Below are 134,313 nucleotides of genomic sequence, written 5' to 3' on the forward strand. Positions count from 1 at the left end.
TGATCGAACTCCTCTTAGGGATTTTGATTGATCTGATTCAAACTCGGTCAGTCTGATCATAAGGCATGTTTGATTTAAAGTTATCAAAACGGTGACTGTATGAGCTTGCTGAAGGTGGGTTACCAGGGGTCAAAGTTCACCTACTCGCCATAAAACACGAAACTCTTATATATCCTGCACAGAAACTCACAGAGACACCAAACTTTCAGTTATTGATCATCATTAGGTGTCCTAAAAGACCCTGTGGTGAAATTATGACATCGCTTAGGCCACGCCCCCTGAGAACAGGAAGTGTCATGTTTTACTGTGAACGGTCGCTATCTTAGCCCTTTGACCTAATCAACATGAAACTGTGTCCAGAGACAGAAGACATGTTGGTGTGTTGTGGATTCCAACCCCGACCGGCTGCGATGAAGCAGCTGGGTGTGGCGGCGTGGCGAAGTGACCTGTAAAGCCGATGCCATACGTTTGCTTCTAGATTCGACATGTTTCGATGCTATTTGTGCTATTTTTTTCCTTATAAAGTTCCATCTATGGCTCTCTTGACCTAATCAAGGTGATTCTGTGTTGGATGACAGATAGGAGGTTGGTCTCACTTGCTTTAAAGTGCCAAAACTTTGCAATGGCGGCAACGCCATTGGTATACGTTTGCCTCTAGATTCCACATATTTTGACCAAGCTGTATCAAACTTGGCATGAGTGATCTTGGTGGGATGCCAGACGATCCTACGTCATCATATTATGACGTCATCTAAGCCCCGCCCCCTCAGAACAGGAAGTGCCATTTATTTCCTTGGAAAGCTCCGTTTATGGCTCTCTTGACCTAATGCAGATGATTAGGATGATGAGCTCTGTCAATGCTCACTGATGGCTGAACTGTGTGGGCGTGGCCAAATGGCGAATATCAGTCCCTTGCCATATTCATACGTTTGGCTCTAATTCACACATTGATCATCCGATTGGCGCCAAACTGGATATGTATGACCTTTGTTCACCTCTAAAGAGCCCAACAGGTTTGAGATGTAATTTGAATCCACTGCGCCCCCTAAGTTGATACATCGGCTATATCTCCTCGATGCATCGACCGATCTGCACCAGATTTTTTGACAGTCGTCGGGGAGCGCTGCCGAACACATTCACACGTGTCGCCCAGTGGACGGGCGGGGAAAATGCGTGACAGCTTCTGCGGTGGCTGGCGGGCGGCGGTGCTGGAAACTGCGGCAGAGCTTCTGCGGTGGCGAGCGGGCTGCGGCTCTGGAAACCGAGCGAGAGCTTCTGCGGTGGCTGGAACCCACGCGGTGGCCAATAGGCCGGAGCGGCGCTTGCTGCGAGGGCCGCTCGAGGCTGCTTACAGCTTTAATTTCCACCTGTTGTCTATTCCATTTGCACAACAGCAGGTGAAATTGATTGTCAATCAGTGTTGCTTCCTAAGTGGACAGTTTGATTTCTCAGAAGTTTGATTTACTTGGAGTTATATTGTGTTGTTTAAGTGTTCCCTTTATTTTTTTTGAGCAGTGTAGTATTACTATATAAAACATGAATTTCATGACTCACTGTGTTGTGATGATTAAAACTATATCTGTTTATAATTCAACATATATTTGTTTTATTTTTCAGGATGGTTGGGTGGCCTTTAGGACAGTTCTTCTGAACAAACGACTGACAGCAGCTGACTTCTATAATGGTTACTTGAATCAGACAGTCAAAAAGAACACTTCCAGTAAACCTGCTGAAGGGCAGTTTGTTAGTAAAAAAGGAAGAACAGAAGAGCTTCAGACAAATACTTGGAGAGGTCAAAAGAAACAATAAAGGAAGCAGTGACTTTTGAGGGGAGTGCTATCGCCACCTGGTTTAGACAGCACTCTGATACCACCCCAAGAAAAAAAAACATTTTTATTCTGATTTGATATTTTTCTAAAATGTGAATGTTATATGTATTCTGAATGCAAAAATAATCTATAATAAAAAATTTATTGTGAATATGGTTATGAATTAACAAAATAAACAGTGGGAAATGGTGAGGAGCCTACCAGCTACTTTCATATTTTTTCGGTGGTAGAGCTGGATGATTGGTAATATAGGCAATGGGCAGAAAGACTAATTCTGTGAAGTTATTTATCCAATTTTGACTTTTTCTGATAAAAAGTTATCTAAAAACACATTCGTTGGCATCACTATGCAGGAGAACTAGCAGCTATTTTAACAACCTGCTGCAAACCAAAGAGGAGCATGGATTAGACAACATTCAGAAACGTTCTATATTATGCAGCATCATGAAGATGCACAGTTAGACCTCCGATATGTTGATATTATATATGTGTGTGTTTGACATTTCTTGTTCACCCATGAGCTGTGAACAAAGTTTTGTTTGGAAAACATAAGACCAGCCGAATATTGCGGTTAAGGACCTGAGATTGATGTTATTTGGGTAGGTAAAGTGTATTTCAATACACTTTATGTACATTGAGTTATGGTGTAATGATATTTGTACCATCTACAGTACTTCAAAACCCGATGGTGAGATTGAGAGAATTACTTGTGTTCAGCACTGATCTCATCAAGTAGGCATTCATAAAACAGCCTCAAAAATAATTTGACTATTTCTTGATAATCAATTGGTGCCTCAACTTGGTAAATTTTATCTAAATTACTATATTTGTTAATAATTGCTTTCGGCACTAATTAATTATTTGTATTTAAATCAGTCATACCTATTTTTGCACAACACTACACAATTGTTGAGTTTCCCACATTTGCAATAGTAACAGGTAGAGTACACTGAATAATAGGAAGGTTTGAAAACAGATGGGTCAGACATACACTCATGTGGGTAGTAAAAAAACCTGGCAAATATATAGCTGTGATCTTTAAAAATACAATAAAAAATGACAGTGCATGATAATATACAAGCTTGCTCACACCTATTCAGGAATCGGTTGCTGATTAAAAAGCAACATTGCTTCCCTATTCATTCCATTTGCCCAGTCAGCCTTATCACCATCAATTTGACACTCTTAGTACTTTTCTCTGAGGCCAGCAGATTTAGCTGCTCTGTCACACAAAGAATATGAACCATCAGCACTTTAGTTGTGCTGGGCACATGGCCCATTACTCTGTCTCGCCCTTGCTGTCCCAGTGTCTCTCAGTTTTCATGGGGTTTTTTCCCCAACATCCACACAGCTGTCAGCTTTGGCATTTCGAACATCTGATACATCCATTTGATGGATTTTTTAAGTTTATCTTTTTGATACAAGCATTGATTTATTTATTTGCCAAAATCACTTTAGCACCCCATCAAAGGTCGAGTCACTGACCTAAAGTCTGGTAACCTTAATCCTCTAAGTTTCTAGAGACATACAAGCAGGGATAAATTGTTTACTAATCATCCCTGGAACTGTGCAGCTCCCTTGTATAAAAAAGGAAGAAAAGAAACGATTTTACAGTTATGACCTCTTTTAAATTGGATTTTCTCCCAGAGATGTTGGTCGATCATCACTCTTTGGACAACAGTCCTGTGTAAGTACTCTATGTATGTCTTAAAATTACAATGAAGTGATTGTGTTGTTTAATCAATGCATTATTTTTAAAAATATATTGTCAAAAATAACACCTTCAGTTTGGTGTTTAGTTTAAACAGCAAGAAATGTATGTGCAAGTTTATGCATTGTTTCTGAAGGTACTAATATTATGGTTAACAGTAGTTATCTGGTTGCCTCTGTTTTAGCTAATTTTCTAGAGAGCACTAGCCAACTGACATTTTGTCTGTTTCCCTTAATTTTTCATAACTGTAATCTGAGCACTGTAGACAAGCTCTACTTTTTTTATCTCTTTCTTCAAAGATTCCTTTCACCAATATGTTCTTTATCCTCCTAATCCTCACAATGTTCTCGTGTGCATTTATTGAACAATAGCTATATATACATTTGGAAGTTTGATTTACCGCATGCAGTGTGTGGTTATACAGTATATATGTATGTATATATAACTGTATATGGCCAGCTAGTGTTGTGCAACTCGTGTCACTGAGGTAGTAGTCAGGCTGGCTGAAACTCCCACAGACAACAGTTGTGATACGGAAAAGGCAAACACATCTCCATACCCCTCCTTTCATTTTCTGAGGCTGTCTGTCACAGCAGTGCAGAGACGCAAGGTTGTACACGGGTGTTATGCCGAGAAGCACTGGCCTCATGAAATTTATATTTCCTGTCAAATCAACCGCATATTGAGGAGAAAAGTTATCCCAATGACTGACAAGACTGGTTTTAAAAGTACTGTGTTTGTAATTATCATCAATCATCAAATGTGTTTACACTTTTACATAATCATCAATTATGTAAAAGAAAAAATTCATTTAACGGTGTGCACAAGACTGGCATGATAATGTCATAAACATGACATCACACCTGTCATGAACATGAACGAGTCTCTATGAATGTCAGTGGCGGTTATCATGAAGTGTCATTTGGTAAATAATGACACTTTTAATGCAAAGTTCCTCTAGAATTTGCACTGAAAGTGCCATCATTGCATTATTTTGTAAATAATGACACTTTAATGCAAAGTTGGCACCAGGATATTCCAGGTAGATTTCAGCGCAAAGATGCGGCTCGCTGTTCATGCAGGGCCGGCCCAAGATAATATGGGGCCTTAGACAGAATCATAATTTAACCCCCGCCAACCATCTCCTACTACGAACATCAGCATCAAGAACAGTGTTTAAATGTAGATGAAGTCTGTGACAATTGGCTGAGTTTAAAATCAGTCACTGAATATTGGTTATTTGCTGTAATGTATTTGTGAGCAAGCCCAGCTCAAACACAAAGATTACATCATGTAGCCATGGTAACACAGTAATCAAACTATACAGATGATTCTTTACACTTTTACAAAGTAAACTTCCTAATTAAATCTAAAATGTACATTTTTTTTTTCTCTGCTGAATGCATTAAATAAAATGTAATAACATTGTCATTCTCAATAACATGACATCAGAAATACCAAAACATTTCTGATGTTTTGAAATGTAAAACAGTTACAGGTTTAGATGTGTTGTCTGTTTTACAATTCAACCATTTCTAGGGGCCCCTTAATGTCTGGAGGCCCCAACAGCAGCTACTAAGTTTTCTTTGCTTTGATACATATGTCCTGCAATTCTAGATATCAGAGGTGCTAACATCAAAAATTATGTAGAGTTAACCCCTTTGAGCTTCTTTGATCTTTGAAGCAGTCTGCAGACAAGATATTATAGAGGCTAAACAGAAGTAGTAAGGCTTATTTATTAAAATAGCAGTAAATTTGCTTATTTAATAACATACTTCATAACCAGCAACCTTCTCTCTGATGGTCTGTTTAAAAACTACAGTCTCAGATCAACACAGCGCTCCAGCACTGTCAGCAGCAGAAACAGAAACAACCTGAGTGAAGTTGGCCCCCCCACCTTCTTCAAATTAGACAAAATTGGTGTCAATCAACTCGGCTACGTTTGTGCTGGTTTGTGCAGCAAAAATTTTCGTTTGTGCCGCTATCATTTTAAAGATATAAAGACATGTTTTTAGAGGTCATCAAAGGTCAACCAGCCCCCCACCTTCTTCAAATCAGACGAAATGGGTGTCAATCAATTCGGCTACGTTTGTGCTGGTTTGTGCAGCAAAGATTTTTGTTTGTGCTGCTATCATTTTAAAGATATTAAGAAATGTTTTAGAGGTCATCAAAGGTCAACCAGCCCTCTTAATATCTTTAAAATGATAGCTGCACAAATGAAAGTCTTTGCTGCACGAACCAGCACAAATGTAGCCGAGTTGATTGACACCCATTTCGTCTGATTTGAAGAAGGTGGGGGGGCTGGTTGACCTTTTGACCTTTACCCTTTCCTTAATATCTTCAAAACCGATGCAGCACAAACAAAAATCTTTGCTGCACAAACCAGCACAAACGTAGCCGAGTTGATTGACACCCATTTCGTCTGATTTGAAGAAGATGGGGGGCTGGTTGACCTTTGATGACCTCTAAAAACATTTCTTTATATCTTTAAAATGATAGCGGCACAAACGAAAATTTTTGCTGCACAAACCAGCACAAACGTAGCCGAGTTGATTGACACCAATTTTGTCTAATTTGAAGAAGGTGGGGGGGCCAACTTCACTCAGGTACAGAAACATTATAACTATCGGGGAAAACATAGACTAAATTTGCTTTGCATTGCTCCCACATGATGACAAAAGTATGATCTGACTAAATTTTAGATTTTTGATTAATATTTGTTGCTGTTGCTATGTTGTTACAGTGTTTTAAGATCTTGTTCAACGTTCTGCCCCCGCCCTCCAAAGATCTCTGCACGGCCCTGATTGTAGCGTCCTTATTTTTTTACCTAATTTCTAGAAATATGGTTTAAATTAAAGCTGAGAATATTTCTGATGTTTTGATATGTAAAATATGTTTTCTTCCTGGATATAAATCTATAAACAGTTTAGTTTCTGTCAAGATGCAAGAGAGGACTAAGCAAATTGCTCTTTTATATTGGTCAATAATTTAATATTACATAATTGCCGCTGTTAAAATTAGTTTGTCAAAATGTAGCAAACCATAACTCATACTTTATGAAATATGTCATATTTGACTGTTATAAATATATGTTCAAACAAACAAGGCAATTAGTCCAGTTTTTGTCATTTATTAAAGTTTTAAAAATTATAGCAGCTGCAGTGCGCCACATCAAAGGGAAAACAATCTGAGAAACAGCTTTAAATTTATATTCCATTTATATGCCATGGTAGGTCACACTTCACTGGTAATATGAGCTTCAATGTGCAGTGCGCATCCAAAGCTCCAAAGTTCCTGTGGAAGTTGGCAAAACAATGTTGCAAAATAGATTTATCCTTCAGGGGCAGAGAAAAAGAAGGGACAGAAAAGCCAAGATAAAGGTATGTTTTCACATGTCTTGGTAATGTAATGTTTATCAAAAAGATTTGTGGAGCTGCTAATAGAAACTTAGCTTGATAGCGACCTTGAATAGTCCAGTTCAAGAACCAAAAGTTTATGCTAAAATGTTTGTATTTGTGTGAAACGGAGTATTAACTTTAAATGAGTTGATTCTCGTGGCATGCTTGAAAATGTTTGATAACAATGATTAAAACCCTAACTCTAACTCTGTTTCACATTAAGTAACAAAATGTTTTTATATCAGGCTACATGGCTTCTGCATTAATATATAAATGAGCTTCTGTAAGCTGTAGTTTGAGAAATGTTTGCTGTTGAGCATGATAATTTATGTGACTAAAACATTATTTTTACACCTTATGTGAAACTTTTCCAATTAACATAATTTGAAGGCACAGAATCAGCCCAATACTGGTCACATTCTCATGTGAGAAAAACTCATGTGGTATAAATAAAAATCTTAGCTATTGTAATTACGCTTAAGAGGAATTAATCAATTATCATTAATGTCATGAATATGTGTGTATGTATTCCATCTTAAATCAGGCTGCACCAATTGCAGTTTTCTGGCCGTTCCACGATTACTGATCTTTAAAAAACCTGACCTGCCTGTTTTGATTTCGGTCAATACTATTTTCTTTAGCTGAAATGTCACTAGATATAGTAAGAGAGTCACTGAGTTGGCAACAGACTACTGTTAACGGCAAACGTACAGACATGACCTGGTGAGCTGGTTTGTCAGTCAAACCTCTTTCACTATAGAGTAGAATAGGACAGCGGCTGATTTTTAAACCTTTATCGAGGTAAATAAGATCTGAGATTAATATTGGTTTCACATGTAAGTATTGGCCGATCACTGATCCCTTAAAATTGAAATGAGCAGGCCAATAAATGTATCCTATGTCATATGTGCATATAGAGTATAATGTAAACAGCACTGTTAGAGATGCAATAAGTTTATAGCAGGTGTGCGAATGATCCAATTGCCTGACTGTTGTTAGTAGCAATCCACATAACTAACAGAAATAAGAGGCACACATCCAGTCTTATGTTTGCCCATGACTATTTGGATGATCTAGAGGAGTCATGGGATAAAGGTATGTGGTCAGATGAGACCAAAATAGAACTTTTTGGTCTTAATTCCACTCGTTGTGTTTGGAGGACGAAGAATGATGAGTACCATTCCAAAAACCTTAATGTGAAGCATGGGGGTGGAAGCATCATGCTTTTGGGGGGGTTTTCCATGGGACAGATCGACTGCACTGTATTAAGAAGAGGATGACCGGGGCCATTTATAGCAAGATTCTGAGGAACAACCTCTTTCCCTCCTTTAGAGCATTGAAGATGGGTTGTGGCTGAATCTTCCAACATGACAATGACCTGACGCTCACAGCCAGCATACCCAAGGAGTGGCTCCATAAGAAGCTTATCAAGGTTCTGGAGTGGCCTAGTCCATCTCCAGATCTACACCCTATAGAAAATCTTTGGAGGAGCTCAAACTCCGTGTTTCTCAGCGACAGGACAGAAACCTGGCTGATCTAGAAAATATCTGTGTGGAGGAATGAGCTAATATCCCTGTTGCAGTGTGTGCAAACCTGGTGAAAAACTACAGGAAACAATTGACCTCTGTAATTGCAAACGAAGAATACTGTACCAAATATTAACATTGATTTTCACAGGTGTTCAAAGACTTATTTGCAGCAGTAACACACAAATAAATTATTAAAAGCTGATTTCCAGATTTTTTTTGTTCTTTTTTAGTGTATGTCTATGATAGTGGACATGCACCTAAGATGAATATTTTAGACCCCTCCAGGATTTCTAAGTGGAAGAACTTGCAAAGTCACAGGGTGTTCAAACACTTATTTTCCTCACTGTATTATTAACATCTCAGTTGTGGGAGTCACATGGGACCACCGAAGAGGATGGCAGGACTCTAGGAGAGCTACTGAAATCGACAGTTTTTTCTCTCATTTATTTGAAATATACACCTCTCGGTTTACCCAGATGTAAATACATCTGACACGGTACATCCAAAAGTCTTTCTAAGAGGCCAGATATTAATAATTTATTGACGAAATGTCAAGCAACAGCAAAGCTAACTTTTTCAAAGGTGTGGCAGCGAGAAGCAAGCTAGCAGCGAGGACCAGCCCCATGCCTGAAAGCACTTCTGCTAACCCGTTGACGGACGTAAGCTGCACCGAAGAGAAACATACCAACTACAACTTCATGGAAGAAATATGGAAAATGAGCGCAACACTACAAGTTGTGGCGGCAGATGTTGTCTTGATCAAAGAAACAACTAAAGAGCTTAAAGACTCCCTAGAAAATATTCTAATAACTCTGGGCGAAGTTGAATAGCGAGTGTCTGATATTGAAGATGCAAGTGTTCAGATGTAAAAATGTGTGGCGATATGTGACAAGAAACTGGCGACTCTCTGGGAACGAGTCGAGGACTTGGAGAACCGGAGTCGGAGGAACAATGTGAGAATGGTGGGGCTGAAAGAAGACAGAAGAAAGAGGAAACATGCGTCAGTATGCGGAGAGGATCATTGCTCAAGGGTTTGGCCTCGCAGGCAGCGAGTTTGAAGTGCAGCGGGCCCATCACTCACTGGCACCCAAGCAACATGTCAATAAACCACCCCAAACCATCCTCATATGGTTTTTGCGCTCATCGGTTCAGGTCAAGGTGCTGCAGATGGCCAAAGAAAGGCTGCCAATTAAATTTCTTTGAGGACCTGCTGAAGGAGCTCGTGGAAGAGCGGTGCGCTTTAAACACTATAAAGAAATGCTTCCAGGAAATGGTGCCCTCCAAGGGACATGGGAATTTTTTTTCTTTTGTGTTCTCTCACAATAATCTACTGATCAGTTCATGTGGCAAAATTGAATACTGTAAGCCTTTCTTATGGTGGCCGCTGTACTTTCAGCTTTAATACAAGGTTATGGAAGGTTTTTCCTTGAATGGTAATATCTCTTTGTGAAATAGCTGATGCTTTATATATTTTTCTTTAGTATAGAAATGGACCACAAACCTATGATATAAACAGAAACTTTCCATAAGTAGGAAAGAAATAAATAGACATCCAAACTATTTGGACTATTTAGGAGTTATTATCGTGGGTAATAAATCATCTGACAGTTTTAATTGTGTCTCTATTGTGCTGGTTGTTTGAATGGTTTAAAGGGCCGTTTTCATGTGCAGTTCCATCTCAACCTTAATAGACATAAACATGCAGTGAATAAATCGATTTTCAATCAGTTTTATGGACCAAAGAGTTAATAATAATAAATACATTTTATTATTAAGAAACACGACAAACTAATGGTGGTAGAAGGCCGCACTAGGTTAACTCGGAGAATCTCATCTGTGTATCAATCAACTCCAAACCACTTCTTTGTTCTGTCACAATTATCGATTTATTCCATTTTGATTATCATGCTTCAAACTTTGCAAGGACTGACCACTGCGATCACTCGCTTCCTCATACACACAAAGCAGCAGGCCAGTAACCTTCCCATTCATACTTGATGACATCACGCCCACATCGACACGCTCGCCACCCAAGTGTCAAAGTCGTGTGCTCCTGTCATATCAATTACTTCTTTCATTCATATGGCTCTTACAGAGCCTCAGCAAAAACGTGTGTATGATTATTACCTCTTTGGTGCAAAATACTGGGAGATATTAACATGCATGGAAAAACCTTCCATAACCTTGTATTAAAGCAGAAAGTACGGCGGCAACCATAAGAAAGGCTGATAGTATTCAATTATGCTGCATGAACTAATCAGTAGATTATTGCGAGAGAACGCAAAAGGACAATCAATAATGAAGCAGTTCTGGGGGAGAAGCTCTGCCAGGCAGAGACAGCACATGAGTTTTATACCAAGGATAAGGGATTCCAAACAGTCTGGTTCTGATTCAGCCGTAGAAAACAACTCCCAACCTTGTACATGTAACTCAAATAGCTTAATCCCGTGTAAATGTACAAGAATTTAGAATAAACATAGAGCGATATAACCAACAGATATTACCTTATAATAAATTTCTTCTACAATGTCTAACATAATATCGTGGAATATTAATGAATGTGCGCATCCAATTAAAAGACAAAAAGTTTGACAAAGGCGTTGATATTGCATTCAGCCAGAAATCACATATAACTGGGGATGAAGAAGCAGCTAAGTTCAAAAGAAGTTGGGTGGGTAAGGTGTAGCACAGCTCATATTCAAGCAAACAAAATGGTGTAATAATTCTCATTATTAAAAACATAAGCTTTGTTATGCTTAAACATCATAATGATAAGGAAGGGAGCTTCATATATGTGTTTAAGCCTTGCTGAATGGAATTAGGACTGTCCTCTGCAACATTTAGGCACCTTATCAGGAAGAACCTGACTTTTTTCATGAAATTAACAGCATAATGAGAAACACTGAGGGCCATATTATTCTGGGAGGTGACTTCAACCAGGTGATGGATGGATTTATTGACAAAAGCAGCCAAGGGGAAAATCATCACCTAAGGACAGGGCTGCAATCCAAATGCTAGCACAGGACTAGCTAGCAGGAGAAAGAATATACTTTTTATTCATTCTAGATATATTTTAGAATTGACTTTTTCTTAATATCTAATAAGCTAGTAGAGTCAGTAATGGGCTGTGAAATAGGAACAATTATCATAAGTGACCATGGCATAGTGGAGTTGCATATAGAATTCAATGTGGAAAAAGAAAGGAAAGGATGTTGGAGACTTAATACTATGCTACTTCAAAATGAGGCAAGCTCCTCTTTGATCCAACTTTGTTCTTCAATTGGTAAGTTGTTTTTTCTTTTTAATCGGCAGGAGCAGGGGCACGTTCGCTTCCCTCGTCGATTTCCCTATTGCTGGTGGTACGCCGTTAGCCGATTCAGACTAGCTTATTTGCTTAGCCGTATTGGCTTGTATTTGTAGGTGGCAGCCGTGTTCGGATTGCCTTTAGTTTGTTTGGGATTTCTTTTTCTTTATATTGTGCCGCCATATTTGGGTTGTCCTTATTTTATTATCGTAGCCGTTTCGGGCTTGCCTATATTTTGTTACATAACAGCCGCTTTTGTGCTTGCTTTTGTTTACATTGTCCAGCCGTGTTTGGCTTGCCTATATTTTGTTACATCGCAGATGTCTTTGGGCTAGCTTTTTCTTACATTGTGCAGCCGTTTTTGGCTTGCCTCACTGACTATGGCAACCGGGCTGGGTTTATACTTTTTCTGTATCTTCGGTGGTCATAGTGCTCCTTGCAGCTTTTCACCCCTGGTGGCATTTTGTGCTCCACCAGGTTCTCTGGTCTATTCGCTTGTCGGCTTAAGTGTCAAGAGTGGCGATTTCAGCTCGACCTGACCTAGGCCTGTGAGCGTGAGATGCTGGATGTGCCATGCTGCAGAACCTGTTTGGCCCCTCTCCAGTTGGCTCATGGCCAGTGGGATCTGCCCAGAGGTCAGGCTCATGTCGCCTCTCAACCCAGGCAGTCCACTAACCCTCCCACCCTCTTAAGGGCAGGGGGGCTCGGGAATGACGTCTCCGAGCTGGTGGCGGGACACTTTACCCCGGGCCACCTCAGTTGCTGGACCGCTCTCGTTTCTGATCCATGGGTGGTGTCTACACTAACTCAGGGTTACAACTCCCATGCTACAGTTCTGCCTCCGTCCTCCTGTTCCTGGTCGAGTCAGGATGACGGTGATTCACAACCAGGTAAATGCTCAGATTCTGAGCCATGAAATAGATGCCTTGCTGGCCAAGGGCGCTATATTGCCTGTCAACCCCCTGCGGAATCCAGGGGGCTTTTACTCAAAGTATTTTTTAGTCCTAAAAAAGACTGGCGGACTCTGCCCAATTTTGGACCAGAGAGGTCCGAATATGTTTTTCAAAACTATCCCTTTCCACATGTTGAGCATCAGGGATGTGCTTTAAACAATCTCCCCAGGCGACTGGTTCACCTTGGTTGACTTGAAGGATGCATGCTTTCATGTCCTGATTGCACCACACCATTGGCAATTTCTCCACTTTGCATTTCAGGGCAAGCAACTACTAGCTGCTGGGGGAGTGGCTCTGCCTCACCCCCTAGTGATCGACTCCTTGCAGCTACACAGTGTCGCCATTCCCCTGCTTGGATCTCTGAGTAGCTGCCTCTCAGACTCTTGTCGTACTCTCAGTCTCTGATACTCTTGCTAATAAGAATGATCGATTTGCCGTCATCATCATGGCAATCCTCACTGTGCCCAGACTGGGACTGCGGGTTTTCCCTCTTCCTTTTCCAACTCAAAACAGAGCGCCACTGCCTGCTGGGTGTTCATTCTTCAGGTAATCCTTTATATAGAGAACAGAAACCACTAAGCTAAAAACTAATTACGAAGTGGATGCCATTAGTTGCTGCAATATCCAAATCGAAATCATCACTGAAAGACTTGCTTGAACGAACAACAAAACTGGAGCAGCAAATAACCGACACCAACCAAAGAGTGAGCAACGCCGAGGACCAGCTGCTCCGCCATGACTGCATGCTGCCATACATGCTACAAAGAGAAGCTAATCTCTCAGCTAAATGTGAAGACCTCAAATCAAGAGCAAGGCGCAATAATCTACGCACCTATGGGGTACCTGAAGGAGAAGAAAAGAATAACATGATATCCTTCATAACTGATTTGATGCACACCTCACTCAAACCACAGTAGGATATGGATGTCAGTGTAGAGAAGGCCCACTGGTCTTTAAATACGAAGCCTAAAAACTCCGCTCCCCCACGGTCAATTATCATGAGGTTTTCCAACTACAGAGTGAAAGAAAAAGTAATACAGATGGCATGGAGTAGACGTGATGTTACCCACCACGGCTGAAGAATCACGGTGTAGTCTTCGACCAAGATTACACCGTGAACATATAGAAGAAACACAAACAGGTATGATAAGTTATCAAATAACTTAGACATAAATATGAGAGCAGTGTCGCCTTTTCCTGTCCAACTGAAAATCTACCTGGACTCCAGTGTGAAGACCTTTGCTACACTTGCAAGAGCAGACTCAACACTGGAGAAGATGGGAATACTTGTCAAGATAGATGAGTGCGAGAGATTCCGAGAGAAACTACTGGGCGAATCCTGGACCACGGTGCCCGGAAAAGCCGGAGAAACGATGCTGAGCGTAACGGACATGAGTGCGCTTTTACAAGGTAATAAATAAATCAACGATTTGTGAGAAATATATGGACACTTAAATCCAAACTCAAAGTATAACATTTGTGATAAAATGACTTTAAAGAAGGCTTGTTTAGTAAAATATATTACAACTCTAAATAACAGGGACTTTCCTCGCCATGAGAGCGATACAATGATTAATTTGTTTTATTTCATTTTATGTACACTTGTTCTTGGGAAGGCAAGTCAGGGAACAGACTTTTGTTGTCAGACTGCTATTACACGGCGTGTTCAGAGGAAGGGCTTCTGTCACACCCCCTTCGTTTCCGTGGAGACCGGTTTTAAGGTCGTATTGGTGCTTAGTTTATTGTTTGGAAGCCTGTTTACTATTAAGTTCAAGTACGTTCTAATACTTGTAAACATTACCTTGACTAATCTAACAAATGTGCAACCACATCGTGTAAAATACATATTTCATAATAACATTGATACCTACAGAAATAGTAATATAAAAAGGTATTCATAATTAAAAGGTACATATGGAAAAACTAACAATTGTAACATATAATGTCCATTGTCTAAATCACCCAATAAAGAGGAAAAAGTTTTAGTCAACTAAAAAAGATGCAATGCTCCATTGCCTTATTACAGGAGACCCATTTCAATGGGTTAGAGCATAAAAGAATTAAGACAGAACTGGGTAAATCAAACATATAGTGCATCATATGGAAATAAGAGAGGAGTCACTATTTTATTTAACAAATCATTGGCATTTTCCACAGAAAAAGTCATTCAGGATAATATGGGGAGATATGTCTTGGTGCTGAGTCGGATGTGGGAGGAGGAGATGTCTATCATGAATCTTTATGCATCTAAGGAATGCGATGATTACTTTTTTAAAGAAATAGCTAATATAATTGCAGAGAATGCTAAAGGCATAGTAATAGTTGGAGGAGATTTTAATGCAGTACATGATGGTAGAAATAGGGGGACAAAGCAGGAAAACAAAAATACTTAATAATATGATAACCGAACTGGGACTGGGGGATCCATGGAGATTTAAAATCTCGAGCAAAAAGGATTTTACATTCTTTTCGAAAGTTCATAATGTTATTCAAGGATAGACGACTTCTGCATTCCTCAAAAATACTTTTATAAAGTAATTGACTAGTATTGAATCAATTACATTGAGTGACCATGCCCCAGTTATTCTACAGTTAAAGTTCAGTAAGGACACCCCCTTTAGATACTAGAGACTACTGTAAATGTATCACTACTCACATCAGTGATTCAGGAACTAAGACAGTATCTGCTAGAATACTTGAAGATAAATGATAATGGAACTGTAACTCCACCTATGATGTGGAGTGGAGCCAAAGCAGTATAACAAGGAAAAATGATACAGACATCTTCTAGACTTAAGAAACAGCGCATGGAAAAAGAAGACTTGAAAGTCTAAAACAACTAGAAATTGAACATAAGCGTAGACGGAGAAATGACGCTCTAACGGAATTAAAAGGATTAAAGGACTAATGTCTCAGCAAGATCTAGAGAAACTCATCCATGCATTCATCTTCAGTCGTATTGATTATTGCAACAGCGTCTTCACAGGTCTGTCCAACAAATCAATCAAACCGCTGCAGCTGATCCAGAATGCTGCTGCTCGCGTTCTCACTAACACCAGGAAGATAGAGCACATAACACCAGTTTTAAAGTCCCTCCACTGGCTCCCTGTAGCTCAAAGAATAGACTTTAAAATACTGTTGTTAGTTTACAAATCACTGAACGGCTTAGCACCACAATACATTAAAGATCTGCCTTTGTTGTATCAACCTTCCAGACCTCTCAGGTCTTCCGGTTCTGGTCTGCTCTGCATCCCCAGAACCAGAACCAAACGAGGAGAAGCAGCTTTCAACATCTATGCACCACAAATTTGGAACAAACTTCCAGAAAACTGTAAAACAGCTGAAACACTGACTTCTTTTAAATCTCAACTAAAAACCCGCCTGTTTAGAATTGTATTTGAAATGTAATCAATTACAAATTTATTGATGGAACTTGACTTAATGCTGTGTTTTGATTATTGATTCTATGTTGCATTGTGTTTCTGTGTTTGTAATGATGTAAAGCACTTTGAAATGCCTTGCTGCTGAAATGTGCTATACAAATAAAATTTGATTGATTGATTGATTGAAAAGAGGCTAGAAAAGAGCTTGATGAAATTCCCACATACAAAGTGGAGGGAGCACTGAGGTTCTCCAAACAAAGGTATGAGATGGGAAATAGAGCCAGTCGACTGTTATCCTTCCAACTTTGAAAAACACAGTCTGACAGAACAATACACAAAATAATGGATCCCACACTTAAAATAACTTTCTTTTGTGCGAAAGAAATTGTCAACGCCTTTGCATTCTTTTATAAAAACTTATATCAGGAACCAAACCAAATCAACAACGAATTAAAACACAAAACTGCTATGTTTCTTGCTAGGTTAACACTTCCTGCTATGTCTGATGAGGAAGCGGCTGATATGATTTCAGATATAAGAGAGACAGAAGTACAGGAGGATATTAACAAATTGAAAAATAATAAATCCCCAGGGACTGATGGACTCTCAGGGGAATTTTATAAATGCTTCAAGTTTTTGAAGCATTTATAAAAATCCTATCACCAACATTAACCAAAGTCTTTAATTATGCACTTAAAGGATAAAATTTCCAATTCTTGGTCTGAGGCCATCATATCAGTTACTTATAAGGAAGGGAAAGATGCAACAATATGTGAAGGATATAGGCCAATTAGTTTGTTATGCACAGATCTTAAACTACTGGCCAGTATTTAGCTAAAGGATACAGAAACATATTAAAAAACTAATCCACCCGAACCGGACGGGATTTATCCCAAACCGACATAGTGTTAATTACATAAGGAGAATCCTGAATGTTATAACACAAGCCAAAGGAACCAATCAAGAATCCATGCTAATTAGTTTTGGTGCACAAAAAGCATTTGATACAATTAACTGGCACTTTTTATATAACTCTCTACTAACTATGGGCTTTCATCCACTATTTGTGGAATGGATACAAATAATATACACAAATCCTAAATCACGAGTTAGAGTTAATGGATTTTGTTCCGACTTCTTTATGCGTGAGAGAGGGGTTCGTCAAGGAGACTGTCTTAGTCCCTTACTCTTTGCAATAAACCTCTGGCAGCAGCGATGAGAATGAACAAGCATATTAAAAGCATTGTAGACAAAAATACTACAGAACACAAGATTTCACTTTTTGCTGATGATATTTTCACTTATATAAGTATATATAGATCCGGTGATGTCTTTTGGGTTACCAAATCAACCAATCCAAATCTGAAGCGATGGCAATACACGGTCACTTGGTCGCAAAATTAACAGATCGATTCAAACCTAAAATATTCAACCAGGGATTGAGATACTTTGGAATTTTCATAACTCCTCAACTCACACAACATTTTATAGCTAATTATGGAAAATTAATGGACGAGATAAAGACAGACTTTATGAGATGGAACATTCTACCTCTCTCACTAGTAGGGAGGATTGAAACCATCAGAATGAACCAAGGCTTCTCTTCCTTTTTCAAACCTTGTCTATAAAAATACCCATGTCCATATTTAATATTCTAAATAAATGGCTCTCAAAATTTATTTAGCAAGACAAACACCCAAAAATTAGATAGAAAACTCTTATGTGTCCGAAAGAGCTTGCGGGACTAAATTTACCAAATTTTAAAAAATACTACTGGGCTGCCCAAACTAGATCAATAATAGCATGGATACGCCAAGATGAAGATACAATTTGGTACAAGATGGAACAAAGTGATTGCCAAGACATATTTCTTGATACTGTCCCATTTGTTAACCAAAACATATGGTCAAAGAATAAAATTAATAATGAATGGGTTAAGTTTACCCTGTTAACATGGGCAAAGATCAAAAAGATACTAAATTCCTTTTGTAGAGTTATATGAATAAACCATAACTCTGAATTTCTTCCTACATCTGGACTACATTAGTGGGTTGAAAACGGATTAACTTTAATAGATCAAATGTTTGTGTCGTGTTTTTATGAAAAATGCGCTGAGTCAAACTGTATCATCGTTATCAGTTTATTCCCGGATCACCAAACGTCCAGCCAGACTTCATTGCCACAATCAGCCTCACCTGGACTACTTAAGCCTGTCGCTCCATGACGTCACCACAGGTGGCCATTTGTAGTCTTAACTATGCATAACATTAACACCACATCTCCCCTCTCTAGAATCAATGGGTAGACTACCATTGATTCAACAGACCTTAGAGCAGGGGTGGGCACTCCTGGTCCTCGAGGGCCGGTGTCCTGCAACTCTTAGATGTCTCCCTGGTCCAACACACCTGAATCCAACAGCTGAATCTCCTCCTAAGTGCAGTCAAGTTCTCCAGAGTCCTGTTAACGACCTCATTATTTGACTCAGGTGTGTTGAAGTAGAGATGCATCTAAAAGTTGCAGGACACCGGCCCTCGAGGACCAGGAGTGCCCACCCCTGCCTTACAGGATTATTCTGCCTCTATAGCTGGAAGGTCTGTTTCTACCTAGAGCTAGAAGAAAAAGCTACAATAAATAGAAATATATATTTAAATTTTTAGCATAACATTTACATCAATCATTTTATTTTCCTTAGCTACAAATTCAGTCTATCTGGTTTCACAACCCGTCTCCCAAACCTGGTTCTAGGAGTAGGTGAAAGTTCAGGAAAGCTCTGCTGTGAAGATTCCTCAGAACTCGGTGGAACTTGTTCTGCACCAACATCACCTTCCGGTACTTCTGGCTCTGTCGAAGGCTCCATGGTAACCAAATGACGACGATTTCGCCTAATCAATCCATGGGGTCCTTCCACAATGTATGACCGTGGAGTAGAATGACTGGTAACCACTGCTCCGCTTGTGCCTTGATCTTTAATCCACACGCCTTGTCCTGGAGTAAGTTTACTAAGAACTCTTGCTCTGTGGCGTGAATCATATCTCTCTGCATCCTTTATCCTTCTCTCCTTTTCTTTTTGAGCAATGAACTTACTTTCTGGAAGAACTGGCCTCAACAAAGATGGAAGTGTTGGCACAGTCGTGCGAAGCCTTCTTCCCATAAGGAGCTCCGCCGGACTGTACCCACTCCAAAGTGGGGTTGCTCGGTAGGCGAGTAAGGCTAGATAGGGATCAGCTGCTTTCTTCAACAAGTTCTTTATGGTTTTAACTGCACGTTCAGCTTCCCCGTTACTTTGTGGATATCTTGGGCTACTTGTAATATGGCTAAACCCATATAACTTAGCAAATGTAGCAAAAGCAGCACAGGAAAACTGAGGACCATTATCTGTGATCATTACTTCTGGAATGCCGTGACGTGCAAACACATATTTCAGGTGAGGAATCACATCTGCTGATCTTGTGGGACTCAGTTGAGCAATTTCCACAAATCTTGATGCATAATCCACAACCAGAATATAATTTTTTCCTTGCAAAGTAAACAGATCGGCCCCAAGTTTTTGCCATGGTCTGTCCGGATACTGTGATGGCATCAATGGCTCTGTGGGATTCTCTCTCTCTCTGTTGCAGGTGTGGCATTTTAGAACCAGTTCTTTTAGCTGCTGGCCCAGTCCAGGCCACCACACTGACTGCTGTGCATGTTCTCTGCATTTCACCACTCCCTGATGTCCCTCATGTAATTTCATGAGCACATCATTTATCATAGTTGAAGGAATAACAAGTCTGTCTCCTCTTAACAAAAGACCATCCTTCACCGTAAGAAATGCCTTTTCAGCCCAATACAGTCTGAGTGCTGGTTCACTGTTGTAGTGTGTAGGCCATTCTTCCTCACACAGCTGCATCACACGGGCACATATACTATCCCTCGTCAGCTCCTGTCTCAGCTCCTCAAGGTAGCCAGTGCTTGCAGGCAGGTGTTGGATCACATTATCTACATAAATATTTGAATCTTCAACCAACTTTGCTTCAGTTGTTGATAAATTTTCTATCATAGGAGCACGTGACAGCGTATCAGCTGTCCACAGATGTTTCCCTGGCACATATGAGATGGAATAAGAATATCTCATGAGACGCATTCTAAAACGCTGAATACGTGGTGGAAGATCATCTAACATCTGGGAACCCAAAAGACTCAGAAGTGGTTTATGATCTGTCTCCATTTGGAAATGTTTGCCAACGAGATAATTACTGAATCTTTCACAAGCCCAAGTAAGACTTAAAGCTTCTTTTTCCACTTGTGCATATCTCTGCTCAGTCTGTGTTAGAGATCGTGACACGTATGCAACAGGTCTCCACTCCTGACCCCACTTTTGGAGCAGCACACTCCCCAGACCATAAGCTGACGCATCTGCTGAAACCTTACATTCTCGGTTAGTATCGTACATGGCTAACACTGGCGGAGATGAAAGCAAATCTTTCAGTTCTTGAAATGCTCTAGCTTGATCAACTCCCCATATCCAACAGTTTTTCTTTGACAAGAGATCCCTCAAAGGCTTGTCTCGCTCTGCCAACTTTGGAAGAAACCTCCCCAGCTGGTTAACCATTCCAAGGAAACTTCTTAGTTCACTCACATTTCTTGGTTCTTTCATCTTTCTCACAGCTTCTGTTTTATTTGGATCAGGACTAACTCCATTAACAGAAATAATATGGCCCAAAAATGTTACACTCTGCTTTGAAAGATCACATTTATCAATGTTCAGTGTAATACCGGCTTCTTGAATCTTTCCAAGAACGGTATACAGACGAGCATCATGCTCCTCCTGTGTTCGCCCCCACACCAACACATCATCCATGTGGCAAACTACACCCTCTAATCCCTCCGTAACCTCTGTTACCATTCTGTTCTGGAAATGCTCAGGGGCAGAAGCTATACCGAAGGGTAGCCGTTTAAAATAATAACGACCAAAAGGTGTAATAAAAGTTGTATATTTTGCAGTATCTTCAGTTAAAGGGATCTGCCAGAACCCCATATTAGCATCTAATTTACTGAAAATGTTAGCTCCTGCTAACTTACCGAGTGTTTCATCTACAGAGGGAAGAATATACTTCTCTCTGCACACAGACTCATTCAGCTTGGTGAGGTCAACACATATGCGTACAGCCCCTGTCTTTTTAGGAACAACCACCATTCCTGAGCACCAATCAGTTGGCTCCTCAACTCTGCTAATCACCCCCAAACTTTCCATACGGGACAGTTCTTGCTTGACTTTGTCCATCAAAGGAAGTGGAATCCTTCTGGGCGTCTTTAATGAAAATGGTTGAGCTCCTGGTTTCAGTTTGATGGCATAAGGCTGTTTCACTTCTCCCAAACCACTGCATAGCTTTGGATAGCTAGTTTTTAATGTTGCAACAGTTATCTCATTTAATCTAGCTACAAGCTCCAGCTTCTGAATGGCTGGTCTACCCAAAAGTGCAGTTTGCAGGTGTCTCATAATATACACACTTTCTTGTATCTCTTTTTCTCCTTTTTTCATTAACATCTCAGCAACCCCCACAATATCCAGTGCATTTCTCTCTGGTCCTAACAGCTGCCTGGTAGCTTTTTTCAGGGGGGGGGGACTCTTGTCTCTATAGATGTCTCTGTACATGGCGTATGGCAGGACCGTAACATCAGCACCAGTGTCAATCTTGAATGAGATGTTTCTTTTATTTATTTCAACATCCACCCTCCAAGGCTCATCTCCCTTGGTAATACTGCCTAAAAACAAAGAGTCATCTTTTTCGACCGCATGTACAGTCTTGAGCGTCCTACACACCCTCTTATAATGTCCCTTTTCCCACATAAATGACAGTTTTCCCCATTTGCCGGACAATCACGTTTGGGATGGGATGGAGAGCAGCCACACTTATAACATTGAGAAATCTCCCTTTTATTATTTGTAGTAGTGCGCAACTTAGGTTGGTATTTAGCCTTGGCATGCTTAACACTGCTTTTGTACACCCTGTCGACAGATTTTCCATTTTCTGTCTCCGATCTGATGCCACTACGCAGACAGGATTGCTGCCGTTTCACCTCTTCACTTTGTCTCGCCGAATTAATGGCCTTTTCCAGTGTCAAATCTGGGTCGAGCTGCATACGCTCAGATAATCTTTTATCCTGCAATCCCACCACCAGTCTATCACGAATCAGTTCATCATGTAGCGCTCCATAACTACAATGCTCTGCTAGCGCATACAGTGAAGTAACAAAGGCATCTACGGTTTCATGCTCCTCTTGTTTGCGCATGTTAAACCTGGCTCGCTCATAAATGACATTTTTCTTAACAACGAAGAAAGCTTGAAATCCATCACGAACTCCTTGATACGTGTTTCTTTGGTCAGTCGGTAATGCTAATCCCCGCAGAACATCATCCGCCTCGTCTCCCATGCAATAAATGAGCATGTTAACTTGATTCTCCTGAGAACTAGAATTCAAGTTACTTGCCAAACGAAACCGTTCGAATCGCCGTATCCACTTGGCCCACTCCTGCGGCTTCGTGAAGTCGAAAGATTCCGGCGGCTGGATGCTGAACGTTGCACATGGACCAGCAGAAGCGACTCCCTGTACGTTGTCATCAGCCATGCCTCTGGTAGAATTACAGCCTCCGATGATTTACACTACAGCACTCCTGACACCATGTCGTGTTTTTATGAAAAATGCGCTGAGTCGAACTGTATCATTGTTATCAGTTTATTCCCGGATCACCAAACGTCCAGCCAGACTTCATTGCCACAATCAGCCTCACCTGGACTACTTAAGCCTGTCGCTCCATGACGTCACCACAGGTGGCCATTTGTAGTCTTAACTATGCATAACATTAACACCACAGTTTGAAAATGGAAACCTAATGTCCTTTCAACAACTTCAACGAAAATACAACCCATGACCTACATAAATAACTACAAATGAGACATTACGTACATAAACATAGGAAATGGAGAGCCTTACAGTTGCCTCCCTCTAGTATGGAGAATTTTTTTCTCTGAGTAATAAAAGGAAATATAACTACCAGACTTATATCCCATATTTACAAAATATTACAAGAGAAAGCCATAGCTGATACAAAAAATATTAAGGGGAAATGGGAGTTAGAAATTAATGTCATAATCAAAGATGAGGACTGGGAGAAAATGCTTCGAGAGGGTCATAAAATATCAAAAAGCTCAACATGAAGAGAATTCAAATGGAAAATCAAAGTGAGGTTCTTCAGGACTCCTCACATTTAGATTTGACCGTACCTCAGACAAATGTTGGAGGGGTTGTTGACTGATTGGAGATTTCACCCATATATTTTGGAACTGTCCAAAACTATCAACCTATTGGAAAGGGATACAAAGGGAAATTAATACTTGCCTGGGCATTACAATCCCGCTAGAGCCATCTCTGATAATACTAGGGATATTCCAGAATAAAATTCAAGATCACAGTAAGATTTATGTCTTAAAGATTCTACTTGTTCTTGCAAAAAAATGATTACGGTCTCATGGCTGAAACCTCAGCCCCTAACGGTCTCTCAGTGGAAGAATAGAGTGATGGAGGTGTACCATATGGAACAAATTACAGCAAAACTTCAGATGAAAAGTGACATCTTCTTAGGTAAATGGTCCCCAATTCACACTCATTTCAAATCACAGTTGATGGAGATAACGATTGATAAATAGGAGATTCTCCCTTGTTTTGTTTTTTTTGGAATTTGTTTTTTTAAGACTATAGACAAACAAAGTCTCTTATGGAACACAATATGTGAGGTTGTACATGCAGTTTCTAAAATATATTATATGTATGATGAACTGTATGTGATGTGACTCGCACTGGAAAATCTGAATTAAAAGTAAAAAAAAAAAAAAACTGGACAAAGGCTGACCTGTACGGATATTTACATCCACCCCCTGCGTGGAATTATGTTTCTTTGGAGAAATCTATATCCAGGTAAGAGATTAAAACCCACCACGTTAGCTCTGGTTGCGCAGCTCTATGTGAACCACAGGAATAACTTGTAGTCGTGCTTTCAGAGGTGCACGTTGAGGGAGTGTTGAGAATGATTTATATTTATGAACAAAGGATTATGTGAGGTGTTTACATCTCAACATGCTGCCCAACGTGTGGCTCTGTCTTTCCTGTAAAGTTTATGTATGTTAGCGTTTCTCAACGGGAGCAGTACTGCACCCTGGGGGGCGTTCAGAGGACAGCAGGGGGCGCTGGTGGAAATTTTTACAAAACGGGGGCACTGGGATTCCTTTGGGGGGCATTTGCTCGAAAGTAAACTTTACACCTTAAATGCTAAACAATACCAGTTTAGACTTTGAGCAACTTCTTAAAATTGTATTGTGTAACATTAAAACATGCTAGGCTACAATTATATCGATGGTAGCTCTCCTTCTCTTCAGTGTTTGTAGCTTCTTGACGCAGCTCCGTGGTCCTGCTAATGGTAGCGTCACCGCATCAGTTGAACACCGGCTGATGACATTGCTGTGTTTTCAAATATTTTATGTTTTATTGAGGATTTTTGTACATATATTTTGGCAGTCCTGCGATCATGTCAAAGCAGCAACGTTAAAATTTTTTTTATTGTCTGTCTGGATGCTGCCCGCTTCCATGGAAGGACAACGGAATATCGCTCTTATAAACATGTGATTACTAAAATCACGATACTCTCACTGTGTATCCCTCTGAAAAATTAACCCATTTCAATACTAATTAAAAAATCCCTACATGCGTGATACCACAATAGACAGCGTTCATTTTATACAGTTAACATCAGTGTTGTAAGTGATTTGGTATGAAACTGTAGCACCACACCAGTTTTGAATTTCAGTCATCAGAATACCGAGATTTTTTCAGTTGTTTTAAAAAGCTGGACTTCCGGAGCGTATAAGCGTCGAGTATAAAGGCTGAACTCCTAGCAGTGAAGTCGGAATTGACTAGCAATATTACAACTGTTCAGCTGGATGTGCGCGCCCTGAAGGACACCGTGGGCGAATTGGAGACATCATGCTCTACGTGCACTGACGATATCACTACTCTACAGGCTAAGGTGCAGCAGATGTCCACGGATTTGAAAAAAATTGGACAATAAATGTGATGACCTGGAGGCCAGATCTCGTCGCAACAATTTGCGACTGATAGGCATCTCAGAGGATTTTTCCACCACATCTACAGCCATTTCCACTTTGCTTAAGGAGGCTTTTCAGCTGCAGAAAGAGCCCTTGGTCGACCGTGCCCATCGTACTCTCCAACCGAGGCCGAAACCTGGTGAGCGACCTCGTCCTATAGTTGTTCGTATGCACTATCATTCGCAGTGTTGTATAGTAACGAAGTAAAAACACTTCACTACTTTACTTAAGTATATTTTGGAGTACTTCATACTTTCCTCGAGTATGAACATTTTTGATGACTTTCACTTTTACTTCACTATATTTCCGAACTTAATTGCGTACTTTTACTCAGATACATTTTCAATGTGTGGTTTAGTTACTCGTTACAAAAAAGCGAGAGAGAGAAACGCAAGTGTTTTGACCCCACCTACTGATTGACTGCAACAAAGTCGGTAGCCTGCTTGCCTGGGCTTGTTCATCACCTCCAATAGAATACACCTGTTTCGCTTCTCCCATTAAACACAAAGCAAGTCTCGCAATCAGCAGCAGTCACATGGAGGAGGAGACGGAGACCACAACAACTGCAACTACGTCGGACACGGCTCCAGGGGAACCACCAGCTGGTGATGAGAGCCCATGGCCTTATTTAAACACAATATACTCTTTCGTGGGTGTTAAAGATTCGTCGTACCGCATGCAGTTTATGTTATTCCTGCGCGAAGATGTGGAAATTCTATCTTACAAAAACTCCCCATCCAACTTGAAGAAACACATCGAGGTAACTTCTTATGAAATGGTTATAATCCTCCTGTTTCAGGAGCTTGGTCTATAGCTTGGTCACTAGACACTATTGTGAAATCTTGACCATAACGTTACCTGTATAAATGAACTTTGTTTGGCATTGTTTCAGTTCCACACGTGGTGTATTTAGCTTGGGCCTAATGTTGACTGTAGCAGGCTACCTAGACTCCTCTGTTCAAGGGGGGACAGAAGCCATAGCGATAGCAATTTAGACTAAATTTAACGAATATAGGAAAGGCATGTAAGTTCAAAACTAGGTTTACAAAAAAGGTCTACCTCTTCAGATGCCAATAAGCTGCATTTCCCTCCCAATTCTTTTTTTCTTTTGCATAATGACCAGTTGTGTGCACCACCTACTGACTGTAGTATTGACTGATTCACTGATTTGTGAAGTAGAGTAATCGTAACAGCTTTTTTTTCTTGATGTTGGCCGCATTTTCTGTACTATTTATTTTTCTCATTTTCCTTACTTGAAGGGAAACTTAAGGTTTACAAAAACTTTGTATTTTCTGTCCTGGAGGGTATACTAAGAAGCTGGTTCAGTTGTAAAGCAGGTTAAGTTAACCTTGTTGTATAGGTAAAGCACCTAATTTTCTTAACTAAATGATGCCTGCAGGTATATCTATTAGCAGGTTTAATTTTGCCTGCACTTGGTTGTGTACATTATTTTAAGTGTATTTGACAAGTTTACCAAAATATAAAAAATGTCATTCAAACTGCATTTGCCTTGTTTTACTTTTTACATGTACTTTTCATTACATTACTTGAGTACATCCATTTTTACAGCAATTTCCATACTTAAGTACAAGAAGTTTCAGATACTTTAAGACTTTAACTCAAGTAACATTTCAGTCAGTGACTTGGACTTTTACCAAAGTCATATTTTGGAGAGGTACCTATACTTTTACTTGACTCTGAGATTTCAGTACTTTATACAACACTGATCATTGGACATTTTGCGTCGAGCTAGGACCCAGCAGCGGATCATGGTTGGAGGCATGTGCATCTCTGTTTTCCCTGACCACACGTCGAGGACCGCCCCAGCCCGTGCTGCTTTTGATGATGTATGCCGTCAGCTCCGCGAGATCCCCGGGATCCGTTTCGGTCTGCTCTATCCAGCGCGACTCCGGGTCACACACAATGAGAAGGAGTTTAATTCACCAGACGAGGCCAGCGTCTTCATCAAGTCCCTCAAAGTATAAGAGAGCTTTGCAAAGGTACACGGCTTTGATTAAGCAGCTACGTGTCACATTTACTGGCTATTATTATTATTATTCTCTTTGCCTTACAGAGCCTATGTTCTCTTTTTGTAATTAACATTTTATAATTTGTTATATTTTGGTCTCAACTGGATGTGCCATAATGACGAATGTTGTTGAGCTTGCGGGAGCTTGGTCTGCAGCTTTTCTGCTATTACGTTGCTAAAAACCGTGAGCATCCATTTTAGGGATCTGACGCCTTTTGGGGTCTGCACTGGGTTCCCCATCGTTTGGGGATGGGGTCGTTGTAAGTGCTGCGGGGGTGGTGTGGGGGGAAGTTGTTGTTCTATTTGTTAGGGTTCCTTCTTTTCTTTTTTTTTTTTTTTGTGGTGGTGGGGGTCGGTACACCATACTCAATTTTCCTGTCTCTACATTTACAATCGTCTTGAAACATGTCTACTAAAAATAACAATGTGAACATCCCACAAACGGGGTCTTCTGTGAGATTTTTGAGCTGGAACATCAAAGGTATGGGGAGCCCACTTAAGAGATTGTGAAGGTTTTGCATGAACCAGCCAGAGAGACGTTGATGAAAATTCAAAATATAATCTTAATTTATTAACAAAAAGAATCCAAAAATGATAAATTGGGCCCAAACTGAGGTCAACATAACAAACTACAACTCAGGTGGTAACAGAACAAACTCAAGCACAAACTGACCTAACAAACAACACATGAGGGGAACTTAAATAGTGGCTGATCAGACCATTAACACACACTAGGGGGTAATTAAACACACAAAAACCTAACAAATATTGGTCAGAATATTACTAAATCTATAAATGAAATAAATATCAGAATTTAACTAACTTTCCAAAAGAAGAAACATTAAATAAATGGTAAAATTAAACTAAAGACCAAATTTCCCCCTCCCCTGGTGAACAAATGGAATGGTCCGCTGAGGAAGTTTGACAACCATATATGGACACCAATCAGCTGGAGCTCATCTCTGATTTTCAGCCACAGGTCCAGAGGAAACTGGTAACTCAAAAGAAAAATAATTAATTTGTTGTATTTAACAAAATATACAAAGAACTGACACATAAAGTTAACTAAATGGGTGCACAACAAATAGTTAACTAAAGAGTCAGACTAATGAAAACAAATTTAAAGATAAAAATCTAAACTACTCACTAATCAATGTATAAAGTAATATTAAGGGGAAACAAAAAACCATTACCAGCAGTGTCTGCTTGTGACAGTCGGGACAGCTGTCACAGAGATCAAGGATTTTTGCCCATTTGAAACATCTTAAAGCTGACCTAGTGTTTTTACAGAAAACCCATATGCGCATCAGAGATCAGGTCAGATTAAAATGTCCCTGGGCTTCTGATGTATTTCATTCAAATTTTAACTCTAAAGCCAGGGGGGTTGCTATTTTAGTTAGCAAATCAATTCAGTTTTCAGCTTCTAAAATTATTTCGGATAAAAATGGTAGATACTTAATTGTTATTGGTAAATTATTCCATGTCCCAATTCTATTAGTGAATATATATGCCCCCAACTTTGATGACCCAAACTTTATGAATAAGCTTTTTGAATTTTTCTTCCTTCTGTAGATAATAATCTCCTTATTGTAGGCGGGGATATGAATTGTGTCATCGATCCCAAATTAGATAGGTCTGCCCCACGCAGTTTGGTCCCTACATTAATGTCTAGATCACTCTCAGATTTCATGTCAAAGAATGGATGCGTTGATCCGTGGAGATTTTATAATCCCCAATCCAAGAAATTTTCTTTCTTTTCCCACTTGCATCAGTCTTTCTCTCGTATTGATTATTTTTTTGTCGACTCTAAATTAATTCCAAATGTTCTATCTGTTGATTATCACCCTATTGTTATTTCTGATCATGCCCCTCTTTCATTAGATATTAAGTTTGCTTTTCAACATCGGTATGTCACACCTTGGAGATTCAACCCTCTACTTCTTTCAGATGAAAGGTTCAACACATTTATCGCAGCTCAAATTGATGATTTCATCGTACTAAATAAAATGAGAGTAATCCAATTTCATATTCTTTACTTTGGGAATCATTAAAAGCGTTTTTACGAGGTCAAATTATCTCATATTCCGCCCACTTGAATAAGGTGCGCAAAGCGAAATTGTTAGAACTTAGTACTGATATTACTAATCTGGATCAACAAATTGCTATTTCCCCCTCTCCAGGTTTACTTAAACAACGGGTTGACTTACAGACTGAATTTGATCTTCTTACCACCAATGATGCAGAGCGACTTCTCTTACGGTCACGCTCTACTTATTTTGAACATGGTGATAAGGCTAGCCGACTTCTCGCTCACCAGCTTCGTTGTCGGGCAGCTTCGCACATGATCCCACAGATTATGGACTTGTCAGGCACCCTACATCAGGATCCTACTACTATTAATTCGGTTTTTCAGTCTTTTTATTCTGTGTTATTTGAATCTGAATTTCCAGCTAATCCTACTGAAATGAATCAGTTCCTTGATAGCCTCAACTTCCCTGTGATAAACCCAAATGTTGCTAAGGAACTTGACTTGCCTTTAACCATAGAGGAGATTGTTGCTGCCATGAAAAGCATGCAAAGTAGCAAAGCTCCCGGACCGGATGGATTCCCTGTTGAATTTTTTAAAAAGTTCCAAGACAAGCTATCCCCAATTCTCCACGCGGTATACAAAGAGTCACTACAAAAGGGCAGTCTCCCTCATACTTTAACACAAGCCTCTATTTGTCTCCTCTTAAAAAAGGATAAAGATCCCAATATTTGTAGCGCATACAGACCTCTCTCTTTAATAAATGTAGACGCTAAGATCCTTGCTAAGGCTTTGGCCTGTCGTCTGGAAAGTATAGTACCAACTATAGTCTCACATGAGCAAACTGGATTTGTTAAGGGGAGGCAACTCTTCTTTAATGTCCGTACACTCCTGAACATTATTTACTCTAAATCCTCCACTGAAATACCTGAAGTTGTGATCTCGGTCGACGCTGAGAAAGCGTTCGACAGAGTTGAATGGGATTACTTATTTGCAGTTTTAAAGAGATTTGGACTGGGTGATGCATTCATTTCTTGTATACGTCTCTTTTACGTTTCCCCTCATGCTAGTGTCTCCTCCAATGGTATTCAATCCAGTTTTTTCAGACTTTTCCGCGGCACTAGACAGGGATGCCCATTATCCCCTTTGTTGTTTGCTTTGGCTATAGAGCCTCTCTCAATCTTTTTAAGGTCCTCTAACACTTTCACCGGAATTTCCCGATTAGGTACAGAATTCAAACTATCTCTTTATGCTGATGATTTATTGCTGTACGTCTCAAACCCTAGTCTTTCCATCTCGTCAATTTTATCTACTTTTCAAAGGTTTGGATCTTTTTCTGGTTACAGAGTAAATATTGCTAAAAGTGAATGCTACCCTATCAACGCGGCTGCATTAAAGCTTTTACACTCCGACATTCCGTTCAAGTTGAGCTGCTCTGGTTTTAAGTACCTGGGCGTCAGTATAACCAGGTCATTAAGCTCTCTTTTTGCTGCTAACTTTTTGCCTTTAATTGCAAAAATTAAATTGGACCTCCGAAGATGGAATAGCTTACCTCTTTCACTTATAGGTAGAATCAATGCAATTAAAATGAATGTTTTACCTAAATTCTTATTTTTGTTCAATAGTCTTCCATTGTTTCTGCCGAAACATTTCTTTAAAATGTTGGATCAAGTTATTTCTGGCTTCCTATGGTGTGGTAAATCACCCAGAATCCGCAAATCCACTCTTCATAGATGCAAATTCAACGGTGGTTTGTCACTTCCAAACTTCCTGCTGTATTATTGGGTGGCCCATATCCACAAAATTTCATTTTGGTTTGGATCCCTGAACTTCCCATGGTGCAAGTTGGAAGCACAATCATGCTCTCAATCCTCACTAATTGCTCTTCTCACTTCTCCCATTACATCCAACCCCTCTGGCTTTACGAACAACCCAGTAGTTCGCTCTGTCTTAAAAATTTGGTGCCAGTTTAGGAGGCATTTCAAACTTAACTCAGCATCTACACTTGCTCCTTTAATGAGGAACCACTTGTTTCAACCAGCACTCACAGATCCCGCCATTTTGTCATGGGATAATAAAGGGCTGTCATGTTTCAAGGTTTTTTACAAAGAAGGTATTTTTCGCAGCTTTACAGACCTTGCATCAGAATTTAATCTCCCCCCTTCCCATCTATTCCGGTACTTTCAAATCAGACACTGCGCCAGGGCTCTGTTTCCCGGTTTTCCCTCTAGGCCACCAAACCTGTACTGGGAGCTGTTCCTGAGTTGGGATCCTCTTCAAAGGTCATATATCTCTAAAGTTTATAATGAAATTCTGTCTTTTAATTCTTCACCCATTACTAAGATTAAGGCTGCTTGGGAACTCGAACTTGGTCTAAATTTGGGAGAGGATTGGTGGAATAATGCCCTTAAAAAAATTCATTCAAGCTCAATCTGTGCTCGACTTTCTCTTATCCAGTTTAAAGTTCTCTTCAGGGTTCATCTCTCTAAAAATCGATTGTCGCAATTTTTCTCCGTTTCTGACATTTGTGAGAAATGTCGTGCGCCTACCTGTAATCTAACTCACATGTTTTATTCCTGTTCATCACTTCATAGTTTTTGGCAGACCTACATTGTTACTATGTCAAAGATACTCTCATTGGATATTAAACCTTCTCCCCATGTTGCCATATTTGGGCTTCCAGTTAACTACAAACAGTTCACTTCCAATCAATTGGACGTCTTAGCATTTACTTCCTTATTGGCAAGACACCGTCTTCTTTTCCACTGGAAATTAACTAAACCGCCCTCTAGCAATCAGTGGCTAAAAGACACCATGTCCTTTCTAAAACTGGAGAGAATTAGATATTCAGTGAAAGGCAACTCAGCCAAATTTTATAACTTATGGTGCCCTTTCATGACATTCTTTCACTCTCTTCAGTCTCTTCCCCCAGATTGAATGCTACACCCCATCCCACCCCTTTTTTTTTTTTTTACTAGGTTTGTTCTTGTGTCTTGTTCTCGTATGAAAAGAAAAATACTCATAGGAGGTAAATTGTATGCCTTTTGTCAGTTAGGTACTTTCTACCTCTTCTATTTCTGTAACCTGTTCGTTTTTATCGATGCCATAAAGAAGATGTATATCACGGCATACTTTGTTAAGAGTAAAGATTTTGCCTGTAATGTCTCTTTCCCTTCTAATAAAAATATTAAATAAAAAAAAAAAAAAAAAGCTTACATCAGTCTGCTTTTTTTCATCGATACGCTTCCTGAACACTCCGCACCATAGGGAGGAAAAAACAAATGTTGTGCACGTTGCAAAATTCAGAAACCAGAGAACCGGGATATAGAACGGAGCGACAAACTAGATGTGAATCATAAAAACTGAGAATCCGACGGTGAACAGTGAAAAATCAATGAGTGGCGAATCAACACAATAGAATGATGAGTAAAGATTACTGTTGGTGAGCGTCAATAAACAATGAAAGAAACTAAAGACAACATAATAATAAACCAAGAGAGGATAATGCTAATCAAAGAAAACTAAATGGAAATGAATGAAGAACAAATGCAAGAATAAACTAAGAAACTAAATTAAATACAGAGGAATAAGCGGGTATGACGACCTTTCGAGCAATAATTAATCCAGAGGACTATATGGCAAGAATAAACAAACAAACAAAACAGATATAATCCATGTTCGTGTCTCCTATTTGTATGGCATTAAAAGGATCTTGAACTTTTGTTTTTCCACTGAAAGCTCTGTTGCTGTTATGCCATGGGGGTGACATTTTATGGATGATACTCTGATGTCCCATTCTCCTGAATGCAGCACAGAGTTGCTCCACCACAGAAACTCAGAGAAACACTGAAGAGAAGGAGAGTTATGATTAATATAGTTTCAGTTATACCCATGTTTTAATGTTGCAGAGCACTGTTGTTTTGCAAATAGACCAAAGTTTAAACTGGCATTGCTGCAGTAACGTGCGGTCAGAGGAAGCAGGTGAGGCAGAGCCTGTCATCATGGAAAAGTAATATATAATGATAAAATAATTTATATAGCTATTTTCACCCTGTCGTTTGTACTATAAAGTACCTATTTTTCATTTAGCTTAACCAATTCTGCATTTTCCCATTCAAATGCTCAGAAGCGAAGCCGGTGAGGCAGCAGCAAGTTGAGCCTCACCTTGGATTGCACAACCTCTCACTAACTGCACTGGCTGCCATTCTATGAGAGCATGCTCCTCCTGTCTATACGTCACCAGTAAAATGGTTTAAAAACATTTAATATATGAACTGATTTTCCATAATTTAGCTTATGTATATAATGTACATTGTTTTTTTTTGTCACCAATTGTATGTGTATCATGATTCGTGTGTTGAGGAGCGATCATAACGGCAGAGAGCAGATTTGAGGAGAGGCAGGCAGTTCTCTTGCCTCATGGCAGGGGGCGATCATGATCCCAGACATTGTGACTCCACAACTGCAGAGTAAGAGACAGTAACAGCGAGCTAGACATGCAGTAAAGTCAAGTGGTTTTCTCCTCTTACCAGAGCAATCACTTATTAATAATCACAAAATAAACATTAAGCCTAAAACCATACTGCTGCAACAGACTGAATGTTCTGCTCTTTGTGTGGGAAATATATGAGCGTTTTTTGGGGGGGCGGGGTTGTACTGTTGTTGTCAGTTACTATAGCAATGAGTCTGCACGTAGCTGTGCTGATACAGAGGGCGAGAAAGAAGTGGTTTTGAGTTGTACTTTAATGGTTTATCCCTTTGCTGTGGAGCACAACACGAAATTAACAATACCTAATAACAACTTGGAAAGGGACAACTTGTGTCTTGGTTACTGAAGCTGGTTCCTCCCAGGAACCATCTGCTTTTAAGTCATAATTTTGAGGAAAAAGGTCAGTATTCTGAGATAAATAGCTTAGAATTCTGAGATTAGTCACATTTTTTTCAATGCCTGTAATCCTCTTTGTTATTGAGTTATAGTGACAGATCTATTTATTCACAAAACACAGCAACTTCCTCTGAGAAGTTTGAGCACAAACATAATTTAAAGAATGTTTCTATTTACATTACCCAACTTTAAAAAATTGCACTGGGTTTATTGTGAAATTACTGGTATTCAAGTTCAAGCTCTAACTAATTCTTCTAACTAAGAATGCAGTTACATTCTTAGTCACAAGGTATCACTGTTGGCTCCAAAACATGAGTGTTAAGAACTAGAGAATTTTTGCAAGAGAATTGTAACATAAGGCCTTGGCGACATTCGGCCTTATGCCAATAGAAAGTCATTAGTTAACTTCACAGCAAAAGGGTATTAAATTATGAATTAAAATCTATCATTTTTATAATGAATGATGAAGAAATTTACCTTTCAAATTGTATACAATAAAGGCTCCTGGATAAAATAAACATCATGCTAATTTGAGTTGCAATGAAACAACTACTACATAAATTATATACTGAACACACACTTCCCAAGTATAGTTGCAAGCATTCATATACTTTTTTTGTCTGTCTAATTGTATTTGTGCCTAAAGCAGGAAGAAGATAAATGGATCTCTGGATCATCCAGATCAACCAGATATTGATGCTATTAAGATGTTTGTGGGACAAATCCCACGGTCATGGTCTGAAGAGCAGCTTCGTGAACTGTTTGAACCCTTTGGATCAGTCTACGAGATTAATATTTTACGAGACCGGAGCCAAAACCCACCACAGAGCAAAGGTCACCATGCAAACATATACATGCATGCATGTACACATACACATAAAATTAATGTTTTGTGTATATTGCAGAGCACACTGAATCTTTTAACAGGATTTCTGTCTGGTTGGTTGACTGTCAATTCAAGTGAAACATTTTAAAACCCATAAATTCAAATTCTTAGAATTGTCATTACTGCCTTTAACAAAGAAATATGAGAGCAATAGCCATAAAGCTAAATCTTCTGCATATCAATTATGACAAATGAGATAAATAAGAGCGGCTGCCTCTAGAGAATTCATATTCAAAAATGTTTTATTGATTCCATCAGGAAATGTTGTTTTAACTCATACAAATTCTTCAGAGTTATTGGAGATGGGGGTGGCTGTATTACAGCAAATTTGAAGAAGTCTCTAACTCCAGACATTCTGTTTTTCTAAGACAATTTCATGAAGAGGATGGTCAGGGTTGTTATGAATTTTTTTGATTTTATGTAAAATTCTTCTTTGATTCATCATCTCAAGAAGGTTCCACAAGAGTCCCCAGAACTGAACCGCCTTCTTTATTAGTTGTTTTTATTACCCTAGATCTGATTCTGCTTCCTCAACATAAGACAGCAGAAAAGATGACACTCAACAGAGGGTTTATAGAAGATCTGCAGCATCTTGCTGCAAACCTTAATGGATCTTAGCTTCCTTAAGAAGTACAAGTACATCCTTATTTATTTACTTATTAATTTAAGGGCTCTTAAGTTTTGGTTGATAGACAAAAAGTGCCTTTTGAAAATATCTTTAAGTAAGTCCTAAAATACGTTTTATTAAGCCCATATTAATGTGTTGAAAATTTTGTTTAATGATCTCTCATAATATAATAATACAAAAGAAAATTCACATTTTACTCATCAGTCAACATTACACTTCAAGACTGATTCTGAGACTTGTTTTAACACTTTTATTTTTTGGCAGGTTGTTGTTTTGTAACATATTATACTCGTAAATCAGCCTTGGAAGCACAGAATTCTCTACACAACCTGAAGATCCTGCCTGGGGTACGTGATAACCTATTTATTTGCTCTAAATGTAAACTGCTCAAAAAATGCCATTTCTTGTAACGGTTTCATTAATTTATTAATATAACACAGTAACAGCACAGTTGAAAGTGGATTGGAGCAAGGGTGCATCTAAAGTTGCAGGATTTTAGAACTCAAGGACTCGACTTGGGCACCCCGATATTTCTGTTGAATTTTATGAAGTAGGTTGAAAAGCTCTGGCTGCAATTCAAGGTTAAGTCAAATGTGGATTTCAAAAGTTGGACATCACCCACAAATCAAAAGATCTTCTGTAAAAATCAAGTGCATTATTTTCAGTCTTCTCAGATTCAACTGGCTCAATATTGCTGTATGAAATTCAGGATCCAAACATTCAGTGTAAAAAAGGAAAGGTTACTTCAGGTCGCGGACATGGATCCCAGATTCCAACAGCCAACCTATCCAGTTACTCTTTGTTTGTCATGTGTTTCATAGTCACGTGATGTTACGCTTCAAACTTGTGTGATGGTGCTTACATTGAATGAAAACTATCACCAAGGTGTTTTTGGAAACGAAGCTGACAACATTGCCGGAAGCCACGTATGATTGTGGTTGCGAGAAGACAGAAAAGTTTGGAAGTGAACTTTTCATGATCTATGCAATTAAAGTCAGAATTTGGCATTTATGGATTTAGAAAGAAGTGATTGGAATAGTGTGGACTGTAGTGAAGAGAAAGAGATGGGTGGTCAAAATGAAGGGAGAGTGGGTAAAGGTGAGGAAGGGTGAAGCAGAGTCCTACTAAAAGAAAGGAAAAAAGACAGGTGAGGAAAGTACAGAAGGAACTGAAATTGAAGATATTGAGGAAAGATCAGAAGAATCTAAAAGTCCACCTATGAATGTTATAGTAAGATTTGATGAAGAAGAAGAAGAAAAGAAGATTGATCCATTTATGTCAACAAAAGCACTTAAAGCGCAAGTTGTAGAAATTAAACATGCTAAGATATTCAGAGACGGAAATCTTCTGATTGGCTGTCATGTGGAAGTTCAGGTGGGAAAAGCGGACAAACTTGGGTGAGTGTGTAAAGTCTAAGTTAGAAGAGTTGTAAGAGTAGGTGAAAAGAAAATAATGAAATAAAAGGAATTATTACAGGAGTACCTTTAAGTGTAAATGTAAAACAATTGGTTGAGAATTTAAAGCAAAGAAATAGAGGTAAAAGGTGCAAGAAGACTGATAAAAAGGTCCAGAGAAAGTTTAACAGAGACAGAAGAGTTTGAAACAAAAGAAGTGACAAATGAGGTTTTCTTTGGCTTGATAAGATTTAGTGTTAGCTAATTTGTGCCTAAACCAGTGAGATGTTTCAACTGTCAGGAATTTGGCTATGTTGCAAAAAATGTGTTAAGGAAAAAAGATGTGCCCGATGTTCTGGAGATCATGAATATGGAAAATGTGGAGTTGGAGTAAAACCAAAGTACTGTAGTTGCACACCAGGGTTAAATCAGTTATATACTTTGTTTTTAGGGTATGTCCTGATCAAGGGCTGAAAAACTTGGAAGTTGCACAACTCACACTTACGGTTCATGGGAATGGAGGAGCATCTTCATATCTGGAAAGTGTTAATCAAAGATATCACGTCCCCCTCCACTTCACGTAGAGGGGGACTAATATTCATAGAATACCCTAATATTCATAGAATATGAATATTAGTATTCATATACTAATTGTTCTTTGCACATCGGAAGTAGTGCATCTAGGATCCGCTTGGGCCCAGCGTCTCCTGGCTCTATAAGCTGTTTGCTCCATCGTGCCAAAGGGGGCAAGAGGGAAGGAGCTGGTGGAGTGGAGTTGAAGCTGGCTTGAAGCTGAGCTGCCTTCTCCGCCCAGCTATGCTTTTCAGGCTGGCTCTTGCCTGTCTTGCCTGCCCACCCCAACTTTGCTTTGCTTTGTTTTCTTGTCTTTTCTTTTTGTGTGTCTCCCTGCCCAGACCACCTGCTTTTGGCAATGCCAACAGCTTGGAATCATTGTTTTGTGGTTGTTGTGATTGTTGTCAAGTGTGGAGCAATGTTGGGTCGTGTGCAGCTTTGGGCCCCGGGTAGGCATAGATGTCCTTCTCCTTTTGCTTAATCTTTTTTGTTATTTTTGTAGTGTTTAGTGTTAACTGTGCTTGCACAGTTGTCTCTGCAGCACTTCTGTGGGATTTTAGTGGGGTGGTTCGTATAGATTTCCTTACTTGCCCGGTGGTTTAATCTGCATAACAACCCACCGCCAAGAGGCATGAAGACTACAGATCAGCTGCTTGTTAGGTAAATTTGGATAGGCAGATAAGTTAGCGGGGTACTTTGGTCTGCCTTTGTGCACGCGAATCAGCGCTTTATCCTAACTGTTTATTGTTGTGGTGTTTTGTCAGGAGCAGGTATGACTTCTCTTTCTGAATTTTTTGATTCTCCCTCAGAAGAGTTTTTGAATGATTGCACAAAAGAGCCATTGTTTGAAATGGGTAAGCGCTATGGTGTGGAAATTGATGACTGCCGTTCTAAGGAGAATGTGAAGTCTATTTTGGTTGCAAATCTGTATGGAATCTGTTCGTGAAGCGACCAATTAGTGAATCTAGTGCACCGCCTATTACTTTACCACCCAGTTTGACGTATGAGCAACATAAAGAGCTACTGCTGTTGCAGTTTGAGCATGAAAAATTCAGAAAAGCCCACCTCAAAGCAGAACAAACAAGGTTGGAAATTGAACGAACAAAGTTAACTGTTAGAGTTACTCTAACATCTGCGAGAGTGGAGGAGATCCAACTCCTCTACCCTTGCAAACCAAATCCAAGGGATTATTCTTCCTTTAATAGATTTGGGTTCTATGCTAAATTTTAAAATGAGCAGGTTTCTTGTGCACCTGTTGTGGATAACAGTGCACTGCAGGACTGTTGGACTTGGCAGATGTAGCCAAATGACACTGGGTTAGATCTCAACTCCACGATTGTTAACATGGCACAGAACTCAGTGGTGATTCTCTGCTCTTTGTTGAATCAGAGGTGGTGTTCTCAGCCAGCACTTCTGGACTATGTGTAGACTCTAATGTAGACTCAATGGTTGTCTTAGATCAGCGGTGTCAAACTCCAGTCCTCAAGGGCTGGTGACCTGCAACTTTTAGATGTGCCTCTGCTGCACCACACCTGAATAGAATAATTAGATCATTAGCAAGGCTCTGGAGAACTTATCTACACAAGGAGGAGATAATTAAGCCATTTCATTCCAGTGTTTTGTACCTGTGGCACATCTAAAAACTGCAGGATACCGGCCCTTGAGTCCTCAAGGACTGCCTCAAGGGCCATACAGAACTCACTGGAGTCAACCTCCAGTGAGTTTGACTCCTGTCTCTTAGATGCTGTGGCTGCAAGATATGTAAATGGTCCTCCGTCTTCTATCTGTGTCAAATCCTCACTCGCCATGGGGCAACATTTCAGTTTTGTATGAGCACAGCAAATGATCAATGTGTGTAGTGTGCATCACACCATCATTGATGAGGTAGATTACTGGTCCAAAGCGTTTCAGTGGTTGCCTTTAATCATCTCTCCTTTCCCCCAAGGACATTTCTGACATACACCCGTTCTCCTGGTAGCAGGTGCCGTAATTTTGCAGCCGTCTTTGTCATGGTATCTTTTGTATTTTCTTCAACAGCTCTCTCAACTGGTTTTGAGCAGGATAAGCCTACTTCTCAACTGACTCTTCAAAAACAACTCTGATGGTGCAACTCCATTCACTGTATGTGGTGTGCTTCTGTACATCAGCAGGACATTTGCCAGCTTGCTTGTCTTGCACTTACATGGTTAATTACTGAGTCTTATCCGCTAGAACTTGCTTCCTAAGTGCTTACTGTCTGCACCAATTGTTCTGGTGCACCATTTGACACTGGGTGATACATTGGCACCAGAGTTTGTTTTATGCTGTTCCTTTTCAGCATAAAACACTGCTCGTACACTGCTTGAATTCAGTGTACAAAGTTATGGGTCCCTATTTTCCATTATGTGGGATATGACCACTCCAGCTGGAGATGGGCACCAGCAACCCTCCCGACCCCACTAGGGACAAGGGTGTTCGAAAATGGATGGATGGGATATGACCACCCCCATGAAATAGAAAGACACATCACATGCTAACCTCAATAGTTTTGTTGCATCGTATTGTACTACAGCCTTGCTTTGTAGCAGCAGTCCTTTTGATTTTTCAAAGGCCTCTTCACATTCAGACGTCCACTTCCACAGACTCTTTTTCTTCAGTAAAGTGTACATAGGTTGTAACAGCATAGACTGATTTTTCATGAACATTCCATAATAGTTCGACAGTCCAATATATGAACGCAGTTCAGTTTCATTTTTGGGACAGGGAGCATTTATGATTATTTCCTTCTTTTGGTCAGTAGGATGGAGGCCTTCATTTTCCGCAATGTGCTCTAAATACTCCACTCTGCCTTCCATGAATTTACACGTGGACTGTTTCACTCTTACCCCATATCTTTCCAGGTAACCCAACACTTCATCCAGCTTTCTCAGATGTTCCTCTCTGGAGCCTGCTGTGATCAGGATGTCGTCCAAAAAGCATGTTACATGGTCTAGTCTTTGTAAGATCTGGTCCATGACACCGTGAAAGATCAGCAGCACACTGAAAACTCCATATGACAGGCAGCTATAAGCATACAGTCCTCGGTGTGCGTTTACAGTTAGATATTTTTCTGAGTCTTTATCCAATTGTAACTGCTGATAGGCATGTGACAAGTCCAATTTGGTGAACAGTTGTCCTCCAGACAGTGTAGCAAACAAATCTTCAGTGTTTAGTAATGGGTATACTTAATCTTCTACATTCTGGTTAATTGTAATTTTATCACAATTTTGATTTGTGGGGATCCATTAGGAAACTTTAGGATCCCCGCATTAGGATCCTAACATTAGGATAACCTTCATACACTAAGGTTATTGGTACTTTCATTCGAACAAGGGTGCAAAGGCCTACCCATTTTAGGGGCAATGTGTTGATTAAAATGTCATCACCACACATCCAGTAGCTGTCTGCCACTGGATATGTCTGATCACCTAGAAAAAATAGTGGGGGAATAGCCCTAGTAACATTTTCAGTTTTCTTATGTAAATTCTGGCTTTTGATACCATATAGGTTTTGTAACAAATAGTGGTGTTACGTTAGCATGTTTAAACCAAGATAAAACCCAAGTAACATTACATTGAACTGTTTTATTTCCTACATGTATTCCTCCATCATTCTCAAATCCTCCATTTGCAAAACATTCATACTCTGCATCATAATCTACCTCATAATTCACTGGAGGATCGCATTGTGTCGTGGTCATATTAAAGTCAGCACAAACAGATTCATATCTCCATCCTGCCCATTTATCTAAATAAAGGTGTGAATTACGTGAGGCGTATAATAATCTGCAATTCATACCACACATTGGTACTGTAAAGAAAGATACTACATCAAGTACTGGAATAAATTTACCTTCCTTACAGCTTTGTCGTAGTCTAATTGCACACTCTTTAGACATGTATTTTTCTGGAATTACAATTGATGCTGCTCCAGGAGCAACAGAACAAACTATGCAGTCATTTTGTGTTAATTCTCTTGCAGTATACCAGGACCAGGTATACCATGTATTCTGAATTGCTCTTTGCCAAAGTGGATCTCCTCTTGGTCGAAAAGAGGTCCGGTGAACATCTAGAAGTTTATGCATGGCTCTTGGAATTACTTTGTTGTCCTGTCTTTCCTTCTAAAATGTATCTAGACCTCCATGGTATTCATGACAACCTTCTTTTTCAGAACATCCATATTTATTTGAAATTGACATATTAGCCACTTGGTTTTGCGCAGGTCTCGTTTGAATAAAATCCAAATTTTCACTACTGTTGATCATTTAATTCGTTTCGATTATTTTATTAGCGTTTGTTGGTGTGGTAATTTGTTTTAGTGTTGTAGGTGTCACAGTTTGCCCTTTTTTAGTAACTGTGTTTTTATCTGAATTTTTTGGTGTTGTAAGATCTTAAGAGGGTGTTGTCATGTTAATTAAAGTTGTTGATTTAGTAACTAATTTTTCAATTGGGGTGGTTTTTGTAGGTGCTTGGGTGGCCAAGGCTTTCGTTGTTAATTTCAATTGAGCTTCTTCTGCAATAGACCCTTTTCACAGTGACGTCAGACAATGGCCGCCATAACTCAAAACTGGGTATCTTTACTTCCGGTGTGATTTTGCCTTGGGAACCAAGCTGAAAACTTCCCGCATTCTCATAATCGTAAGGATATAATAAAAGGTAAGTTTAATAATAACAGCATTTAAGTGTTAGATAGCTGTTACTAATCATTGTAAATTCACCATTCTCTATCTGTGTATAAAATAAACAGCCTCCGATCGGAGAGTAAACCACCTAGCAGCAGCTTTAGCCACATTTAGGAAAAATATACTCTCTGTCAGCGCTGTAACGTTTAGAGGTTCACTTTCTGTGTTTTATAAAACAGTGTTTACGTGCTAGATAACCGTTATAAGTCATTGTCAATTTACCATTCTCCAACTGTATTCAAAGGAACCAGCTTCCGATCATGAGTAAACCAGCTAGCAGCAGCTTTAGCCACAGTTAGGAAACATATACACCGCCGCCTGTCAGTGATGTAACGTTTAGAGGTTCATTTTCTGTATTAATGGAAAATAAAAACAAGACAAAAGCCACAAATAACAGTTGGGCTTGACGATATTTCTGTTTTTCCAGCAACAAAATGCGCATCTCCATGCACTGTTCATGTTTCTGTCACTGCTAACTGTCACAGAGTCTCTCCCAAAGACGCAAAGAAGGAATAAAAATAAATACACAAGAAAATATTAATGTGCAATGATTTGGATAAATAACTTTAATCTGATTACTGGATTTGAAATACGAACTCGTTAGATTATTCGTTACCGAAAAAGTGGTCCGATTAAAGGCATTACAAAGCAGCGGCGGCACCGGACATCTCTGCTTATAACAAACAAATCCCTATTTTATGGGATGAGTGGCAACTCCAGTCTATAATTTAATAATCTGATCAAGATTAGAGCCTAAAACGTTATAGTTCAAAAACAGTAAAAAGTTCTGGTTAAGGAACAGTTATGTCACGTAGTTAGCTAGCTAACAAAATTCACTAATGCTAAGCTAACGGTTACGCAAAACAAAAATACCTACCTTCATAGTCAAACAGGTATTGTTCGGTGAAGAATTTGTAGCCTTTGTCTAATTTAGATTTTTTTGTCAGAGAGAACTGGTTTGCAAATCGTGATATATCTTCAAATCTTATTTTAGGCAAATGTTTTAGAGACTGTGTAAACTCCATGCTCCGGTGATCTGTCTGATCAACATATGCTGTCAGATTTATACATCTCTCTCTCTCTCTCTCTCTCTCTCTCTCTCTCTCTCTCTCTCTCTCTCTCTATATATATATATATATATATATATATATATATATATATATATATATATGACATATATATATATATGAAATAGACAACTTTATCATTACTTACTATGTACACCGGAACTAAGGATACACAGCTTCGAGTCAAAACGGAAGTTGTGTGACGTCATGTGAAAAGGGTCTATTGCTATAAGAGATGCAGGTGTGATAACTTTAAGTGCTTTATTTATTTGTGGATTTCCTTCATCATCTTTAATCTCTGCATTAGGTTTTATGGCTGTATGAGCTTCAATGGTAACAGTTTTGAGTGTATTAACAGTGATGATTGACTTAACAGTTGTAATTGGTATAGTAGTAATGGGTTTGTTAGTGAAGCTATAGAGTGTTAAACAGTTACTTACCTCTGTGTCTACCTTTGGTAAACTCCAGATCACCTTAGTCTCTTCCATTTCACCGTTGGCAGCTGTTCCAATTTTATTTCATATGATTTATCTACTCGAAAAGCTAAAACATCTGCTTCAATCGTACAACCACAAGTTGTTTTTGTGACTTTTAAGTTACATTTTGTGTCTTTTTGATCCGTTATTAATACATTATTCCCTAAATTCATAAACCATCTACACATCTCGCGACGATCATCTCCTAACACTATTCTTGAGATAATTATTTGCCTTCCTAGCATGTTGTCACCCACATCATCAGTAGAAATATGTATTTTAACTCTGCCGTTCATCATTTCAACAGTACCTGTTTTCTTTGTGTCTTTTACTCGTTCTAAATCACCTTTACCTGTTACTGAATTATTTGTGTCAGGGTTTATCTGTCATGTGGTGCGGTGGTGAGGCAGAGGCAACAGACCCAGGTCGAGATGAATTGATAGTTTTTTTAATGAAAATAAAAGTCCAAGAGACCAGGCAGCACAAAGGAGCGCAGGGCAGATGCTCACAACTGGAGACACAGGCAGACTCAACAAACACGACACGACAAGCGACGAGGACCCAACAAAACACAGAGACACAAGTGAGACTAAATACACAGGAGGTAATTAAGGAACGAGAAACACCTGGGAGTAATCAAAGGGAGACAGGACAACACAGAGACTCAGAGACACAGGAAACTCAAAATAAACACACAGAAAAACACGGAACATGACATTATCATGTAATGTTTAAAATCATTGTCTTTACTCCACTGTCTTCCTATTTTTACTTCTATGTCAAATCCGTCATTTCTAATGTACATAATGATTGAACATTGATCCGTGATATAGCTGTTCCTCTGTTTTGTAATAGCCTTGCTACACAGTTGTCAGTTAGCATAGCTCACATCGGTTTCATACTCTGTTTCTAACTTTGTTTGAAATTCAGTCTCTGTTAAACTTGCTGTCCATTTCCATTCTAAGTGCACATTTCTAGTTTTACAAATTAGTTTCTTGGAAACATCTAAGTTGACATTTGCTGGAAAGAACACTGGCAAGTACTTGTCTGGAATTTTAGAAGTTGTGTGGTACTTATCTTTTTCATTGGAGATGGATCTTTTCACAAGAGCAGTCGTCTCTATGTCACCGTTTGTCCCCCCTGGAGGCTGTCCTTGAGTGAATGTTCTGTCATTCTGGTTCGTCGTGGTCGGTTTGTCCCGTGGTGTTGGCTGTAGATTGCATGAGTTCGTCTATGTTGTCGCCGCTGTTGAATGGCTCATCACCTCTGTCAACATCCACAGTTGGACAGTTATCAGTCTCACTGCTGCGAGGCTTCTGCTCATTTTCCTTGTCAAATTCAAGTTTAAATCTGTCTTTATTTTGAACTTTAGTGCAATGAGTCAAATGATGCCAAGTGATACTTCCTACTACTTGGACAGCCGTTGGGATTGCTCTTTTGACTTCATAAGGTCCTTCCCATCGGGCCTTCATGCCATCTGCGTCTGTACACCTTGATGTACACCAAATCGCCTGGCTTCACCAGTGGTTCCAACACTGCCGACTCTGGATTTTTCCTGCAAATCGATAGCTCTATGGATAGCAGTTAGTTGTTCAACATAGTCTTTCAACTCAGTTTGCAACTGCTCAAGGGGAGGTCCTTTAAAAGGTAACCTCCATTGCGGCACAGGCATCGGTCTGCCAGTTAGCATTTCATGCGGGGTTAAATGCATGCTTCTGTGCATGCATTAGTGCTTGCACATTAGTGTGCAAGCACTAATGAGCTTTGCCACTAGCTCATTAGTGCTAGTGGCAAAGCATCTACCCAGTTTAGTTTAGTTGATGCACAAATCTTTAGTAGTTTTGCCTTTAAAGTAGATTTAATGCGTTCTACCAACCCTTGACTTTGAGGACGGTAAACTGAGCCAAAACGCTGTTTGATTTGTAGCTTTTGCAAAATGCCTTTAACGACTTTTTGTACAAAAGCTGAGCCATTGTCTGAACTGATTTCAGATGGTATTCCAAATCTTGGAATCACTTCTCTTGTCAAAAATTTGATAACTGTAAAAGTTTTTGATGGTACTGCTTTGACCCATCGACTGAAACGATCAATTATCACCAACATGTACCTTTTACCTTGAACTGGTTTGAGCATGTCTACATAATCTATCACCAGGTGTTTGAAAGGTCCTTCAGGAACTGGAATGTGTCCAATACATGGTTTTATGCCTTTTCGAGTATTGTTTTCGGCACATATTTCACACTGGCTTAGAATTTCATCCACCATGTCTTGTCCCCCCAACTGTTTTGTACTTTAAAATGCAGTTTGTGCTTGTCATTGTGACAAACCCTAAAAAAGAAAAAATCTTGCCTCTGTTAATCTGGAGACCAGAAACCTTATTTTTTCAATTTTTCCAAGACTTTTCCTCGGGCACAGTGGTCTAAGCCGTGAGCTTCTGAGACCAGTAATGTTAATAACGCTACAGGTGCCATCAGTAGGCCTTGGTTAGACCTCCATAAGCCGTTTTCACTCATCGTAGCACCTCTGCGCACCGAAAGGTCGCGTTCACTGCTACTTGCTTGTTGCTGCATCAAAATTGCATCTTCTGGTGTTAAAGCTGGCTCTAAGGCTACTACAGGTGCCAAGATGGCCATTTGGCTCCTGGATGCCATTTTTGCCGATTCATCTGCCATGTTATCTCTTATTACAATGTCATTACCTTTGCGATGTGCTTGACATTTGATCACTGCCAGCTTCGAAGGAAGCATCATGGTGGCAATCATTTCTTTCAATTGTGCTTTGTGTTGTACTGGGGTTCCGTCTGCTCTTTTGAAACCTCTTTGCTTCCATATTGCCGCAAATAAAAAACAAACGCCGTGGGCGTAAGCAGAATCAGTGAACACATTTGCGGACTTTGATTTAGCCATTTTACAGGCTTTAGTTAATGCTTTAAGTTCTGCAAGCTGTGCAGAACATGGTTGGTCACATTTTTCAGCTTTGACGGTTATAATATTTTTACTTATTTGCTGTACCACTGCAAAACCTGCGTGGTTTCCAAGGTGGTCTCTGAAACATGACCCGTCAACAAAGTATGTGACTTCTGCGTCAGGCAATGGTGTAGACTCCAAATCAGGTCTGAGTCTAGTGTATTTCATTGTTTCTGCTACACACTCATGTGGTTCTCCGTCACAATCCAAAGGAATCACATTTGCTGGATTGTTGGTGATGCATCTTTGAATTGTTATGTCTGGATATGTCAAAAGTAGCATGTATTGCAAACTTCTTGCCTGTGTTACAACAAATTTTCCTAGATTTATTAACTCTGTGATTTTGTGGTGAGTTAATATTGTTACTGGATAACCCATTGTAATGGTTGAAGCTTTTTCATAGGCATGGTAGACTGCTGCTAGCCCTTGATAGCCTGGTGGCCAGCCCTGTGCTACATTGTCCAATTTTGTGCTGTAATAAGCAATTGGTTGTTTTTTCCGACCTGTACATGTGTCTTACATCAAAACTGCTGTGACATACATGTCTTTTTTGTTTGCAACATATAGGTAAAATGGTTTATCATAGTTGGGAACTGCTAGTGCTGGGGCAGTCTGCATTTCACATTTTAGAGTTTCAAATGCTACTTTTGCTTCAGTTGTCCATTTTAGCAAATTCTTTTGGTTTTGATGACCTGGTTCTTTCATGAGTTCTCTGAGTGGTGCTGTTTTTTCTGCATAACTTTCAATCCAATTAGCATTGAAACCTGTCATGCCCAGGAATGTCATCATTTCTCCAACTGTTCGTGGGCATGGAGCTTTGCTGATACCCTCTAATTGAGAAGGTGATATGCTGTCATATCACCTTCTCAATTCTGGCGACATAAGATGCTGGATTCTCTGAGTCACCGATTGGTTCCCTGTCAGGTCTAAATACCTATTAAGGACACATTAAACAAACACAGGAAAGACAAGAGAGTTAGATTCTTTGTACTCGCGAGGAGAACGGACAGAAATGTGTTTACAGTTACAAATCTCCAACCGCTCTGAAACACATTTGTCTCCTCCTCGCTTTTATTGCTTTTAGGAACCCTCTCACACTGAGCGCTGCAACTCTCAAAGGGCGGGGAAAACAATTCATCACATGGTTGCAGCGCTAATAACATTCACTATCTAGACACATGTTATCTACACTCTAAATCCTTCTTGCTCCAGGCACGGCGTCGAATAGGACACGTTGTATAGCTTCAAAGCAACGGCTTTGTAGCACAGAGAAGAACAGAGCAGAGTTTATTGCAGGACTGTAAAACTCTGCTGGGAGCAACTAACACCTCCATCTCCCAGGGAGTCCTGCAGGGTAACAAATACTGAGAATATCTGTCACCTCTCTCTCCCAAGGAGGCCTTAGGAAGGAATCAAAGTTCTTTAACACACAGAAACATTACTTATACTAAGAGTAAAAGAGAAAAAGCATATAAGTAAACATTATCTAAATGTAACTACAAGGCTACATAATACAACGAATATTTGATAATACTAGTAATACAATTTACCCAACATTCCCCTTTCAAGGGAGTATTCCCTTCTGAGAGTTGTCTACCCAGGTATTCTACCTGTGTCTGACAATACCGTAGTTTCTCTTTGGAGGCTTTGTATCCCCCTTCAGCCAGTCTTTCAAGGACTTTTATCGAATCGTGATGGCAATCATCCAATGTAGGTGACGCGATTAGAATGTCGTCAACAAATTGAAGCAATGTGCTTTTTATTTCCAATCCTTCTAGGTCCTGCCTAAGAGCTTGATTAAACACATATGGACTGTGTTTGAAACCTTGTGGTAATCGAGTGTAGCTGTACTTCTTACCTCTGTAAGTGAAAGCAAATAGGTATTGAGATTGTTCCGCTAGAGGAATAGTAAAAAATGCTGAACACAGATCAATTACTGTGAAAAATTTTGCTTCAGCAGGAATTGCAGTTAAAAGTGTGTGGGGCTTGGGCATTTCTGCCAAAGATCTATCTTCCACCAAGTCGTTTATTGTGTGAAGATCATGTACTAGGCGATACTTTGACTTATCTGCTTTTAAAACCAGACAAATTGGAGTATTGCATGGACTTTCAATTTCCACCAACACTCCTGCTTTTAATAATCCTTCAATAGTTTTGCTGATTCCTTCTTCTGCTTCAGTTTTTAATGGATATTGAGGACATTTTTGAGGACAAGTTTAACATTTGGTTTCAGTTCTACCTTAAATGGGTTGGCTGATTTTACCAGGCCTACATCTGTTTCATGTTTTGACCATACTGGTTCAGGAACTTGCCTCAACATGTCATGCATTAACGGATTTTCATCCAACTCATCTTTTTCTTCTGTTTGTTCTGTGTCATTAATTGGTACAGTTACCACCTGTGGTTTTGCTGTCATAGAAGTTTCACTTATTATTTTAATCATTGTTGCATCCTCTGATTGAAAAATTAATGGGCTTTCTGTTTGTTCCCATTTAATCTGTGTCGCAGTTTTCATCATTGGTCCAAGGTCTTTGGCATGAAAGTTTTTATTTACAAACAATGTTATGTGTGATACAGATTCTGCAACATTGTACCATTGAGAAACGAAATCATTCATCTCTACATTGAGAGCTGCTCCTTGTCTCCCAACGACAATGTATTGGGACACAAGGTTCACTGCTTCACCTTGCGTTTCTTTGTCCCATTGTTCTTCAAACTCTGTGCTTTTTGAAATGTCATAGTACATTGTGCAATGATAATCTAGAAATGTTTTTTTAGCTTCGGGAATTTGTATTTGAATGTATTGACCCCATTTAGAAATTACTTCTTCAATTGAGTTATTAATGTCTCCTAGCCAATGCACTTTAGCTTCATTTTGTTGCATGTACATTTGAAGATCCACACCTTCTTTTTCAACATACACCCCCTGAGGAGAACACCAAATTTTTATTTTTAATTTGCATAGAGCATCTCTTCCCAACAGATTAATTGGTGTTTGATCAGATACCAAAATTGGTATTTTTATTTCATTGTCATTTGTTACAAGTTGAACAGCAGCTGTCATTTGGATTAATTGTCTTGTTCCCAAGAACCCTACTGTTGATACAAATTTATCAGACATGGGGAGATGCGTTGCATAATATGGACTCACACAAGTGTAAGCTGCTCCTGTATCGACCAACATTGGAGTTTCTCTGTTTTCAATTTGAATTTTCAATATTGGTTCATCGTCCGCACCTGTGGTTAGAATTGGGTATTGATTTTCTCCCCTAGGGTCCTCTGGGCATCCCTAGTATCCAAAATTTGGTGGATTGTATTGAGTTGGTGAATTTTGTTGAACTGGTAAATCATATTGGACTTCTTGTGAGTCGTATGGAGTTCCCTGTTGGTTATAAGGAACTGCTTGGTGATTGTATAGAGCTGTCGGTGGACCTGGTCTGGCTCTACCATGCGGCCGTCTTCGGAATGAGTTGTCACCATTTCGACATTGGTCAGCGCGATGTCCAAAAACACCACATGTCCAGCATGCTCCGGGTGCTCTGGTTGGACCGCCTCGTCCTCTGTTAGTCCATGAGGGGTTTCTTTGCTGTCTTCCTGGAGGCACAAATGGACGTGAGTTCCATGGTTGTGGGTAAACATTCACCACTGGTTGAGAAGGTTGAGTTATTTGTGGAGCTGGAGTATACATCTGTGGAGCTGTACTCACTACGTTCGGAAGGTTGGCTACATTCGGGCTAGGATGTTGGTTCCCCTCACCACTGCAGCTTGAATCTTTGTCTTGCTTCTACTTTGAAGTTCTCCAAGTTGCAGTTGAGCCAGTTTCCTTTGAATGTTTTTTTCTTGGTTAGTGAGTTTTTGTCCATCTCTTCTGTATTTTTCTATTGCATGCACCACATGGTCACGAAATTCCTTGTGCGGCATTGACATCAGCGCCACCACTTCTTCAAGTTTGGTGCGCACTGGTAATGGCATCACATCCACTATTGATTGCCGAAACACAGCTGCAGTCATTGGAAATTCCTCAACACCAGACTCCATGTCCTCCTTCCACCTTCTCAACTGTCTGGCGACATAAGATGCTGGATTCTCCACGTCACTGATTGGTTCCCCTTTCAAGGTCATGGGGTCCAATTTAATAGGAAATTCTGCCCTCAAGGCAGCCCAGATTGCCGTCCGGCATATATTAAATTCAATTCCATCTGCTCGTTTTAGCAGCATCCATGGGTGGTTTTTCAAAACGTTCTGCATGGTGGCAGTTCCGAGAACTTTTGCAAAAATTGCTTTGATGTCTCCCAGTGCCAAGCTTTTGCCAACTGTCTCTTCTTCTAGTACTCTTATCCATTTTCCTGCGCCGTCATGAATGTCTGGCAGCCGCGAGACTAACCCGATCAAATGGTCCATCGAGGCAAATGGTATGTATTGAGCAACGTCTCCTTTTAATATGATTGGTAATTGTTTTGAGGGGTCGTAACGATCAGGTTTGCATATGTCAGGTCTGGATCTCAAATTGTATTCTTTTCGTTTTGGGGCCATGTGTTGAATTTTATCAGGTGTGCTCGTACATAGACCATCTATTGCGTCTTGGTCATTTTCGCATCCATGCTCCTGTTCAACTAATCATGCAAGGCTTTCATCAATTTCCATTTCCACTTCCTGTATCAGCGTCTGATTGTTATCACTTTGCAAATCAATGCCTTTGTGGTCTAAGCTTAACCAATAAGCATCTCCGCTTCTGCGACTTCCTGCATGACCAGCGTAGCAGTCAAGAATTTTATTATTTCCAACTGTCCGCGTTGTGGAGCATCCAACATTAGTGGTTTGAATTCCGTTTGGAATTGGTGGCATTGATGTAGAATATCTGCCAGCTGGCTTGTAGCCATCTGCATTTGCGTGTGATGTTGATGATTGCATACTTTTTGCATGCTTATTAATTATGCTATAGTTTCGTCGAGGTGGACCTTCATCTTCCGGTGAGCTTGAGCTCGTCTGTGGTGCACCTCTGGGTGGAACTGGTGTTTGAACTACTGTTGGCAGTGCTGCATGCACTGTAGATGATGTATCTGATTGAGCTTCCGGCTCTTTATTTTGAGGTGATTCAACATTACTTTGTCTAGAATTCATTAGTTGGTCATCAGTCCTGTATCCAAAATCACCTGTAATGTTCAGGACTCCTTTCAGGGCTGGATACAACCCTACAGGATTCATTTCGTCATCTTTGGGTTTTTCATAATTATTTTTGAACTCAATGAGCTCCTGCTTTAAGTTCTTCCTGTATTTTTCACCTTCTTCCTTGAATAGTTGTAAAATGTTCAATTCTAATTCTCTTTTAGCTTGTTTTTTCTCACCTTTATTTTTTGCTTTGTAGTCAGTGATTCTCGTTTCCATTTGTTCGCAAAGGGATAAGTCAAAGCTCCCATTTTCCGGTCACGGTGATGGAAGTCCTTTTGTTCACTTCTGCCATTTCTTGGAAATTTTAGGAATTTGAGTAGCATATTCTGGATTTTTTGAACCAACGATCACAGTCGGTATGTTACTCATCTTGTGTGTTTAAGCAGTTGTTTCACTTTTTGAAATTCAGTTTAAGTTTTTCTGTCAGTTGCAGTTTTCTTATTATTCAGCTTTTATTTTTGAAGTTAGTTAAAAATAAATTGATTATTTTAGTTATTTGTGCTTGCTGTATTTGTTCCTTGTAGTATTGTTTGTTTATTGTTGCTAAATATTGCTAAATATGTTATGTATTCTTCAATAGATATAGCACTTTAGCAAGTTTCATGCAGTTATTCAACTCTATTTACAGTAAAATATACATTTAAAGATGTTCAACATAGTTCAGTGTCACAGAAACTATGATTATTTGTATTAAAGTCTGTATTATTTGAGTTGATTTAAGGCCTATGCTTTAAACTTCTTCTGTATTAGAACAAATAGAAGAGAGAAGAAAAAGAGGAAAGAACCTCACTGCTCACGCTGCAGTCTGAGATGACCCAAAGGTGGGGGCTGGTTGTTGACGTAATAGGAAGTGGGCTGTCTTACTGCTATGAACTACAACTGGGCGTACCCGTCTCAGATCACGAAATATCTGGACCTGTGACATGTGTTGAAACAAGAGAGGGAGAAACAGAAAGACAGAAAGGGCGGGAGGGATGCGAGACCGACAGGGAGGGGTAGGTGGACAGAGAGAGAGAGAGAGACAGAGCAGGGAGAGCGGGGTAAAAAGGGTGGGAGGGAATGTTCGTGTGCTATTTTCTTTTCCTTTCCAGTGCACTTTATGTTTCTGAATCAAGGCAGCAGATATGGCTATATTTTCCTATCTTTATTACACAAATTACGAACAGTATAGAACAATTGCAGACAAAATTAAAGACCAAATTTTAACTCTTAAGCAGAGAGTCACGCTTCAACGTCACTTCGAAAGCAATCAGTCATTTTAATAAGCCAAAACATGCACATTTCAAAGTTTACAGTAAATACAGAGCATGCCGTTTGAATACTTACACAGCAGACACATACACGTTCATTCCCAGTTATTCAGCATTTGTCTCAGCACATTCATTCCATTTATCTTTCTTCCTAATATTGCTCTTTTCTCCACTTTCTGTGAAATTTCCTCCCCAGGGATTCTAATATATATATAACTTATTGACTATTATATTTATAAAAATATAAATTTAGTTGGCTACTGATTTAACTAGCCATTGGTCAATTTTAATGTGTGCACACTATAGAATATTCTTATGTTAGGACCACAATTATTCAACCAAGGCACAAATTAACTCCAACTCCTCTTCCAGAGATCTCAGACAAAGAAATTAAAGAAACACACACTGCAGTTTAATTCACATAAATATTCTTTAAAAAAAACTCAATTTCCTAAACTTTGAGACTTCTCAGAGCTTGTCTCAGACTTGTTTCAGGCCCCTTATTTCTAACTGAAAGATTTCTTCTCTAATCAGCAGAAATTAAGGATTTGGATCACGGCCCGCCCGGTCGGATTACATGGTCCATTGACCTTTAAACTTTATTCTTAGCGCTTTACATCAACTATATAGAGATCTCAATCTCTGCGCTACTTCTTTTTCAACAACTTAAGAGATCGCAATCTCTGCTTTTTCCTTTATTCATATATCTCAGGCCACACCAGGAAATCTGTTGGAGAGGTTCTTTGCTTTCACCCGGGGAAGTTTGGAATCACCTCCTGACCTGCTTATAGAGATCGCAATCTCTCTTTGTGGATTCAGCTGGTTTAATGTTCATGTTAAAGTTCATGGCCTGTCGCCACATTAAACAAATCGTGCTATATATTTATAGTCAGTTCAATGAAGGTGTTTGTTCAGAACTACCCAGATTGACTGATATAAGGTAATTTATAGATGGAAAAAAAAATTCCTGTGTTACCATCGCCAAACAGGGCGAGAACCAGACTGACAAGTGCTTATTTTTCCGAGCTGAGAGTTCAAATTTAGATGATAACTATGAGACATCAGAAGTTTTAGCAGCTCGATGTTTGCGCAAAGATGACAACCCGTCTGTGACACGCAGCAAAGAACTTCATCTCATTTTTAGCACTTCAGACCGTAGCAGATAGGCAACCGTTCTGTAATTAAGAAACAAAGAGATATAAAGCTTACCCCTCTGAGATTTTTGGGCCCAGACGGCTACCTGTCCACGTTGGTCTGGAGCGAGACCCTTCTGTTCCTCTTGTCCTTTTTTGTTGTTCAAATCAAACGTCGGGGTCACCATTTGTAGGATCGGAAAAGGTCTTAAACTCTTAATTATATTTATAGGTAAGAAATAATACTCAGAGACGAGTCCTTTAACTGCAGGCCACGGCGGGTGGAGATTTATTACACTGTTCCACAAATCATCTTACAGTACAAAGTCAAATCTCAAAAATCTCCCCAAAATCTCACTGTATTTTTAGAGTCAGTCTGTTTTATAGAATCTCATTTTCATTGGTGTAAGTTGGTAAGTTTTGACCAATAGCATTACTGCCCGTGTTTGACATGCAATAATGACTGCACGTCATTACTGCATTATGGCAGATGCTGGATGGCAGACCATCCAGCATCTGCCATTTGACCGCTGTAAGCATCCTCTGCTTTACACAACTCTCGATTAATCCCCACACAAGGATTCAAACCCTGGAACCCAATGAGGGGGACACATCTTCATCAGTAAGAGCTCCAGTAATAACACATTCATCATCAGTGACTCTGTTGCTCGCTGTGTTTCCAGTGTTCCCGCTTCCAGACTTCCCAACAAAGATCCACATTTACTATTCATTGATTGTTCAGTAAACTTTATTATTTTTTTCCTACTGCCTCCTGGGAATATTCTGCAGGTGGTGTTAAGGAGGAAACTTATTAGGTTAGCTTAAATTTTGGAAAAAGCATGGCTCTCCTTTTCCTCCTGTTAGCCGGGTCCCGAGCAGATGTCGTCACAGCTGGCAAGGAGACGGCGAGGCACAATGACGTCACAGATCACAGAGTTTAATTCAGACAAAAGCAATCGACAACAAAGCTGCAGAGATACAGAGATATACATTTTATACAGACAAGGGGAAACAAACAACACGAAACACAAGACAGACAAAAGGGCGCCCAACGTGGAGAAAAGATGGAAAAAACTCTCAGACTCTCCGGTGTTGACCTGAAATTTTAACTAAAGAGGCGTTTCCCTATTTAATATATGCAAAGAAGGCGGTCTGTTGTTCGACCACTCAGCGACCTGTTACAGCCCCCCAGAGAACCCCGGAAACTCCCCTCATTACAGCTCAGATGTCTGGTTTTTATCTAAGTAAGAGGGCGGACCACTTCGTGCCCATCGCTGCCTGATACGGGCAGATCCCTGACGCCAAACGTCCTAAGATGAGATTTCACAGACACCTCCGTACTCCCCACTCCCATTGGAATGCAAATTTTATTGCTCTGGTGTGTCAGCGGGGGAGGAAAAAACCCTGCTTCGGCCTGCTTCTTCAGCTGAATTCCCAAATGCTCAACAGAAAACTGTTCCAAATAAGAGCATTGTATATAACTGTTACACATGTCATAGATTAACTGTATTAAACACCAGAAAATAATAATTTACCTTTACAGTGGGCAAAAACCATGACAGTTTCCCTTTCGCAAGAAATTCTGTTTTTTTGGTGTGTGTACCTCAACAAACATCATACATTTGCTGGGTAATTTTTGTTTTTCATTTTGTCCTTTTGTTTGATTGAAACCTTTTCTTCCAGTTCTTTTGGTCACTGCATGTACTTCCTGGTTATCGTTAGCCTTGGCTTTTAGCAGCAGCTGCACTAACTTGTGGGAGCGGGCTATGCCAATAGCTTTGTCTTGCGTTAGCTCTTGGCTTTGGTACAGTAACTTTTCTCATACCTTTGGTAAGTTTGTGGCTAAAACAATGCAGCCCCATACCATTTTGTCACTATTGGTATAACCACATTCTTTGGCTCTGTCCCAATACTACTCAGTTTTGAGATAATATACCCTTTTCTTCGAAGTGGACCCAGTCGAAGTGCACATAAGTGCTCGAGGGTGCAGATCACAAGCATGCAAAATTTTGACAATTGGGACAGTACACCCCTGTGCCATAACTTTGACATCTATAATGGTGGAACTGGTCACTGTTCCACCAGGAAGACCTTTTGCAGAAGGGCTTCCTGTAATGACCTTCTGCAAAAGAAGCTGCTAAAAAATACAACTACAACAAAAAATATCTACTTTTAAATGTAGAGTAAAGGTATTTAATCACACATGCTCAGTAGAGTGAAACAAAAATTAATTCAATACTTTATATTTGAAAACTGTCTTCTTATTTTTGCAACAGACACAGCTTGCTTTGAACTTGCCCTAATTTCCAAGATGACAAAAAATCACTTATTAAAATGTACCAACTTTGAATTTAACATTCTTAAAGGTAATTCCCACTGCAATTTGACTAATTAGAGACATGACTAACATTCAGCTGTTACTAAAAGAAAAGCATCTCTTTTGTGACGAAAAGTTAGTTTGGTATAAAGTGGAGCTAATCTGCTAACAAAGATCAAGTAAAGGACAAACAGTACATATAAAAAAATAGAAAAAAAGGTTTGATGCTTCATTGTAAAAAATAAAAAGACTAGTGCAGTGGTTCCCAAAGATTTTCTGGGCCCCACTATGGTTTACAATAAAAGCCCCCTCAAAAAAGAAAAAAACAAAACAGGGCACACACATCGTTCAACCAGACATAAACCTAGACACATACTTTTGTCATGTTTGGTTCACCTGACTGGTGCAGGACAATTACAAATGCAAACATAGTCTATGGTAAGTCCAAAGTTTATTTAATAGCAGCTGGGACGGACAGGTGAACTGACGACAAGAGGTGAGGACCGGTCGCCGATTCGCTCTGGCGGGGAAAGATGAGTTACTGACAAGTTGACTAGATGGGAGATCTATGTGCAACAGAAAGGAGGCAGATCTTATTGTTGGTGGAGATGAGGTGATCCTGGGGGTTGGGGGATATATCCACTGAGGCAGAGATCGGCTACCAGCAGGTGAGTAGCAACGAGGACTCTCCGAATGCTGTCTTCAGGCTTAGGGAGCGAGGGACCGTTGGAGGGTGGAAAGGCAGGTGAGCTGATGAGTGGAGGTCCAGGGCAAATGGATCAGTGGGGGATCAGGAAGCGATGGTGGGCAGATCGGAAGGAGCCAGGCAGAAACAGAAAGCTGCTATCAGCATGCAGTTGATGGAACGCCTCTGGGGGGGGGGGGGGAAACAGTGAAGGCTCGAATCACGCCAGGAACGAGGACTCTGGGGGAAAAAAACGGACAGGTACAAAGTTAGAAGAATGACTGGGACTCGGTAATATCTATTACTAGGTAGCTCAGGTTACCATTAGGTACGATAGAACCATCTAGCATTTGCCACCAGAATCCAGCTCCTATTTAATCGCTCCTCCTCATATGTTGATGAGCTGCAGCTGGCTACACCTGCCTGACACACCCTGCAGGAGAAAAGGTAGGAAACACACACACTCACAGCTCAGTGGATATGACAATTTTGTTTTTAAACTCCACTGAAGTTTATTTCACACTTCAGGTTGCAACAAAACAAACTACAAACCATCTTTACAGTGAAACACTTTGTGTAACTGTTTTTTTTGTCATTCATCCATACCGCATCCTCCCCTTATCCCCCCCTCCGCAATGCCACGGCGACCCCCCTAGGAGGCGTGCCCCACACTCTGGGAACCACTGGACTAGTGGAACTAAAATATGCTTCTTAAAAGAAACTGAATGGTTGTGATTTTATGCACCAAAAATGTTACAAGAAATCATAAAGAACACTATGACATCAATTTTCTTCCTCTGTAGCCTGAGAAGAAAACATTTATTTAAAAATCATGATGATATCTCTGAGGAAGATAAGAACCAAATGTCCTTCTTTTCCACTCCCACAAAATATTAAGATATTAATTTTACAATAATGTATGAAGCTCTTCCTGTAATGACCTTCTGCAAAAGAAGTTAAAAATAAATATTCATTTATGTGGGTTTTGTGACTGAGGTTTTGAGACAGTACACCATTTTTTTCAATTGCAACTTTATTAATGTTTTTAGAAAGATTTTAAAAATTGTATATTCTACAAAAAATCTATTCTATCTTTAAGTTTTAATATAATAAAATATCGTCTTCTAACAGGGGATGAAGAGTTAAACAATGACATTAACGATTAAATCCTCTGCCTGAATAAATTTTATTTAGGGGAGAGCTAAATAATTTGTGACGATGCAACATCATAAATAAGTAAATAGCTTAAGATGTTAAAAATGCAAGGCATGTTTTAAATGGATTTTGTTTTACTTTCCTTACAGTTAGTTTGACTATTCTTTATTATTTCTTCTTATTTTCTACTCAGTTTATCACATCAAACTTTTTAGTTACTAATGTGTGCCTCGTCATTCTTTTCTATTTGAATTTTCAATGAAGATGAAAAAAAAAAACCAACAACATATTGACATAATTCCGCCTTTTAACTCAAAACAACACATGCAACAATGAATTATGGGTAAGAAACTTCGCAGAGGTTCGCCTGGATGCGGACTTAGCAGAAGGGTGGAAATAGGACCCAAAATGGGTGGGGTGAGGCCAGATGTAGAGAATTTGGGACACACATGTTGGAGGTTGAACACACATTTGAAGGACAAAAAGGTGAATGGGTGCACGTGCTAGTAAGGGACTACTACCTAAGAGTTTGAGCTCAGTGACAAACTGTTCAAATGATTCACCATTACTCTGCATCTTCTGGTGGAACTTGTATCTGGTGAAGATTGAGTTAGCTTTAGGCATGAGGTATGCTGTGAAGCCATCATACTAGGTTTTGAGCAACTTAGATTTGTTCGCCGACATGGTCCAGGTGTTGCTTATGTCTCTGCCTTTATCTAACTTTATTTCTGTTCATTGGTTTTGTGTTCGAACAGTCCCTTAAATATTAGCTCTGCATGCTCCGTCCATGAAATTGGAACACCAAAAGCCTCCATCTTCTTTCTTTCAGACAATACATACTACCCTTTCAGCATTGTACCTGGGTTTGCAAGCTACTCTGACACTATGTCGATTTTAATAAATCCACTTGTATGTCTGGCGATGTGAGTTTTTAGTCTATTTTAACTTCATCACAATAAATACACTGGCAGCTAAAAACACAGTCAATGTCCCCAACTTGTAGTGGTAAATTCGGTTTCAGTAATTGCGTATTTCAAAAATAAGAGTCCCATTAATACAGTTAGAAAATATTAGACTTTGGATATCTAGAAAAAGCACTGAAGAAGATAAACTTGCAAATCACTGTGATGAGCAGTTTGTAATTTCTCACTGTTTTAGATGCATCACCCAATCCAGATGAAGCCAGCAGACAGTGAAAAAAGCAACGGTGAGTCATGTCAACTTTATTTATATAGCGCCTTTCATCAACAAGGCAGTTTAAAGTGTTTAATTTGATAAAAACATACAGTAACCAATTATGAAATAAGCAACAAACATTACATTTCATCAAATGTCATAATCAAAAATAATCACTACCAAATATACATCAAATACATTAATCAATGTTTCTGTTATTATTAATCAAAGCCAACTCCAAATAGGTTTTTTTTTTTAGGGTTTCAGCTGTTTTGCAATTTTCGGGAAGTTTGATCTGCATTGGTGAAGCATGAAAACTGAATTTCCCAGTTGCCCAAGCCATAAACTAGGTCTATCTCCATCCATCTATCCATTTTCTTCTGCTCATCTGGAGTTGGGTTGCCTGGGTGGCAGCCTAAACAGGGAGGCCCAGACAATCACATGGGACAGCCCCTCTCTGGAAATCCCAAGGCATTCCCAGGGCAGCTGAGAAACATAGTCCATCCAGCGTGTCCTCCTCTGTGTTTCCTCCTGGTAGGATGTGCCAGGAAAGCATCCAGGAAGCATCCTAACTAGAAGCAGAGCAACATCTACTGGCTCCTCTTGACATGGTGGAACAGTGGCTTTACTCTGAGTCCCTACCGAATGACTGAGCTTATCTCAGTTAGTAGGGCTAAAGCAGGGTTAGGTTCTACAGTACTAACCCTGCTTTAGGGATAGTGCCCTAGTGTGGGTGTGTGGGTGACGCAAGCTTTGCTCCTGTTCATTGATTGGCCGTTGGCATAGTCTTTTGTCTTTAGAATCTATGCCATGTTGAATCGTCATAGATAGGGTTAGGCATAGATTCAACAAAGTACTGGAAACATTCCTCAAAGAGTCCATATTGACATAACAGCATCGTGCAGTTGCTGCAAATTTGTCTGCTGCACATCCATTATGCAAATCTCTCATTCTACCACATCCCAAAGGTGCTCTATTGGAGCTGGTGACTGTGGAGGCCATTTGAGCACAAAGAACTCATTGTCATGTTCAAGAAACCAGTCTGTGATGATTTGCGCTTTATGACATTTTCGCAATATCCTGCTGGAAGTAGCCATCAAAAGATGGGTTCACTGTGGTCATAAAGGGATGGACATGGTCAACAACAATACTCAGGTAGGCTGTGGTGTGGACACGATGCCCAGTTGGTACTAATGGACCCAAAGTCTTAAAGGAAAATATCCACCACACCATTGCACCACCACCACCATTCCTGCCTTGATATAAGGCAGGAGGGATATATGCTATCATTTTGTTGACACCAAATTCTGACCGTACCATCTGAATGTCACAGCAAAAATCAAGACTCCTGGTCTCGATTTCAGGTGATGTTTTTTCCAATCTTCTTGTGATGGACCAAGTTAAAAACAGGAGGAGTCACAGGACATATTAGAAAAATAGGGTTTTTATTTTTAACCCAAAGATTATAAATAAAAGATAAACTGAGCTCATAAAAGAGGTCAAAGAAACAAAACTGAACTCAGGCAAAAAATGTAAACAAACTGGCTGCACAAACAAACATAACTGACCTAACAAAGAAATGACACACAGGGGTTTATATACTGGCTGATCAGACCAATTAAGACGCAATAGGGGTAAATAAACAGAATACAATTACAAATAACACAAAAACAAATAACAGTACAGCTAAGTGTGGCTAAACTAAAGACCCAAAACTGAAAATCAAAAATATTAAACTTTAAATACTATTATTTACTTAAATACAAAACTTATCTAAACAAAGAAACTACAAATTCCCCCTGCCAGCAGGAACTAGTGGTGCAGTCCAATCAGCATTTGAGCCTGCTGAGCCCTGGCCCCCATCCTTTGTCTGGCAACTCCAAGGAAGGTAAGAACCGGCAGGAAAACAAGCAGAATTAGTCTTAGGCAAACAAAATTAACTTTAAGTTGATATAAATACATATGCTAACTAAATGTGCGTGCTAACAAATAGAACAAATGCATTCAAATCAACTAATAAATGTTTTTATTGAAACTAAAGTGTTGTCGTGTTTATATGAAAAAATAAACTGTGCATAAAAAAAGAGTTACCGACATCAGAGTGTGGCCATGGATTTGGCCATCACACTTCTGTTGTCCAATTTTGGTGAGTCAGTGAGAATTGTAGTCTCAGTTTCCTGTTCTTAGCTGACAGGTGTCATGAAGTGCGGGTGTAGTGAGAGGTGAGGCAGACGCAGCAGACCCAGGTTGAAGTAAATGAATGATTTTTAATGAGGAATGTCCAGCAACACAGTCCAAACAACGGGCAACACGGCCGAGCGGAAGCCATGCTCGACGCCGGTAGCAACCGTTAAAATGACTGGATAACACGGAGGACAAAACCCACATTAGACGACTGTAAGACAAGGACCCGACAGAGACGGAGAGACACGGTGACACTAAATATACATGGGGTAATTAGGGAACGAGAAACACCTGGGAGTAATCGAGGGGAGAACAGGACAACAAGGAGACACAGAGACACAGAAAACTCGAAATTAACACACAGAAAACACAGATCACGACAACAGGAGTGGCAACCGATGTGGTTTTCTGCTGGTGTGACCCATCCCCCTCAAGATTTGACATGTTGTGCGTTCAGAGATGCTCTTCTACATACCTCGGTTGTAACAAGTGGTTATTTGAGTTACTGTTGCTCTTCTATCAGCTTGAACCAGTCTAGCCATTCTCCTCTGACCTCTGGCATCAACAAGACATTTGTGCCCATAGAACTGCCACTCACTGGATATTTTCTGTTTTTTGGACCATTCTCTGTAAACCCTAGAGATGGTTGTGCATAAAAATCCTATTAGATCAGCAGTTTCTGAAATGCTCAGACGAGCCTGTCTGGCACCAACTACCATGCCACGTTCAAAGTCACTTAAATCACCTTTTTTCCCCATTCTAACACTCAGTTTGAACTGCACCAGACTGTCTTGGCCATGTCCACATGACTAAATGCATTGAGTTGCTGCCATATCATTGGCTGATTTGACATTCACGTTAATGAGTTGGACAGATGTACCTAATAAAGTGGCCAATGAGTGTATGTGTTCACTTTTAAATGCATTCATTGGTAGTCTACATTGTCAAGGGTCAATGAAATACATATAGAGTATAACATAATATAAAGTCATTTTCACTCTGTCTAAAGCTCCTCACATTTTTGGGAGGATTGTATTAGGACTTTGAAACCATGCAAACTACAGTGTGTACAATAATGTGTAGAGTGAATATAAAAAAGATCACTTGAATATAAAAAAGATAACCCTGTTCATTGAGAGCACAGCAGGATTCATTTTTCTTTTGTTTACCTCAACTCTTCTCTATGGAGATACAGAGGCAGAGCCAGAAAGGGATCTCAGGGGGCACTGCCCCCCCCACCCTCCCGATATCTGATTGGCTCACCCCAATAACTGACATGTAACAGCACCAGGTCATTCCTATACAGTATCTGGAATCGTGGAAAGCCACCCTAATATACAAAGAAGAAAAACAATAATAAATATATGAGAAGAAATTAAAATTGACAAATTTACAGCATTTTTACAAATTTACAGCATACTGTCCCGTTTATTTGTTAACATGTTTGTTTTCGATGGGTGCAAAATGCACCGATTAAAATCCAAGCAATAACGTGACTTACCAATTCTGTGTTTTTGTTACTCCCACCACCCGCTCCCCACTTTTCACTCGCTCGCAGCGCTACAAGACATGCACAGTGGTTTTCTTTGAGTGGCAGGAGATGTCTGTCTAATTGTCAGTAATAGAATTGCGCTGCATAAATCATAAGAAATCCGATGCAACAACTCAGAGGCGGAAGACAGAGCTCCGCGGAACACAAGTAATAACCCGGCTGGAACACGGTGCACTAAATAATAAAATATAATTTAAAATATAATGTAACGAAGCTTCAAGGCAGATAAATTTTCCTCAAGGAATTTTAATAATCGAGGTACTCGAATCACTCGAGGAATAGTTTCAACCATAATCTAGATATTTTTATGGGTGTGTGAATCTTTCAGATCTTGGTCTTGACTTGGTCTCGGACCCTAAAAGTCTTGGTCTTGTCTCGGGGTAGGTGGTCTTGACTACAACACTACCCGCACTAACTCCTCTATGCGGGAGAAAAATCCAGCAGAAGCGGATCAGCTGTGCTAGACGCTTCAAAGCCTTGCGATCCGCAATGTTCTCTGCACATAAAGTTGAAACTGTTAGTGTACTAAGTGGTCAGATCTGCGTTATTAGTCTGGATATGAAACCAGCACACTGCTCTCTGTACTTAGCTAAACTGTCAAGACGAGAATCGGGGAGGGTCCAACATATTGTTAGTTAACTTCTTACGGCGTTAGGTTTACATCATATATTTGCCGCTTGTCATTTGAGATGTGTGATGAATTGGAGCTTAACAGTAGAGCTGTGTGAGCATTTATTGTGCAGTGCATTGCACTTGTTGCTGTCTAAAGGACATCTGCACTTTGATTTCTTTCCTTCCTCAACTGAGTCAACTGGCTTCTCCTCTATTTAAGCTACCATAAGTAGAACAGCACAATTTGATTGTGCATTCTATTTTGGTTTTCTCTATGTACTGTACTGCAGGCTTATTAAATGCACCAGAAGCCCAAGCCACCATCAGGTAAATAATTCTGGTCCCCATCAAAGCAGATTTCGGGATCTAAATTCTAGCGAAAAGTGCATCTTCAAAAGCATTTGAAGACTAACCAGTATGTACTGCTCCATATGTGATTTGTTAAAACAGGCAGAGAAGAACAGCCAGCTTGTTCTAAATAAAATAAAAAAATTGTCTACAAAACTTACTGTGTGGAATATAAGGACCAACTTGTTTAATTGGTATCTGTATCAACAGGTACCTAGAGAGTTAGGTATATACAGTTTAACAGAAGGAATGCTTGGTCTTGTACTGGTACTGGAGAGTGCCCCTCCTGTAGACTCCCTTGTCCTGCTGGGGGGGCTTCAATGCTCACATGGGCAAAGACTGTGAGACCTGGAGGGGCATAGTTGGGAGGACGGCTTTCCTCATCTGAACTCGAGTGGTGTTCTGATGCTGGACTTTTGTGCTCGTCATGGATTGTCCATAACAAACACCATGCTCAAGCATAAGGGTGTCTATATGTGCACTTTTCACCAGGACAACCTAGGCCGCAGTTTCATCGGATCTGCGGCCACACATCTTGGACACTCGGGTGAAGAGAGGTGCAGAACTGTTCATGGACCACTACCTGGTGATGAGTTGGCTCCTGTGGTGGGGGAGGATGCTGGTCAGACCTGGCAAGCCCAAACGTATTGTGAGGGTCTGCTAGGAACGTCTGGCAGAGTTTCCTGTGAGACAAAGCTTTAACTCCCATTTCCGGGAGACCTTTGAACATGTTCCGGGGGAGGTGGGGAACATTGAGTCTGAGTGGATCATGTTCACGTTGAAAGGAGCCAGTTGAGGTGGCTCGGGCATCTGGTTAGGATGCCTCCTGGATGCCTCCCTGTTGAGGTGTTCCAGGCACCTGCCACACCCAGGACACGATGGAGGGGCTATGTTTCTCGGTGGGCTTGGGAGCCCCTTGGGATCAACCAGGAGGAGCTGACCCAAATAGCTGGGTACAGAAGTCCAGGCAGAACAGGTGAACAATGAGGCAAAGAACTCAGACACTGGTAGCAATGGAGACAACACATGACTGGAACAGTCTGCTGTGATGCAGAACCTGGACTCTGGGACTCTAACTATAAATAGAGTTCTATTTATAGTTTTCCAGACAATACTTTAACACACAAAAACACACACAAATTACTAAAGTTTTTTTGTACTGTTGTAACCATTAAACAATCTCCCCTTCAGTTCAACCATATAAGTGGAGACACATTGTTGATGTTACCATTATAAAATAATTTGCAATTAAGTATTGGCAAAGATCAATGTAAATTTCACAGGTGGTGCACAACGCTGTTGTTAGCAGCTGCTGAAAGTAACTAAAAAAGTTACTTTTAATGTAACTTAGTTACTTTCCAAATCAAATAATCAGTAATCCAAGTTACTTTTTTAATCAGTAATCCGATTAAAGTTACTTTTCAAAGTAACTATGCCATTACTGTGTATACAAAAAATTTTTTTAATCATTGAGGCATAGATAATTATAAGTAACTCGTGTAAATTAAGACAAAAGGAAATTATTTATACATGTAAAGACATAAAGCCATGGATAAAATGACACTTGTTTTCTTCAAGTTTATTGTTCATTTTTATGTTCTGTACAATAAATACAGTAGTTCATAACTGTTTAATTAGAGAACTGATATTTCGCCTTTTAGAAGAATAAATATCATATAGTAGAAATATTTTATTATCTCACAATGGGGGAAACTCCAGTTCAACAAAAGGAAAATGACAATCAAGATTCACATGAAGATAAAACATATAAAAACAAATTAATGGTAACAATCAAAATGCAACAAACTTCATGTTTCAAATGTCTTTCATGACTGTATGTAGGCAGCCAAAAAATACTGTAAAAACTGGACAGATATATCCACACATTGCTCACCAGAATGTGACACCGCTCTCTAGATGGTAGAGGTGTTAGCATGAGTCAGAGCACTGAAGCGGCCAACAGAAGCTTTCTATTCTCTCCACTACATCAACATAAACAACTCATTCATCATTGCTCCATTAACCTGCTGCTGAATATTGAAATTCAATGCATAGAAAAACCATTGTTCACTGCTTGCTTGTAGCTTCAGTGAGTTTCAAACTCACTCCATCACTTCTGTATTGCAGCGAGTTTGAAATTCTGCGCCCTTTGTTCTTCTTCTCTCTTTGCTGCTACGTCTGACCTCACCAATGGCCAGTCAATGAACAGGAACTAAGCTTGCGTCACCCATGCAAGTGAAGGGACTGAAAAAGCAGGGGCGGGTCTGGAAAAATGCAAGTGGAAACGCTTGTGATGCAGGCCGAGTAGAGTGGAGCCGGGTCCATTAGAGCCAGTGAAAAAAGGGCATTAGTGCCAACTGCCAATACCATTGCTGCAATGAAGTACAAGTCAATAAAAGCTTACTTCCTTACTTTCTGTGCTGTTTATGCATGCCTTATGGTCACCTCTAATTTATATTTACCTAGGTCTTTTAAAAAGTTGTTTAATCCACTAATTTGTGTTTTCTTACATTAGTACAATTTCTTGTCTTGAATTTTCATACTACATTTAGTGTGTCGCTTTTTAGATAATCTTTTATGCTTATATTCAGCAGTAGAGGACAGAAAACTTTTTATTGGAATGATCTCCAAGAAGTGCAATGAAAACGACATCCGACTGATGTTCTCTCCATATGGCCAGATAGAAGAATGTCGGATACTTCGAGGCCCTAATGGACTCAGCCGTGGTAAGAAATACTTATGCCTTGCTATTTAAAGGGACAGTATTATGTTTATATATATGAGAGAGCTTTACATCTTGTAATAATGTTAATGTTATTCCTTCAAAATCATACCTGGAGTGTTTGGCAACACTTTATTTGAAGGATTGTTCATAAGTCTGACATGACATTGTCATAAACATGAAGAAGTCTTCATGAATATTTATGACTATTGTCATTAAGTGTCATTTAGTAAATAACACTTTTAACACAAAGTTGACACTGTTGATGAAGTTGTCATAACAAAATAACTTTGTTATGACAACTTGATATTAACCAAGAATTCATGATCTGTCGTAAATAGATCATAACAGGCATTAATTAACAAACTTTAAAAAATTATGTAATTGTGTATTATTAGTTTACCCTGTCATTTGTTGTTCGTCTTAACTGTGATAGTAATGAGACCATTCTAATCGTCTCCTTAATATTCTCCCTTATACACTGGAACAGAATGGACTTTAAAAAAATTGCGTAATGTGTGGATATGATATTTGCTGTCAATCTTGACTTTCTTCATGTAAATGATTCTATAATATTCCAGCAAGATGTCTACAAAGCATTAATGAATTTTGCATTTGAAACATTACATTATTCAAGGCTGTTTTAAGTTGGACTGCTCCCCATAAGACTGTGGGGAGCAGTGCCACATGGGATGCTCTCCACCACACAGCAATAAAAGCTCCTCAGGACTGAGTTCCGAAGTCCAGCTCTCCGCAGCTTCCTGAGGAAGTAGAGAAGCTGGTGAGCCTTCCTGAGGTGTTGGTACTCCAGATGAGGTCACTGAATATATGCACACCCAGATACCTGGAGCTGGAGACCACCTCCACAGCTGCTCCTTCAACATACAAGGGCTGATGAGGATACTTGTCCCTTCTGAAATCTACCACCATCTTCTTGGTCTTCTTCACATTGATGTAGAGGTTGTTTTCTCTGCATCAGGTGTTCCACCTCCTCTCTGCATATGGACTCATCACTGTTCATGATGTGTCCCACTACTGCTGTCATTAGCAAACTTCACTATAAGACAGCTGAGGTGCCTTGCCGAGCAGTCATATGTCAGCAGGGTGAAGAGGAGGAGGCTCAGCACGCAGCCCTGCGGCGAGCCAGTGCTGAGGGTGATGGAGGAGGAGACGGTGTTGAGGATCCTGACACTCTGAGGTCTGTTGTTTCAGAAAGTTCAGAATGCAGTTCCCCAGTGTGGAACTCAGTCCAAGAGAGAAGAGCTTCTGCACCAGGGTCTGTGGGATGATGGTGTGGAAGATCAAGGAGAAATCCGGAAAGAGAAGACGGATGTAAGAGTTCCTGCTCTCTAAGTGGGTGAAGGCGGTGTGGACCAACGATGAGATGGCATCAGTAGTGGAGCTGTTTTTCCTATAAACATACTGATGGGGGTCCAAAGTGACTTCGATGGAGTCCTTGATGTGATTCATGACCAGCCTCTGGAAGCAAACAAAGATTATCGATGTTAAGGCTATAAGCCGATAGTCATTCAGACTGTGGAGCATTTGGGGACAGGGACAATAGTGGTAATCTTTTAGCAGGTGGGCACAGATGACAGTGGCAGTGAGGTGTTGAAGATGTCTGCCAACACCTCAGACAGCTGAAGTGCACAGTCCCTCAGAACTCGCCCTGGGATGTTGTCGGGGCCTGCAGCCTTACGGGGGTTGATTTCCCAGAGGCACTTCTTCACATCTGCTGTGGTCACACAGAGAGGCGTGCCACCAGGTGGTAATATTAGTCTGTTACTGAGGGATGTGTTAGGATCCTCAAAACAGGCGTAGAGCTTATTGAGTGCATCTATCAGTGAGGGATCCCTTGGGCATTGTGTACTCCTGATGTTGTAGTTAGTAATGCTCTTCCACATGCGCCGGGGGTTGTTGGTGGTGTAGTGACCTTGAATTTATCAGCAATAGGCCCCTCAGTGTTATATGTTTGGCAGGCGCAATGAAGTATCATTTAATTAATAACTCGCTAAACACTAAACAGATTTTCACTTCTGACGTCTGTATCTTAACAGCTGTAGGACAAATTCGAACAGATACAACGTCTATGAAAAAGAGAAAATGGTGGCTTTGATCCAAAATGCCCAACTTCCAACTTATCCTGTTGGCTTTGGACCATAGCTCCAAGAGACTTTTTGTAAGTCCTAACAAGATACACATGTTGTTGTTGCGCAACACCCCCCCCCCTCCTTTCTGTCTCTACTCTCTCACTCTCGTACTTCCTCTTCTGAGAGGGGAGATGTGCTACCAGCTCTCCATCTAACGGGTTAATTGAGTTTCCTAAATCTGCCGGGATTTACCCTGTCCAGAACTGAAGTAAACTCTGTTTAAGCTGGTTTCGAGAAACGATTCACCTGATTTTTAACGGCCTACATCCAGGTGTCTCACCCTTCTTCCCTCTGTGAATTAGCCAGACTGAGCAGCCTACAGCCAACTAGTTTCACAGAGCACACCTGTTAACGGTCGCTCGTTCTCTATTTTACAACTTGCATTTGTTATTGAACCAGGTAGGTTTTAGTGACTCGGGCGAGTCCCAAGGATGACGTTTTAAATATGGGCTACCAGCAACCTATAAAACATTTTCCACTTCTTCCTCTCCAGAATCAAACATCACAGCTATTTTACAACCATCAAAGAACTTTAAGGTGACTCATTAACTGAATGTCCACAACATCTTTTAGATTTTCTTTATGCTAAATATTTTATTAGTAAGGCATTTTTGCAAGGGTCAGTACAGCTTAATTCAGTAGCAGAAATAATCAAATAAGTAAAATCAATCATCTAGTCTATCTTTCCCTACTGCTGATACTAAGAACTAAAAAAAAGAGAACCTTTGAGAGAGACGGACGGAGTTTGGTGTTTCGAACCCCAGACCTGGCCTGATGATGAAGAAGGTGTTGCAGCAGGAGGAAGACGCCGATCGATGAAGGCCAGGATCTCCGCAGGTCTGATGATGAAGAAGGTGTTGCAGCAGGAGGAAGACGCCGATCGATGAAGGCCAGGATCTCCGCAGGTCTGATGATGAAGAAGGTGTTGCAGCAGGAGGAAGACGCCGATCGATGAAGGCCAGGATCTCCGCAGGTCTGATGATGAAGAAGGTGTTGCAGCAGGAGGAAGACGCCGATCGATGAAGGCCAGGATCTCCGCAGGTCTGATGATGAAGAAGGTGTTGCAGCAGGAGGAAGACGTTGATCAGCGAAGGCAGGAATCTCTGTAGGTCTGATGAGCCTCCTCTCCGCATGGATGGTGAGGTCACACAGGACTTGGTGCTGGCAGGAAGGAAGGCACCAGTTCTTCTTCTTTGTCTTTGCCTTTGTCTTCATCTTTGTCTTTGGGGTCTGAACCCAGCCGATGAGAGAAGTGCAATTTGAAGCCACAGGTTGTGGGGCTGACGGGTTGGTCCCCATGGCCGGACAGTCTTCGGCTCCGTGGCCCCGGCTCTTCTTCAGCTGCAGAGTTCTTTGTCCATCTCGATCTTGGCTCGAAGCTGCCCGGAGGATCCAACGAAAGGTTCCTCTTTTGCACCCACCTTATATAGGGTTTATCCACCCTTTTGGTGCGTTTTCATTGGCTGTCTGCTTAGACAGATGACCTCACATCCATCACTGTCCTTCAGACATTATGTCCTGATGTCTGTGCTAATGTCTCAGGGTTGCTCAACCTCCTATGTCCATTGCCTGCACAACCTTTTACCTAAATAAGGCGTTGATCATCTCTGCTCTCCTGTTAGTTCCCCTTTTTCCCTTCCTTTCACCTTTCACCTACCATCTACCTCCAACATATCAGTGATGTTTAATTGCAGTTACACCATTTCAAGTTCAATGTCAAAATCACATTTATATCACTTTTATTTTCTTTAGCTTCTCTGATTTTAGCATTCATTTATAATTTTATAACCATAACTTATATCACATTTATTTTCTTCAGCTTCTCTGATTTATCATTCATTTATGATTTTATAACCATAACTTATTAATTATCCTTATTATAATCCTAATGTGAGTTATTACAGATGTTTTTCTGAAAAGAAACCAAAAGAATAATACATGATTCTAATTATTTACTACTAAAGTTACAGTTACTTGTTTTCCTTGTAACTGTTCCCACAAATATAAGTGTAAGTATTATTACAAGTAAACCAATATTAATATAAGTATTTTACTTTGAATCTTATCAAATTACCAAAATGTTTAGATTTAATTCTTTAAACTTTCATGCTTTAAAATAAGAAATAGTCTCATCTATTTTTATGAATCTGCAGGCTGGAAACTTCCTCTTTTTCCAGGAAACCTGCTTTTCCTGTTTCATGACTCTCTCTGTCTGACTATGATTTCTTATGATTAGATAGAAAAAAGTAGGATTAAAGCAAAGTTTGCATGAGACAAAAACAACACACACAACCAGATTTATTTTATTGACACTTAAGTCTACTGTTGGGCCTTGATGTCACTTGAGTGATTCATTTTAAAGATAACTTTATTTATTATTACTGTTAAACTTAAATCTCCAGCATGGGGAAGTGGGATGAGCTCGGATTTTCTTGACACCCCCTCCACGAGGTCAGACCTTTCACATGCTGGGAGTCCATCACCCTCCTGCAGTTCGCCGTCCTCATCCCCTGGAAAGAGAAGATGTTCGTCTGGGATGTGAAGATGCAGATTCTTCATCCTCAGTTGTCACAGAGGGCTCAGTGTAGTCATCAAAACTCCACTTCTCTTGACACCCCCTCCTTGGAGTTTTGATTTCCCCCATGAGGTGATGAATGTCGAAGAAAACTTGGATCGCTCTGATTCTTCTACAGGAACCTTCGCTGGATGAACTGTCGGTTCTTCAGGATGTGGAATGGTTCTTTAGGGAAGGGAAGATGGGCTGAGACAGAAGGCCTCAAACAAAAAAAAAATTCTGGCTGTTCAGCAGAGCAAAGCAAAAAGCATAAGCATCATGACGCTTTATCCGTAATCATGATCCTTTTCCATTTTAATCCATCAGGTTGTGACAGGAGTTCTTCTTTAGCATAATCCAATTTCTTCACGGCCCTCCCAGTCCAAAGCCTTGAAGTTGTTCTTTGAACGGCAACCTTCCCGTAATAGTGGCCAGTCTACTGTAGGATGGCATGGTGCTTGATTCTCTGGCCATCTTCTCGTAATGTTCTGGTTCGCTGTAGCTAAGAACTGGCTTGAGCACTGCTTCCTCATGGACCCCTTTCTTCATCAGTAGTACTGTGTTGAAGTTCAGTACTTACTTTACAAAATCTTGGGCGTTGAATCTCAGCTTGATCCCCGTAGCTGCAGGCCGATCTTGAGCTTTAATCCAAACTCTCTGCCCTGCTTTCAGTGACACTTCGAGCTGCAACTTCCCTTTTTCTTCTCTGAGCAAAAAGGAGAAGTGTCTTCGCCTCCCTGCTTTCTGTGACGTGAACGGAGTTCCTCTGCAGGGGAAGACCTGCTCTTCTAGCAGTTGTCACTGTGTCCATCAGCACCAAGAGGTACTTCTCACCTCTCTTTCCTGTTGTCCCCATTGGCTCTGCTACATCCATGCAGACTGAACCCCATGGGACTGTGCTCTTGATGAACAAACCTTCCATCCGCTGCCCTGGGTGCCCTGCGTATCGACCACATACCTCAAAGTCACACAGCTGCATCGGATGGGCTGAAGGGACATCCAGCAGTCCTGCTTGCTCAGTTCTTCACGGGGGAGTAGCACGCCTGCATATTCGAGGGCCTTATGCACGCACCGTACTACCTGGTCCCCGTGCTACTCTAGGACCACCTGTCCTTAGGTGTTCTGTCCCACCTCGACACCGGCAGAGACAACCTTTCTTAGTGGCACGAAAGGTCGTCATCTTTGCCCCTCCATAGGGCTTCTTCTCAGGTGTGCGCCTTGTCGCTGCACCTCAAGTTTCGGGCGGAGCCTCAGTTCTGCTTTCTTCTTCCATAAGTTGTGATGAGCTACTTGTTTCCCTCTCGCACTCTCAAGCTGCTTCTCTCGGGTCTGGCACTCTTGATTTTCCTTTTCACCAGCTCCAGCAATCCTTCCAGTACTGCCGTTACTTCTCCGGCTTGAGCACTACCGGGAGCTTTTCCTTTCTGACGGCATCTCTCTTTGCCATCTTGCTTCAGAATAAATCCCCAGTATGCCGACTGGTCGGACCCCTTTCTGGATCCATCGGTGTAGATTGCCCCTTCCAGTTGTCCTGGCTTCTCAGATGTCGCTTGCGGTCGTTTCTTACTGGTGGGTTGTGCTGGCTCAATTTCAAGCTCCGGGTCCAGCAGGATGTCTTTAACCATGTCTGCGTCTGTGTGATGATGTCAGCTGCTGGTGTTTGTTCCTCTGTTGCCGGATGTCTTCTCGATGGCTGCAGTGGAGGACGCGGTGTGCTTCCTCATCCATCGTCAGCTGATGATACTTTTCTCTGTTTCTTGTGCATGCTTGCTGGCTGGTCTTTTCTTTTCTTGTCAGCATTACATCACGAACCACTCCAGCAAGACTGAGCCAACTTTCCTTTGTCAGGGGTTGATGTTTCAGTTCCTCATTCTTGGAACCAACGTCCCCCCTTGCTTCAGGTCTGAGTCACAGTAGCTGTGTAGAAAGTTGATGCAGTTCTGTTGAGGTCTCCTCCTTTTCCAAACGATCTGGGCGGCCGGCTTCCTCCGGTTTCTTCCCCAGATTTTCCTCCTCGAAGTGATCATCCATCACTCCGTCTCTCTGTCGGTTCGAGTTGTCTATCCCCCAAAGCCTCTCTTTGCGCTTCGAGCAGGGATGGGTCTAGACTATGTTGGCTACTAGCTTCACTGTCTGGATCCGGTCATTTATCCTCAGTAGAAGCTTTCCCTCACCTGTATGCCATACAGTTACTGCAAGGGTTGTGACTGACGGCCTTATCAGTCACCATTAACTCTATTCCCTAAGAGTTAACAAACCAAGTGAGCTATTCAGATCCTCACATCTGTTTTTACTGACTTGGCATAGGGCCCTCCTACTCTGTTAGTCTGGGCCCCACGTTGGGCGCCACTTGTTGTTGCGCAACACCCCCCCCCCTCCTTTCTGTCTCTACTCTCTCACTCTCGTACTTCCTCTTCTGAGAGGGGAGATGTGCTACCAGCTCTCCATCTAACGGGTTAATTGAGTTTCCTAAATCTGCCGGGATTTACCCTGTCCAGAACTGAAGTAAACTCTGTTTAAGCTGGTTTCGAGAAACGATTCACCTGATTTTTAACGGCCTACATCCAGGTGTCTCACCCTTCTTCCCTCTGTGAATTAGCCAGACTGAGCAGCCTACAGCCAACTAGTTTCACAGAGCACACCTGTTAACGGTCGCTCGTTCTCTATTTTACAACTTGCATTTGTTATTGAACCAGGTAGGTTTTAGTGACTCGGGCGAGTCCCAAGGATGACGTTTTAAATATGGGCTACCAGCAACCTATAAAACATTTTCCACTTCTTCCTCTCCAGAATCAAACATCACAGCTATTTTACAACCATCAAAGAACTTTAAGGTGACTCATTAACTGAATGTCCACAACATCTTTTAGATTTTCTTTATGCTAAATATTTTATTAGTAAGGCATTTTTGCAAGGGTCAGTACAGCTTAATTCAGTAGCAGAAATAATCAAATAAGTAAAATCAATCATCTAGTCTATCTTTCCCTACTGCTGATACTAAGAACTAAAAAAAAGAGAACCTTTGAGAGAGACGGACGGAGTTTGGTGTTTCGAACCCCAGACCTGGCCTGATGATGAAGAAGGTGTTGCAGCAGGAGGAAGACGCCGATCGATGAAGGCCAGGATCTCCGCAGGTCTGATGATGAAGAAGGTGTTGCAGCAGGAGGAAGACGCCGATCGATGAAGGCCAGGATCTCCGCAGGTCTGATGATGAAGAAGGTGTTGCAGCAGGAGGAAGACGCCGATCGATGAAGGCCAGGATCTCCGCAGGTCTGATGATGAAGAAGGTGTTGCAGCAGGAGGAAGACGTTGATCAGCGAAGGCAGGAATCTCTGTAGGTCTGATGAGCCTCCTCTCCGCATGGATGGTGAGGTCACACAGGACTTGGTGCTGGCAGGAAGGAAGGCACCAGTTCTTCTTTTTTGTCTTTGCCTTTGTCTTCATCTTTGTCTTTGGGGTCTGAACCCAGCCGATGAGAGAAGTGCGATTTGAAGCCACAGGTTGTGGGGCTGACGGGTTGGTCCCCATGGCCGGACAGTCTTCGGCTCCGTGGCCCCGGCTCTTCTTCAGCTGCAGAGTTCTTTGTCCATCTCGATCTTGGCTCGAAGCTGCCCGGAGGATCCAACGAAAGGTTCCTCTTTTGCACCCACCTTATATAGGGTTTATCCACCCTTTTGGTGCGTTTTCATTGGCTGTCTGCTTAGACAGATGACCTCACATCCATCACTGTCCTTCAGACATTATGTCCTGATGTCTGTGCTAATGTCTCAGGGTTGCTCAACCTCCTATGTCCATTGCCTGCACAACCTTTTACCTAAATAAGGCGTTGATCATCTCTGCTCTCCTGTTAGTTCCCCTTTTTCCCTTCCTTTCACCTTTCACCTACCATCTACCTCCAACATATCAGTGATGTTTAATTGCAGTTACACCATTTCAAGTTCAATGTCAAAATCACATTTATATCACTTTTATTTTCTTTAGCTTCTCTGATTTATCATTCATTTATGATTTTATAACCATAACTTATTAATTATCCTTATTATAATCCTAATGTGAGTTATTACAGATGTTTTTCTGAAAAGAAACCAAAAGAATAATACATGATTCTAATTATTTACTACTAAAGTTACAGTTACTTGTTTTCCTTGTAACTGTTCCCACAAATATAAGTGTAAGTATTATTACAAGTAAACCAATATTAATATAAGTATTTTACTTTGAATCTTATCAAATTACCAAAATGTTTAGATTTAATTCTTTAAACTTTCATGCTTTAAAATAAGAAATAGTCTCATCTATTTTTATGAATCTGCAGGCTGGAAACTTCCTCTTTTTCCAGGAAACCTGCTTTTCCTGTTTCATGACTCTCTCTGTCTGACTATGATTTCTTATGATTAGATAGAAAAAAGTAGGATTAAAGCAAAGTTTGCATGAGACAAAAACAACACACACAACCAGATTTATTTTATTGACACTTAAGTCTACTGTTGGGCCTTGATGTCACTTGAGTGATTCATTTTAAAGATAACTTTATTTATTATTACTGTTAAACTTAAATCTCCAGCATGGGGAAGTGGGATGAGCTCGGATTTTCTTGACAATGTGTACCAAGTTTTGTAATTCTGGGTTAAAGGATAGCTTAGGGCTGAGCTTTTAAAAACTTCTAGGGGGTGCTGCAGAGACCTTAGGCCACACCCACTAAAGATTGTTGTGGATTCCTGTCGGGGTGTGATAAGGATCCATCCTAGTGAGTTTGGTGCAGCTTGGCTCGAAACTGTGGAATTTAGAGCCAAACGTATGGCAAGGGTGTTACAAGTCACTTTGCCACGCCGCCACGCTCACCTGCTTTAACGAAATCCGTTGGTGTTGGACACCCAGTGACACCAACATGTCTTCTGTCTCTGGACACAGTTTCATGTTGATTAGGTCAGAAGGCTCAGATAGAGCCCATTCACAGTAAATCATGACACTTCTTGTTCTCAGGGGGCGTGGCTTAAGTGATGTCATCATTTGACCACTTGTAGGGCACCCAATGATGTTCAAACACTGAACGTTTGGTGCTTCTGTGAGTTTTTGTGTAGGAGATATAAGTTTCATGTTTCATGGTGAGTACGCAAACGTTTACCCCTGGCAATGCCCCTTCAGCATGCAGGAAAGCTCACCATTTTGATAACTTTGAATCAGCTATACCTTATGAACAATCTGAACAAGTTTGTCATCTTCCCTCCCCTTTGCTCTGTGCTATGCTGTAGCTAGCGCAGCCTGTTGTGAATGCTCAGTCTAGTTAGCGTAGCTACCAACGACAGCAGATAAACATTTTCTCTGTAATGATAAGTTGTTTTTCCACTATTAGCACATTTAGCAGTAAGTGAATCAGGTTGATTGACAGTGCTAAGAGCGTCCTACTGGTTCTGATTGGTTGTTTTGGTCGGAATGTTGCATTCTTTAGCCAGTAATAGTAGCTCAGGGAGCAGGTGGAGGAGATTGATTGTTTTCACAGATTATCTGTTTTATAACAAACTGGCATGACATGGTGACAGCTTTAACAAGTATGGAGAAAACATGTTTTTATTAAAGTTCTATACTGCAGCTTGAATAAAATGCAACTACAGTACATAGCATTTTTTGAGAAGTCTGGACTCAAAAAATGTCCAGACAGGAGTCATGCTTGTCTTCTCACAAGCATGACTGTTGCTTGTCGGGAGAGGCATTTCAGTAATCTAAAACTAATAGAAAAAATTTAAGCCACCTACTTGCATACTGTATTTGGACTGTTGCATGTAAAATTCATGAGCAGTAAATATTGCTGCTCATGAATTTTGATCAGCAAAATTCATGAGCAGCTGCGGGGGGGGGGGGGGGGGGGGGGGGGCAAATTAATTTTTTGTCATGGGGCCTAGGTTTGTCATAGGTTTTGTTCCTGGCAGTGACCCAGAGCATGTACTGTACAAAATGGCAAAGAAGAATAAAACACAGTGATAACTAAAAAGTGTTCTTCATTAACTATTATAGTAAACCAAACATGTAATTGGTGCATACTGTCTTAACACTACAAATATATAAAATATGTCATGCTCATATACTTAAAATACATTCTAAATATATTTTAAATGTAATTCAATCACAAAAATAGTACACTTAAGATAAGTATATCTTATCTTAAGTGTACTCGGGCATATTTATATTACATAAAAAGCCTTATATTTAAAGGATTCAAAGTATAATTTTAGTTGTTCCAAAAAAGCATGTTATAGTACACTTAGTACACTTTAAATTGCGATTTTCTACAATTTAATTACTATTAAAATTAGTATTAACATACTTAATGGGAGCAACTTCCAGGTCATTACCAAGACGGCAGTTTAACTTTAGTGCTAATCAATGGTTTTATAAAAACAACCCAAAAACAAAATTATATCTAACTTCAAGTGAGATTTTACCAAAGATGGAGTCTAGGGTCATCTCACGATGGAGGAAAATGACTGGTGCAGCGATCATTAATGAGGAAGAACAATAAATCAACTGAAGCTGCTCCCCGGTCCATGAGGCCAAGGAGGGGGAAATGGAGGAGGCTAGCTTGAATAGCATACTTGCAGACCTTAGAGATTTCAGACGAGACAACAAGCAGCAGCTTCTGGAGATCCAACAAGACCAGCGTCAAACAAATGATAGGTTGGATGAAGCAGAGGGTCGAATCAAAGAAATAGAAACAGACATGCAGACGGCGTCATCCCTAATTAAACAACTTCTTCAGCGCCAGGACGTCATGGAGGCTAAGCTCATTGATCAGGAGGGCTGCACACGGCGAGATAACATAAGGATTTATGGCATTCCCAAAAAGGCTGAATGTAACAACATCAAGGGCTTCATAAAAAAACTGCTTCAGGACTGTTTCTATCTCCCGCAAGATGCTGAACTCAAAATTGAGAGTCCACAGAGCGCTGGCCCCCATAGCCACCAATGAGCAATCAAAGCCTCACTCGATCATTGTAAAGTTTGCCAGTTACAAAACTAAGGAGGAAGTTATTTGCAGAGCCTGGCAGAAAAAACAATTACAGTACAATAACGAGTGCTTCTACGTCGATCACGATTATCCACCAGTTATTCTCAAGAAACATGCAGAGTACAATCAAGTAAAGAAGATACTGAAGGAGAAAAGAAAAAACGATTTCCATACCCCCTACCCAGCAAGGCTATGTGTGTTCTACGGAGAGGAGACCCGCATGTACCGAACTGCAGCGGAGGTGACATGGCATCACGGGGATTCCCAATCATGTTCATCCATCCCTCGGTCAACCCGATCCAGCAGGAGCTACAACAGCTTTCATCTTGGCAGGTGGCTGTGTACCGGGTATAGAAGAATGGACCTTACCAAGCTCCGCCCACAACTGACCCACGTGTGTCAGGATCTGTGTTTTTGTTCTTTGTTTATTTTGAGTTTCTGTGTTTCTGAGTCTCCATGTTGTCCTGTCTCCCCTTGATTGTTTCCCAGGTGTGTCTGGTTCCTTGATTACCCCCAGTGTATTTAACCCCACCTGTGCTCTTTGTTCCTCGTCGGGTCCTTGTCTAAGCAGTCATCTGTAGTTGTCTTTCTTTTCCCCTTCGCCCGTGTGCCCATTCTGTCCTTTGTTTACCCGGTGCTACCGGTGTCGAGCCCTGGCTTTTGCTCGGCCATGCTGCCCAATGTCTGGATCTATTGGACTGTGTTTATTCTGAATATCTGCCATTAAAATCATATTATTTTCACCTCATCTTGGGTCTCCTGCATTCGCCTCACCACCTCCACTATACCGTTCATGACAGAAGGACTCGACCACCAGGAGGATTTACGGTGAGGTTACTCCAACTATGGCCCAGGTGGACCTTGAGGCTTGGCTCCAGCAGCAGATGGAGTTGGCACAAAGGGATCTCTACAAGGATGTGGAGATCCTGCCATTTCCACTGCTGCTGGAGAAATGGGGTCTATCATCGGACTATGACTTGGCGAAGTCTCAAAAACACACCCCGACAGCCAACTCCAATGCCTCTCCGTCACTTCCATTCACCAGTTTTCAGATAAATACTGAAGAAGATTTCACGTACCTCTTCAATCAGTTTCAAAGAGACTTGTTCATGTTGGAATTAGTTTTGGAACTTTATGACGAGTTCGTCCAAAGTAAACATTCCAGCCCCGCTCCTGCGCCTCCGGAGTCGCCGCCGCCCACAGCTCCGTCTACTCCAGGACCAGCACCTCCAGAGCCCGCAGCAGCGGTTTTTCCGCCCCTCACCACCGCTGCAGCCGCCGCTCCAGAGACTGCTGCAGCACCCTACCTTCAGCTCCAGTCCCAACTCCTGCTTCTCCGCCCATCGCCATTGCTGCTGACTCTGCACCACCCGCAGCTGCTGTCTCCACACCTCCAGCCGCAGCTGAGTCTGTGCATCCGGCCCCGGTTAATGGGCTCTCTACTCCTTCAGAGCTTCCTAGTTCCTCCGAGCTTCCTAGCGTCCCCTCTGAGCTTCCTAGCATCCAAACTGAGCTTCCTAGCATCCCCTCTGAGTCCCCTAGTGCTTCCCCCGAGCTCCCTAGTGTTCCTTTTTCGCCCCCTAGTATTTCTTTGACGCCCTCTAGTGGTCCCTCGTTGCTTCTTAGTGGTCCCTGTGTTCCATCCGAATGTCCCCCTAGTGCTCCTCCCGAGACCCCGCCTCTTAGAGCTCCTCCCGAATCTCAGCCTCCTTGTGCCTCTCCTGAGACTCCTTGCTGCCACCTCTGGGCGGTTCCCAAGACTCTTCGTCGCCGTCCTCAGCGCCGTGGACGTCCTTCGGACCATCCCCGTGTTTTCCGCCTTCGGCGCCACGGACGCCCGCCGGACCTCCCTCGTGGATTCCGCCTCATCTGGATGGGTTGTTTTTTGTTGTATTTTTTGGACTCCTGGCCCTTCCTGTGCCTCCACCCACTCTGTTGGATTGTTTTTTGTTGTTTAAGACTCTGGCCCCCCATCCAGCGCCCCTCCTCCCACCCTTGTGTTTTTGTTCGGACTTGTTTTTGGGCATCTGGTAGCCGCCGTTGAGGGTTGGGGGGGTAATATCAGGATCTGTGTTTTTGTTCTCTGTTTATTTTGAGTTTCTGAGTCTCCATGTTGTCCTGTCTCCCCTTGATTGTTTCCCAGGTGCGACTCGTTCCTTGATTACCCCCATTATATCTTGAAATCTATCAGATAGAAAGATTAACATTTCTAATTCATTTTCAACTGAGTAAATTCATTATCTTGTGCTCCAAATGGGTGTTCTATGTCAAGCAAGCACAATATGCAAGAATACTAGATTGTTGAGAATTAAAAAAGAAAGGGTTCATTCTTCAGGAAGTGTCTATTTACTATATAATTTACCCAGTTATATACATAAAAGTAATGCCTTTCCAAAATAATGCCCCCTTGTTCCATCTTTTTGTTTCATTTTTGTAAATAGAAATGTAACGAGAAGAAATTTTGTATCTGATCACAGACTGGAATTGTACTTTTGTAATCTTCTCAATACCTCAAAAATAAAGAATAATAAAAAAAACCATTTCAAATATACTGATGATTAGTCTGGCTTCAGGTATGCTAAAACTTAGTACTGCTTAGTATATTTATTTTTCACCTGGGATGTTTCAGCATATTTAAATATTCTTGGTGGGGAGAATAGAATAGATCAAGTTTAGTGAGGAAGAGAAATTTTGGTTTTAAAATGTCCATGTTGTGTTCTGAATCAATGTGACAAACATTTCATTTTCTCTTTGACAAGCTTCAAGGGGAACCTTTTAGTAAGTCTCTGATTTTCAGATACGTTTTTCAGATACGTATGGTGAGTATTTTACAAGGCACACTCATAATTTTTTTATATATTTATTTAGTAATATTTACATAAATATACAAAATAAGCTGAGCTGAGCACCTTATAGTGCGGAAAATATGGTACATATTCATATGCAATTGTACTGTATATACATGATGTCTATGTGGGTTATTTTTTATGTTTTCCAGTCCAGGAGTTCTAGCTTAAGAGTGATTTAGCAGCTGAAATTTATCCGTGCTGTGCAGTGAATCTGTCTCTCCTTAGACATTCGCCACTTCTTCCTCATATCGTTGTCTTTAGGAAACCTTCAAAACAAAACACAAGATTTGGGAGGTATCTTACTTTTTGATAGAGTGAAAAAATACATATAGATAATAGTCTTTCCACCTGTGTGAACTTTGCTGGTGAATTTTATAACATATAATATTATAATACTATATTTGCTATAATATATATAATATTATTTTATTTGTGATGTAGACTCTTGTGTAAGATTATCTAAATCAATGTTAGGTTGGTATTAAAACTTTTGAAGATTTACAAAATCTCTGTTAGCCTTCATGGAGGGGGATGAACTATGGTGTAAGTTGATAGTAACATACTGCATAGGTATTTCTCAGCGCCTTGTTCTCGTACCGATTGAAGATCAAGTTGAGAGTGACCAGCGTCCCTGTGGAAGTGCGACCTTTCAATGCATCACCATAAAGATAAAGTGGGAGGCGCCTACCTGGTAGAAGTGCCATTTGCCCATCTTTTTAGATTTTTCTGGCTCTGCATGCATGTGACCACAGCAACGCATCCTTGTATACTCCATCAAGTGAGCTTAATTACTGTTGCTGTCACGGTGTTCTGAATTTTCCGAACTCACATGCAAAACACTCTCAGGAGATCAGATAGAAGATTTATTTACAGAAAAGAGATTTGTTTAATGAAGGAGTTTGCAGGAGAATCTGGTCTGGGATTGAGGGGGCCGTGTCGGTCAGCGATTTGCAGGGGTAGGGTAGCCTGCCTGGGAGGGGTGATAGGTCATTGTGGGCAAGAACTGTTGAATCCAGGGCTGGACCATTATCTCGGAACTAGGTGGCAGCTTGATAGCTGGTTAATTTGTGTCCCTCACTGGTAGGGCAAAGGAGGATGGAGCGTGTTCGAATACGGCACCCTCGAATGGCGCTTGGGGAACCCGAACTGCAGACGAGTACACAGCGGCTGGGTAGATCTGGTCACCACGAAGGCGAAAACACTCTGGCGTCGATCAAATCAATGGGAACCCCCTCCTCTTATGCTCCCGATGATGAGAAGACTCTGCCAGCCAAACTCCTGAATGCCACCTAGAGGAACTAGAAAGGATGCAAAAGCAGCAGATCGTGACAAATGTGTTCACAATGTTGCCACTAGGTGGTGTGACTAAAGAGTTGTATAGAGATGTGTGTAGAGAAGATGAGAATAAAGGAGATGAAACGAGCATGATGGCTGGTGTGCTTTACAGTTACGTTCAGTGCTATTGAGTTGATAGTTCTTCTGCCACCTCACAACACAACAAATTGGCAACGAGTGGTTCTCACTGCATGATACTATGGCTGCTGTGACTCCTTTTTCTATGCCGTTTCTTCAATGTCCTTGTGAACCTGCTTTGCCCTTCGACACGTGGTTGAAGATCTTCCAAAACTATCTTCAAGTGGTTGCTACTAGCTCTAATGAATGGTCAGATTCTCAGAAGTGGGCTCTCCCTCTACACTGCCTGGAGAACCGAAGGACAGAGACACTTTATACTCTACTAGATCAAGATCAGACATTGGATGAAGCAATTAGCGCTTTGAAAGCACATGTTTGCTCTGAAAGGTAACGTTGTGTCTGAGCACCGCACCTTTAAAAAACACACTCAAAAGCCTTGTGAATCTGTGCTCCAATATGTCGCTGCTCTAAGAGACCTTACTGCTACTTGTGAAGTTTGTTGGATGAAATGCTTCGTGAGCTAGTGGGAAACGAAGCAAATCATTGCATCAGACAATGTCTACTTCTTGAGCTAGAGTTGACTTTACAGAAAGCTACAACACAGATCGAAGCTGCTGGGGAACAGTCTAGACTAATTGTTGAAGAAAACTCAGCGTCAGTACAATCTGTGTCTGCCAGCTCAACGTTTTCCAGCCGGAGATGTAAATCCGCGCCTCCGAAGCGTGCACCCGCATCAACTGCCTCATGACTTCCTGATTCTGCACCTCCTGTTTCAGCTCGACCCATCTGCAGCCAAACCTGTTTCCGATGTGGATCACACAAGCACCTAAACAACGACACTTCATGTCCTGCTGCATCAGTTAAAAGGGATAACTCTAATAAAATCGAACACTTCGCCAGAGTATGTTGTTCAGCTCAAACAGTTTCTGTGCATGAAATTGACCTGCCTTAAGTTCAGGCAGGTCAATTTACTTACATGAACATCCAGCACCTGATAAGATCAGCTGCACTGTAAAAATTGAGACTAAGTGTGCTACAGTGCCTGTTGAACTAACTGTTGATTCAGACTTTTCTGTGTCAATTCTGCCCAAAGCTTTCTATGAGAAACACTTCAGAGGAGTAAAGCTACAACCTCCAAAAGTGAAATTAGTGACATACACGTGTCCCTTTAATAGGTTGCTTACCTGCGAATGTGCTTAAGAATGAAAGGACAAGCAAAACTTCCTTCTTCATTGTGGAAACTGGCACTGCTTTGTTTGGCATGAATCTCATCAATGGTTTGCAACTTTGTTTTCAAGAATCTTCTGTTCAACCTGCTGCTTCTAAGGACTGTTCTATCATGACAACTACACCACTCCTACTGCAATATTCCTCTCCTCCTGTACCAACTACTGTTTTTGGATGTGCAAAAGGTTTTGTGTATAAAGTAAAAGTGTCAGAGACTGTTCAACCAGTTTGTCAAAAACTACGCCAATTACCCATGTCTGTCAGAAGTGCTGTGACTGCTGAAATTCAGCATCTTCTGCAGGCTAGTGTGATTGAGAAAATTGATGCATCACCTTGGGTCTCCCCCACTGTTGTTCTCTAAAAGAAATCAAGAAAAATTTGCATGTGTATGAATCAGCGAGAGCCCACCAAACCTGTGATAATGGACAGTTTTCCTCTCCCACACATTGAAGAACTACTTAGCTTGCTAAAAGGAGCAAGTGTGTTTCCTACCATAGACCTGGAGAGTGCTTATTTCCAGCCACCTTTGCATGAGGTCAGTCATGACCTCACTGCATTCATCACACATGAAGGATTGTTCAGGTTCTGTTGTGTGCCCTATGGCCTCGCTTCTGCTCCTTCCGCTTTTCAGAAAATGTTAGCCACAGTTCTGAAAGGACTGCCAAATGTAGCAAACTACCTTGATGATGTCAACATTTGGGGCTGCAGTCAAACGGAGCATGATGATGCACTGAGAGCTGTGCTGCAACGTTTAAAGGACCATGGACTGCTCCTAAATACATCCAAGTGTCATTTTAACAGATCAAATCTGCATTTTGTTGGACACACAGTGACAGCTGAAGGAATTCAGCCTGATGCGGATCAGATCTCTGCTGTTCTTCATGCTTCAGCACCTACAGATACAAGTGAACTGCGTTCATTCCTGGGACTCCTCTCCTGGTATAACAAATTTATATCCAACTTTGCTACAGTTATAAAACCATTATGTGCCTGCATGCGCTAATACGCTGTGTTTAACTGGTCTGAAGAAGCACAGTGTAGTTTTCAAAAAGTAAAACAACTGCTAGTGGGAAGTCCTTCTCTCTTTTTTTTTATCCTGACCTTCCTCCTACTGTGTCTACTGATGCTTTTGAGACAGCTACATGCTGTCTCAAATTTAACCAAATGGCACAGAACCTACTGTTGCATTTGCTTCCAGAACTTTGAGTCCTGCTGAATGCAAATATTCTACAATGGAGAAAGAGGCTCTGGGATGTGTTTGGTCTATTGAAAAATGGAGAACTTATCTGTGGGGCTTCAGATTTACTCTCCGCACAGACCACCAAGCTCTAATGACTCTCCTGACTTCGAAAGGTTCCGACCAAGCTGGTATGTGTATTGCACGCTGGGCTGCACGGCTGCTGTCTTTCACCTATGATGTTGCTCATTTGCCAGGTTCACAGAATAACACTGCTTACTGCCTCTCCCACCTGCAGTAGCCTGCTTCACCTGATGATGCTCTGAATGTGGAACCTGAGTTCATTGCAATGCTGTCTGCTGATCAGCTGCCTGCTATTTCTCCTGGGGATTTTGCTGCTGCTTCTGCTTCCTGCCCTGAACTCTGTGCACTGCGTAAACAGATTGCTGAAGGATGGCCTTCCTTTTCTACTTCCTTGACTCCCATGCTGCATCCATATCACAAACTCCGAAACAAACTGACTGTGCAAGGTGAATACGTTTTTCAACACTTCCAACTCATTGCTTCAGGCTCACTCCGTCATGACCTGGTTGTTCTCGCTCATGAGGGACATCAAGGGATGGTGAGGACTTAAAACCACCTCTGTGTAGTCTACTGGTGGCCAGGTATGGATGGCAATTTGTGCCAATTTTCAGATAAAGCTGCTGATTCTGTCGCTGCACCACTACAGCCAGTAAAATTTCCATCTGCACCCTAGGAAAACAGGGACCTTGATGTGGTTGGTCGATTTGAAACTGCTACTTCTGATTGTTGTTTTGCCATCACACTGATCAACTATCATAGTAAATGGCCAGAAGTTGCCTTTACACCCTCTGCTACCACTAAAAGTATTGTTACATTCCTGACCTCAGTCTTCAGTAGACTAGGAAATCTGTGTGCAGTTGTGACAGACAACGGACCTCAGGAGTCTCAAGAGTTCACTGTATTCCTAAAAGAGAGAAATGTGCAACACATTCACACTGCTGAAAATTGAGAGATTGAATGCTTCCACTGTGTCCTCAGATCTGCTATACAATTGGCTGTCCTCCAGAATCGGTCTTAGAAAGCTGCAGTTACAGATTTCCTCATGGTTTACCATGCTACTCCTCATGCTACAACTGGCATCTCCCCTTTTGAACTGTTGCATAGATTTAGATACAAACACGTCTACATGTGCTGCCTCCTCCACCTTCTGATTCTGATACACCTTCACTCCACCACAGAGTTTTGACTAAACAGGAGAAAATGAAGTCCTACACAGACTCAGTCAGGAACTTTTCATTTTGGGTGGAAATAAATGTATCAATCAATCACTTTATTTTGGTAAATTGTCCACATTAAACACAAGAAACAAAAGAAAAAATAAAATAACCAAAAGAAAAACACAACAATAAACAAACCCAGAGTTTACCAAAAAAGGAATAGGCCGAAGCAAAGCTTATTCTTACTTACCCTGTTTTTAACCTTACAGCCTTACAACCTACCAGGATATCTTCACAGTACATATATAAATCTACATAACAGCGTAAGATTTTATCATTTTACATTTTAAAGCTCTTTTAAAGTTCACCAAGAAAGGATTCAATTCATTCCACTGTTTCACACCAATAACTGAAACACATCTAGACTTTATCTGGCTTTTCTCTGTTACACATTCAAATATAAACAAACCTCGCAAATTATATTTATTCTCTCTTAACTTAAATAATTTATGAATACCAGAAGGAAGACTTTTATTCAATGCTTTATACATTATTTCCAGTATTTTTATATAAACAATATCTTTAAATTTTAATATATTACTTTGAATAAAGAGTATCCACGGTATCCCACCTTGTTAATAAGCCTTTTAGCTTTTTTTCTGCAACTTAACTAATATATCAATGGTTGTTTTACTTGCATTTCCCCAGATTTCTGAGCAATAAGACAAATAATCCATGACCAAAGAGGAATATATAATATGCAAGCCTTAACATTTATTAAATCTTTTATTTTAAACAATATTCCAATAGTTTTTGCAACTTTATTTCTAATATATCCTATGTGAGGCTTCCAACTAAGTTTATTATCTATAATAATCCCTAAAAATTGTATTGTTCAATTTGGTTAACATTTTATTTTGTTCTGGGTAACATTTAAATATTGCATTTGGCCTTAAAATTTATAGAGTCCTCATGAAGGATTTTTTTTTTCTTTTGCATTACCTCGCAAAACTTTTGCGTTCACTTGCAGTAATGTACTGATCAGTTCATGCGGCATAATTGAATATTGTAACATTAAAGTAAAATCAGCCAGAACCCAAAACAAGTGGACGGTTCACCAAACATTTTATTACCAAAAATGTTGTAGTAAAGGGGCTCCACAGGGTGTGGTCACACTGGTAGGACAGGAATGGGGGATTCACGGGGGTTGAGAATCCAGCCTGGGGAGGGTAGGGTGAATGGACAGTGGGAGACCTTGGGACTCGGGGGACAAACAGACTACTGTACAGGGACAAAATCCACCAACCAGAGGCTGAGTCGTTGAATCGATCCAGGGTCATGCACGGGAGGGTCTCAGGCAATGAAATTCAATAATCAGAAGACTGGAGGCAGGGTCAGAGACAGGCAGGGTTCAGCAACAGGAGGTCAGAACTCTTCCTACAGCAGAAGGATTAGGCAAAAATCTGTGGTCAAAAAACAGGCAGGATCAGAAACCCAGAAAACTCTTTTGAACATGAAACGAGGCTTGAAAGCTGTGACTGGGGCAACAGACGGTCTCGCACCGAGCTGGTGACGAGCAGCTGTTTAAATAGGGACTAGTACAGTGCAGGTGAAGGTAATGAGTAATCAGCACAGTCAAGGTAGAGCTGAAGGGCTGAAATCATGACAATTGTAAGCCTTTCTTATGGTATCCATCGCACTTTCTGCTGTTATATAAGATTTTTGTGAGGTTTTTCCATGCATGTTAATATCTCGTGTTATATATTTTTCTTAGGATAGAAATGCACCTCAAACCTATGGATATAAACAGAAACTTTCTGTAAGAAGGAAAGAAATAAAAAAATACATCCAAACTACTTGGACTACTTCTGACTTATTATCATGGGGTAATAAGTCATCTGACATTTTTGATTGTGTCTTGTTGGCAATCTGAATGGTTTAAAGGGCCGTTTTTATGTGCAGTTCCATCAACCTTATAAAGACAGAAGTAAACATCTAGTGAATAAGTTGATTTTCAATCAGTTTTTTGCAAGAAAGAGTTAATAAGAAAAACATTTTCACTGAGGCTTTTTAAATGTGTATATATTTGAAATTTTGAATTGACATTTGTGACTGTATACAAAATAGACCAGCAAATATTGCAGTAAGCATTTTGCGAGGGAACGCAAAATTTATTGCGGTAATACAAAAGTATTGCAAGGTAACGCCAAAGAAAAATTTTCCCCATGTCTCCTAAGGGGCTCTGTAAAAATGAGCATTTAACTAAGAGAAAGATACCAAATTAACTGTTTGGATTTTCTACTATTTTGTATAAATTAAAGTAAGAACAATAACTTAAAGTCTCTCTTTTGAACCATGATTAAAATGGTTAATACATTATATTGGGTTAATAATGTACTTATTTTTAGTATAGTTTTGTCTTGTTAAAACATTTACATACAAATTAAATATACTCACAATGGAATTATACTTTTTACCTATAAGTTAATCCTTTGTTACCTCACTTTTATTCTAAATTAAATATACTAATATTGTCATGATGAAATACTTACCCTTTTTTGTAACAAAGCATTTAAATTAACTTACCTTTGTTTTCTGTTTGAAGGTTTTTCACCTGTATCACCTCTTAACCTAGTCAAATAAAAAAAGTACTCAGTGAAATCGGAAGTACAGTCCTGGTCCCTCTAGTGTGGACACCTCACGGCCACTGAAACACTTGACAATAATCAGTGTCCATTGTATTTGACTTGGTTCCTTCAAATAAAACCAGATTTTGGAAATGGCTTATCTTCCAGCTGCCAAAATATTTTGATCTTTCACCTGCATATGTATATCCAAATTACCAATTTATAACACCTGATATGTCTTAAGGATTCCAATCAAATAAGTCACAAATGCACAAGAGATTTTTATCCCATCAGCTATATTTTTACATAACTACAAATTTTTTTTATGAAGATTGAGAATTTTAGGACCTCTAGTGTATTTTCTACCAAACAGTTTATTTTGGAGGTAGGTGCCTTAGATTCTCTTATATGCCAGGTTCCAAGAATGGAAAGTCTGATGCTCTTTCCAGACTGTTATCTCCTGACACTGAGAAACATATATTCTTATCCTTTATATATTGTTGATATATCGTTAATGAGGTTTTGGAAGCCCAAGACTCCAACCCTGATTCTGGTCCTTGGTCTTAAGTAGTTTTAGACTTTTTTACTCCAAATTATTCACCACCATCCTAACCATGACCAATTGTTTCTCTCAGGCCTGTTCCTCAACCCACTTTGGAAACTCCACTCAACTCTTCAAACCACTCAGCTTCCTATTAAACATGTTTTTCCTCATTTTCTGGAGTCAGAATCAGATCCACATTGCAGCTACAAAGCCTCATCTCCATGCCCACTCACGGCAGTTCCATGTTTGATTTCCCTGGACCCTAGGGATACAAAGTAAATCCCCTTTCTTCAGATCTTGATTACCACTTCCTCTTCCTGCGAATCCTCCAAGGAACCAAAAGCCAATTTTTCCATGCAAACAGCTATCACCAGCCATACTCGCCTTGATCCAGCCATTAATCTATTATTCTGCCACTCATCCTCTAGATAAATCCTGGACCTGACCCAGAGAGACAAAATTATCGTTATTCACTTTCTTGTACATATCGTAAATAAATATTTTAACTTCTTTCCTTTTGTGTGTGATTTTGCATGTGGATGAAAAAACTGACACCCTTCATGACAGGATCAAAGCTTTGAGAAACAAACTGCCATAAAATTAAACCCAAACAAATGTAAATCAATAGTGCTGTAACATATTTTCTAACCTGGCTAAAACATTATTAGAACATTAACACATTTCATTTTTGTCTTTCAGGATGCGCATTTGTAACATTTACAGGTCGACAAATGGCCCAGTCTGCTATCAAGTCAATGCACCAGTCACAGACTCTGGAGGTGATGTGCAATTAGGACAAATTATGATCTGTGATGTTTTTTTAAGGCTAAAACTACTGAATTACAAGATTTGTATTATAAATGCATCTTTTTTCAAGGGGTTGTTTTTTTTAAAAAAAAATATTGCAATTAGTACTTTATATCAGTGGTCCCCAACCTTTTTATTACCGCGGGCCGGTCAAGACTTGGCAATTTCTTGGCAAGACTGCGGCCGGGAGCTGGGGGACATATTCAACATTGTCCTGGCCCGATGGACCTTACTAAGCTCCGCCCACAACCGACCCACGTGACAGCAAGTCTCACAAACAAAGCCTCGCAGCGCGTTGTTTCTATGTAAACATGGCTCGATTAGTGCATCATTTCTACCGGATTTTCACAATATATCAGCTACTACAATGGACAGAGGAACTAACAAGTTCATGTCATCATCTGGGAGGAAGTTACTGGTTTCTCAGTCACAAGCTGGTTGCAAACCTGTGGCCAGCAGGTCAGTCAGTTATGGTAGATCTGAAATTTGGTTTGATGACATCAATATGAGAAGCTACAGACTGATAGGAGGAACCAAAGAGCTCTGTAAAGGTAAAGGCAAATCTTCTGAAGTTGGGATATAATTCATTTAATTTCACAGAATTACCACAGTAGAAGCCATTTGTTTGTTAAAATTTTATGAAATGTATTTGTTCTATTTGATGTTTGTTGTGACTGAGGTATACTCACAAACGAACGAGGTAATTAGTCCAGCGTTTAGAAACTACAGTGGCTGTAATGCGCCACAGCAAAGGTCAACAAAGGTAAAATAACCCGAACAGGTGGTCAGCTCAAAACCACTTGTATCTTTTTACTCTCTCTCTTTGTAAGCACACCTGTTACCGTGGCAACCGCCTGCTCCCCGCAAGACGAGCAAAGATTACGTTAAAAACATAACATTCAGTCCGTTACGATATCAAGTTTCCAGGCTTGATATTTATTTCTCGATTATTAATCAGCGCTTCCCTGAACACAGCAATGGTTGATTGACTAACTGTACTTGGTGCTAGAGTGGCTAACACGAGTAACAGATTAGTCCAAAGCCTTTTCTGCTAAAATAAAATCTTTACTGTATGTCAGATACAGTACACATTGGATATTGATCTGTTTAGCTAACATAAGACTGTGTAGCAGACAGGCTTCAAGGTGTAGAAGTTGTATCAGTTCTGCCTTTATGCTGTACTTAGCTAACGGGAAGCGTGTGTTTGTGAGACGGCCACACACGTGACCATGTAGAATGGGCATCAGCCAATGAAAAGCGGCCCCTCTGGTAAGGTCCATTATCGCAGCCTGTTGAATGTGACAGGTAGACAATCAGAAAGCGTGGTGACATAAGAACCCCAAACAGTTGACATGGCGCAACTGAGAGTCCGGTGGTCATCGGAGATGATATGTGGAAATGTTTATTACTATATGTAAAGGTAATTTTTATATATGTGGTTATGTTTATTCAGTTAAAAATGTTAACTATGAAAAAACATCACTCACCTCCAAATCATAGTGCAGCAAATAGAGCGGCTACTCCCGCTGTCTTTTATTAAACGCCTTCTCTTTTTGTTACGTCTTGTATCGCTTAAAATGAGCCACAAACTATCACTACTGCTTCTACATCGTCATCCGTGTTTGATTATTCTGAATTCACATATGGTATGTTGGGGGATTTACCAGATTTTCTTCTGGAAGCGGGATGTTTGTGAGTGGAATTGGTTCCGTGGTGTGTTGCTCCTGTCGTGTGGCTGGACACACGAACCGACCGAACCTGTTGGACTTTTATCGGCTATGTGGTCACAGAGGTTTGGAAAATCGGCCGACAATCCTTAAATCGTGCCGTGTGAACCAGATCTAAAACTCACAAGCACCACTCCTCTCATCTCGTCTCGACCACTGCCCTAACGCTTTCTGACTTTGGTCACTATGGTAACGTTTACATATCCCTTCAAAATAAGATACAGATGCGCCACAAAACCAAACATTTTACTTCCGTGAAAATTTTAACTCACGATAACGACTAATGGGAGCCCTGAGCTTGTTTCTCTGCACTGAGACGGTTCCATCTGGGAGTGATGAGAGACAATGACACCTGAAGTGTTGCTTATGCACGGGGTGCTTGGTCTCTAGTGGTGAAGCAGTTTGAAGCTTCATTGCCTCATTAACAGGCTGGTCAGCATATCATGCAGAGCTTGGAATGTGGGAATCACCTGCCAGGATAAATCCATTCTCCTGTCTCTTCTCTGGGCCTTTTCCCCGCGCAAAGAAACTTTCCAAATAATCTGATCTGTTTCTTACTCACTTTGCTGCTTGTAGACTCAATGTTGGCGCGCAAGACGTAACCTAGAGAATCCGGTTTTAGGATTTTCAAAATCAAAGATCCTCCAGACTCAAATAATACATAAAACGGAAATATTTCATTATTTTTTCTTGCACGGCCGGTACCAATTGGTCCACAGACCGGTACCTGTCTGTGGACTGGGGGTTGGGGGCCACTGCTTTATATCAACTAAAAAATCATATGTCAATATATATTACATTTATAGTATTAATTAACTTCCTTTATTTTTGATGTTAAGGGCTGTTCATCACCCATTGTAGTGAAATTTGCAGATACTCAGAAGGACAAAGAACAGAAACGCCTGGCTCAACAGCTGCAGCAGATGCAGCAACTCACTGCCACTTCCATGTGGGGAAATTTATCTGGTTTCCACAATCTTGGACCACAGTTCCTTGCAGTGAGTGTGGGTCTATTAGTTATTCTTTTTGTTTTATTCAAAATGGAACCATTGGCTAAGGTTAATTGTAATTTTTAAAGCTAATTTAAATTTTGTTGTTGGCTATAGCTCTACTTACAGTTGTTGCAGCAGTCTACCTTCACAGGAAATGCACTCAGCAATTTACACCAAGTTTCAGGTACACACGTGTGGTCACACACACACACACACACACACACAAGTTTGTATTCCTACCCATATTAGGATTTTTTATTGACATCCATTCATTTTATTAACTGCATTTATGCCTAACCCAGATATTTTTTCCTAGTCCTAACCAATATCAGTGTATTTACACTGCCTGGCCAAAAAAAAAGTCGCCACCTGGATTTAACTAAGCAAATAGGTAGAAGCCTCCTATTGGGTAAGTACTGCATAAGTGATTATCTTTCAGCTGGCAAGTTACTTAACCCCAGCTGATGCAATGAGTAACTCCTCATTTCTTAAACAACCATGGCAAAAGACACATCCTGTGGTCATGGAAAAGACATCAGTCTGTTTATGAAGGGTCAAATCATTGGCATGCATCAAGCAGAGAAAACATCTAAGGAGATTGCAGAAACTACTAGAATTGGGTTAAGAACTGTCCAACGCATCATTAAAAACTGGAAGGATGGTGGGGAACCATTGTCTTCCAGGAAGAAATGTGGTCGGAGAAAAATCCTGAATGATCGTGATCGGCGATTACTTAAACGTTTGATCAAATCAAAGAAAAACAACAGCAGAACTCAGGAGTATGTTTAATTGTGAACGCAAAAGCATTTCCACACGCATAATGCGAAGGGAACTCAAGGGGTTGGGATTGAACAGCTGTGTAGCCGTAAGAAAACCTCTAATCAGTAAGACTAACCAGAAAAAAAGGCTTCAGTTTGTAGGGAGCATAAAGATTGGACTCTGGAGGAATGGAAGAGGGTCATGTGGTCTGATGAGTCCAGATTTACCCTGTTCTAGAGTGATGGGCGCATCAGGGTAAGAAGAGAGGCAGGTGAAGTGATGCACCCATCATGCCTAGTGCCTACTGTACAAGCCTGTGGGGGCAGTGCTATGATCTGGGCTTGCTGCAATTGGTCAGGTCTAGGTTCAGCAACATTGTGTGCCCAAAGAATGAGGTCAGCTGACTACCTGAATATACTGAATGACCAGGTTATTCCATCAATGGATTTTGTCTTCCCAAATGGAACGGGCATATTCCAAGATGACAATGCCAGGATTCATCGTGCTCACATTGTGAAAGAGTGGTTCAGGGAGCATGAGACATCTTTTTCACACATGGATTGGCCACCACAGAGTCCAGACCTTAACCCCATTGAGAATCTTTGGGATGTGCTGGAGAAGGCTTTGCGCAGTGGTCAGACTCTCCCATCATCAATACAAGATATTGGTGAAAGATTAATGCAACACTGGATGGAAATAAATCTTGTGACACTGCAGAAGCTTATTGAAACAATGCCACAGCGAATGCGGGCTGTAATCAAAGCTAAAGGCGGTCCAAAAAAATATTAGAGAGTGTGACCATTTTTTGGTGGTGACTTTTGTTTTGGCCAGGGAGTGTATAACCCTAACCTAAATTTAATTCACACATTACCTCTAAACCTAACCTCTAGCCCTAAATGGGCCACCATGTCAGGATAGGACTTTGCTTCCCATAAGGTACATTGGTTATAAATTAATATGCCAGAAATCATCCTAAATAGGATAGTTAAACAAGTACACAGTCACACACACAGATGCACACACAACAATTGCTAAGGACCTTGTTCAATCAAGCCCTATGTTTGCCTATCAGTCAAACATAAGCAAAGTACAAAGTTATTAAACTTTTTGCATAGTAGCCAGAAAGAGGAGTTAGTGGGGTTTAGAAATTGACTGTGCGTGTGTCTGTCAGGTCTGAATTCCATGCAGAGTCTGGCAGCTTTAGCTGCTGCAGCAACAGCTACACAGGGCACAACTTCAACTTCCAACATCATGACGACATCTAGTAGTCCATTAAGTGCACTAACCGGCTCAGGTAAAAAAAAAAATCAGTCATACACTGCATTTGTATACTTCATTGCAACTTCATTACTTGATGCCCCCTCATTCTTGACTATAGAACTAACTTCAGTTCATTCTGAAATAAAGACTAATTAACTGTGATATATTTTATTGTATTTGGTATTCATATTTGGAGTTTTGGCATTTGATCTCTTCAACCTTTCAGCAACTAAGACAAAGTATTTGCTTTGAAGTTTTTGATGAAGTTCACATAAGTATTAAGTACTTTATCAGTATTGTAAGTAAAAGATGTAACAAGCACCCACCTACCACTCACCTTATAGGAGAACCTGCACTGACATGACACATCAGGAACCATTGTACAATGATAAATCTAATTTTACATAACAAAATTACCAAAGTATTCTCAGAGAGCCTCTCCTTGGGCTGGCACCTTATTGTGGTGGAGGGGTTTGAGTGCCCCAATGATCCTAGGAGCTATGCTGTCTGGGGCTTCATGCCCCTGGTAGGGTCACCCAAGGCAGACAGGTCTTAGGTGAGGGACCAGACAAAGCAGAGCCCGAAAACCCCAATGATGAACGGCACCATTGGACTTCGTGTTCCCCCGCCCAGACGCGGGTCACCGGGGCCCCACTCTGGAGCCAGGCCTGGAGGGGGGGCACGATGGCGAGCGCCTGGTGGCCGGGCTTTTACCCATGGAGTTTGGCTGGGCTCAGCCCAAAGAGGAAACATGGGCCCACCACCCGTGAGAGGGGCCAAAGGGGTTGGGTGCATTGTGCGATGGGTGGCGGCCGAGGGAGGGGACCCTGGCGGTCCTGGTGGGGAAGGAGCTGGAGCTAGTGTGTGAGGTCGAGAGGTTCTGGCTAGAAATAGTCGGTCTCACCTCGACGCATGTCTCTGGTTGTGGAACCAGTCTCCTTGAGAGGGGCTGGACATACTTCCACTCTGGAGTTGCCCAAGGTGAGAGGCGTTGGGCAGGGGTGGGCATACTTGTTGCTCCCCATCTCGGCGCCTGTTGGGGTTTACCCTGGTGAATGAGAGGGTAGCCTCCCTCCGCCTACGGGTGGGGGGACGGGTCCTGACTGTCGTTTGTGCTTACGGGCCGAACGACAGTTCAGATTACCCACCCTTTTTGGAGTCCTTAGAGGGGGTACTGGAGAATGCTCCTCCTGGGGACTCCCTTGTTCTGCTGGGGGACTTCAACGCTCACGTGGGCAATGACAGTGAGACCTGGAGGGGCATTGTTTGGAGGAATGGCCCCCCCGATCTGAACTCGAGCGGCGTTCTGTTGTTGGACTTCTGTGCTCATCATGGATTGTCCATAACGAACACCATGTTCAAGCATAAGGGTGTCCATATGGGCACTTGGCACCAGGACACCCTAGGCCGCACTTCGATGATCAACTTTGTCATCGTTTCATCGGATCTGCGGCCGTATGTCTTGGACACATGGGTGAAGAGAGGTGAGGAGCTGTCCACTGACCACTATCTGGTGGTGAGTTGGCTCCGGTGGTGGGGGAGGAAGCCGGTCAGACCTGGCAGGCCCAAACGTGTTGTGAGGGTCTGCTGGGAATGTCTGGCGGAATCCCCTGTGAGACGGAGCTTTAACTCCCATCTCTAGCAAAACTTCGAACACGTCCCGGGGGAGGTGGGGGACATGGAGTCTGAGTGGACCATGTTCCGTGCCTCCATTGTCGAGGCGGCCGATCGGAGCTGTGGCCGCAAGATTGTCGGTGCCTGTCGCGGTGGCAACCCTCGAACCCGTTGGTGGAATCCTTCGGTGAGGGATGCCGTCAGGCTGAAGAAGGAGTCCTATCGGGCCTTTTTGGCCTGTGGAACTCCGGAAGCAGCTGATGGATACCGATGGGCGAAGCGGCATGTGGCTCGAGTGGTAGCTGAGGCAAAAACTCGGGCGTGGGAGGAGTTTGGAGAGGCCATGGAGAAAGACTTCCGTACGGCTTCGAGGCAATTCTGGTCCACCATCCGGCATCTCAGGGGGGGGGAAGCAGTACGGCACCAACACTGTTTATAGTGGGGATGGTGTGCTGCTGACCTCTACTTGGGACGTTGTGGGCTGGTGGGCAGAGTACTTCGAAGACCTCCTCAATCCCACCAACATGCCTTCCATTGAGGAAGCTGAGCCTGGGGACTCTGGGTTGGGCTCTCCAATCTCTGGGGACGAGGTCGCGGAGGTGGTTAAAAAGCTCCTCGGTGGCAAGGCTCCGGTGGTGTATGAGATCCGCCCGGAGTTCCTTAAGGCTCTGGATGTTGTAGGGTTGTGTTGGTTGACGCGACTCAGCAATATCGCATGAACATCGGGGGCAGTTCCCCTGGATTGTCAGACTGGGGTGGTGGTCCCCCTGTTCAAAAAGGGGGACTGGAGGGTGCAATTATAGAGGGGTCACACTCTTAAGCCTCCCTGGCAAGGTCTATTCAGGGATCCTGGAGAGGAGGGTCTGTCGGATAGTCGAACCTCAGATTCAGGAAGAGCAGTGTGGCTTTCGTCCTGGTCGTGGAACACTGGACCAGCTCTGCACCCTCAGCAGGGTCCTAGAGGGTGCATAGGAGTTCGCCCAACCAGTCTACATGTGTTTTGTGGACTTGGAGAAGGCGTTCAACCGTGTCCCTCGGGGAGCCCATTGGGGGGTTCTCCGGGAGTATGGGGTACCGGGCCCTTTGATACGGGCTGTCAGGTCCCTGTATGACCAGTGTCAGAGTCTGGTCCGAATTGCCAGCAGTATGTCGGGCTCGTTTCCGGTGAGAGTTGGATTCCGCCAGGGCTGCCCTTTGTCACCGATTCTGTTCGTCACTTTCATGGACAGAATTTCTAGGCACAGCGAAGGTGTTGAGGGGATCCGATTTGGTGGCCTTGGGATCTCATCTCTGCTTTTTGCAGACGATGTGGTCCTTTTGGCTTCATCAGGTCGTGATCTGCAGCTCTCGCTGGAGCGGTTCACAGCCGAGTGTGAAGTGGCTGGGATGAGGATCAGTGCCTCCAAATCCGAGGCCATGGTCTTGAGCCGGAAAAGGGTAGAGTGCCTTCTCTGGGTCAGGGAGGTGTCCTGCCCCAAGTGGAGGAGTTCAAGTATCTCGGGATCTTGTTCACAAATGGGGGAATAAGGCGAGAAGGAGATTGACAGGCGAATTGGCGCAACGTCTGCTGTCAAGCGGGCACTGTACCGGTCCGTCGTGGTGAAGAGAGAGCTGAGCCAAAAAGCGAAGCTCTTGATCTACGTTCCCACCCTCATCTATGGTCATGAGCTTTCTGTCATGACCGAAAGAACGAGATCACGGATATGTATGGGTTTTATATATATATATACATACGCCGAAATGGGTTTTCTTCGTAGGGTGGCTGGGCTCTCCCTTAGAGATAGGGTGAGAAGCTCAGTCATCCGGGAGGGACTCAGAGTAGAGCCGCTGCTCCTTCACATCGAGAGGAGCCAGTTGAGGTGGCTCGGTCATCTGGTCAGGATACCTCCTGGATTCCTCCCTGGTGAGGTGTTCAGGGCACGTCCCACCGGGAGGAGGCCCCGGGGAAGACCCAGGACACGCTGGAGGGACTATGTCTCTCGGCTGGCCTGGGAATGCCTCGGGATTCCCCTGGAAGAGCTGGAAGAAGTGCCTGGGGAGAGGGAACTCTGGGCCTCCCTTTTGAAGCTGCTACCCCCGCGACCTGACCCCTGATAAGCAGAAATTGATGGATGGATGGATGGATTCTCAGATAGTAAAGTCTACATGTGGAATCATTTTATGGTATTTCAATGTTCATACTGTGCTTAAGAAAAACAACTTTTATGTTATTCCACAGTTATCCAAATGAGGGGTAGAATCAAATCATTTTTGATTTGATGAGGTAAAAAAACAAGCAAATTGCAAAATAGTCAAAATAACTGCCCTGGGGGCATGCTGTGGTGGCGCAGGGGGTTAGCACGCCCCACGTTTGGAGGCCTTAGTCCTCGGCGCGGACGTCGCGGGTTCGACTCCCGGTCCCGACAACCTTTGCCGTATGTCTTCCCCCCTCTCCTCACCCTCCTTCCTGTCTGCCTACTGTCGAAAAAATACGAGCCACTAGCGCCGCAAAAACTCTTCGGAGAAAAAAATGGAAAAAATAAATAAATAAATAACTGCCCTGGCAATTCTAGAGATAAAATATTTGCAGGGTTTCCCCCAGAAATCTTGTTAAGCCTGGTGTTTGGGGCAATGAGGTGGTCCACTGGCGGTTCCCTGTGTTTTTGTATTAAAAGATGTTAAGTAGACAGGAAATCTAAAAATATTACTTCCCATGTAAGTAATCGTAGAAAAGTACTCTACCTTTATTATCACTCTTAGGATAACTGTCGATAAAAAAATTGAGTGAAAGAATGCCTCCAAAAGGATCCAAGACCGAGATGAGACCAGATGAGAAGTTTGTATCGCTCATGCAAGGTAAGATTTACTGAGCCAGCAGAAGGAAATGTACATAGAGTTGCTTCAACACCAACAGGACAATTTCAAGGGCTTTCTTAAAATCATTATGGTTACTACAAACACCAGACTGGATGAGCTGACACGAGAAATGCATGACATTAAAACCAGCCTGTAATTTACGCAGAAAGATGTGGATGACATCAAAGCAGAAAGCGTTAAGCACGGCGAACGAGGTAATTTGCTGCAGTCGGACGTATTCAAAGTTTGTGATAAGCCTGTTGGCAAGTACCTGGAGGGACAATCAAGGATAAATAATCTGGCTATCGACGGAATTACTGAGTCGCTAAACGAAACTTGGGTTGAGACGTAAGAGAAAGTGAAGACAGCTCTGTCTGAAAAGTTAAACCTTCAACATGGCAAGAGCTCACCGCACTGGGAAACCCAGAGGAGACGGACCCAGGCCGATTGTCGTCAAATTCCTGAGGTACAAGGACAGATCAACTATTCTGCAGCGCACCAAGGCACTTAAGGGATCCAAAATATACATTAACGAGGACTTCACAGATGCTGTAAGGAAGAGGAGGGTGGAACTGATGCAGGACTTAAAAGCAGCATGTCAAACGTCAAAAATCGCTTATCGCCGTTATAAGTTGATCACCCATCCCCACTCAAGTACCCAAAACTTACCCAGTGACATTTAAAGCTTTTGCATGCACTCCAAATTGTTCAAAAACAGCAGCTGATTTAATTTGGGTGTACCTTTTCAGCCATTTTTGGTGATTTTGGTACCGTCGGTTAAGGGGTTAAAGTAGCAAAAGAAGGTACAGTATACAGTATATATAATTCATATATATATATATATATATATAGTTTTTTTTATGAACTGCTAAAATTGATTAAAGTTTGCAGAAGACCTTTGTAGACAGTAAAAGCAGAAGGTATATACTGAAAGGTAGACAAGCAGAATACTGACATATAGAAACAGAGCACAACAGAGAAATACATTTAAAGAATAGGTGAAGGTGTGACATATCTGTACTCCAGAAGAGTTTGACAGAAAACAGTAAGGATGTACATGTAGCAATGATAATAATAGTTCCTTGAAGTAGACATTTGTGGCTACGTTTTAATGCATAATTATTCCAGTACAGTTAAATATGTATGAACAGCATAATTTTGTTTGTCAAAAAGCATAAAAAGTTCAAAAAGCGTCAGTTACTACAGTGTACGCTTTCAGTATTCACACTGATAAAGAGAGGGCTGCACAGTGGCGCAGTTGGTAGCACTGTTACCACTGTTGCCCTGCAGCAAGAAGGTCCTGAGTTCGATTCCTGGCCCGGTTTCTGCATGGATTCTCTGGGTTCTTTGGCTTCCTCCCACAGTTCGAAAACATGACTGCTAGGTTAATTGGTCTCTCTAAATTCTCCCCAGGTGTGTGTGTGCATAGTTGTGTGTCCTGTCTGTCTCTGTGTTGTGACAGACTGGCAACCTGTCCAGCTGGAGATAGGCACCAGCACCCCTCCCGACCCCACTAGGGACAAGGATGTTAGAAAATGGATGGATGGATGATGGATGGATGGATCGAAGAATAAAGAGAGACAGGAAAACGAGTGTGAATGGCTACAGCATTCACACTAATAATGACATTGATCCTGATAATTTTTTTACTGGTATCAATTACAGTTGTCACTATTACACTGATGACCAGTTCAATAGCAGTATTAAGACTGAACATAAGCAGAACAGCAGAAGCTTGTATACACATTTCTACAACATCAAACAGTACCTCCAACAACTCTCACAGACTCTTAATATTGCATTATCAGAAATGTGGCTCAATAGTGAAAAGGCCATGGACTTTGAAATTGATGGTTATGAAATGGTTTATAAAAACAGAAGACAAAAATGGAGGTGGTGTAGTTCCTTTTGTGGACAAGAACATTAATTATAAGATGATATAACGTCACCTGTCATGGTCTGTGTGACTATAGAATTACTCAAGGAACAAAAGAATGTCTTTATGAGTTGCGTTTATAGAGCTCCTGGATCAAATATAGAAATATTCAATAACTGGATGGAAGAAATATAAAGTTAATCAAAAAGTTGCATTTATCTGTGGGGATTTCAACATTGATCTTCTAAATCCAAATAAACATAAAATGTCAGAAGAATGTATTAATACCATGTACATTCTAAGCCTGTATCCTAAAATCACCAGGTCCAGTAGCATTACATCGCACTGTTCAACCCTAATATTTAATATTAATATTTTTTTTACAAATGTTCTTGAAAATAGTTTAACTAGTGGAATATTAATAAATGACATTACTGGTCATTTACCAGTGTTTACAGTCTATGACTGTAACTGCAAAAAATCTGGGGTACTCAGTCTGTCTTCAAGGCTTTAGCATGAAGACAGACTGAGTACCCCAGATTTTCAGCAGTTCAGCTTATCGGCTGATTTCAAAGTGAAAAGAACACAGAGTTTATGTGGATAGTTCTCAATCAAGCTTGTACAGTGCCTTGCAGAAGTATTCAGCCCCTTTGAACTTTTCAACCTTGGATGGAGATGGATGGAGCAAATTCAGAACCATTCTGGAAGAAAATCTGTTGTACTCTATAAAAGACCTGAGACTGGGAGGAAGATTTATCTTCCAACAATACGATGATCCCAAACATAAAGCAAAATCTACAATGGAATGGTTCACAAATAAAGGTGTTATAATGGCCAAGTCAAAGTACAGACCTGAATCCAATCGAGAATCTGTGTTAAGAGCTGAAAACTGCTGTTCACAAGTGCTCTCCATCCAACCTCACTGAGCTCCAACTGTTCCGCATGGAAGAACCTGCAAGAATTTCAGTCTCTCATGTGCAAAACTGATAGAGACAAACCCCAAGCGACTTGCAGCTGTAGTCACAGTAATCACATTACAAAGTATTGATGCAAGGGGGCTGAACAATATTGCACACCCCACTTTGCAGTTTTTTATTTGTTAAAAAAAGTTTAAAATATCCAATAAATTTCGTTCCACTTCACGATTTTGTCCCACTTGTTGTTGATTCTTCACAAAATAATAAATATTTTAGATCTTTATGTTTGAAGCCTGAAAATCGGCAAAAGGTTGAAAAATTCAAGGGGGCCGAATACTTTCGCAAGGCACGGTACATCTGGACACTGCAATTTTATTCCATTCTTCCTGGCAAAATCTTTCATGTTTTATGGGGATTGGAGGTGAGCAGACATTTTCCCAATAGAAATTCTCTATTGGTGGTTTAGACTTTGACTTGCCACTAAGTCAAAGACAGCAACACTACATTCTTGTCTACAAACGTTTTCTGTGTAGCTTACCTGGATCTCTCAGTAGAGGGGTGAATACTTTCCATTGGCTTTGTACTATCAACAAAGCCGATAGACATTGTTACTTATTGCAGTGTTTCCCAACCCTGCTCCCCAAGGCACACTGCCCTGCATGTTCTAGATATCTCTGTGCTTTAATACTCTTGACTCAGTTGATTGTAGTTCAGAAATTGCCTGTTAATCTGCCTTCAACTGAAATCAGCTGGGCTGAAGCAAGGAAACATCTAAAACAGTAGTCCCCAACCACCGGACCAATTGGTACCGGGCCACTCAAGAAATAGTGAACTACTTCCGGATCTTTTATTTTGAAAATCCTAAACTGGATTTTCCAGGTTACATCTTGCGCGTCAAAATTGAGCCAACTTGCAGCAGAATGAGTAACAAAACAACATCGGAGTACAGTGAACCTTTGTTATTTCGCGGTTCACCTTTCGCGGTCTCGTTGCTTCATAGATTTACATTGTGCATTGTGTTCTGCATTCTGATTGGCGAAACAGTCTCTCTGCTTCTTCTCTACCTGTGTCAACAACGTTGCAGTTTAATATGTACACAAACGTAAAACAGCTTGCCAAATTTAACATAATCGATGGTGGCATGTCGGTTTATAAGAATCTTTTTGCCCAGAAGAAAAAAGAGCGACAACAGCTACCGATAACAATGTTCTTCTCTCGAAAAAACACACCAGCACCGCGGGCTTTAGAAGAAAGAAAAAAAACCCGCTACAGAGCGGAGTCAGGCTGCAGCGGCTCAGTCAGAAGAGCAGTGAAATACACGCGAGTCACTATTTGTCCTACTGTACTTTGTTTTGTTTTTTTTTCATAATCATTTTTTATTTTCTCCCGTTCTAATCCAATAACTCAGGTCGCGGTGGGGCGGCGCTGATCTCCGCAATTCGGGCACGGGAATTCGCCTTCAGTTCATATTAAAACTATTATTTTACAGTACAGTAGTTATTTGTAAAAAAAAAAAAATGTTTATATAGTACTTTTTATTTGTTAAAGAAATGTTTGGGCCTGTAAAAAGGTTTTGTTCTTTGCTTTCAATGTATTATGGAGTATTTTATTGTATAATAATTGTCAAAAAATAAAGGTTCCTACTTTGTGGATTTCCCCTTGCGGGTTCATTTTGGAACGTAACCACCGCAAAAAACGAGGGGGTTAGCCCTAACTAGGCGCAATACTTACAACGCGCCCCCCGGGTCTGCAGGAACATTGCGAAGGGCTGATCGGTCTGCGTGACTAAAAAGGTTGGGGACCACTGACCTAAAACATGCAGGACAGTGTGCCTTGAGGACCAGGGTTGGGAAATACTGAAGTATTGCTTGGTAGGAATCAAATTTACTTTTAGAAAAATTTTACCTCTTTTTTTGTGTAATTTCTACAGGCATGGCAACAATAAATGGCAACCTTTCTTCTGGTGGCTTGTCTCATGGCTCAGGTAATACAATGGAGGCACTGAGCCAAGCCTACTCAGGTATTCAGCAGTATGCAGCTGCTGCCCTACCCAACTTCTATAATCAGAGCCTACTATCCCAGCAAAACGTGTCAGCTGCTGGCAGCCAAAAAGAAGGTGAGTTTTATCAACTAGGAGTTGAAAACAGAATCATAGCATTGTAGAGTTATTGGTGATGGGTGCAGGTAGTCATTTAGTGTAGGAATAGTATGCTGGTCAGAAATGTGAATGGCTGGGTTTAAAACATGCAGAAGATGTTGAGGTCGTCAGCTAGTTAGGGCATCATGGGAGTCATCACAACTATGTTGGGGGCGGTGGGGTGTTCTGTTGGGAGTGATGCTGTTCAAGCTCTATGAAGATACTAAAGGGTAATATGCTTAGAACCTGTTTAGTTTCTTGCTGCAGTGTTTGTGAAAACACTTTGGACATTACAGACATATCTTACAATTGTCCGACAAAAATCTTAAAATTGTTGGACACATTGACTGACTTGCTTCTCCTCTAACCTTGCAAGTATATTCTCATTTTTTTAAAAATGGTAAAAACTATCGCACTGTACCATGTGACAAATGTATTTGAATCTCAATGAAAGTATCAGAGCTGCTCCAATGTGCTGCCACCCTAAACAGCACATTTCTAGAACAAGTGGAACAATAACCATTTTCAAGAACCTTCATATCGGTTCTAAAATGTACAAGTAGGCAAGGCAGTGACTTTAAAACATGGTGGCAACCATATTTTAAAGTCACTGCAATGCCTACTTGTACATTGTGTTAGTATGATCTTTCTCTAAAATTCTTTACATTTTATGCCAGATATAACAGAAGGCACACTTTCCAAAAAATTGCACTTTATTTACACTTTAGGTTTTGTGAACTTCCCAGTTCACAAAGTTTTTTCCCTAAAGTCTTGGATCATCAATTTGCTTTTTAGTTATGGATTTCTGGACAATTGCAGTTAATTCACAATTTAACAAAGGGGGAATTTGTATTGGGCCAAGTTGGTTTGGGTAACTTTGTCCATTATACGAAATCAATTGAAAAGTGCATTTTATATTTATTCATTTAATCTTTTTTTTAACAATTAAAATGTGTTTGCTGATTTGAAACAATAGCAAGAAAAATCTAATACAAAAGAAATACAGTATATAGAGGAGCAAATACTGTATGTATGCTGATGACACTGCCATCATGGTGCATATCAAAGACAACAAGGAGGTGCACAGGTGCCCGGAAAGGAACTTTGTTGTCTGGCGACAGGCAATAAACACAAATGGCCTGGAGCTAAATACATCCAAGACAAAAGAACTGGCCATTGACTGGAGGAGGGAAAGAGGCAGTCCAAGATCGGTTTTGCAGACCAGGGCTCCATATTTTCCGTATTTGACTGGAAAAACAATGGAAATATCTGAAGCGTGTTTGTCATTTTGACAGATTACAATTCACTCCACTGACTATTTTTGCAGGGGCAGATATGACGGTGGACTAACGTCACAAATATTTCTTTCTCATCTGTGGGGGATAATTGAGGTTGATAACCAAGAGAGTCTTCACAGGCAGACAAACCAGTGACAGCAGAGATGTAATTCATAATTCTATGATCATAATTCTCACAGATGTGTGATGTGTGAATTATGAGTATAATTCACACAGTTCGTACCCCAGGGTAAGAACTGGCACCAGTTAGATGGATTAGTGACACTAGCTTTTGACACTGTTGACCATGACATATTACTGAATCGACTGGAGAGTTGGGTCGGACTCTCCGGTCCAGTGCTTAACTGGTTTGAATCCTACATAAAGAACAGGGATTTCTTTGTTTCAATTGAAAACTTTTCATCAAAGAGGTCAAAGGTCACATGTGGGGTACCCCAAGGTTCAATCCTAGGACCCCTTTGATTCAGTATTTATATGCTCCCACTAGCTCAGGTTATAACAGGAAATAATATTAGCTACCATAACTATGCAGATGACACACAGCTCTACATTACGATGTCACCAGGTGACTCAGAACCCATCCAATCACTGAACAGATGCTTAGAACAGATAAATGTGTGGATGTGCCAAAACTTTCTCCAGCTGAACAGAAACAAAACTGAAGTTATTATTTTTGGACCTAAAGAGGAACGATCTAGAGTCAATGCACAGCTTCAGTTATTACAACTGAAAACCAGCGATCAGGCCCGAAACCTGGGAGTAGTGATGGACTCTGACCTGAACCTCCAGAGCCACATAAAAACAGTTACAAAATCACCTGAAGAACATTTCCAGGATTAAAGGACTAATGTCTCATCCAGATCTAGAGAAACTCATCCATGCGTTTATCTTCAGTCGTATTAATTATTGCAACAGCGTCTTCACAGGTCTGTCCAACAAATCAATCAAACAGCTGCAGCTGATCCAGAATGCTGCTGCTTGCGTTCTCACTAAAACCAGGAAGATAGAGCACATAACACCAGTTTTAAAGTCCCTCCACTGGCTCCCTGTAGCTCAAAGAATAGACTTTAAAATACTGTTGTTAGTTTACAAATCACTGAACGGCTTAGCACCACAATACATTAAAGATCTGCTGTTGTTGTATCAACCTTCCAGACCTCTCAGGTCTTCTGGTTCTGGTCTGCTCTGCATCCCCAGAACCAGAACCAAACGAGGAGAAGGAGCTTTCAACATCTATGCACCACAAATTTGGAACAAACTTCCAGAAAACTGTAAAACAGCTGAAACACTGACTTCTTTTAAATCTCAACTAAAAACCCACCTGTTTAGAATTGTATTTGAAATGTAATCAATTACAAATTTATTGATGGAACTTGACTTAATGCTGTGTTTTGATTATTGATTCTATGTTGCATTGTGTTTCTGTGTTTGTAATGATGTAAAGCACTTTGAAATGCCTTGCTGCTGAAATGTGCTATACAAATAAAATTTGATTGATTGATTGATTAGTGGAGGTGAGACATCCGAGGGTGGATTCTACTTCCCTATTCATTCTTTCAGTTTGCCCCTTTGATTGGGGATGATAACCTGAAGTGAATGTGACTTTGACATCAATGCCAGAACAGAACTGGTTCCAAACTTGGGAGACAAACTGGGGACCACAGTCTAACAGGATTTCTTGGGGGATGCCCTCCTGAGAGTGTCTGCTTTGTCAAATTGAAGGCCTGAGAAGGAGTGTATTCCCTGATGAGGCTGAGATCTTTTAACATCTGTGGAAAGCAGCTCGGGAGGCTTTATCACCCTGTTCTTTTTTTAATGCTTTCTTTATCTTATTTATGTGTTACTGATCAGCACTTTCTTTCAGCTGTGTCTAGTGTTAAAGCACTTTATAAATAAAGTTGACGATGATGATGATAATGATGATGATGATGATGATGATGATGATGATGATGCACTGTAGTGTGCTGGGGTGGAAGAATTTCCAAGGCAAGGGTTTTTATGTATATGTAAGAGTGCTGTATGGGAGATGGAGATGACAATTTCACTGTGGGGGAAAAACTCAAATCTGTCTATCTACAATAGCAAGAAAAAGCAAATACGGAAGAAATACATAAGGACATCAATATTTTTAATGGTATTGTGGATTGCCATTCCTGTTCATTTTGACAAATGCTCTTTTTGTTCTGTAGGACCAGAGGGAGCAAATCTTTTCATTTATCACCTGCCTCAGGAGTTTGGAGACCAGGACCTGCTGCAGATGTTTTTACCTTTTGGAAACGTGATCTCAGCAAAGATTTTCATTGACAAACAGACCAACCTTAGCAAATGTTTTGGTGAGTCTATGTAAACTCCTGATTGCATAACAAGTTGCATGTTTTCCTGTGGAAGCACCCATCTTGAAAAAACTGTGCCTGTGGTGTCATTTTGGAGTTACATTTGATATAACCCGAACTGGTGATCATCTCAAAAGCATTCGTACCTTTTTACTCTGTCTGTTGACCAGGGCCGGTCCAAGTCATAAGCAAACTAAGCAGCTGCTTAGGGCCCCGGGGCACTAAGGGGCTTTCTCAGTGGAGCTGCTTTTTAGTTTTTTTGTAATGGTTTCTATGTCATTATAGTAACAAAAACACACAATTTCATTATAAAGTTGTGATTTATTTTTATAATATATATATTTGATAGTGTATGTAGAAATCATTTTTATGGACAAAAAGAACAAATAAATAGGTCATGCTTCACTGGTAATATAGGATGACCCAAGCTTTGGAGGTTTGGATCGTCCAAACCTCCAAAGCTCCTGTGGAAGATAACTTAGCAAAACAATGTGGCACAAAGACTTATCCTTCAGGGAGAGAGAAAAGAAAGAGTAAGAATAGAAAAAAGCCAAAATAAAAGTTTGTTTTTATGTGTCTTGGAAATGTAATGTTTTGTGGCGCTGCTAATAGAAAATTAGCTTGATAGCGACCTTGTGTTTGTGTGAAACTGAGTTTTAACTTTAAATTAGTTGATTATCATATTTGGCTCTGTATACTTCTGAGGTTTTTTTTTACTTCAGAACGGCATGTTTGATAACGTTTGTTAACAATAATTAAAACTTCTCAATGTTTGACATTATCTAGCAACAGATATAGCACCCCCTGGAAAAATCATAGCACCCCATTGGCACCCCCAGAAAATATTAAATTTACTTCTATTTTTTGTCATCTACTTTAACATTTCTTATTTGTAGTTGTTGTGACATTTTCTTTAAAATACACAAAATGAAAAAAAAAATCAATTATTGTATATTGAGTTAAAAAAACACATCATGCAAAAGGATTCGAACTTTGTGTATTATCACTTCTGGGAAACAATTGACATAACGCCAGCTCTGCCCCCACATAGACGTAGAGCAATCCTCCCCCGATCATTCCAGGGTATTTGTCAGTAACTGAGAAATTGGCGAAAACAATTTGTCCGAAAGTACATATCCGTTATCCAGATAAACTGACCTCACAATATTGACAGTGTTTATCATAACAAACACACTACAGTCTGAGAAATTTTGAGGAAAATAATAAATAATCATGGTCAAAGCTGTCAGTCAGAAATGTGCAATCCCAACAGCCATTACCCATAACATTTAGAGGGTGGAATACAATTTATTACATTTCCCAAACCAAAAAGGAGTATGGAATAATGCAAGAAATGGGTCATGGCTTACAGCTGCCCTCATATGCAGTTGAATGAAGTACGGAAAATACCATGTGTTAGCCAGCACAAAGCTGGCTAACACATCCCATTTTTATTTTATAAGGACACTTATTGATGGTCAAATCAAACCCTTAAGCTGTTAATTAGGCAAACAAACACAAGTGAATAAAGAAAGCCAATGTGACAATATGACCCTTTGCACGTGACGTCACTCTCTTCAAAACTCCCCCAGCTCCACCATGATGGACGTCAAAACAACCTATGCGCTCCTTTAAAACCTGTCATAAAATGTACATATGGTAGTCTAATACCGCTTTTATTTAGTTGATTTCGCAGTAAAAATGGTCACGCGGTTGGCTGCGCAAACAGGTTGAAAACCAAATTTGTCATTTTATTTTAGAACTTTTAAAAAGGAAAGATGCGGCAGCGATGGATAGCAGCCGTAAATCATAATGACTGGCAGCTCTTGGTGTAACCATGCATTTGCAGCAAACACTTTCTACAAGGTAAGAAGAATAACGTTCATATACTCTATTAGTAAGTATAATTAGATAGATATCAATTATCGCATGGTGAAGGTTTGAGTGTAACTATCAGTAACCATGGAAACAACGTTACACCATCATGTATCCTAGCATGTACTGAAAAAAACTGGTAAGTGTCTCGTCTTCTGTATGTTTTTAAGGCTGCTTCAGTTTAAGGAGAGATGCTGTTTATGACATACTGACATTTCAATCTGGAGAGACTGAAACAGAGAAAAACAGTGATTAAAAAGGTTTATTGAAATGAATGAATTATAGTTCTTTGGCACTCGGGCCCCTGCAGAAGACTTGAGCTGTGATTGAAATAAGTTTGGATGAGCATCCCCGATGTTGATTAGGGATGTCTCCCCTGTGGGAGAGAGTTTCTTAGAGTATCAATTTAAGGGAAAATCTTTAGAAGAGAACCAGACTTTCTGGCCTGGGTGATAAGCGGGAATCGGAGTGCGTCTGCGATCAGCAAGTCTCTTGTTTTGGGCCGAAGTCTGATCAACTGCTTCTTTGGTCTGGTCCCAAATTCTCCTGCAGTTCCTGAGGTGAGTCCTGACTGTGGGAATGGTGGAATCTGGAAATGAGGAGGGTAAGAGGGATGGCTGGAAACCTAGAGAGGTCTCAAAAGGAGAAAAACCTATAGCTGCTGAGATGTGTGAATTGTGAGCATATTCAAGCCAAGGTAAATGGAGGCTCCAGGACCTTGGGTTGTTGGCACAGATTCAACAAAGAGCATTTTCAAGTTCTTAATTCAAATGTTCACACTGACCATTTGATTCTGTGTTCCTCCTGAAGTAAGGCAGGGTATTGCACTGAGAGAAGAGCAGAATGTTTTCCAAACCTGAGATATAAATTGAGCCCCTCAGAAAGAATCTCAGTGGGAATTCCATGAAGTCTGAAGATGTGGAAGAACAGAAGTCTGGCTGTTGCAGAGGCTGAGGGGAGTCTGTTGAGAGCAACGAGATGACAAGCTTTAGAGAACCTGCCTATGATGGTAAGGATCACCATTTTTGCTTTTAGAAGTTGGAAGACCGATGACAAAGTCTAGTGAGATGTGGGACCAGAGCCGACTTGGGACAGGCGGAGATGAAATCTGTGGTATATTTATTGAGGAAGAGCCACGGGAAGTATCGATTCAGTAGCCCAATGATGCAGCTGACTCAGGGGTGACAGGAGAACTGGGAACTGTGAGCCCAGTTCCCAGGAGAACCTGGGAGCGGACCCTGAAAGGGACAAAAAATGGTTAGGGGGTCCCCCGCCTGGGTCGGGCTCTGGCACTGAGGCTCATTGAATGAGTCTCTCAATGTCCCATTTAAGACTTCCCACAGTGCAAGAGGGCAGAAGGACAGGTTAAACAGTTTCTTCTGAATTGTCAAGTGCATTGGCATGAAAGTGCATTGGGTTTGATGTTACTCATTCCTGGACAGTAAGTGATGTTGAGATTGAATCTAGACAAAAATAGGGCCCAGCGGGACTGTCTAGGGTTGAGTTTCTTAGCGGACTGAAGATAGGACAGGTTTTTACGGTCTATCCAGACTATCAAGGGTGTAACTGTGCCTTCTAACCAATGCCTCCATCCTTCAAGAGACAATTAATAGCAAGAAGCTCCCTGTCACCAGCATTATAGCTTCTCTCCTGAGGGGTGAACCGTTTGGAGAAGAAGGCACAAGGGTGGAGTTTGTAGTGTTCTGGGGATCTTTGGGAGAGGACCACTCTGACCCCCATGTTGGAAGCATCAACTTCTGGAAATGAGGGATGGCTGGAAACCTAGAGAGGTCTCAAAAGGGGAAACACATCAAGTTCTTGGGAGTCAGGTTCTGGATGAATGAGAATAGGAACATGGGCAAACCTTTGTTTCAGTTCAGTGAATGCTTGGTTAGCTTCAGGGGTCCAAAAGAATGTCCTTTTGGTGGAGGTGAGCACAGTAAGTGGAAAGGCAATGATGCTAATGTTTCTGATAAATCTCCTATAGAGGTTTGAAATCCCAAGAAACACTGGAGATCCTCCATGGAGTCTGGAGCTGGCCAATCCAAGACTGCTCAAATTTTTCCAATAGATCTGCTTTCACCTGTCCACCCTCAAAAATGAAACCCAAGAAAGTCATGCTAAATTCACATTTTTCAGCCTTTACATAAAGGTGATTTTCCACGAGTCTTTGAAAAACTTTTTGAACATGGATCTGATGTTGTTCTATATCTTGAAAAGATTAGAATATCATCCAAGTATACAAAGATAAATGTAATGAGGAAGTCTCTCAAGACATCATTCACCAAGCCCTGGAAGACAGCAGGGGCATTACAGAGCCCAAAGGGCATCACAAAATACTCAAAATGACCTGTATGGGTCTTAAAGGCTGTCCTCCTTTCATCCCCTCTCGGACTCAAACTTAGTTCATCTAACCCAACAGGTGCATCTCTACAGGCCAGTTCATCTTTAATCTTTTCATTAAGTGAATGGTGAAACACCCCCTTCAGTGCTGGTTTATTCCACCCTGAGTCCGCCACCAGGAATTCTATGGCAAACTCAGTCACTGATCTGTTCCCCTGTTTTAAGCTCCAAAGTCTCTTAGCAGCCTCTTCCTCACGAACACTTGGATGAAATGTTTGTTTAAACCAGTCCTCAAGGGCCGCAGACCTACAGTTTTTAGATGTGCCACAGGTATAAAACACTGGAATGAAATGGCTTAATTATCTCCTGCTTGTGTAGATCAGTTCTCCAGAGCCTTGCTAATGACCTAATTATTCTATTCAGGTGTGGTGCAGCAGAGACACATCTAAAAGTTGCAGGACTGCGGCCCTCGAGGACTGGAGTTTGAGACCCCTGGTTTAAACTGTTCAAGGAACGCACTAAGTGTAAGTATTCACTAATTGTGAATAGCTGCTTCATCAAAAAGGGCTTCTGCCCACTTCAGCGCCTTGTCCCTTAAAAGTCAGATGACACGGGAAATTTTAATCAGGTCATCGGGGAATGATCGAGGGGAATGACTAACGATAAGAGTGCATTGGAGTAAAAATCCGCTGCACTTACCCAACTCTACCATGAATGGTTATGGAGTAGGCGAAGCGACATCTCTGCCAGCAGGGAGAAGGGAAGTGTCGGGAGGCGCTGGTGTGGGAACTGGTGGAGTCTGGGGCTGAGGCTGAGGTTGAGGCTGCGGTGCGATCTCCATCCGCCGAAGCTGATCTGAAATCCAGTTAAGAATGATGTAGGCCTGTTGCTGGGAGATGGTGCGTGGTCATGATGTCCCAGGAGGATTCACTGCTCAGAGAGTGCTGCCTGTAAATGTGCTGTAGAGTCAGTTTGGCCAGATGATTCTGTCATGATGCTGGATGACTCTGGTGCGAGCAATAACTATGGACAACAGGGATAGCATGGTTAAACATTTTATTCAACAGAGAAAGTTCTTGAATGTTCTTTTCTGCACTGGAGAGGAACAACGAATCTGGACCGGATCTTCACTGGAAGACAGGGAAATGATTAATGGGCGTGATAGGATGAAGAAGGAGTCTGGGTCTTACTTTATGAAGCAGGGGAGGGGAACGAGGAGGGTCATGGAGCATCCACAGCTTGCAGGTGTACTGGGTGAGTAGTGATCTGTCTTGCTTTCTAGGTTCCTCGGCGGGTGGACAGGCAGGTGAGGACTGGAGGTGAGCCAAAGGTGTTCTGGATGGGAGCAGCGAGGAGGACGAGAGACAGACGCTGGGGAGAGGAAATCCCCATGGGACCAGGAAATAAGCGGGAAATCAATATTCTCAGGTGAGAAAGACTCACCTGGTATAAATGATTTTTTTAGCTTTTGGAAATGCACTTAAGAGAAATTAATTTAATCAAAATATGCCATGAATATGCTATTCCATCTTAAATATGGGGTGCACCAATTGCAGTTATCTGACCGATTGCCTATTACTGATCTATAAGAAGCTTTACCTGCTGATTTTGATTTTGGCCGATACCAATTTTTTTTCTCTCTGAAATGTCACTAAATGTAGCAAGAAAGTCACTGAGTTGGCAACAGTGAGGCAACTATTGTTAACTGCAAACGTGCAGACATGACCTGGTGGGCTGGTCTGTCAGTCAGTCAAACTTCTCACTGTGGAGCAGAAGAAGCTAGTGCTTGGTTTTTAAACCTTTTTTGAGGAAGATAAGATCATTGGAAAAGGCCAGATTTGCATGTAAGTATCGACCTATCACAGATATCCCAAAATTAAGGAAATCGACTAGCGGATAAATTGACAGGCCAAAAAATATATAGGATATAATGTAAACAGCAATAAGTTTATAGTTGGTGCGCAAATAATCTAATTGTCTGACTGTTGATAGCAGCAATCCACATTGTTAGCAGAGACAGATACCAATACCAAATTTCGCTTAAGTTGATAATCTCAGATGGTCTACCCACCTCTTTTTGAGAAAAACTGTCACAAATTGAAACTCTTGTCTTTGTCTCTCTCTCTTTGAAAACCTGCCTTTATTATTTTCCTTGGCAGCATAGTAACTGCCACAATTGTTGTTGCCTTCTATTGACTGCTGCTGAACACCATCACTGTCAAGTGTGTTCAGCAGGAACAGACCATTTTATGCAGATGCAGGGGAGTGTACAGTGTAAATATGAATTTGTGCTTTTTGGTCTGGGATTGGTAACATTTAATTTTTACTGCTAAAAACAATTTAAAAAAACATAATATGATTAAATTTGTTATTGAGAGGGCCCCCACTTTTGAAATTTCTATATATAGAAATAAATATAGGGGCTCTTGGAATTGTCCTAGGTTTCCCCCCTTTTGTTGGGTTGCAGACATGTGACCCGAATGAAACGCAGGATTCAGATGGGGGTCAGGAAGTATTTCTCCAGTCCAAAACAGAGCAAAATGGATCCCAGTGAGTACGCTAATGCCCTGAATAGGCTGGCACAGACGAGGTATCTCGAAAAAATATTTAGGATATGAGCCATTTTGTTTCGGTAAAAAAGACTTGTCATATGTTCTTGAGGATTTACCCGGCGTTGAGGCGACCCTAACCCATAACTATCTGGAGCTGCAGATCACATATTATACAACGAGCCAGATGAAAGCTTTCTAAAGCCTGGAAGCATACAATTATTTAGTTTCAGGTTGGGTCAACAATTTAGGATCAAAAGAAGCATTAACTGCTACTGACTTGTTTCTGCCCAGGTGAGTAGTGAGTTGTGCTATTCTAAGTAATTAATCTATGATAACACTAACAGGTTAGTGTTAGTGTTATCCTCTTGGCTGTACTTGTAAATAATTTATTTAGCTTTTGTAAACCCGAATTCATGCTGGAGTTGTATGTTAATGTAGAGTCTTACTGCATTTCTACAATGTAGGTCAACCAGTCGCAGCAATTTACAGAAACACCATTAAAAACAGGGTTCCAAAATAATATATCTTACCTTGCATATGACTGCTTGTCTTTCTAAGTAACTGTCCAATAAAATATCTGAAAATATAATTTAAACAATGCTATCTTATCTGTTAGAAAGTTTTCGCTGCAAACTCTGGAATAGTTTCCAAACCTCCAGTTTTTAGCGGTAGATTGTTGATCTACTTTTCTTATAATTTTTCGGTGAGATTTTTAAAAAAATAACTAAGCAATTGCTGGGTTGCAGACATTGGTGCCAGAACAGGGGGAGTCAAATCCTCACCCACACTTTGCCCAGAGCAGATTATTTTTGCTCAGGTTGAAAAATAATTGCGTGAATAGTTTTTTTTCATTGCTCATCCAAAAGCCAGCCAGCCATAAGTATAGATGTTTACTGACAGTTTCCAGGTCTCTGTTGAAATGAATTTTTGTTTGTTAAATAACAACCATATTAAAGTTTAATCATTGTGTTTTTAATTTTGTTTTAATGCAAAAATATTGTCAGCAGTTCGGCTGGTTTTCTGTCCCGCTCAGAGATATTTTTCCCTCACAATTTGTGGAACAGCAAATATAATCTGACCTGCCTTTTGGTTTTCGTCTCAAAGGAACCAGATGTTCCGGTGATGACGTGCTGCAGTTCTTAGGTTGTTCTGCTGCTCAAAATTGGCATTACTGGAGGATATATGACACAGGTGTCAAACTCCAGTCCTCGAGGGCCGCTGTCCTACAGCTTTTAGATGTGCCACAGGTACAAAACACTGGAATGAAATGGCTTAATTACCTCCTCCTTGTGTAGATCAGTTCTCCCAGCCTTGCTAATGACCTAATTATTCTATTCAGGTGTGGTGCAGCAGAGGCACATCTAAAAGTTGGAGGACAGCGGCCATTGAGGACTGGAGTTTGACACCCCTGATATATGACATCTATCTTCTTATATTTTTTAAATCTTCCAATATTTGACCAGTCGTGATTTTTGTCATATCTATACATCCTCGGCATGGTAAGGTAAGGCAATTTTATTTATATAGCACATTTTCAAAAACAAGGCAATACAAAGTGCTTTACATGGATTAAAAGGAAATACAAACAAAATAACAAACCAAAGGAAAAAGCAAAAGAAGAAAAAGAATCTAATGTTGATCTTAAGTATGTAAACTAGATACTCCCGTTCAAGGTTGGGAGATAAGTATAAGTAAGTATCCTCTGGTCTAATTCCTTTTCTGGGTTGGAGGAATAAGAGTCTAAAACTGGGGTGGGCAACTCCAGGCCTCGAGAGCCGGTCTCCTGCATGTTTTAGTTCTCTCCCTGGTTTAACGCACCTGGATCAAATGATGGCTCGTTAGAAGGCGTTAGAAGGCGGTCTCCTGTCAGAAGAACATTAACATGCTGAAAAGGTTGTTGGTACTACCAGGGAGAGAACTAAAATGTGCAGGAGGCCAGCCCTTGAGGACCGATTTTGGGCACCCCTGAGCTACTGGATTCAAGTGTGTTGGATCAGGGAGACATCTAAGAGTTGCAGGACACTGTCCCTCAAGGACCAGGATTGCCCACCCCTGGTCTAAAAAGTAGTTGCTAATGTAGTTTTTCTGGATTCTAAGTATGTTCTAATCCCTGTTCTGGGTTGCTAAATAAGTGTAAGTATCCTCTGGACTTCTGGGTTGTTAAATAAGTATAAGTAAGTATTCTCTGGACTTACTAAGTGTGCTCTAAATTTGTAAAAGTAATGAGTACTCCACGGTTTCTAAGTAATAATAAAAACTACGTGTTCCTGTTCTGGAAGATTTTTTTCTGGATTCTAAGTTTGTTCCAACTCCTTTTCTGGGTTGCAATAATAGGAGTTTCTTTGCATAACAATTTAAAAATGAATCTAAGAAGTAGAATATTGGTCTAAATAGTGAGAACTACAGTTTCTAAGTAAAAGAAAAAAATTAAAATAAGCTAATTTAATTATTTTTCTGGGTTAAAAGTGAGTAGTCCACAGAATCTAAATAACAACTGATAAATATAATGAAAAGACAACATTGGCATATATAGCAAGACAAAAACAAAGACATGCTGGCAAAGGTGCTGAGGTCAGGGAGTGTGTGTTTGTCTGTAACTATGACCTGCTTGCAGATTAGACCATGTCTCTCACAGCCTGTTCTCCCAAATAAAGTCTCTGATAAAGGTGGAATAATGAAGAGTGAGTCTTGGAGAGTTCAGCCATAAGATTCCAGGGTGACATTAGGAGGGGTGAGGAGATGGGAAGGAGCAGTTTGTTTAAATAAACTCCAGGAGATTCGAAATGGCCAGAAGGCCACAGGGAGCCAGATTCAGAATAACAAATTCTCTTTTGATCTGGCAAACTTAAAATTTCTGTTTGTCCTAGAGTCTTTAACAAGTTTATTTCTTATGGTAGTATATTCAAATTAGTGGGGCTATTCCACTGAACCAAAGCTAGCAACTTCTTCAATATTGATTCCATCCAGCTAGTGAGTTTCGAGTCCTCAGCTGGGCAAGTTGGACTTGAATCCAACTTGCGTCTCTGTCCCACAATATACAGTTGAGTGTTCGCTAGCTTGGCCAAATCTGTCACAAATTAGTCAATAAGCCAGGTATCCACAAGTTCCAATCATCAGAAATCCTGTTATCATGAATAAATCCAGGGTGAATCCATCCCTTCGCAGAACAAGTGGGCTCTCCTGTGCCCAGTCTTTTCGTTGAGAAAATTTGATCAATTGCATTGATACACCAGTTAACCAGATCCATAATTTGTAGATTCGGAGGATGTACAAAGAAAGGCTCCAAAAAAGCAACACAAAAACAGAGCAAGCATGGTGAGAATGGGTAGGGAGAGAAGCAGAGGAAAAAGTCTGTATCATGCGTATATTGCACTTGCAATCAAGTATGTCAGGCTGTGTATGAATATTTGTACCACATTCCTTAAAAGTTACTGCTTTACAAAGAAACTGTACATATTTGGAGACACAGCATATTTATTTTGGATCAAACTTGACCCATTGTTCTATGATTTTACCATTAAGCATGTGATGTAATGATGACAAAACCTTCATACGAACATGTTGTTTTAATACTGTTGATGTCTGTATTCAGCTGTTCATGAGGCCGGCTGCAGGCATTTATCTATTTTTTTTTTTTTTTTTCAAATTTCAGTTTTATTCCAGTTTTGAAAATGGAATAAAGTCTATTCTGCCCTATAAATGCTCTGGGTAAAGCGTGCCTTGTGCATGTTCCCCACTGACAACTTTTAACCATTTTTTAAAAATTATTTTCCACCAAGTCTCTGACCACAGCACATTTAATAGCAATAGTCAGCAAATCAGTAGCCACAAGCAGCGCATGACAGACCCGACAACTTTGTCCTTCAGGTAAGGGTCGTTTACTTCAGGACAAATTGTGACAAACCCACTGAGTTGATTGACAGATGTCTGTTGAACATGTGTGCTCACGTGGCGTTCAAAGTGCATATCTGAGGTGAAGAAACACGCCAAATTCCACCCACCTCAAAAATGAATCCAGTGCTGCTGTTTGCAGATGATCGACATCATGCAATGCAGATGGGGGTCAGGAAGTAAATGCAGCCTGTTTATTTATGTTGATCCAGCTTCCAAATGCCTAAAGTCTGTCAGGGTTTCCCACAATGTGTTATAAGCCTGGTGGGCCACCAGGCTTTACTTATGCCCTGATCAGACTTAGCATTGCTTACTTATTAAAGTTTTTTTAAATGTTTGCATTTTTTAAGACTTTATAGTTGGTGTTTAGATAATAATCTTACAATAACATATAATTATCAAGTGATATTTTCAAACTTCCTGTCAACTTTAAACACTTTTTAACTCAAAAACATGGCGGACCGCTGGATGAATGACTGCCCGAGTGCCTCAATCACCAGACTTAGCAAGTTGTCTGTGTTAAAATCGTTTTATTAGACAGAAAAATAAACTTCATTTTCATGTTGTGAAGGTAGTTGGTCACAAGGGAGTTCATTTTAGATAATGTACTGAAAAAAGATGAGAAAACTGGATCAACAACATAGAAACTTTAGAAAGACAAGCATTCATATGTAAGTCACAGTGAGCTGTAACTATTTCTCCACTCTCTCTGGCCACCAACCATGTTTTTAATGGAGTTTTTGTAGATTGCTGCGAATGATTGAACTGCAATGTAGGAGTGCAGTAAGACTCAACATCAACATACAACTCCAGCATGAATTTGAGTTTACAGAAGCTAAATAAATTATTTACAAGTAGAGCCAAGCACATAGAAATAACATGGGTTAGGATGTTGTTTGCATTAGTGACAGCATTGTGATCATAGCACAAGTCACTACTCACCCGGACAGAAGTAGAAGTAGACAGCCATTTAATGATTCTTTTTAACCTAAATTGTTGAAAATCCTGGAAGCAACCTGAAACAAGATTTATTTTGTTTTAGATTTTAGATTTTATGACAAGTCTTTTTTACCAAGACAACATGAATCATATCCTAAATATATGCATATTTTTTCAAGATACCTCATCTGTGCCAGCCCATTTAGGGCATTAACATACTCGTGATCCATTTCACTCTGTTTTGAATCTGGAGGTCCTCTTCCATCGGAATTTTGTGCATCATCTGGGTCATGTGTCCTGCAACCCAGCAATAAGGCCCCCCTGTGGAATGGTTCCAAAAACCATTCCAAAAATGATAAATCAAACTTTAATATTTTCTTGCTCAAGCTTTGTGTTGTTTTAAAAGATGATTATCAAAGTAGGATATAAAATAGAAAAATTCTTATGGGAAGAAAAGTGTAGGTGATGCTTCACTGCTGAAAAGCCAAGCATCACTATTATTTTACAAAAAATAATTGTTGTGTAAAAATATTATTTTTAGGACAGTATGTCTTCTGACATGTGCTTTTTTTGGTTGAACTTAATCCTTATACTTCTTCTTCAGGCTTTGTGAGCTATGATAACCCAGTGTCATCACAAGCAGCCATCCAGTCAATGAACGGTTTCCAGATCGGTATGAAAAGACTGAAGGTCCAACTAAAGCGTTCAAAGAATGATAGTAAGCCTTACTAGCATTGTTAAGGCCTATAGAACAAATTGTGTTATAGTAAGTACATGAATGAAGAATTATTTATTTGGCATTTACTGTACTGTTGTTTTCATTATAAAAGTACAAATAATCACTACATAGCTCTTAAAGCTTGCTGTGCTGTGAAAGTACATTATTTTTTATACAACAGACATGATCAGTTTCTATACTAAATTGATGGTCATGTTTTGTAGAATCATCTTGCTGTATGAGTTTTTTAAGTCAAATACATAATGTGATACACAATGATTCTTTTCCTGTTTTATCTGTTATCTGAAAAGTTTCTCAATAGCAAACTATTCATAAAAAATTACTTTTTCCCTTTGTATAGCAGTTAAATTATTTACGTTAGGTATTATTGAATGAGTTTTAAAAATATGTATCTTTGGTGTGTATAATAAAAAATTATAGTGTGGTACTTTGTGGACTTTATATATCCATTAAATCTGCATTTGAAAGTTTGTAAGTATACTTTTTTGACCAACCAACCAACCCACCCACTCACTTAGGTTTGCAAGGTAGACTGGTGAGGGAGGAAACACAGGGAAGCTGAAAATATTTGTAATACTAAAGAAACACTCAGTGTTGTATAAAGTACTGAAATCTCAGAGTCAAGTAAAAGTATAGGTACCTCTCCAAAATATGACTTTGGTAAAAGTCCAAGTCACTGACTGAAATGTTACTTGAGTTAAAGTCTTAAAGTATCTGAAACTTCTTGTACTTAAGTATGGAAATTACTGTAAAAATGGATGTACTCAAGTAATGTAATGAAAAGTACAAGTAAAAAGTAAAACAAGGCAAATGCAGTTTGAATGACATTTTTTATATTTTGGTAAACTTGTCAAATACACTTAAAATAATGTACACAACCAAGTGCAGGCAAAATTAAACCTGCTAATAGATATACCTGCAGGCATCATTTAGTTAAGAAAATTAGGTGCTTTACCTATACAACAAGGTTAACTTAACCTGCTTTACAACTGAACCAGCTTCTTAGTATACCCTCCAGGACAGAAAATACAAAGTTTTTGTAAACCTTAAGTTTTCCCTTCAAGTAAGGTCAGTGCTGAAAATGAGAAAAATAAATAGTACAGAAAATGCGGCCAACATCAAGAAAAAAAAGCTGTTACGATTACTCTACTTCACAAATCAGTGAATCAGTCAGTGCTACAGTCAGTAGGTGGTGCACACAACTGGTCATTATGCAAAAGAAAAAAAGAATTGGGAGGGAAATGAACAACAACAAAGTTCATTTATACAGGTAACGTTATGGTCAAGATTTCACAATAGTGTCTAGTGACCAAGCTATAGTTACTGAAACAGGAGGATTATAACCATTTCATAAGAAGTTACCTCGATGTGTTTCTTCAAGTTGGACGGGGAGTTTTTGTAAGATAGAATTTCCACATCTTCGCGCAGGAATAACATAAACTGCATGCGGTACGACGAATCTTTAACACCCACGAAAGAGTATATTGTGTTTAAATAAGGCCATGGGCTCTCATCACCAGCTGGTGGTTCCCCTGGAGCCGTGTCCGACGTAGTTGCAGTTGTTGTGGTCTCCGTCTCCTCCTCCATGTGACTGCTGCTGATTGCAAGACTTGCTTTGTGTTTAATGGGAGAAGCGAAACAGGTGTATTCTATTGGAGGTGATGAACAAGCCCAGGCAAGCAGGCTACCGACTTTGTTGCAGTCAATCAGTAGGTGGGGTCAAAACACTTGCGTTTCTCTCTCTCGCTTTTTTGTAACGAGTAACTAAACCACACATTGAAAATGTATCTGAGTAAAAGTACGCAATTAAGTTCGGAAATATAGTGAAGTAAAAGTGAAAGTCATCAAAAATGTTCATACTCGAGGAAAGTATGAAGTACTCCAAAATATACTTAAGTAAAGTAGTGAAGTGTTTTTACTTCGTTACTATACAACACTGGAAACACTAAAGAAAAGCTGGTAAAATAGAAGAGAAAAAGACATGAGGGAAGCTATAACGAACCCAAGGCAGAAACAAGGTTGATCTAACAATAATAAGAACTAAAGAACATATAGCTAGAGTAACTAGGTTACTCTAGCTAGAGTAACTAGGTTACTTCTAAACAAAGAAATAACCTAACTAGAATCACTAAAGAAAGCTGGGCATAGATTCAGACAGAAAGATTAACTAAACCTTAAGTGAAATAATAAGAAAACTAGAAACACTATGGGGGGAGCTATTAGGACTCTAGAAATAACCATAGGCGTAAATCCCAAGGGGGTCGAGAGGGTTTAAGTTTTTGTTTAAGTTATAATATCCATCCATTTTCAGTTCACCCTTGTCCCTAAGTTATAATACCCCCCAGATATTCATTTCTATCTACCTGTTGGTTCTCGTCACCCAGGACATGGCAAAACTAAAAAAAGGCTTAAAAATAAAGCAACTTCCAGTAAGTTATAATTTAAATAGCCCATAACTTGTATTGAGAGCCATTACAATTAATCAATGTTTATGAGGAATTTTAATAAGAGCAGCTTCTCATTAAAGCTTTTTTATTTAGAACCTTAAATTTTTGTAAAGTGTAGCAGAGATTTGCGGTGGTCCTAAGGTGCAAAGCACTTCAGCAAATCGAAACCACAAATACAAATTACAAAAACACAATAACAAATTGAAAAGCACTACAACATTAACAAAGCACAATCACAAATTACAAACACACTACAACAATAACAAAAGGGAAAGGGTATGTCCTAGTTGGAGACCTGAGAAATCACTGATTGGACGACTGCTTTTGAACCAGAAGTTATTTCTTGAGCGGGTCGGCCCGTTGTTGCTATATGCTATAGCATCCGCCATATTTAAAGTGGCTTATCTGCCAGCGAGCCAATACAAGTAAATGGGACGAACTTCATAAAGTAAGATAAGATAAGATAAATCTTTATTGTCATTGTCACAAGAACAATGAAATTCCAAGGGTGCCATCAGTCGGTGCACATGCCCAAAACCAAAAAATAACTGTCTCACAATTCACACACAACGCAAGAATCAACAAACAACTGGCAAAAAAAACAACAAAAAAACCCAAAAACCATTAAATAAGAACAGCCACATTCTCACATACATCATTTATGATGATTAATGGTTGTTTTTGATTGCATTTAGTTTTGTTATTGCTATCGGGTAGAAACTGTCTCTGAGACGATTGGTTCTTGTTCTGATTGCTCTGTATCTTCTGCCTGAAGGCAGCAGTGTGAACAGAGAATGTCCGGGGTGAGAAGTGTCCTTTGTGATGTGTTGTGCTTTTCTTAGACAGCGGTCGCTGTGCAGGTCCTCCAGTGAAGGGAAAGGGCAGCTAATGATTTTTTGGGCTGTATTCACAACCCTTTGGAGAGCTTTCCTTTGAGCCGTAGTGCTGCTGTTATACCATACGCAGATACAGTAGGTCAGTATGCTCTCTATGGAGCACTTGTAGAAGGACACCATCAGCTTCTCCTTGATGTTGTTCCTCCTGAGAACCCTCAGGAAGTAGTCTTTGCTGGGCCTTTTTTATCAGCTCGAAGGTGTTCATGTTCCATGTGAGGCCCTGCTCAATGTGGACCCCCAGGAAACGGAAATCAGCTACCCTCTCCACACATTTTCCCCCAATGGTTAGTGGTGTAATGTCCGTTTTATTCCTCCTGTAATCTATTATGAGTTCTTTTGTCTTTGAGTTGTTGAGGAGCAGATTGTTCTCCCTGCACCACTGCAACAGCCGCTCCACCTCACCCCTGTAGGCGGACTCGTCGCCTCCTGAGATGAGCCCCACCACTGTGGTGTGATCAGCAAACTTGATGATGGTGTTGCTGTGATGGGCAGAGGTGCAGTCATATGTGTACAGACAATAGAGCAGGGGGCTCAGCACACAGCCCTGTGGAGAGCCAGTACTAAGGCTGAGGGCAGTGGATGTATGTTTTCCCACCCTAACTCTCTGCTGTCGGTTGGTCAGTAAGCTCAGAATCCACATGCAGGTGGAGTGAGGGAGGCCCAGGTCCCCCAATTTGTCCACCAGTCTGTGAGGGAGAATGGTATTAAAAGCAGAGCTCTAGTCTACAAAGAGCATCCGCACATAGCTCCCCTGCTGCTCCAGATGTGACAGAGCAGCATGGAGGGCCGTGATCACAGCGTCCTCTGTGGATCTGTTGGCTCTGTAGGCGAACTGGTGGTGGTCAAAGCCAGGAGGGAGAAGTGCTGTGATGTGACCCCGGACCAGTTTTTCAAAACATTTCGTCACCACAGGGGTTAGTGCCACTGGCCGGTAGTCGTTGAGGCAGGAGATGTGAGGTTTCTTGGGTATGGGGACTATGGTGGAAGATTTCAGGCAGGATGGGACTGTAGACAGGGCTAGGGACTGGTTGAAGATCCTGGTGAAGACTCCAGCCAGCTGATCAGCGCAATCTTTCAGGACACGTCCAGGGACGCCATCAGGTCCAGCAGCATTCCTTGGATTGACAGCCTGCAGTGTGCGCCTCACCTCGTGCTCCTCTACAATGAGGGGTGTGGTGTTGTGGGTCGCTTGGTGTAGTGTGGCTGCCTCTGTTGGCTTCACCTCAAAGCGGGCAAAGAAGAGGTTCAGCTCCTCTGCCAGCGTGCCGTCGCCTTCCGCAGCTGCGAGGTTGGTCCTGTAGTTGGTGAGATGCTGGATTCCCTGCCACACCTGCCTGCTGTTGTTGCTGTCAAGGTAGCCCTCTATCCTCCTCCTGTAGTCAGACTTAGCCATTCTGATGCCGCTCTTCAAGTTAGCTCGGGCTGTACTGTAGACGGTCCTGTCCCCAGACCTGAAGGCGGTATTCCTGGTCTTTAGCAGTCACTGGACCTCCTGAGTCATCCAGGGCTTCTGGTTTGGGAAGACCCGGATGCGTTTATCCACAGCTACAGTGTCAATACAGTTCTTGATATAGCACAGTACACTGTCCATAAAAACCTCCAGGTCCTGATGTTCAAAAACATCCCAGTTTGTCCTGTCGAAACAGTCCTGCAGCTGCTGTGTCGCATCCTCGGGCCAGGATTTGATGGTTTTGGTGATGGTTGGAGCAGTTTTCCTGAGGGGGGCATAAGCAGGAATTAAATGCAGGGACAGGTGATCCGACTGACCCAGGTGAGGAAGTGGTCTAGCCCTGTAGCCTAGCTACATAGTCTACTCCTATGTTGGAGTAGACTTTGTCCAGAGTGTTAGCCTCTCTTATAGCACACTTTACATGCTGGTGGAATTTGGGGAGTACCGTCTTCAAGTCTGCATGGTTGAAGTCCCCCGCTATGATGTGCACAGCATCTGGATAGATGCTCTGCAGATGGCTAATGCTGCCATGCAAATGTCCAATAGCTGTTTTAGCATTAGCATCCGGTGGGATGTAAACAGCGGTTACCATGACTACAGTGAACTCTCTGGGGAGGTATATTGGTCTACATCTAACAGTCACATACTCCAGGACTGGGGAGCAATGGCTGATGACAGTCGCTGTGTTAGTACACCAGGTGTTGTTCACGTACACACAGAGCCTCCTCCTCTGCTCTTACCGGAGTCTTTCGTTCTGTCGCGGCGCTGTACTGTGTAGCCTGCTAGCTCGATGGCAGAGTCCGCTACGTCTGGATGCAGCCAGGTCTCTGTGATCAGAAGAATACAGCTGTCCTTCACTGCGCTGTGAGATGCAGCCTGTAGTCTCAGTTCATCCATCTTGTTTGCAAGGGATCTGGCGTTGGAGAGAAACAGGCTGGGGAGCGGTGGTTTGTGTGGTTGCCTCCGTAGCCTAGCTAGCATGCCGGCCCTGCAGCCCCGCTTCTGCCTTCTCTCTCTACGCCGCCGCCGCTTCCTCCCTGCTGCGATGGCGCGCCGGGGCTCCTCGCTATGTCCCCCGGAATATTGAACAAGCGTTGAAAATCAGCTGTAACATTTAGTTCGTAGCGGGCACCGATCGTCAGGAGATCGTCCCGACTGTATATTTTGTTTGTCCGACATGACGAGTACGGAACACAAATCAACACATACACAAGCAGCCAAACATAACACCGACCGAGAGAGCAATGAGCCCTGCAATTGCGTGCGCCGCCATCTTGAAAAAAAAAAAAAAGTGCCGTTTTGCAAAGTATTTTAAGTTGATGAATATCACTGACACAATCGCTCACACACTATTATACACTGCCTGGCCAAAAAAAAAAAGTCACCACCTGGATTTAACTAAGCAAATAGGTACAAGCCTCCTATTGGATAAGTACTGCATAGGCGATTATATTTCAGCTGGCAAGTTATTTAACCGCAGCTGATGCAATGAGTAACTCCTCATTTCTTAAACAACCATGGCAAAAGACACATCCTGTGGTCGTGGAAAAGACGTTAGTCTGTTTAAGAAGGGTCAAATCATTGGCATGCATCAAGCAGAGAAAACATCTAAGGAGATTGCAGAAACTACTAGAATTGGGTTAAGAACTGTCGAACGCATCATTAAAAACTGGAAGGATGGTGGGGAACCATCGTCTTCCAGGAAGAAATGTGGTCGGAAAAAAATCCTGAATGATCGTGATCGGCGATTACTTAAACGTTTGGTCAAATCAAATCGAAGAAAAACAACAGCAGAACTCAGGAGTATGTTTAATTGTGAACGCAAAAGAATTTCCACACGCACAATGCAAAGGGAACTCAAGGGGTTGGGATTGAACAGCTGTGTAGCCGTAAGAAAACCTCTAATCAGTAAGGCTAACCAGAAAAAAAGGCTTCAGTTTGCTAGGGAGCATAAAGATTGGACTCTGGAGGAATGGAAGAGGGTCATGTGGTCTGATGAGTCCAGATTTACCCTGTTCCAGAGTGATGGGCGCATCAGGGTAAGAAGAGAGGCAGGTGAAGTGATGCATCCTAGTGCCTACTGTACAAGCCTGTGGGGGCAGTGCTATGATCTGGGGTTGCTGCAGTTGGTCAGGTCTAGGTTCAGCAACATTGTGTACCCAAAGAATGAGGTCAGCTGACTACCTGAATATACTGAATGACCAGGTTATTCCATCAATGGATTTTGTGCTCCCAAATTGAACGGGCATATTCCAAGATGACAATGCCAGGATTCATCGTGCTCACGTTGTGAAAGAGTGGTTCAGGGAGCATGAGACATCTTTTTCACACCTGGATTGGCCACCACAGAGTCCAGACCTTAACCCCATTGAGAATCTTTGGGATGTGCTGGAGAAGGCTTTGCGCAGTGGTCAGACTCTCCCATCATCAATACAAGATCTTGGTGAAAGATTAATGCAACACTGGATGGAAATAAATCTTGTGACACTGCAGAAGCTTATTGGAACAATGCCACAGCGAATGCGGGCTGTAATCAAAGCTAAAGGCAGTCCAACAAAATATTAGAGAGCGTGACTATTTTTTGGTGGCGACGTTTTTTTTGGCCAGGCAGTGTATATAGAAATGAAAAAATAAACTGTAAGTACAACGTTTCAAACTTTTTGATGTGATTATTTAATTGTTTTGGGGCACGATAATTACATTTGATCAGTGGTGGAGAAAGTACTCATACAATGTACTTAAGTAAACGTACAAATACACAGACAAAAATTTACTCAAGTAAAAGTCAAAGTACCACATTATTATTTTACTTAAGTAAAAGTAAGAAAGTACAAGCTTTTAAAACTACTTAAGTATTAAAAGTAAAAGTACTTGCCGACCATAATACCTAACGGCTTATATAATGTCATTAAGTGTACCTATCGTATTTAGTTTTAATAAATCAGTAATGTACCATTTTAATGAGCAATGCTGCAGATAAAGCATGTTTTTATTGTGTTTACCCCCTGTGACAGTTTAGATTTAGATATTTTATTCTATGCATCAGAATTCCAGGGATGACCTGCAGGGTTACATGTAATTAGGCAAAATGAGAGAAATTATTATACCTTTGAAATGTTTTATTTAATTCAAAATAAACACGTTCAAAAGAAAATTGTTTCCCTGAAAAAAGGGACTTTAAACTGACCTAACAAACATCAAGCGATTTGGAAACATCTAGTCTTTCGTCCTAACAAAACATGAACTTAACTTTTTTGCCAGCTATTTTGAGAGAACTCTTAACAGAAAGGGGCTGACAATAAACACCTTCCAGGCAGGGGGGGTACGGCTGACTCTGTGGGTGGGCATGTCCGCCAATGTCGCCGGACTTGCGACAATTGCGTCTCATTGGAACCCATATTCTAATTTATTGAATATAACTGTTACATGGAGATTATTTTAATGGCGCTAACATTTATTCAATAACCAGGACGTGAAGGAGTTTAGCGTCAACTTATATGTAACGTTCATGGCGGGAGACGTGATCACGACCGCAGTAATCACTGTTACTTGCAAGTTCATGCTAGCTTATAACAATATACAGTAATCGTATTTATTTACTGCAGTCGAGTTCAACAAAAAGCTTGCTAAGATTACATAAAACTTCACTAACACAAATTAATTTAACATCGATAGCGTTTAGCAACTTAACTTACCTCAATATGTTTTTTCAAATTTGATGGTGAATTTTTGAAAGATAGAATTTCATGCTTTCGGGGAAGGCAAAGGCGGCATTGGAATCTCCAGGAAGCGTTTTTTGACCCAGTTATTTCAAAGAAATCTTTTAAATAAGGCCATGGGTGGGGCAGGTCTTCTGGAGGATGACTATCCTTGGACTCCATTCTGGGAGTTAATGATTCTGCAGGTCCTGCGTACTGTGCTGCTCTTCTTGAGGGAGGGCCTAATGGTTATTTCCCGCTTTGGATTGGTTCAGCAGACTGATTCTGCTCTCGCTATTGGATACTTTCAAACTAACGAACAAATCAAAAAACTGAAATGCGTCTTGGATGTAACGAGTAACGAAACGCTATATAGAAATGTAGTGAAGTAGAAAGTACAGATACTTACTGTTAAATGTAGTGGAGTAAAAGTAGAAAGTATCCATTATTAAATCTACTTAAGTAAAGTACAGATACACGAAAATTGTACTTAAGTACAGTAACGAAGTACTTGTACTTCGTTACTTCCCACCACTGCATTTGATACAGCTGATTCTGATAAATCGTTTTTATTGATGAACATACACATACACCTTTACAGTGATGTATTCATGAACAACACAATTCCATAATTCAATGTGCATTTGCTATTTCACGATATGAATAAAAAAACTTAACTACATTTAAATTTTTAGACATTTTATTGTAAAGACAAACTTTGATAATAGTTGTCAAACTTTAGCTACATATTTTTACTTAACAAAGACATTGTGGAGATGAGCTGCAAAACAGAAGTCTGAGGAAAAACAGCTCCAGCTCTGATCTTTATGGACCTGTCCTGATAACAGGTCCTGGTCCATAAATACCAGGTCCAGGTCTCCTCGCTGTTCTCTGGATTAATGTACTTTCAGTCCACTTCAGGTTCTCTGTTATATCAAACAAATGATTTTAATCTACGTAAATTATAAGAAACATCTTACAGACAACTGACGTACCTTAAAGTAGCCATGTTTGACCACAGACAAACAGTGACTTGTCTTGCGAACTTCTAGGTAACCATGGCAACAATAAACAAATGGCAAAGCGTCCATTACAGGTTTCTCATTGCCTCTTCCTCTTTAGAAAAACAACACAGTTTAAAAAAAGTTAGCTAAGCTAAGAAAATAATCAGAGTAGTTAACTTTCTCAATTTAGTTACAAAGGAAATATCTCTCTGTTGTTTAGAAGTTTGTTTCACCACGGAAATGCACAGTACTGGCCACAAAGTGAAGAAATCCTGCTCATAAATCTCCACCTCTCGCCCAGAACATTAGCTGGAGATAGGCACCAGCACCCCACTAGGGACAAGGGTGTACAGAAAATTGATGGATGGATGATATTAAAATTTTTTGACCAGCACCTGTACTTCTTAAGGAAGCTAAGATCCTTCAATTCTTGCAGTAAGATGCTGGAGATCTTCTATAAGTCTGTTGTTGAGAACGTCATCTCTTCTGCCGTCATCTGTTGGGGCAGCAGCATCAGAGTCAGGGACTTAAAAAGGCTCAACAGCCTGATAGAGAAGGCTGGTTCTGTTCTGGGGACAACTGTGGAACCTTGTGAGATGATCATGCAAAGAAGGATTCTTTGTAGGATCAAGAAAATTATGGACAACTCTGACCATCCTCTTCATGAGACTGTTTTGGGAACACAGCAAAAAGCCCAGTGTTAATTTAACTCCCACAGAGTTGATTTTAACACTTTTTCAGTGTTTATATAGTCCACACTCTTCAGAGTTAAATTAACACTTTCAATATAGTTAAAATTTTAACACTTTATCAGAGTTACTTATTTAACTCCCAAAACAGGGTTCATTTAACACTGTGGGATATAATGGATAACACTGATCCAAGAACAAAATGTACCACTTTGTTAGTGTTGATTTAACACTTTCAGGTGTTATTTACTCCAACAAAAGTTACTTTATGATTATGATTAATTATAATAATTATTAAGAAAAAAAATTGACACAAGTACATCAAATTTGAACACTTTATTTTTGCAGCTGTGTTTCCAACATTTTAAATTGTGGTACGATGAACAAACATTCATTTGAAACGCCATAAGAGTTTTGAATATCAAAAGGCTTGTGAAATGTAAGTTCAGGGATTTTTACTAAATGCCTTTCTTCACTTTGAACAATCCTGAAAGCATGACGATGATCATCAAATGTTTCTGTGAATAGCTTTTTAGATAACAAAAGAAAGGTATTGTCAACTAAAAGTACATCACTTATCTGACAAAACACTGGCATCTCATCTTGAATTGTGCTGCAAACAACAAGTCCTGGTCTGTATTCAACACCCTCCACTCTAACCCAGCTGGTTGAAAAAACATCTCCTGATGAAATCATTTGAAGCATTTCTTTGTTGACCACATCTTCATCTTTAAGTGAAAATGGTTTGAGGCCCATGCTCATTTTCTTTAATACTTATTGTTTCCCAATGATAAGCTATGGCCATCTGATGCTTTTTCGCAAGTGATTTGGTTATATTTTTAAAGTTTTTAAAATATTCTTTAAACATTTTGTGTTTAGCCTCAAACCTCATAGACCACATATGTAACAATGGACCTATTTTCCTAATGGAAGATGGATAATGGATCATAAAATGATGCTTAGGTATCAAATTTCGATGTGGATATAAGAACTTAAAGAGTCTATGGTGTTCAACAATCAAATGCTTCAAATATATCGTCATACCCATAGTGAGAATAGGAGAAAAGACAATGTTCATTATTTCTAGTAACAACAGTAACAAGTACCAGTTTTTATCTCCTGTAGGAATAATGTCCCCAAACAAAAGTAGAATGTTTTTGACAAGACACAATGTCTGAACAGAATTCAAGCCTATACTATTTCCAGCACTCTCCAAAATAATTTTTGTGGGACGGTTTTTTCTTTCTAAATACCCATAATCAAAACTATAAATCCTGGAAAGTAAATCTTGTTGTGATATGAAGTTTTGAGTAAGATATTCAAAAAGTAATTTGATCTCATACTGAGCAACACCCTCAAGAAGATTGTGCATTATATCAAAGGAATAATTGTTAGAAACATGAAAATACCGCAATGAATTCAGTGAAGATTTTTTCTTCAAACCATACAAAGACTTTAGCTGTGGGTTTTCTTTAAGAGATTTATAAAGCATTTCAAAATGTGTCTTTTCTCTAAGTACTACCTTAGGATCATCCTCACTGAATACAGTTTGACAGTCACTTTTTTCTATTAAACAAAGTCTACAAAAGTAGTGATTCATTAAAACCAAGAATTGTGTGCATCCTGTAAAGGTAAATGATTATTTTCTGGTGTTTAATACAGTTAATCTATGACATGTGTAACAGTTATATACAATACTCTTATTTGGAACAGTTTTCTGTTGAGCATTTGGGAATTCAGCTGAAGAAGCAGGCCGAAGCAGGGTTTTTTCCTCCCCCGCTGACACACCAGAGCAATAAATTTACATTCCGATAGAGCAGGAGACTCTTTGGCGCCTCTCCCCCCTCCCCGTACCTGGCACGGCCCAAGACGAAGTGGTCCCCCCCTTTTGCCTAGACAAAAAACAGACACCTTTGCCATAATGAGGGGAGTTTCTAATAGGTCAGCACGAGGAACGCCTTGGCTGCATAAATTAAATAGGGAAACACCTATTTGGTATAAAATTACGTACACGGAGCATGCCAAGAGAGAGAGAGAGCGCGGCCGCTATTTTTTGCCTTTTTGTATTTGTTTTGTGTTTGTCTGTCTTCCCCCTTGTGTGTCTTTATTTTTTATGAGAAAATGCATATCTCTGTTCCTCTGCAGCTTTGTTGTCGATTGCTTTGTATGAATTAAACTCTGTGATCTGTGACGTCATTGTGCCGCGCCGTCTCCTTGCCAGCCGTGACGACATCCGCTCGGGACCCGGCCAACAGGAGGAAAAGAGAGCCATGCTTTTTCCAAAATTTAAGCTAACCTAATAAGTTTCCTCCTTAACAATCCCTAAATTATCTCCGGTGATTTGGGATATTGTGCCATATACTGGTTCATCAGAAAATGGAAGACTAAGGCCTTGGCTTTCCAGATTTTTTAGGTCTTTCATTAATGGCTCCAGAATAGAATCAAAACCATATTTGTGAAGATCTTGTGCATGAAATAGGGATATCAAATGAATATTCATTAAAGCTGAATTAAATTTAGTAGGCAGGTTTCTTAGAACAAAGTAGAGACAGCCAATTTTGTGAATTCCATGTTTTGAGCCCAAGGGATTGGCTGGTTCAAAATCATCATAAAATATTTGAATTTGTAATGCAGCTTTTTTTGTTGAAAACAAAGGATGTGTTTTATAATAGCTTCCATCAGAAAAGTCTGTGTAAATGTTTTTCTCTGATCCATATTCTTTCTTAATTATAGCACAAATGTTTTGATTTCTGCACATGAACTGCAATGTTTCCAATATCGGCACATATACGAACGTATCCTTCACAGGTACCTGATCGTATGTACCAGATTTCTGATTCCACCTACTATCATATCTTACTCCCAGTGTTATCTCCACAGGCTCAACAACACCCCATTTAAGGTTGAAATATTTGTTTCGCTTCCATTCTGTATTTAGGTTTGTGAATGGGTTTTCAAATGACTCATTTATCACAGAAATATTGGGATCACTTTTGGGTAATGCAGATATAGCCGTTTCCTTTGCTTTTAAGTGAATCTTGTTTGTTAGTTCTTCTAAATCCCCCACAATTGACGACACTAGACTGCCAGAGATTCCACTGCCTTGTAATTTAGCCACTATTGATGCACACATCTCTTTAGTTTGATCTTTAGAAATCTGTGAGGAGGTGCTCTGATGAGAAGAATCAGAAGAACAGCACTGATTTAAAGGGGTTAACTGGTCATCCAAAACATCTGTTTGACATGTCACAACTGTATTACAAGATGAAGA

General features: G+C 40.8%; 2 protein-coding genes across 2 annotated transcripts in view; both read left to right on the forward strand.

The window, feature by feature from the left end:
• The window catches only part of mtfmt (mitochondrial methionyl-tRNA formyltransferase), an 81,012-nt gene extending 78,921 nt beyond the window's left edge, over window positions 1-2,091 (forward strand). The window contains exon 9 of the mRNA XM_023331877.1: window positions 1,618-2,091. Coding sequence (XP_023187645.1) covers window positions 1,618-1,809 — 192 coding nt within the window. The 3' untranslated portion in view covers window positions 1,810-2,091. The remainder of the gene's footprint in view (window positions 1-1,617) is intronic.
• A 32,751-nt stretch (window positions 2,092-34,842) lies between these two features.
• On the forward strand, window positions 34,843-121,245 carry LOC102234020 (CUGBP Elav-like family member 1). The gene is made up of 11 exons (XM_023332729.1): window positions 34,843-35,021; window positions 35,966-36,048; window positions 59,744-59,792; window positions 67,049-67,183; window positions 90,664-90,743; window positions 93,338-93,496; window positions 93,605-93,674; window positions 95,421-95,543; window positions 104,682-104,867; window positions 108,376-108,519; window positions 120,724-121,245. The coding sequence occupies exons 1-11, from the start codon at window positions 34,895-34,897 to the stop codon at window positions 120,849-120,851; spliced, it is 1,284 nt and encodes a 427-aa protein (XP_023188497.1). The 5' UTR covers window positions 34,843-34,894; the 3' UTR covers window positions 120,852-121,245.
• The last annotated feature ends 13,068 nt before the right edge of the window (window positions 121,246-134,313 follow it).

The sequence above is a fragment of the Xiphophorus maculatus genome, chromosome 4, assembly GCF_002775205.1.
Source record: "Xiphophorus maculatus strain JP 163 A chromosome 4, X_maculatus-5.0-male, whole genome shotgun sequence".
Lineage (NCBI taxonomy): Eukaryota > Metazoa > Chordata > Actinopteri > Cyprinodontiformes > Poeciliidae > Xiphophorus > Xiphophorus maculatus.

What these genes read in the sequence shown, in the direction of transcription:
- LOC102234020 (XM_023332729.1), top strand. Translation starts at nt 34,895, where the DNA reads ATGTTTGTGGGACAAATCCCACGGTCATGGTCTGAAGAGCAGCTTCGT. An exon ending in ACCTGAAGATCCTGCCTGGG is followed by an intron (nt 36,049 to 59,743) that starts GTACGTGATAAC and finishes TCACTGTTTTAG; the next exon opens with ATGCATCACCCAATCCAGAT. An exon ending in TTGGACCACAGTTCCTTGCA is followed by an intron (nt 93,497 to 93,604) that starts GTGAGTGTGGGT and finishes TGTTGGCTATAG; the next exon opens with CTCTACTTACAGTTGTTGCA.